General features: G+C 36.1%; 5 protein-coding genes, 3 long non-coding RNA genes and 3 pseudogenes across 11 annotated transcripts; 8 read left to right on the top strand and 3 right to left on the bottom strand.

Annotated features, from left to right (window-relative positions):
- Positions 1-2,142: 2,142 nt before the first annotated feature.
- LOC115976126 lies at positions 2,143-5,413 on the top strand (annotated as a pseudogene).
- A 9,708-nt stretch (positions 5,414-15,121) lies between these two features.
- On the top strand, positions 15,122-18,482 carry LOC115976108 (putative disease resistance RPP13-like protein 1). 2 transcript variants are annotated; one of them, XM_031097224.1, is made up of 2 exons: positions 15,122-15,503; positions 18,396-18,482. In XM_031097224.1, exons 1-2 carry the CDS (start codon positions 15,186-15,188, stop codon positions 18,423-18,425), a joined length of 348 nt encoding a protein of 115 aa, XP_030953084.1. In that variant the 5' UTR covers positions 15,122-15,185; the 3' UTR covers positions 18,426-18,482. The 2 variants fall into 2 exon arrangements, with proteins under 2 accessions (XP_030953084.1, XP_030953076.1); XM_031097216.1 differs by lacking the exon at positions 18,396-18,482 and having other exon boundaries at positions 15,122-16,606.
- Positions 18,483-25,725: 7,243 nt separating this feature from the next.
- Positions 25,726-31,183, top strand: LOC115976120. Its single transcript, XR_004088258.1, has 7 exons — positions 25,726-26,091; positions 26,219-26,568; positions 26,775-26,913; positions 30,022-30,142; positions 30,229-30,385; positions 30,470-30,549; positions 30,657-31,183. It is a non-coding gene; the product is annotated as an uncharacterized LOC115976120 (long non-coding RNA).
- Positions 31,184-36,665: 5,482 nt separating this feature from the next.
- Positions 36,666-43,300, bottom strand: LOC115994268 (protein ACCELERATED CELL DEATH 6-like). Its single transcript, XM_031118341.1, has 3 exons — positions 42,385-43,300; positions 38,971-39,503; positions 36,666-37,325 (listed from the first exon to the last, which is right to left on the bottom strand). Exons 1-3 carry the CDS (start codon positions 43,193-43,195, stop codon positions 36,666-36,668), a joined length of 2,004 nt encoding a protein of 667 aa, XP_030974201.1. The 5' UTR covers positions 43,196-43,300.
- Positions 43,301-46,475: 3,175 nt separating this feature from the next.
- On the top strand, positions 46,476-48,932 carry LOC115994259 (annotated as a pseudogene).
- A 12,474-nt stretch (positions 48,933-61,406) lies between these two features.
- LOC115994253 (protein ACCELERATED CELL DEATH 6-like) lies at positions 61,407-77,156 on the bottom strand. The gene is made up of 3 exons (XM_031118317.1): positions 76,255-77,156; positions 67,457-67,989; positions 61,407-62,133 (listed from the first exon to the last, which is right to left on the bottom strand). The coding sequence occupies exons 1-3, from the start codon at positions 77,087-77,089 to the stop codon at positions 61,474-61,476; spliced, it is 2,028 nt and encodes a 675-aa protein (XP_030974177.1). The 5' UTR covers positions 77,090-77,156; the 3' UTR covers positions 61,407-61,473.
- Positions 63,286-63,780, top strand: LOC115976095. Its single transcript, XR_004088255.1, has 3 exons — positions 63,286-63,453; positions 63,560-63,586; positions 63,716-63,780. It is a non-coding gene; the product is annotated as an uncharacterized LOC115976095 (long non-coding RNA).
- LOC115976102 lies at positions 63,890-64,724 on the top strand. Its single transcript, XR_004088256.1, has 3 exons — positions 63,890-63,961; positions 64,415-64,464; positions 64,626-64,724. It is a non-coding gene; the product is annotated as an uncharacterized LOC115976102 (long non-coding RNA).
- Positions 77,157-80,203: 3,047 nt separating the features above from the next.
- Positions 80,204-83,414, top strand: LOC115976086 (annotated as a pseudogene). The gene is made up of 9 exons (XR_004088253.1): positions 80,204-80,294; positions 81,092-81,218; positions 81,356-81,410; positions 81,567-81,809; positions 81,889-82,014; positions 82,101-82,349; positions 82,511-82,672; positions 82,790-82,972; positions 83,091-83,414. The product of XR_004088253.1 is annotated as a G2/mitotic-specific cyclin S13-7-like (transcript).
- A 2,553-nt stretch (positions 83,415-85,967) lies between these two features.
- LOC115972226 (G2/mitotic-specific cyclin S13-7-like) lies at positions 85,968-89,239 on the top strand. Its single transcript, XM_031092811.1, has 9 exons — positions 85,968-86,101; positions 87,056-87,170; positions 87,268-87,322; positions 87,429-87,659; positions 87,751-87,873; positions 87,954-88,202; positions 88,310-88,471; positions 88,565-88,746; positions 88,942-89,239. The coding sequence occupies exons 1-9, from the start codon at positions 86,065-86,067 to the stop codon at positions 89,084-89,086; spliced, it is 1,299 nt and encodes a 432-aa protein (XP_030948671.1). The 5' UTR covers positions 85,968-86,064; the 3' UTR covers positions 89,087-89,239.
- Positions 89,240-94,799: 5,560 nt separating this feature from the next.
- Positions 94,800-108,373, bottom strand: LOC115976074. Of its 2 annotated transcripts, XM_031097170.1 has the most exons (18): positions 108,262-108,373; positions 108,076-108,172; positions 107,932-107,985; positions 107,784-107,836; positions 107,059-107,092; positions 106,355-106,445; positions 104,929-105,020; positions 103,467-103,541; positions 102,905-102,996; positions 101,799-101,928; positions 100,332-100,421; positions 99,868-99,933; positions 98,197-98,288; positions 98,009-98,074; positions 97,835-97,901; positions 96,412-96,500; positions 95,889-96,015; positions 94,800-95,251 (listed from the first exon to the last, which is right to left on the bottom strand). In XM_031097170.1, exons 1-18 carry the CDS (start codon positions 108,318-108,320, stop codon positions 95,207-95,209), a joined length of 1,419 nt encoding a protein of 472 aa, XP_030953030.1. In that variant the 5' UTR covers positions 108,321-108,373; the 3' UTR covers positions 94,800-95,206. The 2 variants fall into 2 exon arrangements, with proteins under 2 accessions (XP_030953030.1, XP_030953040.1); XM_031097180.1 differs by lacking the exon at positions 103,467-103,541.
- Between the last annotated feature and the right edge of the window lie 292 nt (positions 108,374-108,665).

Raw genomic sequence — 108,665 nt, 5'->3', positions numbered from 1 at the left:
ACCAACGGACTGACTGGTACATTTTTACTGTTATTTATTATACTTTTTTTGGTCCCCAAACCTACAAAGAGTATGATTCTGACGGAAGGATTTGGGCTCGCAATTAATTTATTCGTGGGCTTTCTTACAATCCTACGGGTTGAACTTTAAGCTATCACTAGATTGCCCAAACTGTGTTTTTTTGTAAACCCTTAGGCCCCCAAGCCTCACCCTCTTATAGTTTTTCCTCCTCCCTCTTTTCTCATGCTCCACTCGTCTTTATCTGTGTTTTTGCCCTTCTCCCAGTATCTTCCCCCTCTCCTTTTTCCCCAGTGTTTCCCAATCTTTTTCAACCAACCACTACTTACTGACATGCCTTCCTACTTCTTATATAGTCTCTCTTTAATGGGGCACTAATCATTATCGTCTCACCAATTCTTATGCATTTCCACTTTCGTTAAAATCCCAAGGAATCATCATTTTTTTTTTTTTTTTGCGGATTCTCTTGAAACTTATTCCAAACGTCAAATAGCGTTCGGCAGCGAGTTCCCCAAAGGTACTATCAATTCTCGGCTACCGACTTCATTGTACTGTATTCTTATCCAATTTCCCTTATCATCAATCGGTGTTAAACAGATCACAAGGATTATACATGAGTGATTATCTCTTTGATCCAACACCCATGTTTTTGGGTTGAGCCTACTCCAACAGGGCTTGAGGTCCATTTCTTTCTTACAGCCTGGCTTGGCTACTCAGATTGACCTTGGGCCTTAGTAGGATGGGTTGGCAAGGATTTTCTGGGCTCAATTGCCCCACACTTTTGATTTAAGTTTGTCTTTTGTTAATGTTAGTTTTATTGAATTAGGAGATCTCCAAACTTAACAACTCATTGCTAAACTTTATTTCTAATCTTAAAGTTGGTTTCTCTTATAAAAATTGTAATCTACTTTCTATTGTTGTGGAAGCATGCAAGAGTGATTGTCATTTTACTTTTAGTTCTTAATAAAATTGTTGTTTAACTAAAAACATAACCAATTAAAAGTGTGCGTAATACTATTTTTCCTTTATATTAACACTATTACTTACCTTTTTTTTGGCTCAAAAAACAAAAGGAGAAACAAAAAGAAAAAAAAAAAATCCATGACACAATTCCTATTACACATAAAGTTGTGTGTAAAATCTTTTTAAATTGAAATCATCAAACAATTTCACAATTTCAATTTAAAAATTATTACACAACTTTGTGTACAGTGCACTGCCCTAGTCATTTCCCTTATCTTAAACCATGAATTAACTTACCATATTTACTTCTTCTTCTTGAATCCAAATCTTCTGTCCCATTTTGTCTATTCCACTCTATACTCCATCAATAAACACACGCCACGTGTCCACCTATTTAATTAAAATTTTCTTATTTTAATTATCTAAAATAAAATAACACCTTACACCAGTCATCACCACCCGCCATCAACCTTCGTCGGCATCGTCCTCCGTCCTCCGTCCTCCGACTGCCGTCCACCTACTGCCGGCCTCTGACGTTGTCAGCATCGCCGACCACGGCCAACCCACCTATTCAATTTAATCCAACCCCATCCCCATTGTTGCTTTCAAACGACCAAGAAACCCATGGTCGATTTGAAAGCAACAGTGGGGATGGGGTTGGATTTAATTAAATAGGTGGGTTGGTCGTGGTCGGAGATGCTGACTACATCAGAGGCCGACAATAGGTGGACGGCGGTCGAAGGACGGAGGATGGTGCCAGCAAAGGTTGATGGTGGGTGGTGGTGGCGGTCGGTGTGAGGTGTTATTTTATTTTAGATAATTAAAATAAAAAAAGTAAAATTTAATTAAATAGGTGGACACGTGGCGTGTGTTTATTGATGGAATATAAAGTAGAACAAACAAAATGGGACAGAGAGCGGAACAGACAAAATGGGACAGAAGATTTGGACTCCTTTTTTTTCCCCTTCAATCACCATATTTGCTATAATATTTTTTTATTTTTAAAATGTACCTTGTGAGTAACTACTATTTCAGCCGTACGATCTTGGCTTGATCCAAGGGTCAGAATTTGAAAACAGAAGTCGACCGTTGGAGCCATTGCTTCAAAAGCCCTTTTCCCATAGGCTTCTCATCAGAAAAGAAACAGAGCACAAACAGAGACAGAGAGAGAAACACAGATAGAGAGAGAAAGAGAAGCAAAACCCAGATAGATTTCTCAGAGATAATAGAAAAGAATTAGCGATGGAAGCGCGAGCAGTTGTTCCTGCACAACCAAGAGGTCCGTCACTGCTTCTTATCTCATATTCTTTTCCCTTTTTTACCTTTTTGAAGAATTATTATTGATTTTTTTCTTTGATATCCCATTTGGGTTGTGGTTGATCGTGTATAAATTCATGTAGATGCGTTTACTTTTGGATTCTTTGGTATTAGTTTTTGGGTTTAGAAAAACTTGGTTTAGTTCTGATTGATGTGTTCATTGACAATTCTTTCAAATATTGGGTATTGATTTTTGAGTTTCTCTGCTTATTAACCTTCTTTATTTTTAATTTTTGGTGAGTCTTTGAATAAACAAATCAGGTTTTTTTTTTTTTGGTATTTATTGAAGTCTATCATTATAATTGTAACTGGGATTTCTTTTTCCTAGATTTTCATATCTCATATTAATAATCTCTTCAAAGATTCTGTTATGGTCAAATGAAAGGCTAGGGACTGAATCTAAATATGGGTTTTCCACATCTTTAAATCTTTTTACTACAAGGGTTTTGAGGTTCTTTTTTTTTTCTTTTTTTCTTTTTTTGTGTGCGCGCGCGCTCGTTTGTTTGTATTCTTTTTCCCTAATTCTTATATGATACTAATATTCCTTTGTGTTTTTGGTACTTGTTTGATGGGAGTGCGGTCTTTCTTGATTCATATAGTTTTTATTCATTGGACTTTGATCTCAGAGTAGTTTCTGAGTCTTTTCCAATGGTTGGCTATGGTTTTAACATATCCTATTTCTATGGCTTTTTGGTTTTCTGGGCCTTAAAAATCTTAATTCTTTTGAATGGATATTATTGAGATTGAAGATTTCTTGTATGTTTTAGGGGCAGTTAAGGTAAAGAATGAACCAGCACAAGGAAGGAACCGGAGAGCTCTTGGAGACATTGGTAATTATGGGGTTCAAGCTTTGGATGGAAAGCCCAATGCCCAGATTTCTCGTCCCATGACAAGGTTTACTATACTCTCTCTCTCTCTAGTTATGAAGTACCTATTGTCTGAAATGTTAAAGCTATTAGGAAATAGTGAATCTAATCATTTAACCATTATTCTAATATTGAATGCTAATTGCTGACTGAATTTTGTCTTGCAGGAGCTTCCGTGCACAACTGTTAGCAAAAGAACAAGGGGCAGTACAGATAAACAAGGTAGAGAACTGTAGTCGTGTAGTGTTTAATAATTGTCTTTACCTCTTTGTCTATGAAATAATACTACTATTGGGAATTATACAAATGACCAATTCAATGCAATGAACTTTTCTGATATGACTAATTCACAATGCAATGAACTTTATTGATATGCAGAACCCAGTTGTGCCAGCTTTAGATAATAGAGTAGCCATTAACAGAAGGCGTGTTATTGTAAAGAAGGTTGCAGAAACTCAAAAGAGGGTAGATGACAAGCCGAATTCTGATGAATCCAAGACTGCAACCACGACAACTTCTGAAGGAGAAAAGATAAGTGTTAGTGGAAGAAGGTCCAGAGAAGGGTCCTCAAGGAAGGAAGTGAAAACTCTCACATCGATCCTCACTGCTCGAAGCATGGTGTGTGTTTTTGAACATTCTTTAAAAGATTCTTCTTTGATTTCTTGGTTGTGCGTTAAATTTGGCTTCTTTCCGCAGGCTTCTTGTGGTGTTACTGTCAAGCCAAAGCCACAGATTGTGAACATTGATGCCGCAGATGTGAATGATGAATTAGCAGTAGTTGAATACATTGATGATATTTATCAGTTCTACAAGCTAGAAGAAGTACTTTCACTCTAATCTCTACGTCGATCTTAATTATTTTTCTTTCTTTATGTTTCTCTAATGAATGGTAATTTGTGATGCAGGGAGAGAGTCATGTTCGCAATTATATGGACTCACAGCCTGAAATTAATGCAAGGATGAGATCAATTCTGATAGACTGGTTAACTGAAGTTCATAGAAAATTTGAATTGATGCCTGAAACCCTCTACCTTATCATAAATATAGTTGATAGATATCTTTCTCGGACATTTGTTTCAAGGAGAGAACTTCAGTTAGTTGGCATTTCCTCAATGCTTATAGCCTGCAAGTACGAAGAAATATGGGCTCCACAGGTAGTGTTCTCTCTCGCTTGTAATCACTGTTGAAAATTTGTTTAAGTTATTTTCTTGTAGCTGTTTGCTGACCCCAATTAATTGGGATGAAGGCTTCGTTCAATCTGATTTTGCTTTACTTCAAATCTGATTTTGGACCTGATGTGGGGTATGGAATGTGCAGGTTAATGACTTTATCTGCCTGTCAGACTATGCTTATACATGAGAGCAGATACTTGTCATGGAGAAAGCAATTTTGGGGAAGTTGGAGTGGTACTTAACAGTTCCTACGCCATATGTTTTTCTCGTTCGATTTATCAAAGCTTCTGTTTCACAAGATAAAGAGGTAATATGTTTATTGTATTTTACAAACAGAACCACTTTCCCCTTCTTTTGAAAAGAGTCAGCATAAATTAATTGCCTTCTTTTCTGTTTTTTTTTTTTTACCTGGCCTGGTTATGTAGATGGAGAATATGGTATTCTTTCTAGCTGAGATTGGTCTTACACTCTTATGCATTATCCAACGATAATTTTGTATTGTCCATCCATGATCGCGGCTGCAGCTGTCTATGCTGCCCAATGTACCCTTGCTAAGAGCCCCTTTTGGAGTGAAACCTTAAAGCATCATACAGGCTACTCTGAAGAACAGTTAATGTAATGTCTTTTTGTTCCACAATATCCTCCTGATTTCTTGTTTGGTGAGCTTCACTTGATGTACTAATTTATTCTGCCAAAAAAAGGTACTAATTTGAGTCGGATTTCTTTGTCACAGGAATTGTGCTAAGCTACTGGTTGACTGTCACATGGCTGCTGCTGCAGAAAGCAAGCTGAGGGTGATTTACTGTAAATTCTCAAATCCCGACCGAGGTTCTGTTGCTCTTTTCACTCCAGCGAAATGCTTTCAGGCCACATGATCATGAAGAAATGATCAGAATCTTATTCTATACTCCATACATATAATAGTGCTGAACTGGATATCAGAATCTTCTGATTTGGTTGATATTTTTGAAAACTAGCTATTTTGCCACTTCATATGTATAATATTCTTTTTAATTAATGTAATAATGTATGCAAAAGATTTTAAAAAAACTTTGGGAGGACCATGGTGGCCCTAATGGCGCTACACCATTGAAGTGTAAAAGAAAAATATGACTTCTTTACTATCTTAATAATGGAGTTATAATGGAGTCTTGTTTTTTTTTGTTTTTTTTTTTTCTCAAAAAAAAAATTTTAATCTTGTTTTTATTTCATTTTATATTTTAATTGTTTGAAAATCTAAGAATTAAGATAGATTTTAATTGAGGTCTAATTTTGCTCCACATGTCCAATTTAATATTTAAATTTTTGTGACAAACTAATTAATTATTGAAAAAAAAAATGAAGAGTCCAATATTACATGAAATATATAGAAAAAATCAATCATAGACCCACTATAATTATTTTATTGTATAAATACCTATGATTTAAACCACCTTATGGTCCGTTAACCACCTTATGGTCCGTTAGGATTGAAACTGTATTATTATTATTTTGAAAAAAGAAACTTTTAGAAGTGCTAACAAAAAAAATTACATGAAATTATTTTGGTTTAAGTGTTTTTTTTTTTTTTTTTTTTTTTTTTTTTTTCCTACAAAACTATGGTTTAAGTTAAAATAAAAAGTACAACCTAAAATATTAAAATACAATAGCTAAGTAAAGAATACACAAATCTTAGTGTATGTAGAATTATAGCCACACATAATGCGAGTTACAAGAAAGAAAAATGAAAGCTTGGAAGAAAACCTCAAATCTCAACAGAGAGAGAGAGAGAGATAAATTCTCTAGATTTATTTGCATTCCAAGCATAATGATAAAATGTACATTAAGACTCTTTTTATAGAGTTCTACAATTGATCACGTGGGTCTAACCCTAATAACAATCTGTTACTAACTTTCCTAATAGATTTTATAAATATCAAGTTTGTTACAAAATCTATCTGGATCAGTTTGAAGTTATCTGGATTGGTTCAACACATCAGCGTAGTCTGGATAACTAGAAAACAGAGTTGAGGAAGGAAGCTTGCCCGGAAAACTAATCTCAGTCCATAAAGAATTTGAATATAAAAAATACAAAAACAAATTGCGAGAGAGAAAAAGAAAACAGAGAACGGGTCTTACGGCTCAAGCCAAACTCTTTAAAAAAAAAAAAAAAAAAACACCTAACCCATCGCAGAAGACGCAGCTGCTTCTTCTTCTTTGTTTCTTCATTCTTCTTTCGTTCTTCTTGGTCTTCTGCCTTCAGTTTAAGTAAATGACTTCTTTCAACATTATTTTTGCCTTTTAGTTTGGTGGGCCTAGCACGTGTGACATGACAAAACCTTGGAAATGACAAAAATGAGTTTTAAAGTTTCTGACTCATTGTCCCTCCCCAACGTAATATTATTGAAAACTGAGATAAGTTTGGGCTGAATTTTACTGTAGTGATAAGATTGTTTTTTTTTTTTTTTTTTTTGATAATAGTGATAAGATTGTTAGCTGGTTTGCTAGAGTACAAGTGTTTCTTCACTTTAAAACAATGCATCCATCAATTCTTTACAACCACATACCATAAATATAGTCAAGTATGTAGGCTAGGCTTGAATAGGCTTTGAAGATGATTGACAGCTTGCTTTCTGTCAACCGCTCTTTTTAAAATTTCGTTGGACTCCTTATTTAATCAATTTTGTAAAGCTTTAAGTCTTTATCCGGCCACTTCTCTGGCTTTTGTTTATTTTAAAATTTTCATAAAGAGTTAAATGTTCAAATGGGCTTTGGCATAAAACAATTGATTGGATGGTCTAACGGGCTTGAGTATAACTTGAGATAATTTAAACATAAACTCTTATAAAAAAATTAAAAAAAATTAAAATATTGAGTTTTATCAAATAATATTTGTGTTTGTTTAAGATTTTATATTTTTTATTTGGTTTATGAAAGTTGTGATATAAAAAAGACATTTGAAAATTAGATCTTTAATTTTATTCAGACGGTTTTAGTTCATTTTTCTACTTATATTAATTTAATATATTAATTTATATTTTAAATAATTATTAAATTAATTATGACGTCATCACGGTTCGATTTCAGTTCTACCTCAAAAATTTTGAATCTCTTTTTTTTTACAGTTCAATGAACTGTCCGGATCTGAAAACCTACTCCCAATAGAAGTTATGGATGAAGGGTCTCCTTCTTGGTATAAAGGGAGGATTTTCTACATAGATGCGCAGAAGGAAGTGGTGGAGGCCTTTGCAACTAATTTGAGAGTAATTTATAATTTAGAATGTCCAATCTGCCATCCAAATTAGTATGTAAAATAATAAATAGTGTATACTTATCTTTCCTAAATTATAAATGCATTTGCAACGTACACTCTAAACCACAAAATTCTACAATCAACATCTTAATTTGGCAATATCTACCCCTAATTTAATACACTGATTTTTGGATGATGAAGGATATTGCAAATTAATCCCGGACGAGATTTTATGAAATTTAAAGCTGAATAACTACAATTATTGAATACGAGTGTAACTGAGTTTCCATTTTTCAGTGACTAATTTGGGTGGATAGTGAAATACTGGGGCTCATGAAAAAGTAAATATTTCCATGCGGCAAAGATCATGGTTTTTAATTGTAGAGATTATTTAGGGAAGCAAAAGTGGATGCAGGTAAAGACTAACGAGTTCAGTCCCCACTTCTTTTTAAGTAAATTCTTTACCCGAAGCTAAGGTTCACCGTGTGTCACATGGTCAAATTTTTCTTTCAATTTGCTGCCTATGATGGCACTAAGCCCACTGACTTAGTCTCAGCCAACACACCACACACATGCACTGTAGGAACACTATGAACAGAATTATCAAGAGAAAGCACACACACACACAGCACACACAGTATTTACAGGGCACCAACCCCAACCTTCATCACTTAATATCAAGTACAAAGGAAGCCTGAGAATCCACACGAATTTCTCAAAGCAAAACAATACACTCTCTTGCTGTTGACAACCCCAACAGCCTAGGATAAAATACAGAATAAACTGCCTTGGCAGTTACTACCAAGTAACTGCCCCTTTTCCTGGACTTGCTGCCACATGTAGTCTGACTTAGGACACCTTCATTGCTGCTGCCTTACACGTTTCCAGCCTTTGCACTGCATATCTGAAGCACCCACAATGCTAGGAAACGTTGGTAACTGCCACCAACTGCTGCTGCACACATAGCACATGCCAGCCCAACACTCAGCATCTCAACATGGGTCTTCTGCCCATGTTCCAGCAGCCCACACGTGATGCCCATCACGTTTTAGAAGCCTTGGCCCTCTATCCAAGCCTTTCCTATCAGCATCACAGCCCACAGCATATCATGTCCATCAGCAGCACACTAAGTAACTGCCATCAGCCCACACACATCAATCCATACATTCAGCCAGCACCAACCAGCCCAATGCCTTGCACAGCATATCATTAACATCAGCAGCCCAGCACTGCCTTGCACACAAGCCACCAAGCCCACATACGAAGCAACCCATAGCCAAGCCCTCATGCCATGCACTACCACGTAGGGTCAGCACCACCTGCTGCTGCCCATCATCAACAAAACGTTGCTGCCCACCATGGCCCTCCTCTGCCATGGCCTTGGGGCATCATGTGAAGCAAGGTGCCTCCACATGCTGCCCCTCATCATGCTCATCAAACTGATCCCAGCAAGGGGGCTGGGCTTGTCCCCCTCAAAGAGCACTTAGGAGCTTCATTGGATAGGCATGAGGAGCCTTTGGTGTCTTGAGAAAACATTGAGCCATGTGACTGGCCTGATGTTGTCCAAGCACTCCACTTCCTCATGCCATCATCAGCAACTAGCAAAGCTCCTAACAAACCACCCCCACCAGAAGAAGCCGACGTCCTCGTCGGGAGGGTATCCTCAAATGCCTTCACCTCTTTCTCAAACTGCCATAATGTTGATGCTTTCTCCCAACTTGCCTCTGATTCAGCCACCCCTTTCCACTTCACTAAGTAGTAAGTTATCATATTTCCTCCCTTTCGATAACCTGTCACCTTCTTATCAAGGATTCTGTCCACTTCTTTGTCAAACTGAACCATGACAGTAGGCGGGGCACGCCTTGCCTCATTCCTAGCAGGCTCTTCTACATCACCATGATAAGGCTTCAAGAAGCTAACATGGATGGTTGGGTGAATCTGCAACCTTTCTGGCAGCTTTAACTTGTAAGCCACAGCACCAACTCTTTTTACTATTTCAAATGGACCATCGTATTTAGGGATTAAACCTCTGTGAATTTGCTCATTTCGAAACTTCCTCCAAATCTGTGGTGTCAATTTCAACAGCACCTTGTCCCCCACTTGGAACTCAAGAGGTCTTCTCTTTTTATCAGCATACTTCTTCATTCTTCTTTGTGCTTTCAACAAGCTGTCTTGTGCCTCCTGCATCAGCTCTTGCTTGTTTACAGCAAATCTGTATGCTGCAGGACATCTGCCTCCTGATCGCTGCTTAGCAATCTCATGAGGTGTGAGAGGCTGCTGCCCCATAGCCAACTCGAAGGGACTCATCCCCGTTGATGAAGACTTGTGTAGATTATAAGCAAACTGTGCAGAATCCAGCAAGTCTAGCCAATTCCTCTGGCTGGCAGTCACATAATGCCTCAAATAATCCTCCAACACAGCATTAATCCTTTCTGTTTGCCCATCTGTTTGTGGGTGATTTGCAGTAGAAAACTTCAATTCAGAACCCATCAAACCAAACAGAACAGTCCAAAATCGACCAGTAAACCTAGAGTCTCGATCACTTACAATATCTTCAGGCAACCCAAAGTATTTCACCACATTCTTATAGAACAAATCAGCAGCCACCTCTGCTGTACATGTACTCGGTGCAGCCATAAAAATAGCATACTTTGAGAATCTATCAACCACCACAAACACTGAACCCATCCCCTTAGCTTTTGGCAAACCAGTAATAAAATCCATTGAAATCGAAACCCATGGACTTTTTGGTATGGGAAGAGGTTGTAGCAACCCTGCTTCCTTTTGAGTTAAACATTTGTCTTGTTGACAAACTAGACAGGTTTTCACATACAACTCAACATCTAACTCCATTTTAGGCCAAAAATAAGAACGGGACAATAAGGCATACATCCTATCCTTACCTGGATGTCCTGCCCACTGTGGATCATGAGTTTCTTTCAGCAACTCTCTTCGGATCTTTCCACTTGGTACAAACAGCTTGCCACCCTTGGCATACAGCAACCCATCTTCCAGCCAATAACGCCTCACAAGGCCTGCAGTCACATCCTGTACCAGCTTTTGATAGGTAGCATCAAGCTTAGCACTCTCCCTGATCCTCTCCACAAAATCTAACTCCACTCTAGTCAAGGCAGCCACATACTCTTGCACTTGTTTACGACTAAGTGCATCAGCCACTTCATTGTGCTTGCCTGGTTTGTGCTCCCACACAAAATCATACTCTTGCAGTAACTCTTGCCACCTAGCTTGCTTTGGTGACAACTTCTTTTGTGTGTTAAAGAAGGTATTAGCCACATTGTCTGTTTTCACCACAAACTTTGGTCCTAGCAGATACACACGCCATGCCAACAAACAATGGATCACTGCAATCATTTCCTTCTCATGGGCTGAACACTTCTGTTCTGCCTCATTTAGCTTCCTGCTCTCGTATGCAACAGGATGCTTTTCTTGCACTAGAACACCACCAATTGCTTTGTCAGAAGCATCAGTATGGACTTCAAAGGGTAACCCAAAATCTGGCAGACGCAGCACAGGTTCACTAGATACAGCCACCTTCAACTTGTCAAACGCTCCTTGACATGCATCTGTCCATACCCATTTCTTGTCCTTCTTCAGCAAATCTGTGAGAGGGGCAACCTTCTTGGAATATCCTTGAATGAACTTTCTATAGTAATTAGCCAAACCAAGGAAAGATCTTAATTCAGTCACTTTGCTTGGTGAAGGCCAATCAAGGATAGCTTGCACCTTCCCCTCATCCATCATCACCATCCCTTTGCTGATTCTATGCCCCAAGAACATAATCTCTTGTTGGGCAAACTCACACTTCTCTTTCTTAACAAACAACTGATGTTCCCTCAATTTGGACAGCACCTTCCTAAGGTGTTCCAAGTGATCCTCCAAGGATTCACTATAAATCACTATGTCATCCAAATAAACCACAACAAAGCGATCCACATACTCATAAAAGACATCATTCATCAAATTACAGAATGTAGCAGGGGCATTCGTTAAACCAAAAGGCATAACTAAAAACTCATAGGAACCATACCAGGTCACACAAGTAGTCTTAGGCTCATCCCCTTCAGCAATCCTCACTTGCCAATATCCTGATCTCAAGTCCAGCTTTGTGAAGTACACAGCTTTGCTCAATCTGTCAAAGAGGTCTTGAATCAAAGGAACTGGATACTTATTCTTCACAGTCACTTTGTTCAAGGCTCTATAATCCACACACATCCGCAATGAGCCATCATGCTTCTTCTGGAACAGCACAGGGGCACCATAAGGAGCCTTGGAGGGCTGAATGTATCCTGCATCAAGCAATTCTGTCAACTGCTTCCTCATTTCAGCCAACTCCATTGGGGACATTCTGTAAGGAGCCTTCGAAGGAGGCTTTGATCCAGGAACCAATTCGATTCTATGATCAACAGCACGCCTTGGTGGAAGGGTCTTAGGTAGTTCTGGGGGCATCACATCAACAAACTCCCCCAACAATCCAGCCACAACATCTGGAACTTCCACATACTTGTCCTGCTTCATCTCAATCAATGCAGCCAAGTAAGTAATCTCACCCTTCTTCAGCCCATGCTCAACCTGCATGGCTGAAACCATAGGTCCTTTCCCTTTGCTAGTCTTGCTATTTCCTGCCCCACGCCTCACAGGAACATAGCATGGCTGCTTCTCATCAAGGATCAACAAAACTCCAATGAAAGGCAGCAGGGTAGCCTTTGCAGCCACTAAAAATTCGTCACCCAGAATAACATCAAAGTCATCCAATTCCATGACTAGGAAATTCACCTTTCCTGTCCACTCGCCCACCTTAAGCTTCACTCCATAAGCAATTCCCAACACAGGTTTTGCTTCTGAGTTTACAGCCTTGATCTTGCTTGGGCTCTTGCTCACTTTAAGACCAAGCCTTTGGACCATTCGATCAGCAACAAAGTTGTGGGTAGCACCAGAATCAAGCATACCCTCAGCCCCATTCTCGTTCATCTCCACTTGAACATAAGACAAACCCCTAGAATTACCTCCTGCACTCAATGCATTCAGTAATTGCAAAGGGTTCATTCTGCTGGGAACTTCTTCATCGGACTGCCCACTACCATCTTCAGCAACTATGGCATTAAGCTTCTCACGCTTTGGACAGTCTCTTGCACGATGAGGGCCATTGCAAATGAAGCAACCAACATTAAGCTTAGGCTGTTCTTTGCTTGGTTGAGAGGTAGAACTCTCCCCCTTGTTCTTGTTACCCCACATTTTCTTTTGCTTATCTTTCTTCTTGCCATCCTTCTTCTGCTTGTCCTTGCCTTTATCCTTGGACTTTCGTTTCTCCTCATCCCCACTGGGCTTGCTAAACTTGTAGTCCACTAAAGCATCTGCAGCAGACATTGCAGTAGGCAGATCACGCACGACCTGCCTCTTTAATTCCATCTGTGCCCAAGGCTGCAAGCCAGACATGAAATTGAATAGTTTGTCCTCCTCAGACATGTTCTTGATATCCAGCATCAAAGAACTGAACGTCTTGACATACTCTCTCACAGTACCAGTCTGTCTCAATTTCTTCAAAGCATCTCTTGCAACCCAAGCAGTGTTGGTAGGCAAGAATTGATCCTTCAATTCTTTCTTTAAGGCTTCCCACGAGTCAATTTTCCCTCTACCAGCATCTGCATCATCTTCCACACGGGTTCTCCACCATAACTTGGCATCCCCTGAAAGATACATGCTAGTAATTGTAACCATCTCTTGGCTAGGCACCCTGGCAGCCTTGAAGTACTGCTCCATATCCCACAGGAAATTCTCCAAATCCTTGGCATTCCTGGCACCATTAAAGGGCTTTGGTTTAGGGACCTTTACTTTGGTGGCCACTTCCCCCTCCCTAGACAGGCCACGTATTGCTCTCTTCAACAGAGCAATTTCTGCTTCAAGTTCACGTTGGGTCTCTCTTGCTGCCTGGTTCTGGGCGTCCATTGCAGCAGCCAACTCTTCAACACGATTTAACACCAATTCTCTCTGTTCTGCAAGATCATTCCTCACTACAGCGGTTTCTGCAGAGACAGCCCCCAGCCTGTCACACACGGAGACTTCTTCCCCATCCGCAGGAACTCCCAATATGTTCTCCACAACCGTCAACCTTGCCTTCGTGTCTGAAGACATTGCGACTTGGGACAAACCTGGCTTTGATACCAATTGTCACATGGTCAAATTTTTCTTTCAATTTGCTGCCTATGATGGCACTAAGCCCACTGACTTAGTCTCAGCCAACACACCACACACATGCACTGTAGGAACACTATGAACAGAATTATCAAGAGAAAGCACACACACACACAGCACACACAGTATTTACAGGGCACCAACCCCAACCTTCATCACTTAATATCAAGTACAAAGGAAGCCTGAGAATCCACACGAATTTCTCAAAGCAAAACAATACACTCTCTTGCTGTTGACAACCCCAACAGCCTAGGATAAAATACAGAATAAACTGCCTTGGCAGTTACTACCAAGTAACTGCCCCTTTTCCTGGACTTGCTGCCACATGTAGTCTGACTTAGGACACCTTCATTGCTGCTGCCTTACACGTTTCCAGCCTTTGCACTGCATATCTGAAGCACCCACAATGCTAGGAAACGTTGGTAACTGCCACCAACTGCTGCTGCACACATAGCACATGCCAGCCCAACACTCAGCATCTCAACATGGGTCTTCTGCCCATGTTCCAGCAGCCCACACGTGATGCCCATCACGTTTTAGAAGCCTTGGCCCTCTATCCAAGCCTTTCCTATCAGCATCACAGCCCACAGCATATCATGTCCATCAGCAGCACACTAAGTAACTGCCATCAGCCCACACACATCAATCCATACATTCAGCCAGCACCAACCAGCCCAATGCCTTGCACAGCATATCATTAACATCAACAGCCCAGCACTGCCTTGCACACAAGCCACCAAGCCCACATACGAAGCAACCCATAGCCAAGCCATCATGCCATGCACTACCACGTAGGGTCAGCACCACCTGCTGCTGCTCATCATCAACAAACCGTTGCTGCCCACCATGGCCCTCCTCTGCCATGGCCTTGGGGCATCATGTGGAGCAAGGTGCCTCCACATGCTGCCCCTCATCATGCTCATCAAACTGATCCCAGCAAGGGGGCTGGGCTTGTCCCCCTCAAAGAGCACTTGGGAGCTTCATTGGATAGGCATGAGGAGCCATTGGTGTCTTGAGAAAACATTGAGCCATGTGACTGGCCTGATGTTGTCCAAGCACTCCACTTCCTCATACCATCATCAACAACTAGCAAAGCTCCTAACACCGTGCTACCTAAAGAATTTACCGGAGAAAAAGGAAAAAGAAGCAAACTTTTGAAAAAGAAAATACAATTAAAACAACCGTGGGGCCTAAATTTGTCGGCAACGATAGCCTACTACTAGCCAGAGGCGTGTGAGTTTCTTAGTGCTATCTAAAAGCAAGCTTTTGACTTTGAAGCATAAATTAAATGTGGTATAAGAACTAAGAACTGCACAGGCTTTCACACCACAAGCAAAAACCAATCTCTTTTCGCTTCCTTGAGTTACTCAATTTGTCAATTTCTTTCCATTGCAAAAAAAGAAAAACATGGCTACCATAGTAGGAGAAGCATTACTGTCTGAATCCGTTAACCTGTTACTTGACCTGGCATCTCAGGAGGTCGTGAAGTTCATCCGGGGAAGAAAAGTCTCTGATACACTACTAACAAAGCTGAAGACATCGTGTCTTGCCCTCAGCAAAGTGCTCAATGACGCAGAGGAAAGGGAAATCACTGACACAAATGTCAGAGAGTGGGTTGATGAGCTTAAGGATGCTGTCTATCACGCAGAGGACCTTTTGGATGAGATCGCTACTGAAGCTTTGCGGTGCCAGGTGGAAGCTGATTTTGTAGCCTGTACGAGTAAGGTACGTAACTTCATCTGTACTTCATTTGATCAGTTTGGGAGAAAACTAGAGTCAAAGATACAAGAAGTCGTAGATAAGCTGGAATATCTAGGTCTGAGAGAAGGTGTTGAAGGGAGATCTTCCCAAATAGTGCCCTCAACTTCTCTGGTTGATCCAGAAACTATAATTTACGGTAGGGATGATGATGAAAAGGCAATAGTCAACTTGCTGCTCTCAAACGATGTAGCAAGCAACAACCACCCTTGTGTGATTCCCATTGTGGGCATGGGTGGGGTTGGAAAGACAACCCTTGCTCGGGACATCTACAACAACCAAAGAGTCATAGACCATTTTTCCCTTAAAGCATGGGTTTGTGTTTCAAAAGAATTTGACATTCCTAAGATAACTAAAAATATTCTTGAGGCCGTCAGTTCACAAACATATAATACCACTGACTTCAATATTATCCAAACTAAATTGAAGGATTATTTGATGGGAAAGAAATTTTTACTGATTCTTGATGATGTATGGAATGAAAAAGGTGATGATTGGGAGCTCTTGAGTATTCCCTTTAAATATGGAACATCAGGAAGTAGAATTATTGTGACAACACGCAACGAAAGCGTTGTATCGATCATGAGCCCTATTCAAATTTTTCATCTTAATAAATTATCAGAAGAAGATTGTTGGCTATTATTTGCAAATCATGCCTTTGGAAATGGAAACTCTAATGCATATCCAGAATTAAAAAAAATTGGTGAAGAAATCATTAAGAAGTGTGACGGTCTACCATTAGCTGCAAAAACACTAGGTCGTCTATTGCACTATAAATTAGAAGTAGAGGAATGGAATAAAATTTTGAAAAGCGAAATTTGGAGTCTGCCTAATGATGGGGTAATATTCTTCCAGCTTTAAGAATAAGTTACAATTACCTACCGTCACATTTAAAGCGATGTTTTGCATATTTTTCGATCTTCCCGAAGAATTATCTATTCAAAAAGGAAGAACTTGTTCAGTTGTGGATGGGAGAGGGTTTCCTACAACAACACAACAAGAATGAAGAAATGGAAGTTATAGGTGCTGAGTACTTCCTTGATTTTGTATCAAGGTCACTTTTACAACGCTCAAATGGAAGCAAATTGTGCTTTCTAATGCATGACCTAGTACATGATTTAGCTAAATCTGTATCTGGCAAATTTTGTTTCAGATTGGAAGGAGATAACACAAACAAAATTATAGATAAAACTTGTCATTTTTCCTACTTAAGAAGCCAATATGACATCCTGGAGAAGTTTAATGCTTTGTGCAAAGCTAAAAATTTACGCACCTTCATTTCGTTAGAAATGGAAAAAGAAGATGAAGTTGAATATGAAGATGAAGTTAAGGGGAGGTTCTACTTAACAAAGAAGGTACCACATGATTTATTATTGAAACTAAGATTCTTACGTGTGCTCTCTTTTTCTCATTATCGTAATATACAGTTGCCAGAGTTAATTGGAGATTTCAAACATCTACGCTATTTAGATGTCTCTTTTACTGAGATTGAGAAATTGCCTAAGTCTATATGTATGTTGCTCAACTTACAAACGTTAAATTTATCAGGATGCAAATTTCTAGTTAAGTTGCCAAAAAATATGAGAAATCTCATTAATTTGCGCCATCTTCATATTAGTGGAACTAGCATTAAAAATATGCTAATACATATGGGTCGATTACAATGTCTTCAGACTTTGACCAAATTTGTTGTCGGCAAGGACATTGGATTCCGAATTGAAGAGTTAGGAAAACTTTCAAATCTTCGGGGAGTCATTGTGATATCGAATCTCCAGAATGTGATAAACTCAACTAATGCTTTGGAAGCAAAGTTGAAGGATAAGGAGCACCTTAAGGAGCTAACATTGGAGTGGGATGCTGCCAATGGCATTATTTCTCAAAGTGAAAGAGACGTACTCAACAATCTGCAGCCTCATACGAGCTTAACAAAGCTTGTTATCAGGAATTACAATGACACAAGCTTTCCAAATTGGGTTGGAGATAGTTCATTTTCAAATGTAACAGTTGTTCATCTAAACTCTTGTAGAAATTGCTCCAGTTTGCCATCACTTGGACAACTCCCCTCTCTTCAAGACCTCTTCATTTTTGGGTTTGATGAAGTTGTTACCGTGGATGCTGACTTTTATGGTAGTGGTTCTTCTACTATTACGCCATTTCAGTCACTGAAAATATTGAGATTTGAGGCAATGTCGAGGTGGGAGAAATGGTCTCGTTATCACGGAGAAGTCGAAGATGAAGGTGGAGCTTTTCCGAGTCTCCAAGAGCTTTATCTTGAAGAATGTCCAAAACTAAGTGGAAGCTTGCCCAAGCACCTTCCTTCTTTAACCAAACTTGAGATTATGTATTGTGAACAGCTTGAGACTTCTCTTCCAACTGCTCCTTATATTCGTGAATTAGATTTAAGAAATTGTAATGATGCGCTGTTGAAAGAATTGCCACCCGCATTGCACCACCTCGCAGTAATCGGATTCAAAAACCTGGAGTCTCTGCCAGAGGGAGTGTTGGACCACAACCGCTGTGTTGAAGCGTTATATATCTATAATTTTCCTGTGCTCAAGTCTCTTCCTCGTGGTGGTCTATCCAGTCCCACTACACTAAAATGGCTTGGTATCCGTAATTGTAAGGAAGTAGAATTCCCGATGTACCCCTGCTACTCTTCCCTTGAGCGACTGACGATAGAAGATAGCTGTAATTCTCTAACGTCATTTCCTTTAGATATCTTCCCGCAGCTTCGTTCTCTCGAAATCGAAAGGTGTAGCAACATGGAGTCCCTCTCAGTTTCGCAGGGACATCACCTAACTGATCTCGTAGATTTGAAAATCGATGATTGCCCTAATTTTGTAGTTTTTCCCAGTGCAGGATTGTCGGCCCCCAATCTCTATGAATTAGAAGTCAGGAATTGCTCTCGTCGTCTCAATTCACTCCCAGAAAACATGCACACGTTTCTCCCGTCTCTTCAAAAGTTGGATATCATTAATTGTCCACAAATTGAGTCTTTTCCGGAAGGTGGTCTGCCATCCAATCTATATTCTTTAAGGATCAGCGACTGCAAAAAACTAATTTGCAATAGAATGGAGTGGGGCTTGCAAAGACTGCAGTCTCTTAAAGGATTAGCATTCGCAAATTATGATGATCGTGATTGCTGGGATGTGGAGTCCTTTCCGGAGGAGTATTTACTGCCCACAACTGTTACCCATCTTATCATCGTCGGATTTGGAAATTTGAGAACATTGGACAACAAGGGGTTTCAACACCTTACCTCTCTTCAACATTTGTGGATTGGACAATGCCCTAAGCTCAAGCACATATCCGAAGAGGGGCTGCCTGTCTCCATCTCTCACATACAGATCGAGGAATGTCCTTTGTTGACAAAACGATTGCAAAGGAAGAAGGGAAAAGAGTGGCGCAACATTGCTCGCACCCCCTTCATAGTTCATAGAAATCAATGAGTACAACACATCAAATAAAGCCAATCAGGTATTTGTTTTACTTGACCTGCTCTTGATTTTACTTGCATTCTTTTCAATTTTATTTATTGACTTTTATTTTTTTTCTATAAATTGTCAATTAATTATATATAATTGAAAAAAATACTACTAATAATAAATGATTTCTTTGACACTTGTTAATTCTTTGTCTGATTCGCTTTTTTACAATGTTGGGATCATGAAGTTGTCCATCTATGGTGAACGGAGAAGAACATTTCTATCTTGATTTCTGTGAAGAAGCTGCCAAAAGTATGACAGGATTCATGCTCAGTTACCTGTTCTTTGTTAAACAAATGCTTTCAAAGTGAAAATGGAAAAGTGTGCGACTCAAAATTCATGCATTGCTACCTGTTCTAGCGAACCAGTTAAGTACCCATATGATTTAATGATTTGCTTAATTAGAAAATAAGAAAAATTGCTTGAACATTTGTTAAATGATATTTATTTGACTGATGTAGATCCTCTGTATGCAAGGTTAATTTCACCACTTGGTAAGATACTTCTTTTACCCAAATGCTTCATGATTGGTGTCCATTTGGTTTTGAAAGCATGATTTTTAAAATCTTAATTGGGGGTTTGGTAAAATCTGTGAAAAGTGTTGTTGCTGTGAAAATCTGTAGTACGAAAAAGCAATTTTCCTTAAAAGTGCCAATCTTAAGAAACACCCACTCCCCGTGGCTCACAATTTGAGGGTGCAGATATTCCCTAGTTTTAAAATGTAATTTTCTTCAAAAAAAAAAAACAAAAGCCAAAGGCCTATATTTTATTATTATTATTTTCCTTTTTCTTGAAAAAAAATCACAAGGCCAATTATTTTCCTATATTTAATCAAATTTATTGTATAGGGAGTAATTCTCACATTTGCTCTGTGAAATATGCAGACGACCTTAATTTCATAAACACTCCATGGCTGTTGGAAAGTAGGGCAGAACTAATAAAAAAAAATTGAGAACGGAAAGCGCCAATTATTTGTGGGAGGCAAATTTTGATTGGGCAATGCAAGTCAATGTTTCATTGTGATTCTGGTTGCCATCCTTTTATTCATTATTGTTTTAAATGGGAAATTAAATAAAATTTACCATATATGAAAGAAATTGGAATTGAAAATGTTAAACATTTACAAGATTTTTTTGCTTTTCAAGATTCAAGTAATGAAATCCCTTAGATGAAATCAGTGTTGAATACGCGTGACTAAGGAGTCCAAACAGATTCATCTAATCAAATTTATCGTATAAAGAGTAGTTCTCACATTTGCCCTGTGAAATATGTAGATGACCTTAGTTTCTTGAAAACTCTGGCTATTGGAAGTAGTGCAGAATTAATAAAAAATTTGAAAATGGAAAGTGCCAGTGACTATTTGTGGGTGGCAATGTTTAGATTGAGAAATGCAGGTCAATGTTTCACTGTGATTTTGATTGCCATCCTTTTATTCATTATTGTTTTAAATGTGATGAGAAATTAAACAGAATTTACCATATATGAAAGAGATTGGAGTTGAAAACGTTAAACATTTTCATGATTTATTTTTGCTTTTCAAGATTCAAGTAATGAAAATTTGAGATCACTGTTGGATACACACATGACTAAGGAGTCTAAAAAGATTCATTTAATCAAATTTATAGTATAGAGAGTAATTCTCACATTTGTCCTGTGAAATATGTAGACGACCTTAGTTTCTTGGATACTACATCACCGTTGGAAAGTAGGGTAGAATTGATAAAAAAAATTTAAAATGGAAAGCGCCAATGACTATTTTTGGGTGGCAATGTTTTGATTGAGCAATGCAGGTCAGTGTTTCATTGTGATTCTAATTGCTACCCTTTTATTCATTGTTGTTTTAAATGGGAAATTAAACAAAATTTACCAAATATGAAAGAAATTGGAATTGAAAACGTTAAATGTTTGAAAGTAGATTTTCATCATCTAGGGTAAATTTATTGCAAGGAAAAGTTGAAGCATTTAAGAGAGTGAAAGAGAGCTTTTTAATTTTTAAAGTGGAGTTAGAATAGTAGCTCAATATTTTAGAATTTAATGCTTTGTCCTACATAAAGGATATATATCTCTAGTTTTCATTTTTCTGATAGTGCATTCTGTTTATCAAAACATAAGGATATATATTACCACATAGAGAAGGATATTTTGTATATCTTATGTTCCCTAGTTTAATTCAAGTTACATCATCTGATGCCCCAAACTACCTGTGGTTGCAGATTGGCTGACTCAGACTACCTCTCTTTTACATTTTGGAATTGACATGAAGCCACTCTAGAGGATATGTCTACTTTGGGTTATTACCTCTCTGTGGGTGCAGATTGTCTTCCTAACTCCAGATAGCTCAAAAGACTTAGCATGTCATTGCTCCTTCTGTCCTTTTTGTCCACACCAGTAGGATCTGCCCAACTCCCTTCTTACCATCAAGAACATAAAATTTAACTATGCTACGACAAAGGTCCAAAGGCGTAGAGAGCGAGAAAACCAGCTGCTGGCTCAATATTGCTCAGGTTAAGGCTCACTGACTACACTATAAAATCTTCAAAGGTATCTTTAAATGTAGGGAATTAAAATTTCCTACATGCCCATGTCACTCTTCCCTTCAATCTTTTGTTATATCTGATAGATATAATTCTCTGTCATCATTTGGTTTGGATATCTTTCCAAAGTTTTGTAGTCTCAAAATTAACATGTGTGGCAACATCAAGTCTCTCTCTGTTTGGGAGAGACATGAACTTGTTATCCTAGCTTTGGAAATCAAGGAGTGCCTTAATTTTACAGATTCTCCCAATGGGGGATTGCCAGCCCCCAACCTTTCACTGTTAAAAAGTCCATGATTGCCTTCATCTCAAGTCACTTCCTAAAACCATGGATACGTGCCTCCCATCTCATCAGATTTTGGATATCGCAAACTGCTAACAAGTTGAGTCTTTTCCAGAAGGAGGTCTGCCAACCAATATGAATTTTCTTGCCATTGATGGGTTTGAGAAAATCATTGCCAATAGGAAGCAGTGGGGTTTACAAAGACTGCACTCTCTTAATCAATTATTATTGTCTTCCTATAAATTTTTTTTTTTATTATTGTCTTGTCATGATTGTAGGGAAGAGAAGTGCTTTTCTGAGGAGGACTTCCAAAAGTTTTAGCACTCTTTTTATAAAGGAATTTCAAAATCTGAGATCCCTAGACAAGTAGGGCCTTCAACTCATTACCTCTCTTCAACTATTGTCTATCTCAGTATTTATAAAAAAAACTATTGTCTGTCTCAGACGCCCCAGACTAAAGCACATGCCAGTAGATGGGATTTCTTGACATAACAATACCAAAAAAAGAAAGAATAAATGTGTAGCGCAAAATTTCTCACATCTGTATTATACAATTTAATGATGAAGTCTCATTATCTGAGCCAAAAGTGTAGACGAGATCAAATCCCACTTCACAATAAGGTACTTGTTCCACTCAAACCTCTAAGCCTCCATTTGATTTTATTTATGCTTCTTTCTAACTTTGTTTATGGATAAATAAATTTGAAAAATTTGTTAAAATCTGATAAAAAGATGGAAAAATAAAAGGATTTCTTCTAAGATTGTTAGTCCAACACTGGAGTTCTCAAGTTTTTATGGGTTCTTTTGTAAAATTATTTCCATTTTTCAGTAGCAAGTGCCACAAAAGGCTTGGTCAAACACATGCCAGAAGAGCAGTTAACAAAAAAATTGCCTAGGAAGAAGGGAAAATATTGGCAAAAGATTGGTCACATTTGCTGCAAAAAAATGGATTCCCTAAGTCAGGTGTTTATTTTATTCTACTTGAGCAGCTAAATTTCAATCTTGTTTTTACTTATATTTATTTTTAGTTGTACAACAGAAAATATATATATATATATATATATATATATAAACATACAACCAAATGTTTGTAATTGAAATTGAAAATATAAAACATTCTCTTGAATTTTTGAAAATCATAGAATGTCCACAGCTTAGTCTTTTCTAGAAGGTGGTCTGCCATCCAATCTAATTTTTTTAACAATCGACGACAGCAAAAAACTTATTTCCACTAGAATGGAGTGGGGTTTGCAAAGACTGCGGTCTCTTAAATAATTAGGATTTTCTAAATCGTGATCTTGATTGCTGGGGTGAGGGGTTCTTTCTGGACAAGTATTTCTGTTTCTCTTCTTTTTGCCGTTTTGCCTTCCTATTTTTCTTTTGGAGGTGCAGATGAAACATATCTAGCTACCTTGTTCTCAACTATGTCACAACTTGATTTGAAATTTTTACCAGGGAAGAGTCCCATGAATTTTTTTGATTTTTGCTTTGTCACTCTAGTATTGGATTCAGTGTTGAATACACATGTGACTTAGAAGTCTAAATAGATTCATTTAATCAAATTTATAGTATAGAGAGTAATTCTTACATATTTCCTGTGAAATATGTAGACGACTTTAGTTTCTTGGAAACTCCGTGACCATTGGAAAGTAGGGTAGAATAAAAAAAAATTTGAGTGGAAAGCGCCAATGACTATTTGTGGGAGGCAACGTTTTGATTGAGCAATGCAGGTCAGGATTTCATTGTGATTCAGATTGCCATCCTTTTATTCATTGTTGCTTTAAATGGGAAATTAAACAGAATTTACCATATGTGAAAGGAGTTAGTAATGTTTTTAGGATTTGTTTTTGCTTTTCAAGATAAAAGTAATGAAATTGCTTAGTTCAAATCACTGTTGAATGTTGGTGACTAAGGAGTGTAAACAGATTCATTTAATCAAATTTATAGTATAAGGAGTAATTCTCACATTTACCTTGTGAAATTTGCAGACGACCTTAGTTTCTTGGAAACTGCATGGCTATTGGAAAGTAGGGAAAAATTGATAAAAAACAATTTGAGAATGGAAAGTGCCAATAACTTTTTGTGGGAGGTAATGTTTTGAGCAATGCAGGTTAGTGTTTCATTGTGATTTTGATTTCCGTCCTTTTATTCATTAATGTTTTAAATGGAAAATTTAACATAATTTACCATATATGAATGAAATTGGAATTGAAAACGTTAAACATTTTATGATTTTTTTTTTTTTTTGCTTTTCAAGATTTGAGTAATGAAATCTCGTAGATGACATCAGTGTTGAATACACGTGACTAAGGAGTCTAAACAGATTCATTTAATCAAATTTATGGTATAGGGAGTAATTCTCACATTTGCCTTGTAAAATATGCAGGTGACCTTAGTTTCTTGAAAATTCCGTGGCTGTTGGAAAGGAGGGCAGGATTGATAAAAAAAAAAAGAAAAGAAAAAAAGAATGGCAAGTGTTAGTGACTATTTTTTGGGAGGCTGTGTTTTGATTGAGCAATGCATGTCAGTGTTTCACTATGATTACGATTGCCATCCTTTTATTCATTATTTTTTAAAATGTGAAATTAAACAGAATTTATCATATATGAAAGAAATTGGAATTGAAAACGTTAAAAGTTTTCAGGATTTTTTTTGCTCTTCAAGATTCAAAGTAATGAAATCTCTTAGATGAGATTAGTGTAGAATACACATGTGACTAAGGAGTCTATATCTATTTCCCCCTACCCCACCTCACTGTAAATGTTGGCTTTGACCCAGAACATAAAAAAGACCACCTATACCAAAACATTTTCATTCATTACAGGAAATTTTGAATATATTCCTAGTTGCATACTTATATTTTCAATGATTTGTCATGCCAATATATTTTCTTTACTAAGGATTCTATTTCACTGGCTTTTGGGTTCATTACAGTCCAACTGGCAATGTCCCATGATGTTGAATGATTCTCCATTTGTTGATAGCTCATGGAAATAATATGTACTGGATTAACTAATCACATGTGATTATGTACGCTCTATAAATAGTTAATGTATTAAATGATTTTCTTGCCTAATTAAATGTTCTATAATCACAAACAATAAAAATCCATGCTGTATGGATCCTGCAAATTTTCAAAACACAGAATTTTTAAACACATCCTTTGTTGCTAAAAATAAGAATTCTTCAGTCCTTATCAAATATAATTTCCTTTTTATTGATTTTTATGACGTTTGAAAGTAGATATTCATCATTTGGAGTAAATTCATAACAAGGAAAAGTTGAAGCATTTAAGAAAGTGAAAGGGAGCTTTTTAATTCTTATGGTGGGGTTTAGATTAGTAGCTCAATCTTTTAGAATTTTATTTCTTTGGTCCTACGTAATGGATATATATTTCTAGTTTTCATTTTTTCATAATGCTTTCTGTTTATCAAAACATAAAGGATATATATTACCACATAGAGATGGATATTTTGTATATCTTTATATGTTCCTTAGTTTAATTCAAGTTACATCATCTGATGCTACAAACTACTTGTTAGTGCAGATTGGCTGGCTAAGACTACCTCTCTTTACATTTTGGAATTCGCATTAAGCCTCTCCAGTGGATAGGTCTGCTTTTGGTTATTACCTCTCTGTGGGTGCAGATTGTCTTCCTTACTCCAGACAGCTTCAAAGGCTCAACATGTCACTGCTCCCTCTGTCCTTTTTGTCCACACCAGTAGGATCTGCCCAACTCCCTTCTTACCATCAACAACATTAACTTTAACAATGCTAAGACAAGGGTCCAAAGGCACAGAGAGAGGGAAATCCAGCTGCTGGCCCTATATTGCTTAGGTTGAGGCTCACTGACTATACTAAAAAATCTTCAAAGGTATCTTTAAATGTAGGGAATTAAAATTTCCTTCATGCCCATGTCACTCTTCCCTTGATCCGATAGATATAATTCTCTATCATCATTTGGTTTGGATATCTTTCCAAAGTTTTGTAGTCTCAAAATCAACATGTGTGGCAACATCAGGTCTCTTTCAGTTAGGGAGGGACATGAACTTGTTATCCTAGCTTTGGAATCAAGGAATGCCTTAATTTTGCAGATTCTCCTAGTGGGGGATTGCCAGCCCCCTACCTTACATTGTTAAAAGTTCATGATTGCCTTCGTCTCAAGTCACTTCCTGAAAACATGGATACTCTCCTCCCATCTCTTTGAATTTTGGATATCACAAACTGTCAACAAGTTGAGTCTTTTCCAGAAGGTCTGCCAACCAATATGAATTGTCTTGCCATTGATGCTTCTGAGAAACTCATTGCCAAATGGAAGCAGTGGGGTTTGCAAAGATTGCACTCTCTTAATCAATTATTATTGTCTTGTCATGATTGCAGGGAAGAGAAGTGCTTTCCTGAGGAGGACTTCCACAAGTCTTAGCACTCTTCCTATAAAGGAATTTCAAAATCTGAGATCCCTAGACAAGAAGGGCCTTCAACGCCTTACCTCTCTTCAATTATTGTTTATCTCAAACTGCCCCAGACTAAAGTAGATGCCGAAAGATGGGATTTCTTGTCTCCATTCTAAGCTACAGTTTCGTCAATGTCTTGCCTAGATAAAAAATTTCCAAAAAATAGAATAAAAGTGTGGCGCAGGATTGCTTACATCTCTATCATACAAATCAAAGATGAAGTCTCATTATCTGAGCCAAAAGTGTAGATGAGATCAAAAACCACTTGACAATAAGGTACTTGTTCCACTTAGCCCTCTAAGCCTCCATTTGATTTTATTTATGCTTCTTATTTACGTTGTTTATGGATAATTAAATTTGAAATATTGGTTAATCCGATAAAAAATGGAAAAAATAAAAGGATTTCTTCTGAGATTGTTAGTCCAAAGTTGGTGTTCTCAAGTTTTTATGGGTTCTTTTGTAAGATTATTTCCACTTGTCAGTAGCAAGTGCCACAAAAGGCTTGGTCAAATACATTCCAGAAGAGCAGTTGACAAAACAATTGCCAAGGAAGAAGGGAAAATAGGGGGGAAAGATTGGTCACATCTGCTGCATAAAAATGGATGCCCCAACCCAAATTAGGTATTGATTCTACTTGAGTAGCTAAGTTTGAATCTTGATTTTACTTATATTCCTTTTTAGCTGTACATCGGAAAAAAAAATTACAAACATACAACTGAATGTTTGAAACTGAAAATATAAAACATTCCCTTGAATTTTTGCAAATCATAAAATGTCCACAACTTGAGTCTTTTCCAGAAGGTGGTCTGCTATCCAATCTAATTTCTTTAGCAATTGAGGACCGCAAAAAACTTATTTCCACTAGAATGGAATGGGGTTCACAAAGACTGCAGTCTCTTAAATAATTAGGATTCCTAATTAGTGATCTTGATTTCTGGGAGTCCTTTCTAGAGGAGTATTTCTGTTTCTCTTCTTTTTGCCGTGTTTTCCTTTCTATTTTTCTTTTGGAGGTGTTGATGAAACATATCTAGCTACCTTGTTCTCAACTATGTCACAGCTTGATTTGAAATTTTCATGAGGAAAGAGTCCCATAATTTTTTTTTTTTCATATGACCACGGCAGAATTATGTTTCTCTCTGCAGGGGATTTTCTAAACTCAAGTCTTTTGTGCACATTCTAGTTGGAAGGGGGCTTTCAGCATTGACCATTTCCTTTATATTAAGTTCAAGTAATTTTGAAATTATAAAGACATCAAGTATTTTTGTTTCTTATTTGATGATTGATGCTTTCTTTTAACAATTTAAACATATTGTGTACTTGATGAAAGAGGAATGCAGGGATAAACAACAAACCCTAGGCTTCACCACATAGAATCAATGTAGAAACCTTAAGCATCACAACCTAACACAAGTAATTAACCAAACACATGAAAGTTAAGGACCTTTGGGGGGGTGGGGGGGGTTAGGTGCCTAACACCTTCCCATCCCCAAGTGAAGCAGATCACCCATCTCTAGTTTTGTATATGCCTTAGCCCTCAAATAAGTGACCCACTTAATTTTACTATCAATTTCACTAATATGTTGATATGTGCTGAAGTTAATGGTGAATACTTTGTGCTCACTTTTGTTTACTTGAACCCACTTTTGATCTATCGTTCACAATTACACACATAAACATATTGTGATCTGATACCAAAAAAGAAGTACAAAGTTCACGTCTGTATGTGAACAATGTGTTCTTCAACAAACCATCAATATATTAAAAACTCTTGGGAATTGACTCAATGATGGAATAAAAAGTGCTAAAGGTGTGTTTAACTATTCCTTCTGTAAGGAAGTTTACTCAAAAGCACTATAGCTCCTGTAACTAGACATTACATAATAAAATTTCTCTATAGAAATCACAAAATCAAAGGAAAATAGGAAATATTAATTGGGAAAAGCGACAACGTCTGATAGGTTGGCTTCTATTTCAAGTGAGTTACTATGCCTTTCAAGCATAACAGTAGCGTGATAATTTTTTTTTTTTTTTTTGATAAGTATACCCAATTTTCTAGAAACCTCTCTCTCTCTCTCTCTCTCTCTCTCTCCTTCTCTCTGAAACTCCATGGCTGACCACCAAGGTCATCCATTCTCATCTTTATAAGAAGAAAATGTAAGGTTGTAGCCTTAGGCTATAACTATTTTTTGTAGCTAAACTTTATTCTAACAATAAAAGTTTCTTTATGTTTGGGGGGAAAGTTCACCCACGCTCTTTGGGGTTATTCATCAGATTTAGAGGGTATCATCTATAAAAGTTACTTTTGCTAAAGTTTGGCACTAATACTTATCAAAAAAAAAAAAAAATGTTTGGCACTAATACTAACACATGCCATGCCTTACACACACACTTCAATTTGAAGACACAAAAAAGTGGAAGCATTGAGAACATATAGAGGATGATATCATATAGGATTGAATCAAGACTCTGCCTTTTGCCCCTTCCATTGTTTTTATCTTTTTTTTTTTTACTAGCAATGGTTAATGTGATGGATCATGGTATGGACATGTTTTGTCAATGCACTTTGAAAAACTTGTGGTTAGTTTTCTAAGAGATTACACTGATGCCAGGAAGGATCTGCTCTATAGATATTCACACATGCTGTCCCCCCATAATAGCTAGCAAAGTTTGATATAGTCTATCACCTTATACTCCATTTGAACCACCCCTCTATCACTCAGCTTGTAGTCTAAATATATCTCAGTGGTTGTGCCCTTGTCTCCATGCTTCTCAAACTTCGATTAGGGTTTGGAAAGATCAGGTCCACAGAGTGGCTTTATGCTCAGATTGAAAGAGAGAGAGAGAGAGAGAGATATGGTGGTGGCTGGGGTTTGCTGCAAAGGAGCATGGATGCGTCAATTCTTTTAGATTAGAGAGATCAAAGAGAGATGGAGGTGTTTAGATCAAGATCAGACTTAGAGAGAGAGATTACGGTGAGGGGATATTGATTATATCGCCTGCGTGACCTTGATGACCAATAGAGGATTTGGTTATTAGATCCATAACACTTCTTAGGCCATCATTTTGGCATAATTGAGCTGCCATGATGCACTTAATTTGCATACACCGGCTGTATACAAATTTACTTGGTCTCTCTTGGATATCTAGGCAGCATGCATGGGGGCATGCTATGGCCTTGGCTACATGATCACGTTGGGCTGCCATGACCTTGGCAACATGCACGTGGCCACGCCTTGGCCTTGACAACATGCACATGGGGTTGCCATGGGCATGCCAGTATGCCTAAAGGAGGTTCTCAAGGTGGTTTCAATTGGTAGTCTGGTGATATTCATTGATCTCCTAATACTTTTTTTGCCTGAGTGGTTAGTATCTATGCAATCCCACTTTATGGTTGCATAGTCTAGTGATATTCATCGATCACCTTATACTTTTTTGGCTTGAGTGGTTTGTATTGATTGATGAGTGGTTAGTCTATCGCCCCATGGCTTTGCTTTGTTTTTGAGTGGGCGATCTTATATCACACTTCTGGTAGAATGTGACACAGTTTATGTCTCTTGTGATGAGTGTCCTAATAAGTTGAAAAAACATGAATTAAAACTATGGTGTGACACATGTATGAAAGCATGTGAATTTCCAAAAAATAGGTATGTAATTCTATGTATTAACTATTGGTTAATTTTGAATATATATATATATATATGCTGATGTAAATTGAAAATAATATTTCAGATACAAGCTTGACATGCAAGTTGGTGATATAATAGAACATGCAAATTTTGTAGTATTTGACAAGGAAGCAGAGAAGTTATTTAAAATTCTGGATACGAAACTCTCCAATATGGAAGAAGAGGTAAAAATGAAAGAAATAGGTTATTTGTTTAATTAATTTAATTCTGTTACATTACACTAATTGAAATCTTTTTTTTTAAATAATAGGATTTAGATGGTTACAATATTATTCCAAATAGTATCGATGCATTATTGGAAAACCTACATCTTCTAAGTGAAATTTACTGCATACAGTTTCTTTGTTTGCAACCAAAGCTTTACGGTAACTAGAGTCTTTGAAATTGAAGGAAATGAACAATTACAGGTAAAAATGGTTCACTTATACTTTATTGATGAAGTTATAATATTATCAGTGATACATTATGACATATTGCATCTTTGATTGTAGGAAACAACAACTAAGAATGGAAATGAAGTATCCAAAGAAACAATTTGTGCTGAAGTAAAGAAAAGAAGATTTTTGAAGAAGTAAGCAAAATTGCACAAATAAATATTATTTAGTTCTTTTTAAAACTTCACACAATCTTTAAATTCCTCAGCAAGAAAATAACTTTTGTATTTTTTCTGTTTTGCAGATAAATCCAAAACGAGAATGTGGAAGCTCAAATAGAAGTGTAAATGATTAACGAACATAGAAAATATTTAAATGAAACTTTGAATATTTAGACTTCAAATCAGGTCGTGATGTTGTGCTTTCTGATAGAAGAATAGATACTTCAGAGCCTAACGACTAGTTTCAGCTGACGGTCATATTTTAACTCTGCAGCAAAACGGCACCGTATCTCAACGGTGACGTTTTGGTTTTAAAAAGAATTCTTTCAGTCAAGCTATACGACATCGTTTAGCCTTGGAGCTTCAGAGTCAGTGTTAGCATCTTCTTCAAAGGATTAGCTGCTAAGATATTTTTTTGTAATTAGATATTTTCTGTTAAGAGCACATTAATCACGTGTAAATAGAGTGTAACTAATTCCAAGCTTTATGGAATTATTGTTAGTTGGTTAGATTAGATTTAAGCTTATCTCTTGCTCTATATATAGAGAACTATACACATTGTATTATTCAGTTAGTATTGCTAATATTCAATCAAATAGATTTTACTCTCTGTTCTTTCTATTCCGCCATTGTTACACTGTATACTTTCTTGTTCTCTTCACTTTCATTTTAGAATGATTTGAGTCTGGAAATATTTACTATTTAAGCTATATTTTTTTGGAATACACAAGGGAGCTGAGTATATGCATAGAAATCGACTATTGTCTCACCCACCCCCTTTTTTTACCAGTCCGTGGATACACTAAATTAAATGGAATACATGATTACTCGTGAGCATTCAAATAAGACAAGGCGTAATGCACCACCTGTGACTACCAACCACATTCCAGATGGATTTGTGAGAGCAACTTTTTAATATCGAGTATTGTGGATAATGTGATATTATTAAGGCTTCTATATGCAAAAGACTCAAAATTGTCCATTTGGGTCTCGTATATGCAAAACTGGTCAGTTTACTTACAAAATCATTCCACATTTTACCCAATCCATCATTCATCCAATTTGGCCATTTAAGGTCACTTTCAATACATCATCCAAGGGGTTATATATTGAAAAACGTTGGAAGTAATTAGTCAATAAACCAGAAAGAATATCATTCATTTTTTTGTAAAAATGTAAGAACTTTTGCTTCAAATTCTTCTTCACAAACTATAAAGACTTTAGTGGATTAGCATGCATATTCTAACATTAATTACCACTAATGATCTAGCACAGTTACAACTTTTTTTTCTTGGGTAAAACATGTCACATATTCTAAATAGTTAGATTTATACATATGTTAAAGGTAAAAACATGACCATTTTTGCTCTCTCTCTCTCTCTCAAATACACCCAAACATTTGAGTGTTATTATACCATATAACTTACTCAAAATTCACCATATTATTAATTAATCGTGCCTTAAAAGAGTTGGACACCATCAGCAACTCTCCTTCTTAGTCTTGCTTAAAAATTTAAAAATTAACAAGAAAAATAATAATATCAACCTATCCTACATTTGTTGGTTCTAGTTAATTTATCTGATAATGTTTATGATAAAAAACAATCATCATATCATGAGTGTCATATATTAAAATTATATTGTATCTATTATAAAAATAAATAAATAAATAAAAAATAAAAAGCTGAAAAATAATATCATGCATTTGACAAATTACTAGATTATTGATATCGATGAAATCATAACCAGTGTAGGTCATGATGTCGTGAACTTGGGCATCATGGGTCGGAGTGGAGGCTGTCATGGGTCACGGGTGGTGGTAGAGCTACCGTGAATAGTGGTTGCAAGGGCGGATGGGTAGAGAGAAAGACGATGAAAAAGTGGTGTGAAACAATCAATATATTATTTTTAACATTAAAAATGTGACGTTTTGAGGGAATTAATGGTAACTTTCTAATGGTGGATGTAAGAGCCAGGTGGCAATGGACCTAAGGACTAAGTCTAAAATGGCGGTGTATCAATATTAGTCGACTAAAATAATACTCCTATTTTAAACTTGGTAAACTAGAATAACAATTGATCAAAGAAAAATGCCCAAATCTTTCAACAATTGACGAAGCCAACAAAGTTCTGGAGGCAATAGCTAGATATTCAGATTCTGTGGAAGATAGAGAGACAGTCAGCTGCTTTTTGGCACTCCAGGTAATAGGACTATACTTGAAATAAACTAGATAGCCTGTAGTGGATCGTTTATCATAGGGATCACCAGCCTAATCTGAGTCACAAAAGGCTGAAAGTAATAGAGGACCTAGTGCAGATTAGGTGTGGGAAGTCTATTGATAATGTGAGTTGCAGTTGCAACTGCATAAGACCAGTAAGAGAGGGGAAGTTTGGAGAGAGATAACATTGTAAGTGAGCACTCAATGATATGCCTGTGTTTTCTCTTAGCAACACCATTTTGCGGAAGTGTGTGTGGGCAAGAAAATTGATGAATGATGCCTTGTGAGGAACAAAACTCAGCAAAGGCTTTAAAAGAAAACTCCCCACCACCATTTCACCTAAATGTCTTGATTTTTAGATTGAGTTGATTTTCTACTGTGGCTTTGACAAATTTGAAGATATTAAAGACATTTGACTTGAGCTTAAGTAAATAAACCCATACAAATCTAGTATAGTCATCAACAAAGACAAGATAGTATTTGAAGTTATAAACAGAAATAACAGGAGCAGGACTCCACACATCACAATGAATGAGTTGAAGAGGTGATTCAGATTGAAAATTTGATATTACAAAGGGAAGTTGATGCATCTTAACACTAAGGCAATGCTTACAATGTGAAGTAACAGGAGAAGTGCACTTGAATACATCAGAATGTTCAAGAACTGAGATTGCTGAATGTAAAACATTATCACTAGGATGACTTAGTCTGTGGTGCCATAGCAAGCATTTATTTGACCTATTAATGTTGAAAGCTGAATGTGGAGCATACTATGCATGGATGGACTAAGAGGCAGATTGAACAGAAGTGATTGAAGGATGAGTAAATGAAGGAAGCTTGGATTGAAGCTTTGAGTAGATAGGATAGACACCATTCTCACTCAAGCCCCTGTAGAGGAGTCTCCCCATGAGAATATCCTGAATTTTGAGTTCATTAGCATCAAAGTGACAAGAACAATTGTTGTGTAAGCAAAATTTGTGCACAGACAACAGATTCATAGCAATCCTAGGGACATATAAGACACTTCTAAGAATAAACTTGTGGTATTTGGTGTGGATAGAGGAGTTACCTATATTGTTGATTGGAAGTGCTTGACCATTCCTCACAATGACTTGTTCAGCACCCTTATACTGAGATGGAGTGGAAAGATTGTTCAAGTTGGCTGTGAGGTGCTTGACCACTCCTCACAATGAATTAGCTAACCATGGACCTTGGTTGCTGGTGATAGCAGCATTAGATGCAGTTGCCATAGCTGCAAGTTTAGTTGGAGGATTTTTGCTTTGATAAGCAAAATCCATCCTGTGATAGCAATCCAGTGCAAGGTGACTAGTTTTCCCACAAATCTAGCACACAGGACGATTAGAATTAGTTCTTAAGGACTGATTTCCAAACTGTGAGTTAGTTTGATTTTGATGTGGAGAGTAATTCTGATGAGAAGAACCACCACTGTTATTGTTATCTGCCACCACCTCTTCCTTTGTTTGAGCCATTTCGACCCCTTCCTCTTCTAGAAACTTGATTCCAAGTATTGCTTACATTTGGCCTTGAATTAGCAGCAAACATAGCTAAAGATTGAGGAATAGCCTCAAAATTCTCAGCCATTGCTAGTTCTTCACTTTGCAACATAATGAAGAGTTGCTCATAAGTGATTGGATCACTTCTTGTATGTATGGCTGAGCAGAAGTGTGCAAACTCCTTGGGCAAGCCTCGAAGAACAATGCAGAGAAGTTCTTTATTATCAACTACAATTCCTACTACAAGAAGCTTGTCTCTTGCAATCTTGATCTTCTGCAAGAACACATTTATAGTGTCACTTCCGTTCTTTTGGCTTTGCAATTCCAGATTCAGATCGAGAATATTGGCTCTTGAAGTAGAGAAGAAACTTTGTTCTAAAGTATTCCAAATCTCTCTAGAGCTTGTGATTCCAACTACTAGAGAGAAACTTTGTGGTGTTAGAGTGGAATTAATCAAAGAAAGTATGGCCTTGTCTTTGGTTTTCCAAGCTGAATGCTCAGGATTCACATTCACAATAGAAAAGTCCTTGATTGTCAAGGAGAAATTGACATGGTTTAGGCACAGTGCCATCAATATGATCAAATAGTGAATAAGCTTCCAGAATGGTGAGAAGTTGATGCCTCCACAGAATGTAATTTGTGTAATCAAGCTAGATTGACATCAGGTTTGACATGTTTGAGAGGAGTAGTAATGAAGATTGTAAAGATGGAGTGTGAGATATGGAAGGTGAGCTAGTGCTTGATGAGGAAGCTACGGTATAGGCAGTGGAAGCCATGGGAATTGGCTCTGATACCATGAAAGAAAAAAAATGAAAGCTTGGAAGAAAAGCTCAAATCTTAACATAGAGAGAGAGAGAGACAGATATGAAAACTCAGAGAACTAACTTTTGTAACTAATCCCAATAACAATTTGTAACTAACTTTCCTAACAGATTATATAAATATTAAGTTTGTTACAAAATCTATCTAGATCAGTTTGAAGTTATCTGGAGTGGTTCAACACGTCAGCAGCACAACCATGGAGGTTTGGTAGTCTTGATAACCAGAAAACAAAGTTGAGGAAGGAAGCTTGGAACGACGTCGTGTTGGTCTCAGCAGAAAACATAAAACTCATCTAAAACAGAACGACGTCGTGCTACTTAACCAAACAATGCCGTTTGTCTTCAAATGAAAAAACGGCACCGTTTGATATATTGCCGTTAAGTAGCCGTTGTGCTCATTTTTTGAACCAGGATCAGAATCTGACTAAGAACTGGACAAATGGCTTTGGCTTCTTCCTCTTTCATTACATGCTAGTTGGTCGTTATAGATGAAGGTCTAAGACTCTTCAGAAATATTTTCAACTTTGGGGGGCCATGGGGATGGAACTCTAATCCTTAAGTAATTTCACCATTAAGATCTAAAATACAAAATATATAGGAGATTTTTGAAAATCTTTGGGAGGGCATGGCCCCCTTTGCCCCTTAATAGATCCGACAATGAGTGAGCAAGATATATAATATTACTCTTTTGACAAGCAATATCAATTATTTCTTTGGCAATGAATAAACTTTTCTTCTACAACAACAACAACCAAAAAAAAAAAAAAAAACTTAAATTGACAACCAAGTAAAATAATAATTTGAGGCAATTTCTCTTAGCTAAATTTTCATTGATGGACACCCAAATTCATTCTCCCTCTATGAAAATGAAAAATCAAATTAGTTTTTTGGTTCTCATTGTCTAAGCCGTTTTTATGTTTGAATTCATTTTTGCACATTTATGTGATTTAAGTTGTAGCTTAATTTGTCTGTTTTTCTAATGTTTCGAATATTTATATTTTATTCTCTCATGCAATTTTTAATTCTACCTAATGTTTCAATTCAATAAGTCCACATGCAAAATCCTTTTATTCGCAACTGTTTGAAGATTTTGTTTTGCTGAGGCTACACAAATTATAGGTTGAATTTTGGAGAGACTCAAGGATTTATATGAGGATTTTTTTTTGAGAAAGTTATATGATGAATTGATGATATATTTAAATATGGCCCATATGGATCATAATACTGTCCCATTGCAATAACGATCCTTATTGCATTAAGAATGAGAAATTAATAGCAACTGAAAGAAATATAAGAATTAATAGTGACTTTGATCCAAACCAACTTCTAAATTCAAAAATAGTACGAACAAGAAAATTTCAATCGTCAAATATTAATAGAATAGAAGCTTTCATAAGAATCAATAGAGAGTTATTAATAGTATAGTGGGAGTCCTTTATAAAACATTAGTAACAATACACACCCTATTAAATGACCAGAGTTCAGCAATTAATATATCGCACACAATATACAATACAACATGCATAAAATAAAGGAGATTATTTTTCTTCCCCATCATTAGTGTTACTCCTAGTAACTATTACCAAAAGGCAAAACGGGTAGTAGACAATGTAGCGAAAAATAGGATGTGGTAAGGAACTTGGCAAACATAGTGGAAAAAATAGTAACGTGAGGATAACGAGGAAGAATGATCCAATGATCAAAACGATAGAAGCAAGCCAGTGGAGGCCTCTCACCATTAAATAACTACCAGTCATGAATGCTGAGGAGACCATAATAAGAGCTAGTCCCAATATTGGCACGGCAAACTTAAGGGAAGCAATAACCAAGTTAAGATCACCTAATTGTGCCCAGATGAGTGCAACAACAACAGTAACAGAACTATACATAGCTATGGTGTTGCTGATAATGAATACTTGGAACAAGTGGTGTCTTAGGAATTTTGCCATGCCTTTGTGTGGATCAGAGTCATCGTTGCCGCCTGGCACAGTGAAACCTGCAGCAAAGGTTACAGTGGCCACAAGTGTTGCAACCAACAATAGAGTGTTGACCCTATCCTTGTAATTGTCCATGTTGGGTGTCTGCCTTGGCTTTGAGCTTTTTGAGTTCTTAGTGATGGTTTCCTTATCCTTGTCCATGCTTGGACTAGGAGCATGTGATTCGACGCTGGCGTATCTCAAGGCTAACCACGTTAATCGCTGCACGATAAATGACAAACATTTTGTCATGACCATATTGGTCAAATACAACATATATAATCGCCCCCCATTTTAGATAGTTTTTGCAGAATTGAAGTTGAGCTTAAATACAATTTTATAATTTATTTACGTTAAGGGTTGAGAGAGGGTGAGATGCCATGTTTGGAAGTTTGGAGAGAAAAGAGAGTAGAGGACAGTAGAGGGGGGAGGAGAGTAGAGGAGAATAGTTATCCTCCACCTTATTTAGATGTTTTTAAAATTAAGTAAGAGGAAGGGGAATAATTATCTTTTCATAGTTTGTAAATTTGTTAATAAGGTAAGGGTAAATTTGGTAATTCATTTGGTTAAGCATTTCTATATTTTACTCTCCCTCCAAATCTCTCCAATTTGGGAGAATTAAAAATGAGAAGTTAGAAGTACTTAGAATCCCTCTAAACCGCTTCAAATCCCTTCCCTCTTCCTTTAAAAAACATCAAAATAAGGTAATTTAACTTATTCTCTCTCCTTCTCTCTACTCTATTCTCCTCTACTCCCCACCCATCCAAACAAATTAAGAGAGAGAGAGAGAGAAGGCACCTAGAAATCAAGATGAGTTGCTCAATAGACTTGAGACACGCCCCACTCGAATGGAGAGGCCACAAACAATTTCTAAGGATGGGTCAAGCGAATGGCAACCCATGAGCCCAAGTTGTTTTTCAGATTAGCAAATTTGACAACAAACTTGGTTATAAGTTGTAACTTTAAGCTACAATTAAAGTTCATTTAATATATTTTTTAATCGGATATAAATTTTGACAAATATATCATTGAATTATATTTTCTTATTATATCTCTTATACTTGAAAACTTTTCAAAAGATTAAAGATCAATAATTATGTACATCAATCAAATATTTAAATTTCAAGTTTTTATAATTCAAAATTATGTATGATAAATAATTTTATAGATCGAATAATAAATAACATTTTATTGGTACAAAATTTGACATATTTGTTAAAAATATAAATAACATATAATTCAATAGTTATATTTTCAAAATATATAATAATTTTTTTTAAGTAAAATTTATAGCCTTAAATTACACTTGAGAGTTTGTTGTACTTTTTAATTAATTTATTTATTATTATTATTATTTATATGAGAATAGTTGGAGGTACTTATGTAAATTCATATCGAACTTGACCTGATCGACTTGTGACCTGTGATCATCCCTAATAAAAATTTATGTAATTTGGCCTGATAATCTACGTGCATAGCAAAATACACTTAGTTGGCTATATTTTTATTTTAAGCCCATTGAGATATATATAGATCTTAACTCTAGACCAGTGATAGACTAATCTTGAAATGACTTTACTTATACTCCTACACCTACTGTCCCACTACAAGTAAGTTTAATATAAGTTAGATTAAAATTACTTTATTTATTTTAAAAATAAATCTTAAGATATTAATGGTCATTTTGGATTGAGGAGAAGAAAATAGAATGAAGGAGAGTAGAATAGAGTTGGTTGCATATGTTGGCCGGAAATTAGCTAATATGCAACCAACTCTTCTCTATTCCCTCTTACTCCCTGTCTCTCTCCCTTAAATCCAAGCTGGTCATAAATCTAGACAAAATATAACAACTTCAAGTATCACATACCTCTTGAAACGAGGGCATCTTCCCACTATACTTTCCCGCAATGTCGAGAGCTGTCTTGCCTTCATCGTTCAACAACTTTAAGTCAACTCTTTTGTCCCATGTCAGAATGCTCACGACCTTAGGATGCCGACCCTTGGAGGCCAAATGTAAAGATGTGTTTCCATCTACATCTTTTTCATTGATAAGCATTTCAAGTTCAGGCATTTTGAGCATATAATTTACCACTTTGGCTTTCCCACTTATAGCAGCTACTTGCAAAATGTTTTGATCTTGATGGTTGAGCAACTCAACCGAATCTGGACATCTTTGGATAAACTCTTGAACTATCTTGATATGTCCTCTACTGGATGCTGTGTGAATTGGAAAGAAGCCATTCCGGTCACTTTCATACATGTAATCTGCAAATTTGTTTAACAAGTAGCGAACCCCTTCAAGGTATCCTATGTATGCTGCATAGGAAAGAGGTGTCATGCCCTTGCTGTCTCTATCTTTAATGCGATGTGGACCTTCACTCATAACACTATCCAACACATCTGGTCCATAAAAATGAACTATCATTCACCCATAATTTAAAACCTTGATGATAATAAGAAATAAGAAATAAGAAACATCTTGATCCAATCAAAAAAAAAAAAAAACCTCATCATCCCTTAGGGGCTGTTTGGTTGGTGAGTTTAAACAACAGTTTTCAGTGTTTAAACAACATTATACGTATTTTCACACACTTTTTCACGCACACGTATTTTCAAAAAATATAAACAACATTATTAAAACAATGTTTCCAAACGGGCCCCTCGTTGAGTATACAAAGTTTATAAAAAATAAATAAATCATATTTGATTTCAATGAGTTTTAAAATTTGATCCCAACATGTAATTTGTCTTTTAACTGTTCACATAAATTTGGTTAAATTATATATATATATATATATATATAGACAAAGTTTAATTACAAAATTGGTTGTAGCCTGAGACTACAACCTTACTCAATATCATTACCATTACTACTTATTTCAAAATTCTAACTGTTGGATTGCATATTCTTTACGTTCTTAATACACAAGTCAAATTTTGTGTCAATCAAAAATTATTTACTATATAATTTATAAAATTATATTTTATGCATAATTTTAAAATACAAACAACTTGAAATTTAAACAATTTATTGATATCATAGCTATTGATCTTTAATTTTCTAGAAATTTTGCAAGCATGGAAGATATAAAAAGAAAATATAATGTAATAGTGTATTTGTCAAAATTCACTTCCAATAAAAAGATATTGATGCTATTTATTACTGTTAAATTATATGTTTTTTATGTTCTTAATAGTTATACCAAATTTCGTATCAATCAGATGCTATTTATTACATTCAATACCAATTAGATGCAATTTATAATCAAATCTAATTAGAATAAGTTGTGTTGTTAGATTTATTTTTATTCTAATATATATTTTTAGTTGAGTTTAAATTCTTTTTGTTCTATATTTAAAACTTTTATAAGAACTTTATCATTTTGTATTTTCTTTAACTAGTAAATAGATAATATAATATCATAATTATCAAATTTCATATTTATACAAAAAATAAAAGAGAAAAAAAAAAAACTATATTTTGTTAAACTCTCTGCTTGAGAAGAAAATGTGAATTCTTTTCATTTACCTTTCCATCTCATCAAAACTTCGCATCTATGTTAATGTATTAATTAATTGACATTTGCCAATAGAGAAATGCATTTATTTTCATATATTAATTATTTATTTTTAGACAATGCACTTATTATTGATATAAAAGGAATTTATATGATTATTTTTATAATACTTATTATGGAAAAAAAAATGATTTAGAATAGGAATTTTTATGCAACTTGTAGGACTTTTTTATGCAATCCACTACATGGCAGTTAAAAAAACCATCTACAAATAGGCCTTCTTCCCCAAGTTTAATTTCTTTGGGAAAAAAAAGGAAACAAAAACCATCAAATAAAGAAAGAAAAATTAATAATACATGCAATAAAGAATATAAAAAATAATTGTGCACTTAAATTATTTGAAATAATCAAATATTTCAGAATTCACAAAAGTAATATGTTCATATTTTTAATTATACTAATCCCAATAATTTATATTTCATAACTTCTTTTTTCTAATGCCATGTAACATAGTGTGTTTATTAATTAATTATTTATAGATAGTGCACCAATTATTTATATAAAATTAATTTTTTTAAATAGATTTATATAAGAAACCATTTATTAGGTATGATATCATTAAAAAAAAGTCCAATAAAGATAAAAGAAAATGTAATATAGCATGCGGTTCAAATAAGATAATAAAACCCTTTTGTGTTAGAACCAATTTTTCTCTCTCTTTTACCATGGCTTTTGAGTAGAGTTGTAGTGTGCCTTTATGTTAGAACCCCTTTCCCTCTCGTCCATGTGTACGTGTTTGTTTCTCAAAAAAAAAAATTCTCTCCCTCTTGTGTGTGTGTTTGTTTCTATTAAAAAAAAAAAAAAAAGGATAATAAAAAATTGTATGCTTACTATGGTAGAAATAATTAAACATCTGTTCCATAAAAAATAAAATTAAACATCTGTTTTACTCAAGTAATAGGTTCATAGTGTGCATATAGAGTTCATTGTCTTAATCATATTATTTCTAACAATTTGCATTTTGTCTTTTCTAATGACATGTAATAGAATCGAAGTTGATTATCCGAATAAAAAGATAATAAAAAACTTTATGCTTAATTTAGTAGAAATAATTAAACATCTGTTCCCAAAAAAAATACTAAACATCTGTTGATTTACTCAAAATAATAGGTTCATAGTGCGTATATAAAGTAATATATTGAGTAAGGTTGTAGTCTTATGCTATAACCAATTTTGTAACTAAATTTTGTTCTTTCTTATATTATTTCTAACAATTTATATTTTGTCTTAAAAACTAGACCAGACCGACCGGTTTAACCGAAGACTAGGCACTAGTTCGGTTTGGTAAAATCCATTAAAAACCGGTTTTTAAAACCATTGTGCAACTTCACTTTCATTAGAACTATTGTTAAGAACTCATGGGTAGAATTCACTAGCTTGTAAGTGGAGGCTGCCCAAAAGTTTATAAACACATAATTAAATTTACACTTAATCCATGTGGAACGCAAAGATCATGACAACCATCAATAATATCATTGTATTATACACTAATCATAAACTACCATTTCAACAATTGTGAAAAACTTTGTAAAATTTATTGTGTCACTAAACTTATTGGTATTAGATTAAATAATTAAATTCATCATTTTCTAATAACCCAAAAGTTTTGTAACAACCAGTAATTTATCAATTGGGATGGCTGAGAAAAACATGGAAACGGCTGGAAAATGAAATATATATAGTGAAGTAGCTAGTAAACTTACCTATGTTCCTTCCAGTAATGGCAGCGTGAGCAATTAATTTGACTTCCTCAAAATCCTCCAGAACTCTACCTCCTCCTTCTACCATGGCCATATTAATTCCACCTGCTTTTTCTATCATGAATTTCACCATTTCCGCATCCCCTGCTTCGGCTGCCATATATAGAGGAGATTTGTGCTCCTGATTCGGACAATATGACGCTTCCGGATTTGTTTCAACCAAGAAATCAGCGATCTCACTGTACTTAGTTTTCAAAACCAAATCCACTTCTCTGTATTTTTTTATCAAGGCCAGGTGAAGGGGAGTATTCCCTTCATTATTCTGAATGGTCAGAAATCCATTATAGACAGGCGCCAATTTTTTTAACGTGGACAAATGCCCACAACTTGCAGCTACATGGACAGCAAATTCATCAGCAGAGTTCCTCTCCAGCCAATGTCCATTGTCGTTTTCAAGCATCGCTTCCACAAGCTGAGAGTGACCTAAGCTTGCAGCAATATGAAGGACTGTATTCAATTGGGGAGTTTTTTGGGACAAAACAGGACCTTCCAAATCCTCGGCTTTAAGATTTTTGATGAAGTCAGTGTCCCCACGCTTTGCAGCCATGTACAAGTCAGGTTGCATGCTTGCAGCCCTTCTAGAAACATCAGTACTAATTTCTTCCTCCTCTTCCTCCTCCGTTCCAGTTTCAAAATTCTCATCTCTTTCTAGGTCGCTCGGTAGATCTCTGTTCATTTCAGCATCAATATTAAGTAGATGTCGTGGACCCACTCGATGAGTCTGTCCGGATGAGTAGGAGCGTTTTCTCGGCATTGAGGACTTCCAGGTAATTGCTGTTCACTAACGTCAATCAAAATGTGATTAGGTTCGCTAGGCCTGTAAAGACTTTCAGAACTAAAAACTGGTACACACAGTTTTTTCGGAAAAAATATTGGTTATAGTTACAGGAATCCGAATTGCTTGTTAATTGGATAAAGGAATTTGCCGAAATAAAGAGCAAAAGGTTGAGTAATTCGGTAACATAAGTATCGAATCAGAATCAAAGCTGCCCCTTCCCGTGTAAGAGATTCCACTTGCAAATAAATTTTATATCAATTTATGTTGTGCTGATTTTTCTCTCTTCGTTTCAATTATTTGTTTGACATTAAAATAGCCTAATAAACTATAACCAGAGTCATGAATTATGCTTATACAGTCATACATTTCTAAGTTACACGACCAAATTGTCCGTACACAACTGTTTGCTTATTTATTAGATTCAGCTATCCATCATGGACGGACCTGAATCTGACTAATGCCATTGCCAGAGGCTCCTCCAATTGGAGATAGATCGAGAACTTGATCTAATTCTCACTTGTGAACAAATTGATGCATTTAGAAAATCACAATAAATAAAACACGTTTGCTTATGAAAAATAACCTCAAAATCCACAAGAAAAGAAACTAGAATCCACCAAAATAATATTAGAGAAAACTTTGAAATTTTATTTATTGAAAACTAAATTATCTTGGACGCCACAAAGTGTTTAAATAGAAAAGCAATCCTAAGGTTACTAGGAGATGCTTAGAAAACCCTAAAGTGCTCCTAGAGTGACCAAGAAAACATCTTAAAACCCTAATTCGTGTTAAGCACAAAATTAGGTGGCAAAATAGGAAAATTATCAAAAATGGCAAAATTGAGATACTTACAAAATAAAATCCAACTATCTCTAGGAGACATCTCAAATCGGGAAATTATTCTCGCTTTTTTTTTTTTTTTTTTGAAGAGATTCTCGCTTTTAAATTAAAAGTTACAATAGAAATAAAAATGACTAAAAATGGAAAAAAAAAAAAAAAAAAAAAAAAACAAAAAAACAAAAACAACAAAACAAAACAAAAAAAACAAAACAAAACAAAGATTTCAAGACCTAAATGAAGGAATTTTTTTCAATAAGCGGATTTGATTGTGGCCATGGGTGACGAGTTTTGCTCCTAGCGTCATTTCCCTTCTTGTCACCAATTTTCATGCAATTATGTTGTTGTCACCAATGATTTTTACTAGCATTATTTTACTTCCTAGATTTCTTACACACTAATTTTTGGCAATTTCTCTACTTGAGGAAAGACTATGATGTCTGTTCTACATCCAAAATCTAGAGAGCTCGTATGACTCTCAATGACCATGACAAAACCAGTGCCTACTCTTTGGGACTTCCTTTTTGCCATCGCCATCGTTAGTGATTAAGTTAGCTCTCAAACACTCTCTCTCTAACACACGCTCTCAATATTTCATAGGAAAAATTATCTTATAATACATCTCTCCTAGAACATGTGTAAATCCCAAACATGTGGGTTCTATATGTTGTAAGAGAGATATCTCATAAGACCTTATCATGAGATATCTTCTTGTTTGATAGAGCTAAATTTCTTCGTTAAGCTACTTATGTATAATATCTGTGTTTAAACTATTCGCCATTATTTTGTTTTATTCAAATTGTTTTAGGATTTAAATAACTAATTTGTAATTTTACTCGGACTTTTTTTGGATAATCATCAAAATTTAGCTTAGGTACCCATATTCTAAAACCATATGATATGCATACCATTCTCGAACACTTAAAACTCTTTTTTTTTTTTTTTTTTTTATCAGAACTTAAAACTCATTTTGACATCGATTAACGTAGGAAATTCAGTGTAATAAAAATCAATTGACAATGGGCCTTAATCCATTTGGAATCCCAACTTTACTTGCCATCTGAGAACCCAAACTTTATAAGTTCCACCCTACTTTTTTTTTTTTTTTGAGAAGTTAATCTTGGTATTTAGAGCTATCAATTAAAACTGGTTTGATGCCTTGTCTAAAGAGGAATAACCAACCGACTGACTGGTACATTTTTACTATTATTTATAATACTTTTGATTTAGGTTTGTCTTTTGTTAATGTGAGTTTTGTTGAATTAGGAGATCTCCAAACTCTTTTTTTTTTTTTTTTTTTTTTTGAGAAACAAGAGATCTCCAACTCATTTCTAAACTTTATTTCTGCTCTTAAAGTTGGTTTCTATTATAAAAGTTGTAATCTACTTTCTGTTGTTGTGGAAACATGCAGGAGTGATTATCATTTTACTTTTGGTTCTTAATAAAATTGTTGTTTAACTAAAAACATAACCAATTAAAAGTGTGCATAATACTATTTACCCTCTATATTAACACTTTTACTTACCTTTTTTTGCTCAAAAAACAAAAGGAAAAACAAAAAGAGAAACAAAAAAAACTATTACACAATTCCTGTTACGCACAAAGTTGTGGGCCAAAATGGCCCATTAGCATTAATTTTTGAAATATTTAGCAACAGAGCACTGTTTCGGAAATAATTAGGGAAATACCACTTTTTCCGGTACTCGAGCATGGTGAGCTCGAGTACCATCTTTTCATTGGTCAAACATCTTCTCAAAAAAAAAAAAAAAAACGCCGCTATAGGGCCCGAAAACGTCACTATAGGGCCCATTAACCTGGTATGGGGGCTTAAAAACGCCGCTATAGGGCCCGAAAACGTCACTATAGGGCTTAAAAACGCCACTATAGGGCTCCTTGAATATGGGACGATGGTGGATTAAAAAAACATGGTACTCGAGCTCACCAAGCTCGAGTACCAGAAAAAGTGATATTTCCCTAATTATTTCCGAAACAGTGCTCTGTTGCTAAATATTTCAAAAATTAATGCTAATGGGCCATTTTGGCCCAAAGTTGTGTGTAAAATTTTTTTTAAATTGAAATCGTCAAACAATTTCACAATTTCAATTTAAAAATTATTACACAACTTTGTGTACAACATCTCCTGTGCACTGCATTAGTCATTTCCCTTATCTTAAACCATGAATTAACTTACCATATTTACTTCTTCTTCTTTTTCCCTTCAATTACCATATTTGCTATAATATTTTTTTATTTTTAAAATGTACCTTGTGAATAACTACTATTTCAGCCGTATGATCTTGGCTGATCCAAGGGTCAGAATTTGAAAACAGAAGTCAACCGTTGGAGCCATTGCTTCAAAAGCCCTTTTCCCATAGGCTTCTCCTCAGAAAAGAAACAGAGCACAAACAGAGACAGAGAGAGAAAGAGAAGCAAAACCCAGATAGATTTCTCAGAGATAATAAACAAGAATTAGCGATGGAAGCCCGAGCAGTTGTTCCTGCACAACCAAGAGGTCTGTCACTGCTTCTAATCTCATATTCTTTTCCCCTTTTTTCTTTTTGAAGAATTATTATTGATTTTTTTCTTTGATATCCCATGTGGGTTGTGGTTGATCGTGTATAAATTCATGTAGATGCGTTTACTTTTGGATTCTTTGGTATTAGTTTTTGAGTTTAGAAAAACTTGGTTTAGTTCTGATTGATGTGTTCATCGATAATTCTTTCAAATATTGGGTATTGATTTTTGAGTTTCTCTGTTTATTAACCTTCTTTATTTTTAATTTTTGGTGATTCTTTGTATAAACAAATCAGGGTTTTTTTTTTTTTTTGGGTGGTATATATTGAAATCTATCATTATAATTGTAACTGGGATTTCTTTTTCCTAGATTTTCATATCTCATATTAGTAATCTCTTCAAAGATTCTGATATGGTCAAATGAAAGGCTAGGGACTGAATCTAAATATGGGTTTTCCACATCTTTAAATCTTTTTACTACTAGGGTTTTTAGGTTCTTTTTGTGTGTGTGTTTGTTTGTATTCTTTTTCCCTAATACTTATATGATACTAATATTCCTTTGTGTTTTTGGTACTTGATTGATGGGGGTGCGGTCTTTCTTGATTCATATAGTTTTTATTCATTGGACTTTGATCTCATAGTGGTTTCTGAGTCTTTTTCAATGGTTTGCTTCGGTTTTAACATATCCTATTTCTATGGCCTTTTGTTTTTATGGGCCTTAAAAATCTTATTTCTTTTGAATGTATATTATTGAGATTGAAGATTTCTTGTTTTTGTTTTAGGGGCAGTTAAGGTAAAGAATGAACCAGCACAAGGAAGGAACCGGAGAGCTCTTGGAGACATTGGTAATTATGGGGTTCAAGCTTTGGATGGAAAGCCCAATGCCCAGATTTCTCGTCCCATGACAAGGTTTACTATACTCTCTCTCTCTAGTTATGAAGTATCTATTGTCTGAAATGTTAAAGCTATTAGGAAATAGTGAATCTAATCATTTAACCATTATTCTAACATTGAGTGCTAATTGCTGGCTGAATTTTGTCTTGCAGGAGCTTCCGTGCACAACTGTTAGCAAAAGAACAAGGGGCAGTAGAGATAAACAAGGTAGAGAACTGTAGTAGTGTAGTGTTTAATAATTTTCTTTACCTCTTTGTCTATGAAATAATACTACTATTGGGAATTATACAAATGACCAATTCAATGCAATGAACTTTTCTGATATGACTAATTCACAATGCAATGAACTTTATTGATATGCAGAACCCAGTTGTGCCAGCTTTAGACAATAGAGTAGCCATTAACAGAAGGTGTGTTACTGTAAAGAAGGTTGCAGAAGCTCAAAGGAGGGTTACAAGCCGAATTCTGATGAATCCAAGACTGCAACCACGACAACTTCTGAAGGAGAAAAGATTGAAAGTGTTAGTGGAAGAAGGTCCAGAGAAGGGTCCTCAAGGAAGGAAGTGAAGACTCTCACATCGATCCTCACTGCTCGAAGCAAGGTGTGTGTTTTTGAACATTCTTTAAAAGATTCTTCTTTGATTTCTTGGTTGTGCATTAAATTTGGCTTCTTTTTGCAGGCTTCTTGTGGTATTACTGTCAAGCCAAAGCCACAGATTGTGAACATTGATGCCGCAGATGTCAATGATGAATTAGCATTAGTTGAATACATTGATGATATTTATCAGTTCTACAAGCTAGAAGAAGTACTTTTCACTCTAATCTCTGCCTCCCCATCTTAATTATTTTTCTTTCTTTATCTTTCTCTAATGAATGGTAATTTTTGATGCAGGGAGAGAGTCGTGTTCTCGATTATATGGACTCACAGCCTAAAATTAATGCAAGGATGAGATCAATTCTGATAGACTGGCTAATTGAAGTTCATAGAAAATTTGAATTAATGCCTGAAACCCTCTACCTTACCATAAATATAGTTGATAGATATCTTTCTCGGACATTTGTTTCAAGGAGAGAACTTCAGTTAGTTGGCATTTCCTGAATGCTTATAGCCTGCAAGTACGAAGAAATATGGGCTCCACAGGTAGTGTTCTCTCGCTTGTAATCATTGTTGAAAATTTGTTTATGTTATTTTCTTGTAGCTGATGCTGACCCCAATTAATTGGGATGAAGGCTTCATTCAATCTGATTTTGCTTTGCTTTAAATCTGATTTTGGACCTGATGTGGGTATGGAATGTGCAGGTTAATGACTTTATCTGCCTGTCAGACTATGCTTATACAGGAGAGCAGATACTTGTTGTACGGCACCTAAACGCCCAAGTTCATATTGGGCCTTGGACCATGAATCAATTATGGGCCAAAGATCCAATCTTCACATCGACAAGGGCCCCGACCCAAACCCATGAATAGCTACCAACACTTAGAAAGCGGATTGCGTATGCCCTGCTCATAGGGTGCTTGAGAAACCATTTCGGGGCACTATGCACATGCTCGGTCACATTGCCCGGACACATTGCCATTTATGTGCCCGGCAAAACCTTAGGAAACTCCGCAGCCGAACACATTAACTGAAGTGGGAATCATTTCCAAAGCCACTCGTGCCTAAAAACCCACTTAAGCCCATTGACATTGGACCCTTCTTTGCACTAAGGGGGAAGATAATGATGATCACCCCATTAACAAAGGCTATAAATAAGAGAAATGAATGGATAGTCAAGGGAGGCAACTCTGAGAAAAAGAAAGGAGTAAGGGAGATAGAGAGAGGATAGCATTGAGAAAGAGAGAAAAATGACTCCGTTGGGTCCCTTAGTCTAGGACAACCCAAGGTAGGATACCCAACCCACCAGATAAATAAATTGTGAGTCCAAATAGTGGTTTGGTCCATCAAGCCCGTCTTTGGTGCCTACAATTGGCACCCACCGTGGGGCTCTCCTACGACACTGTAGTTCTAGAGGGACTCAAATCCGAGGATAATGTCTGAAAGGCGTTCGGAGGACCATGCGAGAACCGGATCCGTAGGGTCCTCTCGGGGGTCAAGTTGGCGAGAGCGCAGACAGAAACAACGAGAAGATAGGAGGCCTGACCAACTAGAAGTAATGTTCGGCACGGGAGAGGGTTCGTACCAAACCCAACAGACAGTTTCTGGTGCCATGGGATGTTGGCAGAAGGAGGAACGGGATGAAGAGCTCGAACAGCTCCGCAAACTAGTCAGGAGTTTGGAGCTGGAGGTGAGAGAAAGACACCGGGGAGGAGACAGAAATGACCAGCAACAGGAGGACGGTATAGGGGGAAATAGACATGAAGAGGGATCCAATCAATCTGGACCTCGACTACAGCGAAGTCGTTCACATTCCCGAGAATCTCGTCGGTACCGAGACCATTTGCACTCGAGAGCATCCCGACGAAATAGGAATCGATCTACCTCCCGGGAAACGAGGCAACGCCAGGACGGTTCACATTCTCGAGATAATCAAGTGAGACTCACTCTCCTCGGAAGAGAGGTGTCCCCGGAATGCTGCCATGGACGCCATGAGTCGCGCTTTGCAAAAAGCAGCTCGGTCCCCGTTTTCAAACGAAATCGAGCGAGCTAAAATGCCGGACAGGTTTGCCCGCCCACCGTTCAACTGTTATGATGGGAAAACTAATCCGGTAGAACACGTCAGCCATTATATTCAGATGATGTCTTTGCATACTCATAATGATGCGCTCATGTGCAAGGTATTTCCCTCGAGTTTGGGACCGACTGCATTGAGGTGGTTTAATGGGTTACAGAAAGGATCCATACATAGTTTCTCCGAGCTGATTCAAGAGTTCGGAGTCCGGTTTGTGACGTGTAGCCGAGTACCTCAGCCAGTGGACGCGCTTCTCTCAATGAAAATGAGGGCGGGAGAGACCCTCCGTAGTTACGCCAGTCAGTATTGGGAGCTATACAACAAGATTGGCGGAGATAACGAAAGGGTGGCGGTGAGCACATTTAGGATGGGATTGCCCGAGGATTCCGAACTACGAGTCGTTAACCAAGAAGCCGCCCGAAGGCATGCGGCAGCTTATGAGACGCATCGAGGAATACAAATGATTAGAAGATGACCGACTGCAGAGTAAAGGCAAAGCGCCGTTGATTACTCGTCCCCGGCAGACAGGTTTCCCTTTCAGGCCTCGTGGGGGTCTGGCCATTCAAGAACCGGCCGCACAAATGGGAGAAGTGAACGTGACATTTAAGGAACCGGTACACAAAATTCTTGACCGGATCAAACACGAGCTGTATTTTCAATGGCCGAACAAGATGGGAGGGGACCCATCTAAAAGGAATTAGAATCTATACTGCACTTATCACCGAGACAAGGGTCACACCACCGAATAGTACCAGGCACTAAAGGATCACCTCGGGCAGCTAGTCAAGGCCGGGCACTTAAGGGATTTTGTGCTAGACTCGGGGGACAAAGTCGTAAGGCAACATACCCGACAAAAGGGAAACCCTCTCCCACCCCCCCATAGGGGTAATTGAAGTAATCCATGTTGCGCCGGAGAAGCTCATTGAAGGAAAGAGAAAAGGAGTGTTGATAGTGGTGCCGGTAAAAGATAACCCGGGTCTACAGTCACCGGGTAAGAGGATGAAGTTTGCACAGGAGCCCGTCTTGTTTGACGATGACGATTTGGACGGGACGATTCAGCCACATGATGACGCATTAGTGGTCACGGCCCAGATAAACAGCTTCTTAGTAAAAAGAGTGATGATAGACCAGGGAAGTGGGGTCGACGTGATGTACCCCGATCTATTCGAGGGACTCGGTCTAAAGAAGGAGAACCTTATAAAACACACCCTTGGTTGGGTTTGATGGCAAAGTAGTGATTCCAGAGGGGCAAATCTCCCTTCCCGTGATTATGGAAGGGAAAGAGGTATCTGTAACGGTCACAGTAGTAAGTTCATTTTCCCTGTATACTGCCATCCTGGGAAGACCCTGGATCCATTCACTAAGGGCCGTCCCATCAACGCTGCATGTAAAGATAAAATTCCTGACCGAGAGGGGTCATTGTAATAAAAGGGGACCAACAAGCGGCCAGACAGTGGCTTACTGCCGTAGTGAACTGGAAGCGGGGGAATCAGGTCAGTCAGGGAGGAACAACCGAACAACTGGTTGGAGACAAGGAGACCGAGCGGCCAAAACAGGGGCGTGTTGAATAGGGAGATGTGTCCCGGAAAGACCCATTATAGCACTTAAAGGACCCCCGAGAAGGAATGGGGGCTGGCTGCGCTGAGGAGTTAGCAAAGGTAAAAATACTGCTAGACACCAATAAATATTTTCAGGTCGGAGCAAGCATGAGTTGCGAGGAAATGGTTCAAGTATTACTATTTCTGGTTCAAAACTTAGATGTTTTCGCTTGGGATCCTTATGAAGTCCCCGGGGTCGATCCCAGGTTTATTGTCTACAAACTTAATGTAGACCCTCCATATCCCCCGAAGAAGCAGAAGCCGAGAAGATCGGCCGAAGACCACGTTAAGGCAGTAAGACAGGAGGTAGAGAAGCTGAAGGAGGTAGGAGCAATAAGGGAGACCTTTTTCCCGGAATGGCTGGCGAATACAGTAGTTGTCCGGAAGAAGAACGGCAAATGGAGGGTTTGTGTGGATTTCACGGATCTGAACCGGGCATGCCCAAAGGACCCGTACCCCATGCCAAAGATTGATCAATTAGTGGACGCCACTTACGGGCACCCGAGGATGAGCTTCCTGGATGCCTTCCAATCAGATTGCCCTGGCCAATGAAGACCAGGAGAAAATGGCGTTTATATCCCCTGACGCTAATTATCATTACATCGTGATGCCTTTTGGGCTAAAGAATGTCGGGGCGACATACCAACGGATGATGACGAGGATGTTTCGGGATAAAATTGGGCATACGGTTGAAGTATATATCGACGATATGGTGGTAAAAATCAAGCAAGAGGTCCGGCATGTAGAGGATCTCCGGGGAGTGTTCGAGGTGTTGCGAAAGCACAAATTGCGTCTTAACGCAGAAAAATGCGCCTTTGGAGTGGGGGCTGGAAAATTTTTGGGGTACTTGATCACCAACAGGGGGATAGAAGTCAATCCCGACCAGATAGAAGTCGTGAAGCGTCTCCGGTAGCTAAGCAACCCGAAAGAAGTACAGGTATTGACCGAGATACAGGCCGCTCTCAACCGGTTCATCTCAAAATTTTCAGATCGCTGTCGTCCTTTTTATCAGCTATTGAAGAAGTGGAAAGGGTTTCGGTGGGATGATGAATGTGAAAAGGCTTTACAGAACCTTAAGGAGTACTTAGTGCAAGCGCCGATGTTAAGTGCAGCTGAGCCCGGAGAGGAATTGTTCATGTACCTCTCGGTGTCCGAACATGCTGTAAGCGCTGTGCTTTTAAGGGACCAAGGAGTACAACAGCCCGTGTTTTATATCAGCAAGACTCTAGTCAACCCCGAGACCAGATATTTGCCCTTGGAGAAATTGGTGTTGGCCCTAGTGCACGCTACCAGGAAATTACCTCAATACTTCCAAGCTCATACCATGTATTTACTAACCGAACATCCCTTACAGTCATTATTGAAAAGATCTGATCTCACGGGATGAATAGCTAAATAGGGGACACGGCTTGGGGCATTCGACGTGAGGTATAAGCCAAGAAGTGCAATAAAGGGGCAGGTATTAGCGGATTTTGTAGCAAAATTCTTTCCTAAAGGGGATATGGTCTGTCAGTTGGAACATCGCTCGTGGAAGGTACATGTGGATGGGGCTTCCAGCACAAAAGGGGCCGGAGCCGGAATAGTCATAATCACCCCGGAGGGAATTCTCTTGGAGCATTCGTTCAGGTTGGGGTTTAATGCCTCCAACAATGAGGCTGAGTATGAAGCTTTTCTTGCCGGATTGAAGGCAGTTACATGGTTAGAGGCCCGGGATGTAGAGATTTACTCGGATTCAAGACTCATAGTCAACCAGGTGCAGGGGAGTTTTGAGGCTCAAGATCCTTGGATGAAAGCATACTTAAACTTGGTGAAGCAGGTCATGGACGGCTTTTGTACGGTTAAGGTGATTCAAGTGGCCCGGGCACAAAACAGACATGCTGACTCTTTCGCCACTCTGGTATCATCAATTGCCAAGGATATTCCCCGGCTTATCAGAATGGAACTCGTCCTCGAGCCCAGCATTAAGGTGGCAAGTAATGAGGGGGCTGCAAGAGCCGAAGTCATAGCAGTCACAACACTTGGACCAAGCTGGATGGACCCCATCGTAGATTTCTTGGCCGATGACCGAATTCCAGACGATGAGAAGGAGGCCAACAAGGTCCGCAGGGTGGCTTCCCGGTATTGGTTATCCGTAGACTGGAAACTCTATCGCAAGTCATTCGGAGGGCCATATCTGTCATGCTTACACCCGGAGAAAGTAGGCCAACTCCTGGCCGAGTTGCATGAAGGGGTATACGGCAACCATGTTGAGGGACGGTCACTGGCGCACCGGGCAATGACTCAGGGATTCTAGTGGCCCCAGATGCAGAAGGACACCGCGGAATACATTCGAAAGTGTGAGTAGTGTTAGAAGCACGCCCCACAGATACACCGTCCTGCTGGGCATTTGAACCCGATTAGCAGTCCTTGGCACAATGGGGGCTGGACATACTCGGGCCATTTCCTCGAGCAACAGGCAATTGAAGATTCATGTTGGTGGCCGTTGATTACTTCACCAAATGGGCGGAGGCAGAGGTCTTGGCCAATATCCGGGACGTAGATGTGAAGAAATTTGTATGGAAGAACATAATCACCAGGTTCAGGGTCCCGAACTCCCTCATATCGGATAGCGGGCTGTAGTTTGACAGTCGAGGTTTCCACGAATTCTGCAGCAATCTCAGCATCAGGAACAGGTACTTTACTCCGGCGTATCCCCAAGGCAATGGCTAGGTTGAGGCCGTGAACAAGGTGATCGTGAACGGCTTGAAGCGAAGGTTGGAAGAAGCAAAGGGCAACTGGGCTAAAGAACTACCAACTGTTTTGTGGGCATACCAGACAACTCCTCGAAGATCCATGGGTGAAACCCCATTCTCTCTCACTTACGGGGCTGAAGCCATGATACCAGCTGAGGTCGATTTATGTAGCGCACGAGTTTCAGAATTATTATCGATTTTTTCCTTTGATATCCCATATGGGGGTGGTGGTTGATTGTGTATAAATTCATGTAGATGCGTTTACTTTTGGATTTTTTGGTAGCCAAAATTGGGAATTAAGCCCATTTTCCAAACAATATAATTAGTAGGCACGGTTTCAAAACTATATTTTTTACTAACATCTTGAGTCTAAAAAACTCGATTTTGAGCTTATAAATTGAGTCTTTGAGACTTGATTTCAATGTTCTAATTTGGCATTTCTTCCACGTGGTGTCCACCTGGAAATCGAGTCTCTAAGACTCGATTTCTAGCTGACCCTTAAAATGTTTTATGTGCAACCTTCATCTATTTTCAGCTTACATCTCTCGATGAAGCCTCCATGGTCGATTGGCCTCCATGACAGTGGGTTCCTTTCAAGTAGGTAGTTGGACCACGTGGCCAACAGCAACGCCCGACGAGTTCGACCCCGTCCCATGTATTTGTTGCATAATCCTCGCCGTCTACGAATCAGACCTCCGAAACCTACAGTGGGAGCCCTCGGGCTGGTACAGGCTCAACTCGGACTGGGTCATCAAGCATGTCACCTACGAGCAAACCCAGGGACATGCGCCACCATACTTGATCTACTGCGACCAAAAGCACCGCGGTGTGGCTGTTGAATGACGGGTTTTGGGGTTTTTATTTTTTTAATCTGGATTTTAGGTGGTTGTTGGGGGTGGATTTGGTTGGATTTATGCTCGAATTTGTGGGCTGATCTGTGTTTGTGTTTTGTATTCCAACACTTGTGAAAATCTTTTCAATGTGGATGTTTTACAGGTACAAATCGAGTCTCTAAGACTCGATTTCTAGGTAGATGCTACGTGGAATCGCGCCAGCTCAGATCTGATCCAAACATGAAAACTCGAGATATTAGTAAAATATATAGTTTTGAAACCATGCCTACTAATTATATTGTTTAGAAAATGGGCTTAATTCCCAAATTTGACCTAGTTTTTGGGTTTAGAAAAACTTGGTTTAGTTCTGATTGATGTGTTCGTTGACAATTCTTTCAAATATTGGGTATTGATTTTTGAGTTTCACTGTTTATTACCCTTCTTTATTTTTATTTTTTGGAGATTCTTTGTATAAACAAATCACTGCTATGATGCACCGATACGGATACGAATACGCGTATCGGTGCGGTACGGGTACGGTCTTAGCATATATATATATATATATAATAATCATATATATATCACAGAGTCACAGACCCACAAGAAGCCACAAGCACAACACAAAACAAACATGAGCCAAAACTCAAAAACAAAAAAATAAAAATAAAAATAAAATAAATAAATACAGAGAGAGGCGAACGCAGGCGAAAGAGAAAAGAAAAAAAAAATTCCTCTCGGTGATTCCGATTCAGAACAGAGGCAAACGAGAGGCGAGGGAGAGAGTGACAGTTTGAGAGACTTACCGGCGGGAAGATGGAGGAGGAGCAGCTCTTGCGATCTGGCCGGATCACTTCCGCCTTCGGCCGTCAGAGCAGAGCACGAGAGTGAGAGTGAGAATGAGAGTGAGAGACTGAGATCGATAGACCGTTGAAAGGAGAGAGTGATAAGGTAAAGGTAATCGTGTGAAAGGATTAGTGCTTAACCCAGCTGTGCCGATTGAAATGTCAGAAATCATGCAGGTGTCAAATTCTTATCCTATCGGATAAGTGTCGGTGCATAAGAGAAAATTAGTTTTTTTTTTTTAATTTTTAAATTTATCTTTTGGAAAACACCCTTTGGTCCGGTTTACAGTCAATTTGGTAACTATTATTTTCAATTTGCAATTAATTTAGTATTTATTGTTAGTAAGTCAATTTGCAATTAATTTAGTATTTATTGTTATCTCACTAACAAAAAATACTTATGTGGCAAACAGTATATAATGTTGACACACTACATATCTATGTGACAACTAAAATAAAAATAAAAAATTTATTTATCATTTTTAAAATGCCCACATCTCAGCATTTTTTAAGAAGCATTTAAATGAAAAATAAAAAATCTTTAATTTATAGAAAAAATAATAATAATAAAAAACCGGTGAAAACATCTGAAGGGCCGGTTCTACTTTGTTGCGCCTGTCTGGTTTAGATTGAGGTTTTTTATTTTTATTTTTATAAACCCAATTCTAAAACCTTCAAGGACTTGCTGATTCAGGTTTAATAACATTTGCAAGGTTGGTTTTAGAAACCTCAAGCAACTAAGGAACCATTAAGCCACTCTTTAAGTCACTGTTAAATCTCCCATATCACCACCTTCAATTCACAAGAGCCCTTCCTTCCCCCTCTTTCCCCCTCTCTCACACACATTTTTCCTTCAGACCTGAGATCAAACGATCTTAACGACAATGTTGTACGAGAACAACAATTCTAGATCCGGATCTACAATTAATGGCGAATCTCCTCCTCCAAACCCACAACACAAAATAGCACTAATCACTGGAATTACTAGCCAAGATGGTTTGTACTTGACCGAGTTCCTCTCAACAAATGGGTTCCTCGGTTGGTTTTAGATCTACAAAATGTGTTGGTGGCTGGTGGGTTTCGATCGAGGTTTATTTGGGGATTTTATTAAAAAATAACTATAAAACCCAAACTATATTATTAGTTAGGCAAGGTTTGAAACAAATTTCATTTATAACAAATCGAGTCCAGAGGACTCGATTTTGCTCTGAGAAAATTGAGTGTGAGACACTCGATTTTCAAGTGCAAATTCACTGGGTAAAATCGAGTGCAAAGAACTCGAATTGTTAGAAATCAAATATGTTTGAAACATTGCCTAACTAATAATATAGATTGTGTTTTATAGTTATTTTCTAATAAAATCCTTTATTTGGGGCTGTGGAATTTTCATTTTGGAACTTGTGGGTCTTGCAAATCATGTGTTGTATATGTAGATGTGTATGTGACCAAGCTTCAATGGTGCTGTCACAAATTGTTTTCTTCCATTTTCTTGGCAACCAAACAAAGGCTAAGAAATAATTTGAGATTAAAAAAAATTCTTTACGTAAATTTGAGAAATAATTTTTTTTTTTTTTTCCATTTAGACGTTCATGTGGCATTTTTAAATAATAAATAATTTTTTTTTATTATTATTTCAGTTGCCACGTAGGTGTATAGTGTGCTAATAGTGCATACCATTTGCCAACGAGTTAACAATAAGGACTAAATTTATTGTAGAGCATCCACAGTAGTGGAACTAATAATTTAGCTATTTGGTATTATAAAAAATTATTTTATCTATTTTACCTACTCACTTTACAAAACATCCAACAACAGTGGATCTATTTTAACTTTCAACACAATAAAATAATATATTCACTACAATAAACAATAATCACAACCACCGCAACCGGTACTGCTGCCACTACTGCCGATGCCACCGCCACCTCCGGTAGTGTTAATAAGTGATTTTTTTTACCCCAAATTATACTTATACTTTTTTTTTTTACTAAAAAAATTTCTCAATCATCATGATAGCAAATAATCATCTAATGTAATAATAATTTTTTTAATCTCAAATTATATATATATATATATATATATACAGACACACGTATACAATTTCTTATTTGGGCCTAAAACAATTTCTAATATCTTAACAACTAAACTTATTATGAAATTATTCTAAAATATTGTAAAATTAACATTTATTATATAGAGTAAGATTTAGGTATAGTACTTAGGTGCTGTTCTTTAGGTTCTACTCTTAAGATTCTATAATGTGAATTTTTTCTCATATGATGAAAGTGTATTTTTTAGTTAAGTAATCACATGGTTGAATCTTAAAGGGAAAATATAAGAAACAACACTTAAGATACTATACTTAAGTAAGCTTTTTTTTTTTGTTTGAGATATTTTAGTGTATTTTGTTCTGTTGTGTTTCTAGGGTTTGTTATGTGATTGTGATCTAGAATCCGAGTAGAGCTTGTTGTGGAGATTTTTTATTTTGGTTTTCTTTTGACAAATCTTGCTTTATTCTCTGTTTGGTTGCTAAGATAATGAAATGAAATCATTGAATCTTATGTATTTTCTTGCATTTTTCCAGTGATTAAAGTCAAGCTGAAAGATTTGCTTTTAAAATTAAAAATAATAATAATAATTTTGACCTTTAGTCAGTTGGACTATTAATTTTTTTTGTATTGGGTTTTTGTGATTTGCAGTAGAAGCTTGACGAGGAGAATGATGGGAGAGAGATTGAGAGAGAGGTGAGAGTTTTGTTTTTGAAAATGAGAGAATGAGTGAAACGGAGGAGGAAAAAAAAAGAAATAGAAAAAAGAAAGAAATATTATTTTAATGAAAGTTGGGAATAAAAAATATTATTTGCTTTTAGTTTTGACCTACAGTGTACAACTCCATTGCCGTGCAAAGTAGCAAGTAGCTAAAAATTTTTAGTAATAACACGATTGCTATAGTATATATTTTAAGTATTAGTGGTGCTAAAGATAGCAATATAATTATTTAGCACCATTATTACTAGTATTCAAAGTTAAAAATAACATGGATCAAATTGACTGTTTTTAAAATGTAGTAATCAAATTAATCGTGATCCTAAAATGTAGAGATCAAAATAGTGTTTTTTTTTTTTTAAGTATTTATTAAAGTCTATCATAAAATTGTAACTGGGATTTCTTTTTCCCAGATTGTCATATCTCGTATTTGTAATCTCTTCAAAGATTCTGTTATGGTCAAATGAAAGGCTAGGGACTGAATCTAAGGGTCAGTTTGGATACAGCTGAAAACTGAAACTGAAAACTGAAAAGCACTGTAGTAAAATAATTTTTAAATATGTGAATAATATTGTGGGACCCATTTTTAATGAAAAAGTTGCTGAAAAGTGTATTTTGTGGAACCCATAAACAGTGCATAAAAGCACTGTTCACTAAGAAAAGTCAAAAAGTTACAGCTTGACCAAAAAAAAAAAAAATCTAAAACGTAAACGTGCGTCTGGGAATGTAATTTGTGTAATCAAGCTTGATTGACATCAGGTTTGACATGTTTGAGAGGAGTAGTAATGGAGATTGTAAAGATGGAGGGTGAGATATGGAAGGTGAGCTAGTGCTTGATGAGGAAGCTGTGGTAGAGGCAGTGGAAGCCATGGAAAATGGCTCTGATACCATGAAAGAAAAATGAAAGCTTGGAAGAAAAGCTCAAATCTTAACATATAGAGAGAGAGAGAGAGAGAGAGAGAGAGAGAGAGAGAGAGAGAGAGAGAGAGAGAGAGAGAGAGAGAGAGATATGAAAACTCTGAGAACTGTATTGAATAGAATTCTCTAAAATTATTTGCATTCCAAGCATAATGATAAAATGTACATTAAGACTCTTTTTATAGAGTTCTACAATTTGATCACGTGAGACTAATCCCAATAACAATCTGTAACTAACTTTCCTAAAAAATTATATAAATATCAAGTTTGTTACAAAATCTATCTAGATCAGTTTGAAGTTATCTGGATTGGTTCAATAAGTCAGCAGCATAACCAGAAAACAGAGTTGAGGAAGGAAGCTTGGAACGACGTCGTGTTGGTCTCAGCTGAAAACATAAAACTCATCTAAAACAGAACGATGTCGTGCTACTTAACCAAACGATGCCGTTTGTCTTTAAATGAAAAAAGGGCACCGTTTGATATATTACCGTTAAGTAGCCATTTTGTCCATTTTTTGAACCAAGATCAGAATCTAACTAAGAACTGGACAAATGGCTTTGGCTTCTTCCTCTTTCATTACATGCTAGTGGGTCGTTATAGATGAAGGTCTAAGACTCTTCAGAAATATTTTCAACTTTGGGGGGCCATGGGGATGGAACTCTAATCCTTAAGTAATTTCACCATTAAGATCTAAAATACAAAATATATAGGAGGTTTTTGAAAATCTTTGGTAGGGCATGGCCCCCTTTGCCCCTTAATAGATCCGACAATGAGTGAGCAAGATATATAATATTACTCTTTTGACAAGCAATATCAATTATTTCTTTGGCAATGAATAAACTTTTCTTCTACAACAACAACCAAAAAAAAAAAAAAAAAACTTAAATTGACAACCAAGTAAAATAATAATTTGAGGCAATTTCTCTTAGCTAAATTTTCATTGATGGACACCCAAATTCATTCTCCCTCTATGAAAATGAAAAATCAAATTAGTTTTTTGGTTCTCATTGTCTAAGCCGTTTTTATGTTTGAATTCATTTTTGCACATTTATGTGATTTAAGTTGCAGCTTAATTTGTCTGTTTTTCTAATGTTTCGAATATTTATATTTTATTCTCTCATGCAATTTTTAATTCTACCTAATGTTTCAATTCAATAAGTCCACATGCAAAATCCTTTTATTCGCAACTGTTTGAAGATTTTGTTTTGCTGAGGCTACACAAATTATAGGTTGAATTTTGGAGAGACTCAAGGATTTATATGAGGATTTTTTTTTTTTGAGAAAGTTATATGATGAATTGATGATATATTTAAATATGGCCCATAAGGATCATAATACTGTCCCATTGCAATAACGATCCTTGTTGCATTAAGAATGAGAAATTAATAGCAACTGAAAGAAATATAAGAATTAATAGTGACTTTGATCCAAACCAACTTCTAAATTCAAAAACAGTCCGAACAAGAAAATTTCAATCGTCAAATATTAATAGAATAGAAGCTATCATAAGAATCAATAGAGAGTTATTAATAGTACAGTGGGAGTCCTTTATAAAACATTAGTAACAATACACACCCTATTAAATGACCAGAGTTCAGCAATTAATATATCGCACACAATATACAATACAACATGCATAAAATAAAGGAGATTATTTTTCTTCCCCATCATTAGTGTTACTCCTAGTAACTATTACCAAAAGGCAAAACGGGTAGTAGACAATGTAGCGAAAAATAGGATGTGGTAAGGAACTTGGCAAACATAGTGGAAAAAATAGTAACGTGAGGATAAGGAGGAAGAATGATCCAATGATCAAAACGATAGAAGCAAGCCAGTGGAGGCCTCTCACCATTAAATAACTACCAGTCATGAATGCTGAGGAGACCATAATAAGAGCTAGTCCCAATATTGGCACGGCAAACTTAAGGGAAGCAATAACCAAGTTAAGATCACCTAATTGTGCCCAGATGAGTGCAACAACAACAGTAACAGAACTATACATAGCTATGGTGTTGCTGATAATGAATACTTGAAACAAGTGGTGTCTTAGGAATTTTGCCATGCCTTTGTGTGGATCAGAGTCATCGTTGCCGCCCGGCACAGTGAAACCTGCAGCAAAGGTTACAGTGGCCACAAGTGTTGCAACCAACAATAGAGTGTTGACCCTATCCTTGTAATTGTCCGTGTTGGGTGTCTGCCTTGGCTTTGAGCTTTGTGAGTTCTTAGTGATGGTTTCCTTATCCTTGTCCATGCTTGGACTAGGAGCATGTGATTCGACGCTGGCGTATCTCAAGGCTAACCACGTTAATCGCTGCACGATAAATGACAAACATTTTGTCATGACCATATTGGTCAAATACAACATATATAATCTCCCCCCATTTTAGATAGTTTTTGCAGAATTGAAGTTGAGCTTAAATACAATTTTATAATTTATTTACGTTAAGGGTTGAGAGAGGGTGAGATGCCATGTTTGGAAGTTTGGAGAGAAAAGAGAGTAGAGGACAGTAGAGGGGGGAGAAGAGTAGAGGAAAATAGTTATCCTCCACCTTATTTGGATGTTTTTAAAATTAAGTAAGAGGAAGGGGAATAATTATCTTTTCATAGTTTGTAAATTTGTTAATAAGGTAAGGGTAAATTTGGTAATTCATTTGGTCAAGCATTTCTATATTTTACTCTCCCTCCAAATTTCTCCAATTTGGGAGAATTAAAAATGAGAAGTTAGAAGTACTTAGAATCCCTCTAAACCGCTTCAAATCCCTTCCCTCTTCCTTTAAAAAACATCAAAATAAGGTAATTTAACTTATTCTCTCTCCTTCTCTCTACTCTATTCTCCTCTACTCCCCACCCATCCAAACAAATTAAGAGAGAGAGAGAGAGAGAGAGAGAGAGAGAAGGCACCTAGAAATCAAGATTAGTTGCTCAATAACTACAAGAAATCTGGGTTTAGGCGGCGTTTTTTTTAGTGACGTTTTTTAATTCGTCGCTATAAGTGATATACTGTGACATTTCTGAAAAACGCCGCTAAAGAGTAAGTGTTTAGTGATGTTTTTTAAAAAACGTCACTATAACTCAAACAATAGTGACGTTTTCGAAAACGCCTCAATAAGTATAGTTTTAGTAGCGTTTTTCTGGTTTATAGCGACGTTTTAGGAAAACGTCGCTGTAGGTTTTAAAGAACACTGCCAGCAAAGTGCAAAAGAAAAAAACTCTTGCCCCACATTTTTGACTTTTCCGCATAAACTATTGCCAACAAAGTGCATAAGAAAAAATCTTGCCCCCCATTTTTGACTTTTCCACACAAACTTTTGGAAAAATTTCATTTCCCACACTTTTTTCCCTCTTCTTTTTTTTTTTTTTTTTTTTTTCACTTTGTTTTTCTTTCTTTTCTTTTGTTCACCGTGTCCCACACTCCCAGTTCACTTCTTCTTGTTTTTTTTTTTTTCCTCCACTTTATTTTTCTTTTGCTCACTTCGTGTCCCACACTCTCAGTTCTCTTGGTTCTTCTGTCTCTCTTCTCCCACGTCTCTAATCTCCAAAGTAGCCACACTTCTTCTCCCTCAAGCCTCCACACATTTTCTCTCCTCCCTTGCCACCCCAAGCCACTGCTGACCCACCATTTCTTCAAAGTGTAAGTCTTTGTTTTTGACTTATGGGTTTACTTTGATTTGGTTTTTCTTTAATGGGTATGGAGCTTTTGTACTAATTTTTGCTCTTTTTCTGTTTTGGTTGGAAAGTTTTTGTTGTTCAAGTTTCTTTAAAGTGTAAGTTTTTGTTTTTGGCTTATGAGTTTGCTTTTGATTTGGTTTTTCTTTAATGGGTCATAGAGTTTTAGTGCTAATTTTTGCTCTTTTTTTTTTTTTTTTTTTTTTTTTTGTTGGAAATTGGTACAGGAAGCTCTTATTCAGATTTGGCTATTTGAGCAAAAGGACCTGAGAATCAAGGGCTGAATGATTGTAAGTTTATCTACAAGTTTGTACATCTTGTATTTTTTTTTTCTACTTAATTTTTCTATAGATTGTAGATTTCGAATTTTTTTTTTTTTGGTTATTGGTTTTGTGGTTTAGCAAAAGGATCGGAGACTTTATTTTCAATACCATTTCTTCAAGCATTATTTACAACCTAACAATCCATTGGAGGTATGTAAGGATTGTGTTCTATTTGCACCTTAAAATTTTAGTATTAACTTTGCAGTCTTTTTTTTTTTTTTTTTTTTAATGTCTATAGAATGGTTTATGAAATTAAAATAGTCCTATACAATTAATTTGCTTAGGATGTTCAAAATTGGACTTATCTACCTAGGTATTATCCATGACATTCACAATGGCAGCCATTGGAATAAAATTTTGATAATGAGCTCCCTGCATTCATGATTTCATTTAAAAGTTCTAAAACTAAGCTTTTTTTTTTTCTTTGACAATTATGTTATGGGATTACAATTATTACTTAATCAGTGGTATTGAGCTATGTTTGTGTGTGTTTGTTATTATATTAGAAATTGCAATTATTACTTTATATGAAATTATAGTAATTTCTTTATAATCTTAGAAAATTAAGAAAGTTGTGGCTTTTTTTTTTTTTTTTTTTTGCAGGTTCATTTGGTGTTATTGGCCTAGGTGTTGGGGTTTCACTTTTGTCATGAGTATATAATCTCAACTAAATGCTCTTTTTTCTTTATATATATATATATATATATATATATATTGTTACTAAATTTTCATGCACCACGACTCATTAAAATTTTCTGCAATGGCACCCTTATTTGCCTTAAACATCATTTAAATGTCCTCTTTTATCTTGCAGGTTAAGCACTCATTTATTGTGATAAGTTTGGATTTTTTTGGGAAAGGTGCTTGCTTGGCCTGAGCATAGTAAGTAATTTTTGCTTAAAACTTTGTACTTGAGATATTGATAATTGTCTTGGGGTGGATTATTGAGTTGGAGCAAGCGGATAGCTTGCATGGTGCTATAAGGCTATTTACATTTATATTGGAAGTGTTTATTATTTTTTGAAAATCTGGATGGAAATTTTCATGTGTATTCCTATTTGCTTTGTTTGTGAAGAGTTTTAAAGTTGTCTTGTGTAATCCTATTTGCATGTTTATGAAAATAAGTGGTTATGAAGTTGTTGTATACTATAGGACAAGTTTATGTGTAATCCTCTATAGATGGTTTTTGCTTATTTCTTAAGAGGTTAAATGCTTAATCCGTTTGTGTGAATGAGGATATTGATAGACTTGATATGGTTTGTTTATTATATTTAAAATCATGTGTAATCCTATTTGCATGTTTATGAAACTAAGTGGTTTCGAATATATTGTGTACAATATTTAAGTATATGTGTAATTCTACTTTCATGGTTTTTGCTTAAGTTTGTAGAAAGTGAATCGTTATGATAACTTGGAGGAGCAAGTAACCCAAATGATGCAGCTAATGCAAAATAGGCTAAATCATTCTTCAGAAGCTAGACGAGTGTTAGATTTTAATGTTTTAAGAATGTATTGGGTGTTTAAATTTTTTAAGTATGACAACTATTATTTTGTTACTCAAAATGATTTCTTTATGAATTTATTAGATACTTTTAATTTGTATTCAGGGTGGTTTCAATTTAGATCATCAATCTCCAACTCCTCATAGATCGCAAGCTTCATCTAATCAAGAAACTAGCACATAGCAGTAAACGCAATGTTGTAGTGTTTTATAAGGACTCCATCTCTAGTTGTTTTGAATAACCACATTTATTTTGGAAGTATTCTACTTTGTTTATAATATTGTCATAGTTTGGGTGGTGGTTCTTTTTGCGTAGGTAGACAAGTGTCTTGTTACAACCACATTTATTTTAGAAGTATTGTACTTTGTTTATAATATTGTCATAGTTTAGGTGGTGGTTTTGTGTGTGTGTGTGTGTGTGTGTGTGTAGGTAGACAAGTGTATTGGAATTATATATATATATATATATATAGTGTTATATATCTATTTGAATCTATGGTTAATGCGTTACTGTGTTAGTTTGGACATTTCTTATTTTGGGACATTTATTGTGGAATATTGATGATTAGGTTAGTTTGAGCAAAACAATAGTTTGTACATATTGTGCAATATTGATGATCAGGTTGTTATTGTGGAATATTGTGTATTAGGCAAATCATCAGTTTGGACATTTGTTAGTTTGAGCAAGTTTATATAGTAGCATTTTTTATGTAAAAAAATAATGAGCAAGTTTTAGCGACGTTTGTAAAACGTCGCTAAAGCTGTGAGAAAATTCTTTTTAGCGACGTTTTCTAAAAGCGTCGCTATAGGACTACTTATTTGCGGCGTTTTAAAAGCGTCACTAAGTGTATTTTCCTAAATTATATACAAATGTTATATTATATAGTGACGTTTTAGAAAACGTCACCAAAAGTTTTTGAACGCCATTAAAGATTCACATATGGCGACGTTTTTGGAAACGTCGTAATAGACCTATAGCGACCAGCCTATTGCGACATTTTTGAACGTCACAAAAAAAACGTCGCTGTAGTTTGTAGTGACGCTTTTTGGGTTTTTAGCGACGTTTGTAAACGTCGCCTAAACCCAAATTTCTTGTAGTTTAATAGACTTGAGACACGCCCCACTCGAATGGAGAGGCCACAAACAATTTCTAAGGATGGGTCAAGCGAATGGCAACCCATGAGCCCAAGTTGTTTTTAAGATTACCAAATTTGACAACAAACTTGGTTATAAGTTGTAACTTTAAGCTACAATTAAAGTTCATTTAATATATTTTTTAATCGGATATAAATTTTGACAAATATATCATTGAATTATATTTTCTTATTATATCTCTTATACTTGAAAACTTTTTAAAAGATTAAAGATCAATAATTATGTACATCGATCAAATATTTAAATTTCAAGTTTTTGTAATTCAAAATTATGTATGATAAATAATTTTATAGATCGAATAATAAATAACATTTTATTGGTACAAAATTTGACATATTTACTAAAAACATAAATAACATATAATTCAATAGTTATATTTTCAAAATATATAATAATTTTTTTTAAGTAAAATTTATAGCCTTAAATTACACTTGATAGTTTGTTGTACTTTTTAATTTATTTATTTATTATTATTATTTATATGAGAATAGTTGGAGGTACTTATGTAAATTCATATCGAACTTGACCTGATCGACTTGTGACCTGTGATCATCCCTAATAAAAATTTATATAATTTGGCCTGATAATCTACGTGCATAGCAAAATACACTTAGTTGGCTATATTTTTATTGTAAGTCCATTGAGATATATATAGATCTTAACGCTAGACCAGTGATAGACTAATCTTGAAATGACTTTACTTATACTCCTACACCTACTGTCCCACTACAAGTAAGTTTAATATAAGTTTGATTAAAATTACTTCACTTATTTTAAAAATAAATCTTAAGACATTAATGGTCATTTTGGATTGAGGAGAAGGAAATAGAGTAAAGGAGAGTAGAATCGAGTTGACTGCATATGTTGGCCAAAAATTAGCTAATATGCAGCCAATTCTACTCTATTTCCTCTTACTCCCCGTCTCTCTCCCTTCAATCCAAACAGGTCATAAATCTAGACAAAATATAACAACTTCAAGTATCACATACCTCTCGAAATGAGGGCATCTTCCCACTATACTTTCCCGCAATGTCGAGAGCTGTCTTGCCTTCATCGTTCAACAACTTTAAGTCAACTCTTTTGTCCCATGTCAGAATGCTCACGACCTTAGGATGCCGACCCTTGGAGGCCAAATGTAAAGATGTGTTTCCATCTACATCTTTTTCATTGATAAGCATTTCAAGTTCAGGCATTTTGAGCATATAATTTACCACTTTGGCTTTCCCACTCATAGCAGCTACTTGCAAAATGTTTTGATCTTGATGGTTGAGCAACTCAACCGAATCTGGACATCTTCGAATAAACTCTTGAACTATCTTGATATGTCCTCTACTGGATGCTGTGTGAATTGGAAAGAAGCCATTCCGGTCACTTTCATACATGTAATCTGCAAATTTGTTTAACAAGTAGCGAACCCCTTCAAGGTATCCTATGTATGCTGCATAGGAAAGAGGTGTCATGCCCTTGCTGTCTCTATCTTTAATGCGATGTGGACCTTCACTCATAACACTATCCAACACATCTGGTCCATAAAAATGAACTATCATTCACCCATAATTTAAAACCTTGATGATAATAAGAAATAAGAAATAAGAAACATCTTGATCCAATCAAAGATTCCTCTATAAAGTGAAAACACCACCAAAAAAAAAAAAAAAAAAAACTCATCGTCCCTTAGGGGCTGTTTGGTTGGTGAGTTTAAACAACAGTTTTCAGTGTTTAAACAACATTATACATATTTTCACACTTTTTCACCCACACGTATTTTCAAAAAATATAAACAACTTACCAAACGGGACCCTCGTTGAGTATACAAAGTTTATAAAAAATAAATAAATCATATTTGATTTCAATGAGTTTTAAAATTTGATCCCAACATGTAATTTGTCTTTTAACTGTTCACATAAATTTGGTTAAATTATATATATATGTGGGGCCCAAATGATTTATGGGCCAGGCCCATCTACCCGGGGAGCACCAAAAGGCCCAAGCCGAGGAGGTCTATGGCCCAAGTTCAACGAAATAGCTTTAGGGTACCGCCGAGGGTAGTTCAGTCCTCGGCAGACCCAAAGTTCCCCCTCAAAGAGGAGGGTAAGAACGGTATATGACTGAAACTTGAGAGAAAGATCTTAAATATCAAGGGAAAGCTGCCCTTACTGCCATTCAATGCTCTGAACCTGACAGAGCCGCATTCTTAGACTTTTACAACCACCCCCAACGACTTTGAGTGCAGGCTGATGGGACAAATATCAACCTTGGAAATGCTAACCCTATACGTGGACGAAGGACAGTGAACACAAGGGAATATAAAAGGAAAAATCAGTAACCTAAAGAGGGGGCTGGGAAAAATGGCCAAAAACCAGAGCCTCCCAGCCCACCTCCAGGAGAAAGACTCCATGGGTGAACATAGCATAGACACGCACGAACACCACGAAAAACCCACCGCCTATCGATCAAGGCCTAGCCTTTCAAACCCACGCTCTACAAATGATATTGTTGGGGCCTTCTTGCGTGCGAACCCAACACCCTTACGGTCCGCCACGAATCGTGTCCTCACAATTGGCGCCGTCTGTGGGGAGGCTTGTGTGTTGGTATAGGCGGTGAGTCGAGAGAACTCCGGCGGTATTTCTAACCGTCGGTTATAAAGTTCTAGTATAAGGACTCGTTAGAGACCAAGTTCTTTGGCTAGGGGCTTGGCCGAGGGGCTAATCCCCTTAAAACCAAGCTCCAACTCCAGCGTAAAGTCCCGCTAGGGGCTATGCTTCTTGATTAGGGGCTACGTTTGTCAGCGTTAATCACGCGAATAGTTCTAGGGGCTTGGCCGAGGAGCTAACTCCCTTACAACCAAGTTCCAGCGCTAAGGAAAACTAGGTTTTGGACAGAACCAAGGCATTGCATGGTCCACGGACCCAAGCCTCAGGGGAAACCAACTACCTGGATGATGAAAACTAGGTTTTGGACAGAACCAAGGCATTGCATGGTCCTCGGACCCAAGCCTCAGGAGAAACCAACTACCTGGATGAGGAAAACTAGGTTTTGGACAGAACCAAGGCATTGCATGGTCCTCGGACCCAAGCCTCAGGGGAAACCAACTACCTGGATGATGAAAACTAGGTTTTGGACAGAACCAAGGCATTGCATGGTCCTCGGACCCAAGCCTCAGGAGAAACCAACTACCTGGATGATGAAAACTAGGTTTTGGACAGAACCAAGGCATTGCATGGTCCTCGGACCCAAGCCTCAGGAGAAACCAACTACCTGGATGAGGAAAACTAGGTTTTGGACAGAACCAAGGCATTGCATGGTCCTCGGACCCAAGCCTCAGGGGAAACCAACTACCTGGATGAGGAAAACTAGGTTTTGGACAGAACCAAGGCATTGCATGGTCCTCGGACCCAAGCCTCAGGGGAAACCAACTACCTGGATGAAATGGAAAACTAGGTTTTGGACAGAACCAAGGCATTGCATGGTCCACGGACCCAAGCCTCAGGGGAAACCAACTACCTGGATGAAATGGAAAACTAGGTTTTGGACAGAACCAAGGCATTGCATGGTCCACGGACCCAAGCCTCAGGGGAAACCAACTACCTGGATGAAATGGAAAACTAGGTTTTGGACAGAACCAAGGCATTGCATAGTCCTCGGACTCAAGCCTCTGGGGAAACCAACTACCTGGATGTGGAAAACTAAGCACTAAACGAGATTTAGCTACCCTTTCAGACGAATTATTTAGAGATTATCGTTCTCGGACATTGGTCTAGCATGCATCGCGTAGTACTCAGCGCTTATCCCGGTTAGTTCCAAGAATTTAATTTATTGAAAGTTATCATTGTTATACTTGGTAATATTTGTGAGTTTAAATTAGTAGGAACCTGTATTAAAGCATTTTTTCTGCTCGGAATATCCTTAAGAGCAAGCCTGCATTTAATATTCATGCATAAAGTAGTTGTTACGGAGAAGAAAGATATGTATAGAGAAATGGACTCATATTCTATTAAGACAAAGGAACAGTACAGTGTACAACGAAAAGCTGGAACAAGTTTACATTAAAGCTGACTACATAAGTAAAGGAAAACACAAGCGAGTGGAGAGAAAGCCGTGGGGACAGCTCAGAGGAGAGGTTGGCTACTGCGCCAGGTTATTGTCTAAGGAAACTATTCCTCGACACTTCTACATGCCCATAACTCAGGCAGCCAAAGAGCCTGACCTCAAGCTAACACCATCTACAGAAAAGGTGCAGAGAGCCGGAAGTTGGGAAGCCCCTGCAAAAATTTGCCGGCTGCAAAGTAGACAGTGCTGATGGTGGAAATTCCTTCTGCGGACATACCAAAAATCTGGCATGACCAGAACCTGCTTCGGATTTTGACTAGAAGAGGGGGAAACATCCTTTTCCCTCTGTCGAAGTGGAAATTTTTCTTGAATTTATGCGTCTTTGGCCCATACATCACTCCTTCGAGTCTCGGAAGGACGCGGCGTTTCTGCGGTGGAGAAAGCTCTTTTTCCCTAACCCTCGCCTCAGACATGATTTCCTAAAGGAGGAAGCTAAAGGGTTTGTGCGTAAGCCAAGTAACTTTCTCTCCTATTTATTTGAAAAGATTGGGCAGGGGCATTTAATTCACGCAGCGTCCCGAGAGGCGCTACAGACAAAATGTCTCCGGCTCGACTTCCAACGTCAGCTGCGACCACGAGATTAAAGGAGTCTGGGAAAGTCACACCTCGAGCACTGGGACGTCAAAAAGTGCCGCGTGACTAAGGACTAGGGAAATATCTCCTAATTGGTGGGCCCAGTAAAATCGCGGCCCGGGCCCGTCCCGCAAGGGTGTCCTCAGACTATGGCCCACGCCGGGGAATAACAGCTGCCGAGGGCAACCTATTGCTCGGCAACTGGTGAGGTACCTGAAAAAAGGGGTAAACAGAGCCAAGGCCTTGCAGGGTCCTCGGACCTGCGCCTATGAAAAAAGCCAAGTACAAAAGGATTATAATTATTCCGAGTTTTGGGCAGAACCAAGGCTTTGTATGGTCCTCGGACCCAAGCCTATGGGGAAACCAAAATACTTGGGTATACGAAAAAAAAAGAAAAAGAAAAAGAGGGACAGAAGGGTTTTGAATTTCATAAGATGGGCTACCCAATAAAAAGCTCAGGCCATTTCAGCTACGGCTCAAACACCGTAAAAGGTTAAGGCCAATAAAGGTATAAGGAAGGTGGTGCAACGCCCCAGCATTCAGCCGTATAAGAGAGTTGTTCATTTAGTGAGCGATATATTTCCAAACAGTTATTCCTCACACGGCATCAAGCCTTCGTTTTTCTCCTCGGCGATCATGGGGTAAGTATTACTTTTCGCTGGTCGGCCTTATCATGCCGAGCACTTCTATTAAAGTTACGGCGATATCCTTTTTATTATTATCAAGTATTTTGGTCTTAATCATTATTGGTTTAAATGCTATATCATTGCGCCGAGCAGTGCTTGCAAACTTATGAAAACGTAAAGACATAACATGCGAAATAAGGTAGACAACAATCTTTATTAATATGAAAAATTGCTACAACGTACAAAAAGGGGCTCAAACGAGCCTATACAAAATGTGAACTGCCTAAGCAACCATTACATCTGCAGTACAGAAAAGTAAACTGTCAAGCGTCTTTTAAACTCGTCTTCAAAGTTTCTCCAATCTCCGCCTCATTGCTGCTCATACTAAGAGAGGAACTCACTTTAAAAAAAAAAAAATGAAAAATGAAAGAAGAAGAAGGAAATAGTAAGGAAGAAATCAATGACGAAGATGGAGGGGATGAATAAAGAAGATGGAAGACATGAGTAAAGAAGGAGGAGAAGAGGAGAGAAGAAATGAAAAGAAAGAAAATGAGCAAAAGAGGGAAAAGAGAAAGCACCAGGTCGGAACTGGTGCTGGGAAGGCTATAAGGAGAGGGCGGGGGAGGGCACCAGGGAGCAAAAGAGGGACAAATAGAAGCATTTAGCCCCTGCCTCAGCCCTGACCCCTAACACGCTGGTGCCATATTAGGTACGCTCGTGAGGAGCCTGATGGTAACGATCTTGGGTGTTCTTGACTCAGTCACGTCGAAAGTTTGACGTGACGAGTCCCTGCTTCGGATTTTGACTGAAAGAAGGATGAGGTTGAGTTTGAGTCTTCGCCACCCTTGTCCCGATCGAGCCATGATGAGCTTTATCGGAACGTGGCGTTTTTGGGAGGGGTGGGGCTTTTGCATTCCTTATTGTTACGGTAAAGTGTTTTACGATTAAGTGTATAAACCTGTAGATAAACCGAATCCTAAGGGAGGCTAGGTATTTCAGGGTCTCAGGGAGATGAAAAGGGATTCTTAATAAAAACAATAACCTCCTCTCTTCCTTCTTATACAGAGGGGGGAGCGGGAGGCATTTAATAGGTTCAGATCTCCAAAGGGATCTGTCAACGCAAACATGCCGGTTCCGTTTCTCCACCCCATCAACACAAACCGTCGAATTAAAGTGGTCTCGTAAATGGTGGTCATTCAAAGCGCGTTCTAGATACCTCAAGCGATAAGAACGCATCGAGCGCGAAATTAAAAACCGTCTCGTGGACCGGTGCACCTCTTGGGCAGATGAAGAGCCGCCAGCATTATTAAGGGGCCGAGTTAATTGGGCCGTAAGAAAAGGTCCGGCATCACCAAAACCCCCCTTTCCAACCCAGAGGTTGGACAGCCGGGTTTTGAGGGGCTATTGTGGGGCCCAAATGATTTATGGGCCAGGCCCATCTACCCGGGGAGCACCAAAAGGCCCAAGCCGAGGAGGTCTATGGCCCAAGTTCAACGAAATAGCCTTAGGGTACCGCCGAGGGTAGTTCAGTCCTCGGCAGACCTAAAGTTCCCCCTCAAAGAGGAGGGTAAGAACGGTATATGACTGAAACTTGAGAGAAAGATCTTAAATATCAAGGGAAAGCTGCCCTTACTGCCATTCAATGCTCTGAACCTGACAGAGCCGCATTCTTAGACTTTTACAACCACCCCCAACGACTTTGAGTGCAGGCTGATGGGACAAATATCAACCTTGGAAATGCTAACCCTATACGTGGACGAAGGACAGTGAACACAAGGGAATATAAAAGGAAAAATCAGTAACCTAAAGAGGGGGCTGGGAAAAATGGCCAAAAACCAGAGCCTCCCAGCCCACCTCCAGGAGAAAGACTCCATGGGTGAACATAGCATAGACACGCACGAACACCACGAAAAACCCACCGCCTATCGATCAAGGCCTAGCCTTTCAAACCCACGCTCTACAAATGATATTGTTGGGGCCTTCTTGCGTGCGAACCCAACACCCTTACGGTCCGCCACGAATCGTGTCCCCACAATATATATATGGAAAAAGTTTAGTTACAAAATTGGAACCTTATTCAATATCATTACCATTACTACTTATTTCAAAATTCTAACCATTGGATTGCATATTCTTTACACTCTTAATAGTTAATACACAGGTCAAATTTTGTGTCAATCAAATATTATTTACTATATAATTTATAAAATTATATTTTATGCATAATTTTAAAATACAAAAAACTTGCAATTTAAACAATTTATTGATATCATAGCTATTAATCTTTAATTTTCTAGAAATTTTGCAAGCATGAAGGATATAAAAAGAAAATATAATGTAATAGTGGATTTGTTAAAATTCACTTCCAATAAAAAGATATTGATGCTATTTATTACTGTTAAATTACATGTTTTTTTATGTTCTTAATAGTTATACCAAATTTTGTATCAATCAGATGCTATTTATTACATTTAATACCAATTAGATGCAATTTATAATCAAATCTAATTAGAATAAGTTGTGTCGTTAGATTTATTTTTATTCTAATAAATATTTTTAGTTGAGTTTAAATTCTTTTTGTTCTATATTTAAACCTTTTATAAGAACTTTATTATTTTGTATTTTCTTTAACTGGTAAATAGATAATATACTATCATAATTATCAAATTTCATATTTATACAAAAAATAAAAGAGAAAAAAAAAACTATATTTTGTTAAACTCTCCGCTTGAGAAGAAAATGTGAATTCTTTTCATTTATCTTTCCATCTCATCAAAACTTCACATCTATGTTAATGTATTAATTAATTGACATTTGCTAATAGAGAAATGCATTTTTAGAAAATGTACTGATTATTGATATAAAAGGAATTTATATGACTATTTTTATAAAATTTATTCAATAAAAATTTTATTTATAATACTTATTATGGAAAAAAAATGATTTAGAATAGGAATTTTTATGCAACTTGCAGGATTTTTTTTATGCAATCCACCACATGGCAGTTAAAAAAGCCATCTACATTTAGGCCTTCTTCCTCAGGTTTAATTTCTTTGGAAAAAAAAAAAAGGAAATAAAAACCATCAAATAAAGAAAGAAAAATTAATAATACATGCAATAAAGAATATAAAAAATAATTGTACACTTAAATTATTTGAAATAATTAAATATTTCATAATTCACAAAAGTAATATGTTCATATTTTTAATTATACTAATCTCAATAATTTATATTTCATAACTTCTTTTTTCTAATGCCACGTAACATAGTGTGTTTATTAATTAATTATTTATAGATAGTGCACCAATTATTTATATAAAATTAATTTTTTTAAAATAGATTTATATAAGAAACCATTTATTGGGTATGATATCATTAAAACAAAGTCCAATAAAGATAAAAGAAAATGTAATATAGCGTGCTGTTCAAATAAGATAATAAAACCCTTTTGTGTTAGAACTAATTTCTCTCTCTCTTACCATGACTTTTAAGTGAAGTTGTAGTGTGCCTTTGTGTTAGAATCCATTTCCCTCTCCTCTTTGTGTGTGTGTTTGTTTCTCAAAAAAAAATAAATAAATAATAATAATAATAATAAATTGTATGCTTACTATAGTAGAAATAATTAAACATCTGTTCCATAAAAAATAAAATTAAACATCTGTTTTACTCAAGTAATAGGTTCATAGTGTGCATATAAAGCTCATAGTCTTAATCATATTATTTCTAACAATTTGCATTTTGTCTTTTCTAATGACATGTAATATAATCGAAGTTGATTATCCGAATAAAAAGATAATAAAAAACTTTACGCTTAATTTAGTAGAAATAATTAAACATCTGTTTCCAAAAAAAATATTAAACATCCGTTGATTTACTCAAAGTAATAGGTTCATAGTGCATATATAAAGTAATATATTGAGTAAGGTTGTAGCCTTAGATTATAACCAATTTTGTAACTAAATTTTATCCTTAATTATATTATTTCTAACAATTTATATTTTGTATTAAAAACTAGACCAGACCGACCGGTTTAATCGAGAACTAAGCACCAGTTCGGTTTGGTAAAATCCATTAAAAACTGGTTTTTAAAACCATTGTGCAACTTCACTTTCATTAGAACTATTGTTAAGTACTCATTGGTAGAATTCACTAGCTTGTAAGTGGAGGGTGCCCAAAAACTTATAAACACATAATTAAACTTACACTTAATCCATATGGAACGCTAAGATCATAACAACCATCAATAATATCATTGTATTAAACACTAATCATAAACTACCATCTCAACAATTGTGAAAAATTTTGTAAAATTTATTGTGCCACTAAACTTATTTGTGTTAGATTAAATAATTAAATTCATCATTTTCTAAAAACCCAAAAGTTTTGTAACAATCAGTAATTTATCAATTGGGATGGCTGAGAAAAACATGGAAACGGCTGGAAAATGAAATATATAGTGAAGTAGCTAGTAAACTTACCTATGTTCTTTCCAGTAATGGCAGCGTGAGCAATTAATTTGACTTCCTCAATTTTACTTTTTAGAGAAAGAACTTCCTCAAATTGATCCAGCTGAAATCTACGTCTTCCCATATTAATTTCATTTGCTTTTTCTATCATGAGCTTCACCATTTCCGCATCCCCTGCTTCGGCAGCCATATATAGAGGAGATTTGTGCTCCTCATTTTGACAATATGACACTACTGGATTTGTTTCAACCAAGAAATCAGCGATCTCACTGTACTTAGTTTTCAAAACCAAATCCACTTCTCTGTATTTGTTTATCAAGGCCAGGTGAAGGGGAGTATTCCCTTCATTATCCTGAATATCCAGATTTTCACTACCAGAGACAGAGGCCAATTTTTTTAACGTGGACAAATGCCCACAACTTGCAGCTACATGGAAAGCAGATTCACCAGCAGAGTTTTTCTCCTCCCAAAAGTCACAGTCGTTTTCAAGCATCGCTTCCACAAGCTGAGAGTGACCTAAGCTTGCAGCAATATGAAGGACTGTATTCAATTGGGGAGTTTTTTGGGACAAAACAGGACCTTCCAAATCCTCGGCTTTAAGATTTTTGATGAAGTCAGTGTCCCCACGCTTTGCAGCCATGTACAAGTCAGGTTGCATGCTTGCAGCCCTTCTAGAAACATCAGTACTAATTTCTTCCTCCTCTTCCTCCTCCGTTCCAGTTTCAAAATTCTCATCTCTTTCTAGGTCGCTCGGTAGATCTCTGTTCATTTCAGCATCAATATTAAGTAGATGTCGTGGACCCACTCGATGAGTCTGTCCGGATGAGTAGGAGCGTTTTCTCGGCATTGAGGACTTCCAGGTAATTGCTGTTCACTAACGTCAATCAAAATGTGATTAGGTTCGCTAGGCCTGTAAAGACTTTCAGAACTTAAAACGGGTACACTGAGTTTTTCGGTAAAATATTGGTTACAGTTACAGGAATCAGCATTGCTTGTTAATTGGATAAAGGAATTGCCGAAATAAAGAGCAGAAGGTTGAGTAATTCGGTAACATAAGTATCGAATCAGAATCAAAGCTGCTCCTTCCCGTGTAAGAGATTCCGCTTACAAATAAATTTTATATCAATTTATGTTGTGCTGATTTTTCTCTCTTCGTTTCAATTATTTGTTTGACATTAAAATAGCCAAATTAAATGGGTAATAAACTATAACCAGAGTCATGAATCATGCTTATACGGTCATACATTTCTAAGTTACACGACCAAATTGTCCATACACAACTGTTTGCTTATTTATTAGATTCAGCTATCCATCATGGACGGACCTGAATCTGACTAATGCCATTGCCAGAGGCTCCTCCAATTGGAGATAGATCGAGAACTTGATCTAATTCTTACTTGTGAACAAATTGATGCATTAGAAAATCACAAGAAATAAAACACGTTTGTTTATGAAAAATAACCTCAAAATCCGCCAGAAGAGAAACTAGAATCCACCAAAATAATATTAGAGAAAACTTTGAAATTTTATTAATTGAAAACTAAATTATCTTGGACGCCACAAAGTGTTTAAATAGAAAAGCAATCCTAAGGCTACTAGGAGATGCTTAGAAAACCCTAAAGTGCTCCTAGAGTGACCAAGAAAACATCTTAGTGTGTATTTCTACCCACGTTTGCGTTTTCAGCGTTTTACTCTTTTTTTTTTTTTTTTGGCACGCGTTTCAGGAGACAAATTTCACTGTTACGGCTACTGTTCATGCACTGTTCTTGAACAATAGCCGTAATATTTGACTTTTCAACTACTTTTCAGCACATTAGTGGGTCCCGTGCACTGTTCACAGGACCCACAAACTTCACTTTTCAACAACTTTTTTCATTAAAAATGGATTCCACGGTACTATTCACATATTTTAAAATAATTTTGTTACAATATTTTCAATTTTCAACTGTATCCAAACTGACCCTTAAAACCCTTATTCATATTAAGCACAAAATTAGGTGGCAAAATAGGAAAATTATCAAAAATGGCAAAATTGAGATACTTACAAAATAAAATCCAACTATCTCTAGGAGACATCTCAAATCGAAAAATTATTCTCGCTTTTAAATTAAAAGTTACAATAGAAATTTAAAAAAAAAAAAAAACCAAACAAACAAACAAAGGTTTGAAGGCCTAAATAAAGGAATTTTTTTCAATAAGCGGATTCGATTGTGGCCATGGGTAACGAGTTTTGCTCCTAGCATCATTTCCCTTCTTGTCACCAATTTTCATGCAATTATGTTGTTATCACCAATGATTTTTACTAGCATTATTTTACTTCCTAAATTTCTTACACACTAACTTTTGGCAGTTTCTCTACTTGAGGAAAGACTATGATGTCTATTCTACATCCAAAATCTAGAGAGCTCGTATGACTCTCAATGACCATGACAAAGCTAGTGCCTACTCTTTGGGACTTCCTTTTTGCCATCGTCGTCGTTAGTGATTAAGTCAGCTCTCAAACCCTCTCTCTCTCTAACACACGCTCTCAATATTTCATAGGAAAAAGTATCTTATGAGATGATCTTATAGTACATCTCTCCCATAACATGTGTGAGTCCCACACATGTGGGTTCTATATGTTATAAGAGAGATATCTCTTAAGACCTTATCATGAGATATCTTCTCATTTAATAGAGCTAAACTTCTTCGTTAAGTGACTTATGTATAATATCTGTGTTTAAACTATTTGCTGTTATTTTGTTTCATTCAAATTGTTTTAGGATTTAAATAACTAATTTGTAATTTTACTCGGATTTTTTTTGGATAACCATCAAAATTTAGCTTAGGTACCCATATTCTAAAACCATATAATATGCATACCATTCTCGAACACTTATAACTCATTTTGACATCGATTAACGTAGGAAATTCAGTGTAATAAAAATCAATTGACAATGGATTAAGGCCTTAATCCATCTGGAATCCCAACTTTTTTTTTTTTTTTTTGAGGAACGGAATCCCAACTTTACTTGCCATCTGCGAACCCAAACTTTATAAGTTCCAACCTACATTTTTTTTTTTTTTTTTTTGGAGAAGTTAATCTTGGTATTTAGAGCTATCAATTAAAACTGGTTTGATGCCTTGTCTAAAGAGGAATAACCAACCGACTGACTGGTACATTTTTACTATTATTTATAATACTTTTGATTTAAGTTTGTCTTTTGTTATTGTGAGTTTTGTTGAATTAGGAGATCTCCAAACTCTTTTTTTTTTTTTTTGAGAAACAAGAGATCTCCAACTCATTTCTAAACTTTATTTCTGCTCTTAAAGTTGGTTTCTATTATAAAAATTGTAATCTACTTTCTGTTGTTGTGGAAGCATGCAGGAGTGATTGTCATTTTACTTTTGGTTCTTAATAAAATTGTTGTTTAACTAAAAACATAACCAATTAAAAGTGTGCATAATACCATTTATCCTCTATATTAACACTTTTACTTACCTTTTTTTTTGCTCAAAAAACAAAAGGAAAAACAAAAAGAAAAAAAAAAAATCTATTGCACAATTCCTGTTACACACAAAGTTGTGTGTAAAATTTTTTTAAATTGAAATCATCAAACAATTTCACAATTTCAATTTAAAAAATTATTACACAACTTTGTGTACAACATCTCCTGTGCACTGCACTAGTCATTTCCCTTATCTTAAACCATGAATTAACTTACCATATTTACTTCTTCTTCTTTTTTCCCTTCAATTACCATATTTGCTATAATATATATATATATATATATATATATATTTTTTTTAAATGTACCTTGTGAGTAACTACTATTTCAGCCGTACGATCTTGGCTGATCCAAGGGTCAGAATTTGAAAACAGAAGTCGACCGTTGGAGCCATTGCTTCAAAAGCCCTTTTCCCATAGGCTTCTCCTCAGAAAAGAAACAGAGCACAAACAGAGACAGAGAGAGAAAGAGAAGCAAAACCCAGATAGATTTCTGAGAGATAAAAAAAAAAAAAAAAAGAATTAGCGATGGAAGCCCGAGCAGTTGTTCCTGCACAACCAAGAGGTCCGTCACTGCTTCTAATCTCATATTCTTTTCCCTTTTTTTTCTTTTTGAAGAATTATTATTGATTTTTTTCTTTGATATCCCATGTGGGTTGTGGTTGATCGTGTATAAATTCATGTAGATGCGTTTGCTTTTGGATTCTTTGGTATTAGTTTTTGGGTTTAGAAAAACTTGGTTTAGTTCTGATTGATGTGTTCATTGACAATTCTTTCAAATATTGGGTATTGATTTTTGAGTTTCTCTGTTTATTAACCATCTTTATTTTTAATTTTTGGTGATTCTTTGTATAAACAAATCAGGGTTTTTTTTTTTTTTTGGTGGACCTGTGGTATATATTGAACTCTATCATTATAATTGTAACTGGGATTTCTTTTTCCTAGATTTTCATATCTCATATTAGTAATCTCTTCAAAGATTCTGTTATGGTCAAATGAAAGGCTAGGGACTGAATCTAAATATGGGTTTTCCACATCTTTAAATCTTTTTACTACTAGGGTTTTTAGGTTCTTTTTGTGTGTGTGTGTTTGTTTGTATTCTTTTTCCCTAATACTTATATGATACTAATATTCCTTTGTGTTTTCGGTACTTGATTGATGGGGGTGCGGTCTTTCTTGATTCATATAGTTTTTATTCATTGGACTTTGATCTCATAGTGGTTTCTGAGTCTTTTTCAATGGTTTGCTTCGGTTTTAACATATCCTATTTCTATGGCTTTTTGGTTTTCTGGGCCTTAAAAAAAATCTTATTTCTTTTGAATGGATATTATTGAGATTGAAGATTTCTTGTTTTTGTTTTAGGGGCAGTTAAGGTAAAGAATGAACCAGCACAAGGAAGGAACCGGAGAGCTCTTGGAGACATTGGTAATTATGGGGTTCAAGCTTTGGATGGAAAGCCCAAAGCCCAGATTTCTCGTCCCATGACAAGGTTTACTATACTCTCTCTCTCTCTTTATGAAGTACCTATTGTCTGAAATGTTAAAGCTATTAGTAAATAGTGAATCTAATCATTTAACCATTATTCTAACATTGAGTGCTAATTGCTGACTGAATTTTGTCTTGCAGGAGCTTCCGTGCACAACTGTTAGCAAAAGAACAAGGGACAGTAGAGATAAACAAGGTAGAGAACTGTAGTAGTGTAGTGTTTAATAATTTTCTTTACCTCTTTGTCTATGAAATAATACTACTATTGGGAATTATACAAATGACCAATTCAATGTAATGAACTTTTCTGATATGACTAATTCACAATGCAATGAACTTTATTGATATGCAGAACCCAGTTGTGCCAGCTTTAGATAATAGAGTAGCCATTAACAGAAGGCGTGTTACTGTAAAGAAGGTTGCAGAAGCTCAAAAGAGGGTAGATGACAAGCCGAATTCTGATGAATCCAAGGCTGCAACCACGACAACTTCTGAAGGAGAAAAAATTGAAAGTGTTAGTGGAAGAAGGTCTAGAGAAGGGTCCTCAAGGAAGGAAGTGAAGACTCTCACATCGATCCTCACTGCTCGAAGCAAGGTGTGTGTTTTTTGAACATTCTTTAAAAGATTCTTCTTTGATTTCTTGGTTGTGCATTAAATTTGGCTTCTTTCTGCAGGCTGCTTGTGGTGTTACTGTCAAGCCAAAGCCACATATTGTGAACATTGATGCTGCAGATGTCAATGATGAATTAGCAGTAGTTGAATACATTGATGATATTTATCAGTTCTACAAGCTAGAAGAAGTACTTTTCACTCTAATCTCTGCGTCCCCGTCTTAATTATTTTTCTTTCTTTATCTTTCTTTAATGAATGGTAATTTGTGATGCAGGGAGAGAGTCGTGTTCACGATTATATGGACTCACAGCCTGAAATTAATGCAAGGATGAGATCAATTCTGATAGACTGGTTAACTGAAGTTCATAGAAAATTTGAATTGATGCCTGAAACCCTCTACCTTACCATAAATATAGTTGATAGACATCTTTCTCGGACATTTGTTTCAAGGAGAGAACTTCAGTTAGTTGGCATTTCCTCAATGCTTATAGCCTGCAAGTACGAAGAAATATGGGCTCCACAGGTAGTGTTCTCTCTCGCTTGTTATCACTGTCGAAAATTTGTTTATGTTATTTTCTTGTAGCTGATGCTGACCCAATTAATTGGGATGAAGGCTTCGTTCAATCTGATTTTGCTTTGCTTTAAATCTGATTTTGGACCTGATGTGGGGTATGGAATGTGCAGGTTAATGACTTTATCTGCCTGTCAGACTATGCTTATACAGGAGAGCAGATACTTGTCATGGAGAAAGCAATTTTGGGGAAGTTGGAGTGGTACTTAACAGTTCCTACGCCATATGTTTTTCTCGTTCGATTTATCAAAGCTTCTGTTTCACCAGATAAAGAGGTACTATGTTTATTGTATTTTACAAACAAAACCACTTTCCACTTCTTTTGAAAAGAGTAAGCATAAATTAATTGCCTTCTTTTCTGTTTTTTTTTTTTACCTGGCCTGGTTATGTAGATGGAGAATATGGTATTCTTTCTAGCTGAGATTGGTCTTATGCATTATCCAACGATAATTTTGTATTGTCCATCCATGATCGCGGCTGCAGCTGTCTATGCTGCCCGATGTACCCTTGCTAAGAGCCCCTTTTGGAGTGAAAACCTTAAAGCATCATACAGGCTACTCTGAAGAACAGTTAATGTAATGTCTTTTTGTTCCACAATATCCTCCTGATTTCTTGTTTGGTGAGCTTCACTTGATGTACTAATTTATTCTGCCAAAAAAAGGTACTAATTTGAGTCGGATTTCTTTGTCACAGGAATTGTGCTAAGCTACTGGTTGACTGTCACATGGCTGCTGCTGCAGAAAGCAAGCTGAGGGTGATTTACTGTAAATTCTCAAATCCCGACCGAGGTTCTGTTGCTCTTTTCACTCCAGCGAAATGCTTTCAGGCCACATGATCATGAAGAAATGATCAGAATCTTATTCTATACTCCATACATATAATAGTGCTGAACTGGATATCAGAATCTTCTGATTTGGTTGATATTTTTGAATATATAGACGAGCAATGTATTCAGTAACAAAAATCATTTTCATACATTTTTATACTTCAAAATGAGTAGAAACTTTGATTGGTAGATGATAATGTTGGTTGAATCTGTCCAAATTTGCTTTCCAATTCAAAACAGGAACCAAAATTTTCATTAAAATAGTGGGCTGCAAACAACTTGAAGATTTTTAGTCCATTTTCTCTTTACTAACAAGTTTCTCGAAAAAAAAAAAAAAAACGAGTTTCTTTCAGAGCAATATATATAATACAGGATTTTTAAATTTGCAATGAATATTGTGTCTTGTCTGCTCTCAATAGTATTGCTATTTGAGAAAGACAGATTGCCCAATTATGCTTCTTTTGAGGTTATTCCATTTTGCCATCATTGATTGAGTTTTTAACTTTTTATTAATTACAGATGGTTTGACCGGGGTGGCTCATTCAACCATTAGGCAATTTAGTGAATTCCATTTTATGTTTATTTTCTTTATTTGGACTTTGAATTTGCAGAGTTGGAATGAGTCCCTGACATGAAAACATCCCGGGTTTCTTGAGTATTCCTTTACTCATGAGAAGTCAAATTTTTTAGTATTCCTTTCCCATATCAAACCTCAGATCATGTTTCATGGTCCATAATCCATATGCAAAACATTTTTCTTAAGGGCAAAATTTGCAAAATAACATTTATTTTACTTATAATGATTTAAACTGACCCCTAGACTTTTTACTAAAATTGTGGTTAACACAATTTTAAAGAATATATTAATTCTAAAATAACTTCAAAACAACACCAATTAAAATAATTAAAATTAAATAGAGATTATTTTGTAATTTTTGCCATTTCTTAAGCGAGCATCGGAAGATGGTTTACTTTGTGGGATATGTGGGAGTTCCTGCCGGCAAGATGGTTTTACTTTGTGAACCTAAAAGAAATGATGAATTAGGATGGCTTGAGGATAGGATAATTGGCAAATTAATGCTTAAATAGCCAAATAATTTAAGTTTTTGGGTTGTAATGGAAAAAATTTTATTGTAATACTACATACACAAACTAATTTACAACATTTTTACAAACTGCTGATGTGACTTTAGTAATTTTCAAATAATTATTGGTAAACATAAATGTGATATCCGTGGTGGAGCCATATTAGAATTAATAAAAATTTGTCATAAAAATTTGTCACATCAATAGTTTGTAAAAATATTGTAAAATAGTTTGTAGTTGTATCATTATTCAAAATTTTATATATATAAGGAGGCTTGCCCTTCATGTTAGAGGTGAAAGCAATATTCCCAGAATATCTAATAAATTTCCATTGATGAGAGGGAACTCAACTTAAACTACCCCTAGTTGGATTCTAATGGTTTTTTATACCGACCCTACAATAGTTTGATGCTAATTTGAAGCAACCAAAATAGGCTTAGTGCATATAGGAAGAGAGAGTTTGGCAATATGATACGAGACATCAACCTTCTTTAACCCCCAAGGGCCAGCACAATCGTGATTCATGTACTTGTCAGAATCTTCCTTTCCCTATTCCTTTGGGCCAAAAGGCCCAAAACTTTAATTAAATAAATAAAATACTAACATTCCTTTTAGGGGAGTGTTTCTCAAAGTAACACTTTTTTTTTTTTTTTTTTTTAGGGTCCAAAGTAACACTTCTTAATTGACATTTTTTAGTATTTTCAATGAATACGTTTAGAGTTCAAAACTACCTCCTATATTGTAATCATTGAATTTCTTTTGTTTAAATAAAAGTGTTAAATAGAATATCAATTCCTTTGGAGATGCTTAAGTGATAGATTCAATGAACTTCAAAAACATGTTGTAAACCTAGAGGTTCTAAATTCTATCCACCATACTATTTGTCCATTTGTCTGTAATGTGAGATTTCTCACACACACACACATATATATATATATATACTCCCATTTGTTTTAACTATCTACTAGCATAAATTTAATAGTAGAATGCTCATATGAATCTTTATTTTTGCCTATGAAATGTTAATTTTTCTTTTTATTTATATATGTACTTTATTTTTATATATCACATACTTAATTCAATAATACTATATTTAACAAATTTTAGTTTTTTTTAATATTAACAAAATTAGTTAGGAATATAACAAACTGTCTTGTATAAATAAAAATAAAAATAAAAAAAAGAAAAGAAAAGAAAAACCAGCTGTCCAACAATTGCATTTTTTTTTCTAATTATCCAACAATTTATCTGATAATAGAATTAATGAACCATTAATCCGAACCTTGTCAAAGTTGATGCTTGGAACCATACTAATGCAATATAATATAAAATATACGTGGTAATGTGTGATATTTTTGTGTGTTTTATTTTATTTTTATTTTTTAATTAAAACATAAAAGACTTTCTTTTTTTAAGAAAAAGATAGAAAAAATGTTTTTTTAAATACTTTTTTGGATAGAAGTGTTACTTGAGGTTTTTTTTTTTTTTTTTTTAATGCGGTAATTAGTTCTTTATAATATACACACTCTCTTTTTCATCCGTACGATCAATGTCCATTAAAATCAAATGGTCATAATTCAAAATAAAGAAAAGAGAATATGACCGTTAGGGGTAAATTACATCGATTCGATAGCTTCCTTATATGCCCTTGAGGAAGCAAACCACACACATAAAGAGCAAGAGAGAGAGAGAGGTTAACGGGTCTGAAAGCAAAACCCAGAAAATAATTTCAGAGAAAATCACAAAGAATCGGCAATGGAAGCAAGAGCAGTTCTTCCACCACAACCCAGAGGTTTGTCACACTACTTTTTAAGTTTTAACTTGATCTGCGTTTTTTATTTTTTATTATTTTTTTGTTTCTATTTGATTGTGGATTTTATTGGTTGATGGTGTATGGATTCATATAGGCTTTGATTTCATTTTACTATCTTTATTGTAAATTTTGTGGATTTGCAAATGGGTTTAGTTCTTTTTAGTTTCTTTTATTAATTATTGCTATGATAATCTCATGTGGGTTTTCTTGATTGACTGTTTGTAAATTTATATTCATATAAATCTGGTTGCTTTTGTTACTTTTTATTGTATAGTTTGTGTTCTTTTGCAACTGGGTTTGTTCTGGTTATTGTATACAACATTACTTTTTTCAAGATTGGGCTTTGCATATTATAAAAAATAAAAAAAAAAAATAAAAAAAAATAAAAAAAATAAAAAAAAAAAGAAGAAGATTGAGTCTTGAAACAGGGTTTTTTTTTTTTTTTTTTTTTTTTTTTGTGGGTGTTATTTGTTTCTTCAAACAGATGGGTTAGGGTGCTTCATAGACATTTGGAGGCTTGGATCCATTGATTTTCATTTGGAGGCTTTGTGGTTTTCCTTAATTTTTAATTGATGGATTGTGGCTCCTTGTAATCCAACCCTTTCTATTGGTTTTGATCAAGTGGGCAGGGAAGTTCATGTAGATATGATTGTTACATTCTTTCTTCATATTATTGAAATCTGGATGTATTGGGTTTCTGTGATTGTTATGATTAGCCTATTATTTTTTTTCTATGATTTATGTGTGACAGCCTAGATTGATTGGTTGGGGTCTCTCTATACTGAAAATTTTCATGATTTTTGATCTCAGTGTCTTTATGACGTTTTAGTTTACTTATTGGCTCAGGCTGCCTTGGGGCCTTTTGTTTCTTCTAGTTTAATTTTCTTTCATTCCATGTTAATGAATCTCCAAAATTTCTTGTTTTATTTTTAGGGGAAGGTAAGGTAAAGAATGACCAAGGACAACGAAGGAATCGGCGAGTTCTAGGAGACATTGGCAATCAAGAGGTGGTTCGTATTGCAGAAGCAAAACACCGCCCCATTACGAGGTTAACTCCTCTCTCTCTCTCTCTCTCTCTCTCTCTCTCTCTCTCTCTGTGTGTGCGCGTGTGCATGTCTCATTGAATGAGTTTTTTGACCTTGCAGGAGCTATCATGCACAACTGTTGGCTAATGCACAAGCTGAAGCAGAGAAGAAGAAGGTAGTAAACTTTGTCAACTGCTTATATTCCTATTAAAAAAAAAAAAAAACTTAGAATTGAAACTATACCATACCAACTCAATCCATTAAATAATGTATTACTGCAGAACCCGATTGTAGCAGTTGTGGATGATAAAGTAGCAGTTAACAGAAAGCATGGTACTAAGAAGTTAGCAGAAGCTCAAAAGAAGGCAATTGATAAGCCTGAACCCGAGAGTATAGTCGTGATTAGTTCTGAAGGGGAAAAGGTTAAATCTGTCAGTGGAAGAAAGTCAAGGGAACGGTCCTCAAGGAAGGAAATCAAGACGCTTACTGCGATCCTCACTGCTCGAAGCAAGGTGATCGGTCGTCTTCTTCTGCCACATGTTTTGAGAGATTTTTACTCCTTTTTTGTTTTTCATTGTGTTTACTGAATTAGATTTCCCCCAGGTTGCTTGTGGAGTCACAGATAAGCAAGATCAGATTGTGAACATTGATATGGGAGATGAAAATGATGATTTGGCAGTAGCTGAATATGTTGATGACATCTACAAGTTTTACAAGCTCACAGAAGTACTTTCTAGTCTCATCAAATCATTATTTCTAATTTAAATTTCCTCTCTCTATTGCTATAATGGAAATTTTTGATGCAGGATGAGAGCCGAGTACACGATTACATGAATTCACAGCCAGACATCAATGTGAAGATGAGGTCTATTCTCATAGACTGGTTGATTGACGTTCATAGAAGATTCGAACTCACGCCTGAAACACTCTACCTTACCATTAATATAGTTGACCGGTACCTTTCCAAGAAGATTGTATCAAGGAGAGAACTTCAATTAGTGGGCATGAGCTCAATGCTCTTAGCCTGCAAATATGAAGAAAGTTACTGTCTACAGGTATCTAGCAATCTTATCTCACAATTATGTTAAGCTGAAATTTTTCATGCCTTCCTGCTCATTACATTTTAAAACTTATTCTGATATGGGGTTTTGGAAATTTACAGGTTGATGACCTGGTTTGCATATCAGACTATGCTTATCCTGATACTCAGATACTTGTCATGGAGAAAGCAATTTTGGAAAAGTTGGAGTGGTATTTGACAGTTCCCACACCTTATGTCTTTCTGGTTCGATATGTCAAAGCTTCTGTTGCACCTGATCTGGAGGTATTCTACTTTGCTTTTGATTTTCACAATATATATTTTTTTCACTGAGTAGCAGAGCCTTGACTGGTCTTTTTCTTTTTGTGGCTGATGTAGATGGAGAATATGGTGTATTTTCTAGCTGAACTGGGTCTTATGCATTATCCAACAACCATTTTGTACTGCCCTTCAATGATTGCTGCTGCAGCCGTTTTTGCCGCACACTGCACTCTCAACAAGACCCCTTTTTGGAGTGAAACTCTGAAGCACTACTCAGGCTACTCTGAAGAGCAGATACTGTAAGTTCTCTTTTCTTTGTAATTCTCACCTGCAGGCTGCAGGTGAGAATTATACACGCTTTTGGTATTTGCAGCTTATGGCATTATGTATGCCTGTATAACTTTGTTTTAGAGTGCCATTTTGGGCAAAAAAAAGAGGGGGGGGAGGAAAGAAAGAACAAATAAAGTACTAATTTCTTGTATGTGATTTTACAGAGACTGTGCCAAACTGTTGGTTGAGTTTCATTCAGCTGCTGCAGAAAGTAAGCTGAAGGTGGTATATGGGAAATACTCATGTTCAGACAGGGGTGCTGTTGCTCTTGTCCCTCCACCCAAAAGTCTTCTGGCCAGATCCACGTGAAGATATTATCTCATATCTTGGTTGGTTTTTGTAGCCTAATGGTGTAGTGTTGTAATTGGATTTCTACTAAATGATCTCAAATTCTTTTATTGTGTTGGATGCTTTTTGGAGTCTTTCTTGATTAATGTACATAGCTTCTGTCATTCTTTTGAATGTATTGATTGTGGTTCACTGATTCATAGCTGAAATCACCATTGATCACAAACAAGTTTCTTTGTCAACTATAAGTTGTTGCCATGAAAAAAAAAAATGGTTTCTGGTCAACTATTAGTTATTGTATCCGTTGGCTTCTGAGTTTTGATTGTAGTATAGTTTAGTGGTTGTTTTTAATCCCTCATCGTTGAAGGCAACGGTCAGTCTGTTCATCTTCGAAATCATCACCCAGGAAACAGGCATCAGAATTCAGAAGAAAAAACTCAAGATAGCTAAAGCTGATCTTCGATAGAGTTATAGTCAAATTCTTGTTCTTCAAGAACTTTGATCATTTTCTTTCCTCACGTTCACAAACGGAAGGAAATGTGAACAGTACAAACTAGAGGTCATTTGGGATTGAAGGTAGGGGGTGGGGGGGGGGGGGGGTACACATAGTTGTTACATGCTACAGGGTTTTGCTAAATCCTTTTTTTTTTTTTTTTTTTTTTTTTTTAAGCCACTACAAGCCTCACCATCAAAAAGTAAACACTTTGTTCCTTGATCAGCTTGTCTTGCCATGTCAAACGGCCTTTGTTCCAGGTAGAAGGGGTGTGGACAATGCAATCATTGCCATGAGATAGTCCATACTATGGGGAAAGCCAATGGAAAAGCAGGGTATATGGCGATCAAGATTGATTTAAAGAAAGCCTATGACAAACTTGAATGGAGCTTCATAAAGAGCATATGTTGATTAGATACAACTTCCTAGACAATATTATTGAGCTTGTGTTGAGTTGCATTTTTTCGGTCTCTACCTCGATCCTGCTCAACGGGGGAAGCCTTGAGCCTTTCTACCCTTCCAGAGGTATAAGGCAAGGAGACCCTTTTATCCCCATACATATTTATTCTTTGCATGGAATTTTTGGGCCAACTCATTCAGGAAAAATGTGAAGCCAAAGTTTGGTGCCCGATAAAAGCTTCTAGGAGTGGCCCTTCCTTCTCTCATTTATTCTTTTCGGATGACTTAATGCTTTTTGCAAAGGCCAATGCAGAAAATTGTATCGCCATAAGGGAGGTGCTTGATACCTTTTGTAGCCTATCCGGGCAAACTGTGAGTGAAGCTAAGTCTAGGGTCTATTTTTCTCCAAATATCAACCCAAGTGATAAGGAGGCTCTTAGTGATATCCTTGGCTTTCAACAAACGGATTGTTTAGGGAAGTACTTAGGCTTCCCCATCAAGCATAAAGGGGGCAACAACCAGGACTTTAATTTTGTGTTGGATAGAGTGAAGAGCAAGTTGGCGGGATGAAAGGCCAATCTTTTATCCATGGCGGGAAGGGTGGTTATGTGATGCAAAGCAACCAGCTGCCTGCAAAAGTCTTGGAAGGCATTGATAGGGTGAACAGAAACTTCCTATGGGGTTCAGATGAGAGCAAGGGAAAAATGCACTGAGTGGGGTGGTAGAAGGTAACCAGACCGAAGGAAGAAGGGGGGTTGGGTTTACACTGAAACTAAGGCCCCTTGGGCTAAAGTCCTTAGTCTGAAATATTGCAACCATCAAAGATTAAGTTCCAGAAATGCTAGCAGGCTACCCAAGTTCCAAAACTTGGAAAGGCTTAAAGCATGGTGAAGATATTTTTGAAAAGGGAATTAGATGGCTGCCTGGCTCTGAAAGCAAGCTTGATTTTTAGGAAGATAGTTGGTTTACTCTCGGCCCGCTTAGGAAGACTATTCATGGCCCTTTGTCTCGGGAAGCATCTGAGTTAAAGTTTAAGGATGTTGTAGATTGTGCAGGCACCTGGAATTGGAATATTCTGTAGATGACCCTTCCAAGTGAAATCATTAGTGAACTTAAAGCTACGCCCATCCCTTTAACCACTAGAACGAATGATAGACTAGCTTGGAAGTACTCTCCGAGAGGAGAGTTTGATCTTAAGAATGCTTATTTACTAACCACTGATTCTAGAGGGGATGCTCCTTTCATGGGTAATTGGATTTGGAAGTTGAAGACCATGCCGAGAATTCAAACATTTGTTTGGAAATGTATGCACTATAGCATAGGAGTTAATCAATGCCTAATGTCTAGAGGTGTTCATGTTGAGGCCAATTGTCCCTACTGCCATAGAGAAGTTGAGTCCGTTTTACATGCACTGCGTGATTGTCCTGTTAGTAAGAGAATCTGGCAACAGTTGGGTAGGCAAGTTACAGATGCATTCTTTTCCAACCAGAACCTACAGGAGTGGCTCAGATCGAATGCCAAATCTGGACAACATTTTTGGTCAAGCCAAGTTCCATGGTACCAGGTTTTTCTTTTCGCTATCTTGATGATTTGGAAGGACAGGAACCAGCTCGTGTTTAGGAATAAAAACCTGAACCCCAATCTAGCAAAAGAAATCTTGGACTGTGCCTCAGAGTACTTTTTCCGTGCTTGTAATCAATTAACTACTAAAAGGCTGATCTTGAAGAGTATAAGGTGGGAGAAGCCGAGGGATGGGTGGCTGACTCTAAACGCAGATGGCTCGGCAGCAGGAAGTTCTGGGATGGCCGGAGGAAGAGGTTTAATCAGAGATGGCAATGGAGATTGGGTAATAGGATTTGCAAGAAAGATCGGGACCACTACTAGTTTCATGGTGGAACTTTGGGCTCTCCGGGATGGTCTTCTTCTCTGCTTACAAATTCAAGCACAAGTTGTCCTTGTTGAGTTAGATGCTAAAGCCCTTGTTGATGCTTTTAACTTGCAAAGTTATTCCAATACTGTTGTATCCTCTATTATGGACGATTGCAAGTACTTGGCTACCCAAATCCCCCAAATGAGAGTTAGACATGTTTATTGAGAAGCCAACAGATGTGTGGACTTCTTAGCTAAATTAGGCACTTCCATTGATAGTGATTATGTTGTGTTTCCTAGTCCGCCTGTGGACCTTACTCATATTCTTGAGGCTGATGCCTGTGGTCTGGCTGTAAACAGGCTCTGTCTTGAATCTTTGTTTTCTGTTTAGTGTTTAATACATTCCTTTTCTACCAAAAAAAAAAAAAGTAAACACTTGCAAGCATATAGTATAGTATGCAACTCCCTCCCAAGACTTGGAGCATACCCCTTTTTTACAAAATTATAAGACATCTCATTAGTTATGAGTACATCACCCGTATATGCAAGGGTATGGTTTTTTATCTCGCAAGCTCCATTGTGTGCTGTTTACAAAATTATACGGGGCTTGTCCCCTTTACAAGGCCATGAGGCATTTCACTAGTTATGATTGTATCATAGTACATAACACAATCTATCCATATATGCGAGGATTTAGAATCTCATTCTATCTGCCCTCTTTGTAAGGAGGAAGAGGAATCTATTGTTCATTTCTTCTTACGCTACCCGATAACAAAAATAGTATGGTCTCTTTCTGAATGGCCCAATGAATATCAGTCAATAGGTTTCCCCTCTTTTGAATACCTCAAAAATGCTTGAACTCACTCCATTGGATGCTCACAATCTGCTCTTTATGTTGCAAGCAGCTTCGAATGCAAGCTTCTCCTCCATCGTGTTAGAAGAGGATGCTCTCAATGTTCTAAACTAGATAAGTTGCTCTATCATCCTACCCCATTGGTCTATAGCTCTGATCATAGATGATTTGTTTCTAACTTTTTACAATCTTTTTTTTTTCTTTTTGGAGTGCAGCTCATGTTTTGAGACCGGTAGACTCTTGCCTATGAGTTTGTTAGCTGGGATTTCTTGTAATCAGGTGGGAAGTATCCCCCATCTCCTCCAATCCCTTCTTCTATTTTGGAATTGGGTGAAGGAGATGGGGGAAGCATCCCTCTTTTTTGTTTGAATGAAATTGAGTACCTCTTTTACAAGTTGATGGGACTCAAATATGAGAGGTACAATGAATTTACCGCACTAGCAGGTAAACCGGTACAAAAACACAATGATTTTGTGCTGGTTAAAATACCGGCCATATTAGGACCATTTTGGTAGTACCGAAGTAGGGCTATGCCTTTGCAAGTTCGGATCCTTCTATCGACGCTTCTGCTATTTTTTGCTTTGCTTTGTTTGTGTGCAAATATAGTGCAATATTGGCATTAATTCTTTTCCTTTTTCTTTTTTTCTTTTTTTGGTAATTTGTAAAAATAAATAGACCGTCCCAGTACTTGATTTTTTGAAAGTAAAGTACCATACAAATAAAAAAAGAAAGGAAAAAAAAAAGATAAGGATAAATCACTACATAATCTACACTTTAAATACTAATTACTATCTCAAATATTTATAATCCATATAATAATATAAAATTTATAAAAGAAAAAAAAAAGTGGAAAAAAAATTTACCTTGTACTTGATTTCTTAAAAGTAAAGTATTATACAAAAATAAAATAAAATAAAAACTACTCTACAATCCACAATCTAACTACTAATTATTATCTTAAATATTTAGGGTCCGTTTGGATACAGCTGAAAACTGAAAACTGAAACTGAAAACTGAAAAACACTGTAGCGAAATAATTTTTAAATGTGTGAATAGTATCGTGGGACCCATTTTTAATGAAAAAGTTGCTGAAAAGTGAAATTTGTGGGTCCATGAACAGTACACGATGTGCTGTGATTGGTCCAAAAAAATTTGAAAAGTCAAAGTTTGCGGCTACTGTTCATTGAACAGTGCATGAACAGTAGCCGCAACACCCAAAACGCCCCAAAACGCGTGAAAAAAAAAAAAAAAAAAAAAAAAAAAAAAAAAAAAAAACGCAAACGCAGGATTGGGCAGAAAACGCCCAATCCAAACGCACTCTTATAATCCACTTAATAATATAAAATTTACAAAAAAAAAATGTGAAAAAAAAAAATTACCTAGTACTTGATTTCTAGAAAGTCAAGTACCATACAAGTCCTCTTCTTCCTACACAATTCCCACGAGTGCTATGGGGAGTTTAGGTACAGCAGTACAGAAAAGACCATATATATTTCTTTTTGCATAAAACTTGTTATACACATGCTATTACACTTTTTTTTTAAGGATTTTACTAATGTGTGCCCTAAGGGCACACATTAAGTCACCTATATTTGGAAATATTTTCTCGGGAATTGAAAAAGTATTGACAGCTTTTTCAATTTCCGATAAAATGTTTTTAAAATTGGATAGCTTAATGTGTGCCCTAAGGGCACACATTAACCGGACCCTTTTTTTAATACTGAAATTGTGAGTTGGAGACGTGATTTAATCATGTATCACGATTTCAGTTCAAAAAAAGGTGTATAACAATGTGTGTAACAAACACTGCCTTTCTTTTTTGGTGCCAAATTGTAGTCGTGAAAATTTTATTGATTCTCTCTTAAAAACTGATGGACTCATTCCAGAAAAGCAAACTGCTTGTAATTAGCTTGGGCTCCGCTTATTCTTGCTTATCAATCAGATGAGCCATTATGAGCCGTGAACGCCCAAAAAAGCCAAGGTTGAGTGCCAAATGGTGTTTATGTAACAAACGCTGCCCTTTCTTTTTTGGTGCCAAATTGCAGGCACGCAAATTTTATCAATTCTCTCTTAAAAATACATAATTTTCTATTAAAAAATTATATAAAGAAAATGTATCATTAATGAAAATCAACCCCAAATGGAAACAATTCTATTTTTGGACCATTAGAGAACCTTAAATATAGAAATAGACCCAGATTACAGATGAACAGCACACGGCAATCACTAGCAAGGACCATTGAATTAACAAAATATTAATGACCTGCTACACCTTACAATGCACTTGAGCTGAAGGGCTTAATTTACAAAAGATTCATGGACTGCCTTGAAAGACCATTTGATTGATCCGCAAGAGTCAGGATTCAATCCCCTTTTTGTATGTATTCTATTCTGTAAGATTTTGGAATTCCAATGTTAATGGCTTCAGCTGATGTTTCTTGCCGTGGACGTATTCACATGCTTGATTGAATAAGAGGATATAGAACATGTCTCCAGTCCAGCACAACTGCCTAGACAATAATCTAACTTAAAATGATTGTGGCTTCTGGGAAATCACGAGCAAAGATGAGTGCTGAAATCATTCATCAATCAAAAGTCAGGCTCCATTCATTAATGGGGAAGACAAAATCAGGGAAAAAAAATCATGTCAACTCTTGATAAAACATATACTTCTTTTTAGTATATTGTTCACTTGCTTTTACAACTCATTTACATCCATGATCAGATAAACACGTGTCATAAGTCAAACTTCTCTTTGGCATGGCTAAAATTAATGAAATTTCTTCAAGCCTATCCCAGTGGAGAGGGTTAACACTGTCTGCAATATGCTCACACTGTACAGTAACTCGGTAAGCCTTTAGGGAGTAGTACATTTATTTATAATTTTTTTATAATTGAATTGTTGGGATTTTGCTTATTTTTGTAAATTCATGAACAATTATTGAGTGTGCTTGCATGCATGTTTGGACTGGTAAAATATTCTTCCCACTTTCATGCTTGAGTAAATAATGATATATGCTGTGCTTTTCAAAGAGAAGCTAAGGAAGAAAGAGAGAGCCAGCAAGCAGTCTATGAGTTGAAGGACAGGAAGCTATGTTAAAGAGGATTCTTTTTTCTTTCTTTTTTTTCGTTTTTACCTTTAAAGAAGAGGCATACTTGTAATATTAATAACAGAAAGAATATTAAAGCAGTTCCTCTAGACTACTAACCTTTGTCCCAGCTATGATGGTACTATTGAGGGGGTGAGCAGCACATGCAGTAACACCTTCAGACAAAGGAACAAACCTGTTTTGCTTTTTTTGATGGTTTATCCCAGAAGAGCTCTCTATATTTTCACTACAACAAAAAATGATTAAGCAATATTTTAAAACAGAAAGAAAATGAAGGCATGCCTACACATTCGCACATGGACACACACAACAAACACGCAGATACATCTACTAGTCCCTTTAAAGAGCTTGATCATCCTTAGAAGACAGTATCTATTTCCAAATAAAGACAATAGAGCTAAATAGAAGTATATATTTGCAGAATCATTTGAGGAAAACACACAGCACACCCCCTTATTCAATCACTTGGGTTGAAATAAACTTATCATCTAAAGTGGATGATACATTACATTGAGATATGCAGATGCACCCACGCTAGCAAATTAGGTCATAAATCCCAATTTAGCCCCTTGAACACCAGGTAGTCACTTTACAAAGGTTAACATGGTGATGAGTTTCTTACCTGTGCTCTACATGGCTGGCAGAAGTTGGATCAGGATAGAAATCCAATAGATGAATGCCTTTGTCAGATGATGACCCGACTGCATAAATCTGCACCAGAAGACATCAGAATAATATTTTACCTCAAGATTCGGTCAAAGGGAGAAAAATTACTTATCAATAAATCCTAGAGAAACAGATATCACAATGTAACCACTGACTTAGTATGTAACAGCTCTTATTTGAGAAAATTGCTCCTATTTGAGGACTGCTTGGGATTATTGCCTGTAAACTCCATCCTATCTTTCTTAGCAGCAAAAAAAAAAAAAAAAAAAAAAAACAAAGCTTTGGGACCTGTGGACTTAGTTACACATTGCTAAAGAGAGAGAATGAGTGCAAGTTTATAAGTGCCCAACCTCAGGAGTTACAGTACTCCTTTTGAGGTTGCTTGGAATTATGCCTATAAACTCCATCCTCTCCTCCTTACTTAAGGGGGAAAAAAAAGTAAAAACTGATGGGCTCATTCCACATAAGCAAACTGCTTGCAATTAGCTTGGGCTCCACATATTCTAACTTATCAGTCAGATGAGCCATGCTGAAGCCATGAACGCCCAAAAAAGAAAAGGTTGAGTGCTTTGTCTAAAATAGGCCTGTCACTAAAGAATCATATAGTTGAATTAACCTAATACAGAAGATTTTTTTTCCAAGGTGCTCCAATAAACAAAACTTTATGCCTTGTACAAATCATTATCAATGGTTAAGATGTAGTATAGACCCAGGGAAGTTCTAGGACATAGGAAGACTCATTGCTTCTTAATGTAGTAGTCCATATGTAGGAGATTTATCACCGTTGTGTAGAATAAAACAAACTAAGTTTTACATTATAATTGCACTTTTATTATTATAAAAAAAAGTTTCTTCCCTTTTGCTCTTCTTTTACATAGCGTCACTACGTACTTGAACCAACACAGCCTCTAAACAAGACTGTATGGTGAATCATTTAGTGGCAAACCGACAGCAATCATTCCAGAAGCTGACAAGTACACAGCACAAACAATTTTGCTTTGTTCCAGTGATTCTTAAAACCATTGTATTCGAGTTTCATAATTTCTCTACCAGAGCTAAAAATTTCATTTTTCTTGTTGGCTAATTATGATTCCACTTTTGATTTCTTTCTTTCAATGTCAAATAAATTATGTATCCACTTTTTCACTGTCACAAAACGAAGGGCTATTGACCAATACACACACACACACACACACACACACACATTCTTTAAAGAAGCAAGTGGATTGACAATCTAATTACATGCTGTCTTCACTAGTTCTGTTTTTTAACAGCACTATTGATATGCAACACATTAAATTAAAACTCGTTTATTTCAAGTCAAAACAACATAAGAAGCTAGGTGGAATGAGGTTAAGCCAATGGTTGACGATCCTTACCGAAGATGTGGGTAGCCATGATGGTTTCCTCAGATGTAACAAATCAGATGAAGTGTTGGAATCATTTCTAACCCCTCCAAATCAAGAGAAAAAACATAGAGTTAATAGATGCAAGTTGCTGATGCCTGGGACATTAAAAGTATAACGCAATTGAACTTATTCAAATTCACTTACAACCAAGCTGGGGGAGGGCAATGAACATGTGATAATTTAAAGTTGTATATATCCAAAACACCAGACCTACAATTAGTAATATTGGTAATGAACTATTGTCAACTATTACCAACTCAATAACCTACCAACATGATAAGATAACATAATACACAAACAGAATGAAAAATAAGATTCAATTCCAGACCTACCAGCCATCATCAAGATGGAATGCCAGTTGATATGGGAAAGACGGATCAAGATCAATAGAGTGTATTTCCTTTGAAACGATATGGGACTGTGCCTGCATGATAACGGCAACGTGTTAGAAAGGGCAAACTATGAGTTTGCAAAAGGTGATATTTATCCAGTATTAAACTCACAAAGTAAGACCCTTATAATTAATATTCAATGAACCGCTCCATGGTTAATGAAACCAATATTTCCTAATACAAATGCATTTACAGTATCTTTAAAATTATCAGTTTGCAAATTAACCAAAATTTTTATTTTCATATATAAACACATATATAATAGACATTCATCAAATTTATTAGTAGTTTATAAGGTAACACAAATTCTTAGGAAAACCGATAAGCTAAATTCTGTTAAGTTTTCCGTCATCATTTCTTACTATATGTAATTTCTCTTACAGAACAACTAGAATATTAAACAAAGCAGACTTTGGTTTTGCTTATTGCTTTTGAAATTTAAAGAGGTTTGGAAAATTTTAAATTATTCATACAGGTGTTGTATTAATGTAGATCATGACACATTGGTGAATCAGAGAGGCTGAGCTTCCTAGTTTATTCAAATGATTAGGTAAAACAAGCTGTGAAATCTAAGCTTTCTCTATACACAAGCACGATACATGGTGACTGTAGTGCAAAAGGCATTGAGGCAAAAAATGATGAACAAATATTCAAATTATATATATAGACAATAAACTCTATGACATATATTTAACAGACATAATCAGTTAGAGAGGACTAATTTATTTGAAGACTCGTCATTTAGCATTTAGACAGCAAAAAGACTTACCACATTGTGTGTGTGTGTGTTGATTAAAATATGTAGGGGAGGGGGATTTGAACCCAAGTTCTTCATATTGAAAGAATCAGGTAATGTGATCAAGCTACAAGGCTCTTGGCTCACTGCATAGTGTAGGTAAGCATAAAATCCTCCAATTAATCAGAAACCTGCTTGTCCTATACATCTACTCATTGAGCAAACCAAAGCAACCTATATCACATGTAAATAGTAGAGTTCATAATTTGACTATCCTTGTGGCACATTAATCAACATCCATACACAAGATCCACCAAAGAAATGTCCAGTTCTGAAATTTTGTGCCATGTGGTTAATATTTACATATATAGTGCAAGTCAAATTACTTAGTTCTGATGGTTACAGATCATTAATTCTTGTTGTTAAGAAATGATAGAAGAAAGATACACCAAACTCTGACAATTATACACTAATCAATGCACTTGTCGATAAAGATTGAGCATATGTTTAAATGCATAGGTAGACAGAATGAAATAAGTATTATGAAATAATGAATATTTCATAATGAAGGTTTTAAGTATCTCATACAAATTGAAGACTGAAAGTAGACTTTCCTTTGTACATAAAGAAAAAATTATTAATTATTTACAATGGACCAGATATTACAAAAATAAGAATATTAAATTCAATTTCCTGGTAACAAATAATGAGCATTTCAAAGTCATCTTGAAATGAAAATCCATAGGAAAGCAAATGTGCATGCCCAAATATGTGGACAGAGAAGTATTGGGGTCTTATATTTATTGATAATATCACTGCAATCCGTAGTGGATAGTGAAATTAACACATAAAAGCATAAAAAATAGTTATGATACCTTCAGAGACTCAATTTTTTCTAGCATTGATGCTAGCTTCAATGATGTTAGTGGTGGATGACATACCTGAATGGCAAAAAAATCAGAAACTCATATACAAGGGAGTATTCACAACAATATTAAGAAGCTGTGTGATTTCACAAAGTAACAGATAAAAGAAAAAATTAATTATTATAAAAATTAACATATCTGGTGAAAAATGCAATCATAAACTCAAATAACAGATGGACAAAGTTTTTGAAAGTTTTGTCAGGTGTGCCCTACATGGCAACCCTCAAAACAAAATATTCCAAGCAAAGTGAATTGTTACAATGGAGTTGGAGACATAATTTCTGACTGGCCAACTCAAAGGAAATAAAATATCAATATTGTCCTTGTTAAAAATATGCTAACCACTTGCCAGTTGTTTCATGTGCTGATCCAATTTGTAATAAGCTTGTGTAAAGAAAATAACTTAACTATACCTCTTTGTGACTTTGAAAAGCAGCAGATCCCCTTCCTCCTCTAATATCCCACATATAAATAACTCCATGCTTACCAGCTCCAAAAATGACCTACAAATAAATAAAATTGTAATTGCAAAGGTGTATACAATTTAGCAACAAAATGCAATGCAACTTGAGGGGATGAAAGCATGAAAATACACATGCATATTCTTTTTATTGACAACTATACCAAGTTGATATAGAATAGCATGAGTACATTCACAACAATTTAATGGTAGGTAAGGACAACTCAAGGACCCACACAAGATTGAACTAGTGATCTTACCCCTTAAAACCTCCACGCTCCATCCCTTACTTATGGAACAAAGAGATGCCATCTAGTCCAAAAACTATCAGCTAATGAGTATAGACAGCACTAAGAGTAAGCAGACCTTTAACCAGATGATAATTTGTCACCCATTTCTACCATGCAAGTTTGTGAATTCTACATAGGCATAGAAATATAGATTTCGTTTGTTTTGGTTCACACTAGAAATCACAAAATACGAGGAAAGTTATGATGAATTAATGGTGGGTGAATTGGTAGAATTTGAAGAGGGTAGAAAATACATTGCCTCGAATTTGGAATCAAACAATTTTGGTGTTGTATTAATGGCTGACGGTTTGATGAGAAAAGAAAGAAGTTCTATAAAAGCAACATGAAAAACTGCTAAGATACCAGTAAGTGAGACTATGTAGGTCATGCTATAAATGCCCTAGCTACACCTATTGATGATTGAGGTGAAATTTCAACTTATAAACCTCAGATAATTGAATCTCCCACTCTTGGTATCATTTTGAGAAGTTTTATATGTGAGCCTCTTCAATTGGCCGACCATGACTTATCTTGTGGAGGATCCATAACCAACACAAATTAATTTGGGACTAAGGCTTTGTTGTTGTTGTTGTTCTTGTTCTTGTTATGGTCAAACCAATTGGGAGATAAAAAATGCTGTCTCGTTATAGACATATGACCAATAGATATGCAAATGACCTTTGGCTCTACTCGCACCTCCTCGAACCATAAGAATAGGGTGGAGAGTAAGATCATGGGTTTAAGACACCTTAGGTGCATGTGTAAATCATCAATCAAAAGAAATGCCCCGAAATATTATTTACTACACAACTATGGAAAGCATCCAAGTCAACTCTCATGACCACACTCTTCCTAGGCTAATCCTAGACCTAGAGCTCACTTCGAAGCACCTTAAACACAAGTTTGAAAAGATAAAATCCTCAACAATATGCATACTTAGTTCTATTTTCTAGCTTGCTGAACAATCTGATAAGAATTTATAGAATACAGAAAGCAGAAAATGTAGCTTAAAAATATAAGATAACATCGTAATGCTCCAAGTCCATTATATAAAAGTCACAATATACAATAAAGATGCACATGTGTAACATAAATTACTACAAAGAAGGTTGTGATAACTGATAACTAACCTGATTTTCCACATTTAATTCAATGCTATTGACAGTGCTATGGGAATTAGTTGTGAGTTCGAGACATGGAAGAATACTCATTCTTCTGTCCCATACACTGATAACACCAGATGTATCAGAAGCAAGTAACCTATTGAACATGGTCATAAAGAAGAGTAGTATATTATTAGAAAGGCCAACTAACATACAAACAAGAGTCACTGAAGAAGCCACATACAAGGTCAAGGAATAACATTAAATCTTACACTCAACTCTGAAATGTGAAAACATAAAAAACACAATTGACTACTATCTATCAAACTACAAATTTAGATCATGCTTTACGTTTTGAGGCCTTTAAAGCAATTGACATGTTAAGTTTACCAATATGGATCACACACCCCTTGCAACAACATTTATTACTCATAATGAGATTGATTAGTAGTTCAATCTCGATTTAACATCAAGGTCAATGAACACCACCAAAATATGAAGACCACGATCAGCCATCACATGATGGTAAAAGTGAAAATCTTGTAAACGATAATCCCCCACCCTACAATATGCATCCAAGTTAAATACATTAAAAGAATTGCTGCTCTTTCTGTTTTAATTGAGCTAGAAAATGATTTAGTATAAAGAGCTTAGTACATAGTTTCAATAATAGACAATAAAGCACACCAAAGTACAGGGGAGAAACATGCCTTAGAGCAAAGTCCTGCCAAACCAGAAAATTGTTTAACGTATTCTAACAAGTGATTCTGCATTAACATGTATTTGCAAAGAAAATTACATAATCATAAAAAATTAAATTTTTCCCTATTATTCACAAAAGCAGTCTTCAGATATCATAAGATCTACGTTTTGAACTTAAAGACAGAATCACATGACAAGAAAACACAGACCATTATCCATCTGACTTGTAAATTCCCTGCTCTAATTCTAACAGGAGAGTTACAATCTATGTAAACATTCAGATCGAAAGAGACATATGTTGAGTTGCATGTATGGACCTCATGATTAGAAAGATTCCCCTACAAATTTGTTATAAGTTTGTTCTCTCATAAGTCCATTATCCAAGTGTAGCAAGAAAACTGTCTTCTCTTAAGTCAACCTCTTTTACCAACCTTGAATCATCAATTGAAGTAAAAGCTATATCAGATAGACCTTTATGACTGTCAGATCCATGAACAGTGACAGCTTGTCTGGTTCTTAATACCTGTATCAACAAAGAACAATGAATAAACATTGTCATCATATACATTGAAAATAAGGATATTCTATAATGAATCTCCAGTAAAGAAGGCAGAAAGGTGACATCAAAAATTATTTTTTTCTATGGAGCCATCAAATACTTTCAAAGCACCAGACAAAGTTTTATGCCAACTAAAATTGCATGTCCTGGAATTGAGTCCCCTATGTTGTCTTCAGAAAAATTCACATGCATGTATGCAGTGTGGAGTGTGGGGTATATGTTACCTTCTAACAAAAAAAAGGTTGGATAATTTACATGCTATAAGTAATCAGCATATCAAGTAATCTACAGTGAAGGAGGTTTCAATGGTAATGCAATGGGAAAATAGAGACCACAAGAACTTAAATGTCTATTGAAGTTAGTTAGAATATATGCTTCCAGGGAGAGATTTGTGGTGAAAACACATAAGATAAAGATAATAAGAGAAGACTTACTTCCACTGGTTCAGAAGAGACATAACCAATGTCAAAAATAAGAACTTCATTACGTTTCATGGATGTGCAAGCAACCTAAAGAAGTGAACAAAGAAGATATATATTAAGGTTAAAATTCCATGAGAAACTTGACACAAAACAATTACAAGACAGTTAATCAACCAAAACAGCAGATACATTTAACAATATGATTGATATTTTCAAACTATAAGCATCATAGAGAGCATATATTCCTTTCAATTCCAAATAAGAAATATCATTCATAACACTAAGGAAATGATAAGCCTAACACTCATAACTACTAACTCAATACAAACAGCACATAATACTTGTAGGCCAAGCATGAAAGTAGAAGTTCAGATTCTATTTTTCATTTCTCGAAATATTGAATATAAAAAGGCCTTGATTGTACAAAATAACTGATAACACTTTTGAGTGTTGATGAATGACAAGGGAACTAAGAATAAGAAAGGAAGAGAATAACTAAGTTGAGGATGAAGATTTGACTTAAAATAAAAACTAAAATTGATCACAGTAGAAGTGCAACCACAACAGTGTTACAAACCTGATCCTTACAAGATAGAAAATATGAAGACTAGAAAGATAAATGTGAATGACAATTACAAAATTTGTAATAGCCTCTGAAATTCCAATCCTCTTAATGTTTAAATGCATGCAGGCCGAAGACTTACTTAATTAAGGTCTTGGAAACTAAGAAAGCTTCTAAAGACTAGAGAGACAAATGTGACAGGTCTGTACTTATGAAGCCAAACTTAATGCATCAACAAGGACACAGATACCAGCTCACAGACACGTAAAAAGAGGGGGTGGGAGGACTTAAAACAAATGGCAGAAAAAGATACAAGTGGCAATCTCCAATTAATTGGAAAAAGGATCCATAGAGATAACCCCAAATTAGTAGTGACTGAGGCGTAGTTGAGTTGAGCTGAAGTGTTGCGTACAGTTGAAGGTTAGAAATATAATAATCTAAGTAAAACAAGGCAAAGAAAAAGTTATGAAGTCCTCATTAAGGTCTCTTCTCAATAAGGTAACTAATTAGCCTACTTCAGAAAGAGTTAAAGAGATTCGCATAGCATTTATAGACTTAAAATAGAAGATTAATCAAATCACAGATATAACAAGCATGCATTGAAAGATTTAGTGATTTATTGAAAAGAAATTCCAAAATGATATTTTTTGTGAGATACAATTTCAAACGTCAGGTTGATATCATGGAAGCATTGTGAAAATTTCAAACATGTGATGTATTCATCTACTTCAATGAAATTTCCATCAACAAGCATATCACTTGCACAAAGGTTGAAAAGTGAACTCCAATACCACAAGCTCTCAGAGTTAATGCAAGAACAACAACATTCTAGAGCAGGCTCTGGAATGTAGCATCCATAATATATAAATTCCAAATGTAAATAAGTGAATAGAAGCACAGTTGAATCCATACCTCATCCTGGTTAGCACAATTCCAGCGGACAACATCAAGTTGTTTATTTAAAGAGAGGTGCATTAAATGTTTAGCTTCATCTTCCTTTGAGCCTACAAGGGATTTTTATAAAAATTAAAAAAGAAATAATTAATATAAGGTAAAATTAAGTTTATTGTTAAAGTACACTACAAAGAGATAGTAACCAAAACTTATATAATTTACAATATGTCAAAATACATATAAATATCTAAACGGAGAAAGACTGCAGTAACTATAAGAAACTCAAGACATGAAGAAAAGATTTTCCAAGATTTTGTGAATGCATGGGCCAAGGGACATTCTTGTTAACAGCACTTCCATTCAAGTTCATCTCATATTTTAGAAAAAACTTAGCAACAGAGGAAGATTTTAGGTGCTAACTGACAAACATGTTCAATATGCAAGGAAAGATAATGAACAAATTTTTTTTTTTTTTTTTTAATAAATGAGAAAATGGTCCTGGCAGGGCTTGAACACGCAACCTTCAAACATGTGACAATGCTGGAAAGTGATGTTGCTTCAAGAATGAATGATGCTGTCATTTTCAATTTCTAAAGGCAGCATATATGAGTATATTAGTTTCTAGCACTTACAAATTTTCACAAAAGGAAAAGAGCATTCACAGTGAAGGTACTGAATAAAAAATTAAACATGCACATTTACCACATGAGAAACAAAATGAAGAATCATGCATCTTACTGTAACAACTTACTCAATATTGCATATCATAACCATAAACACTAAGAATATTGAAGATTATATTTTCTTTTATTTTTCCTATATTAAAAGATAAAAAATAAATCAAGTGAATATTGCCAGTCTGTCATCTGAGCCACCACATGTAAAATCAAAGTATTGTAAATACTCTGATGTACACACTAGTTATATATTGTGTGTGCATGCCTATCTATTAGTGTTAGATTGCATTGCAAGTGTACTTCAATCATGTTATATATTTCACAACAAATCTGTCCATAGCCTAAGGGTCCGTTTGGATACAACTGAAAACTGAAAACTGAAAACTGAAAAACACTGTAGCAAAATAATTTTTAAATGTGTGAATAGTATTGTGGGACCCATTTTTAATGAAAAAGTTGCTGAAAAGTGAAATTTGTGGGTCCGTGAACAGTACACAATGTGCTGTGATTGGCTGAAACAAATTGGAAAAGTCAAAATTTGCGGTTACTGTTCATTGAACAGTACATGAACAGTAACCGCAGCACTCAAAAAGCTAAAAACGCGTGAAAAAAAAAAAAAAAAAAAAAAAAAAAAGCAAACAAAACGCAAATGCAGACTTATCAGCCGAATCCAAACGCTCTCTAAATCTATCAAACGACTCAAAACTCAAAACAGATACTTGCCAAGTGAGAGAAACAGTAAAGCAAGTTGTAGTGCGGGTACTTACTTAGCAATGATTTATTACTCTGGCAATAAAGAGCTTCAAAGTCATGTACTGTTAAACACCCTGATTTTGTCACTGATACCAAATATATCCCCTTCAATAAAGTGAATAACAGATAAAAAGGTGAAACCCCCAAGCTGAAAACAAGTAAATGAAAGCAAAAGTAAAGGTATGAATGCAACACTCAGCCTATATCTAGAAGAGAATGATGATTAGAAGGTGCATAACTGGGTATGACCTCTAAGTGTCATTTGCAAAACAATTCACAAGTTCCTTAAATGAATTATGAGAGAGAGAGAGAGAGAGAGAGAGATTAAACAAACAAAATACTGCTTCTTTTAATGGTATTTTAGCTATATTCTCATGACATGAGCTGACACATAGCACAACTAAGAGCAGATGTAGAGATTGATTTTTTTTAGAGCAGTATTAAAGTTTGCTCATAAGATAAAATAAAAAAGGCATGCACGAAACTTGATGACAGTCATCCAACAAAATTTAGAATATGAATTTTTCTGTGCGCAAAATTAAAATTGTGTATGTATATGTATAAATATGTGTAAAATAAAAATGAAAGAGAAATGGTGAAATTGTGTGTATGTATATATATATATATGTAAACTAAAATGAAACAGAAACAGTGAGAGGAAAAAAAATCTAGAATCCAGAAGTCATGAGTTAAAAAATTATGACTCGGTGGTAATCACCTTGTTGTCAAACTCCAATGCAGAGATGCCTTGCCTGAAAAAAGAACCACAACATGTAAACACAATAAACATGAAACCAGAGAATATAGGGAAAGTGGGGGAGCAAAAGACATGTCCTAGCATCAATGCACCATTATTACACAACGTAAAGGGTAAAAGCAGCAGGAGTTTGCTATACGGTGTTATATTAAACACAACTAAAAGAGGAGAGAGAGAAAGAGATATATTCACACAATACAACTTAAAATAATGTATAAGTTTTCTCAATGCCTCAATCAACAAAGTTAGTTTTGGGTTGGTAATTGATACCATTAGTCGGGTTCAAAAATTGACATTATCAATCAAACAATTAGAAAGCTGTAACTTGTGAAAATGATTACTTTATTTGATATTATTACTCGAGTTTACTTGAATTAAACGATTACAAATAACTATTCCATTATTTTAAGTTGTAATGTGTGAATTAAACAATTACTCTACCAAGTAATGGCATACATTAAAACGATTACTTTATTTTAGAATTAAAGTTACTATCAATTCACAACCGCTATAAGCTATACAAAAAACAACATGATGCATTGGCAGCAGCTATTAAAATTAAACTAACATCATCTCATGCTACACGGGAGCATGACTACTGTTGCATCCCTTAAAAGACTATAACTTGAATTCATAATATTTAATCGAGTTTTGACCTAATTCAAGATAGAACAGAAAAAACAAACCTTCCAATTGGCACTTGGCCGACAAAACTCGATCCATTACCAATCCGATTCATCTGTAAATTCCACATTCCAAAAAACCAAACAATTCTTAAGCACTATTTAACAAAACTAATCAATCAAAACATAAAATAAACAATTGTGCTCTTACATGCGTTTGACACGGAAAGCCGTCGATATGATACGAATGCGGAAATGCCCCAATCTTTTTCCCCAAAATAAATAAATAAATCAGCGATTTTAAAGACAACTGAATCACAAAAATTTGGAAGTCAATTGAAAAAATTAGAAGAACCTCGGAGTAAGATTGCATGAGCAAACCGGAGATCTCGTGGCGGTACTTCGGCTCGAACCGGCCGTTCAATTCGATCGCGGTTCGTTTCCATCGGCGCCTTTGAATTAACAAAAACAAAAACAAAACAAAAATGAGAATTTTGGTAAACAACAAAAATTGAAGAAGATGCGTTGAGAGTGATTGTACCTTGGAATGGGATTAGGGTTTTGAGGTGAGGGATTGATAGGTACCAAGTACTTGTCCATGGAAATGAGCTTAGAGCAATTTTTCGGTTTCGGAATTTTGGAAAAGAGTAAAAGCAAAGTGAAGAAAGCAACCACTCGTTCTTTTCCCGCCAATTAATTTTGTAGGGCGCGAAACTGTGGATGGGCTGGGCCTGGATGTCAATATCTAGTTGGATTGGGCCGAGTAAAGCCTGACCCGACTAGTGTAAAATTGTGTTTTTGTTTTTAAAATAAATTTTGGTAAATTACAGATTCCATTCTCGCGGTTTGTGACATTTATTATTTAAGACTTTTGAAGTTTTCTTTATAGGACTTTTTTTTTTCTTTTTAAATTCACGTGAGTTGTTTAAATAATACGTTTGGATA

The sequence above is a fragment of the Quercus lobata genome, chromosome 1 (genome assembly GCF_001633185.2).
Source record: "Quercus lobata isolate SW786 chromosome 1, ValleyOak3.0 Primary Assembly, whole genome shotgun sequence".
Taxonomy (NCBI): Eukaryota; Viridiplantae; Streptophyta; class Magnoliopsida; order Fagales; family Fagaceae; genus Quercus; species Quercus lobata.
Note: the sequence above shows the minus strand (reverse complement) of the source record. Positions and strands in the feature narration are given on the sequence as shown.

Excerpts from the sequence above, each read along its gene's own strand:
- LOC115994253 (XM_031118317.1), bottom strand. The coding sequence starts at position 77,089 with ATGCCGAGAAAACGCTCCTACTCATCCGGACAGACTCATCGAGTGGGT. Across the intron at positions 67,990-76,254 it reads CATTACTGGAAAGAACATAG|ATGTGTTGGATAGTGTTATG; the intron begins GTAAGTTTACTA and ends TTTATGGACCAG. Across the intron at positions 62,134-67,456 it reads AGATGCCCTCATTTCGAGAG|CGATTAACGTGGTTAGCCTT; the intron begins GTATGTGATACT and ends TTTATCGTGCAG.
- LOC115976074 (XM_031097170.1), bottom strand. The coding sequence starts at position 108,320 with ATGGACAAGTACTTGGTACCTATCAATCCCTCACCTCAAAACCCTAAT. Across the intron at positions 108,173-108,261 it reads AACCCTAATCCCATTCCAAG|GCGCCGATGGAAACGAACCG; the intron begins GTACAATCACTC and ends GTTAATTCAAAG. Across the intron at positions 98,289-99,867 it reads AAAAAATTGAGTCTCTGAAG|GCACAGTCCCATATCGTTTC; the intron begins GTATCATAACTA and ends GTTATCATGCAG.
- LOC115972226 (XM_031092811.1), top strand. The coding sequence starts at position 86,065 with ATGGAAGCAAGAGCAGTTCTTCCACCACAACCCAGAG. Across the intron at positions 88,203-88,309 it reads AAGAAAGTTACTGTCTACAG|GTTGATGACCTGGTTTGCAT; the intron begins GTATCTAGCAAT and ends GGAAATTTACAG. Across the intron at positions 88,472-88,564 it reads CTGTTGCACCTGATCTGGAG|ATGGAGAATATGGTGTATTT; the intron begins GTATTCTACTTT and ends TGGCTGATGTAG.
- LOC115976108 (XM_031097216.1), top strand. The coding sequence starts at position 15,186 with ATGGCTACCATAGTAGGAGAAGCATTACTGTCTGAATCCGTTAACCTG.
- LOC115994268 (XM_031118341.1), bottom strand. The coding sequence starts at position 43,195 with ATGCCGAGAAAACGCTCCTACTCATCCGGACAGACTCATCGAGTGGGT. Across the intron at positions 39,504-42,384 it reads CATTACTGGAAGGAACATAG|ATGTGTTGGATAGTGTTATG; the intron begins GTAAGTTTACTA and ends TTTATGGACCAG. Across the intron at positions 37,326-38,970 it reads AGATGCCCTCGTTTCAAGAG|CGATTAACGTGGTTAGCCTT; the intron begins GTATGTGATACT and ends TTTATCGTGCAG.